The 120,808-nt window shown below is 35.3% G+C and overlaps 9 protein-coding genes, 1 non-coding gene and 2 pseudogenes across 15 annotated transcripts in view; 7 read left to right on the top strand and 5 right to left on the bottom strand.

Moving 5' to 3' along the window:
* Positions 1 to 9,605: 9,605 nt before the first annotated feature.
* On the bottom strand, positions 9,606 to 14,347 carry LOC147289994 (expansin-A4-like). The gene is made up of 3 exons (XM_086235567.1): positions 14,233 to 14,347; positions 13,764 to 14,146; positions 9,606 to 9,752 (listed from the first exon to the last, which is right to left on the bottom strand). Exons 1-3 carry the CDS (start codon positions 14,345 to 14,347, stop codon positions 9,606 to 9,608), a joined length of 645 nt encoding a protein of 214 aa, XP_086091693.1.
* Positions 14,348 to 17,475: 3,128 nt separating this feature from the next.
* Positions 17,476 to 18,854, top strand: LOC147289993 (protein FAR-RED IMPAIRED RESPONSE 1 pseudogene; annotated as a pseudogene).
* An 11,539-nt stretch (positions 18,855 to 30,393) lies between these two features.
* Positions 30,394 to 31,830, bottom strand: LOC147289992 (expansin-A4-like). Its single transcript, XM_086236631.1, has 3 exons — positions 31,630 to 31,830; positions 31,211 to 31,529; positions 30,394 to 31,013 (listed from the first exon to the last, which is right to left on the bottom strand). The coding sequence occupies exons 1-3, from the start codon at positions 31,781 to 31,783 to the stop codon at positions 30,704 to 30,706; spliced, it is 783 nt and encodes a 260-aa protein (XP_086092757.1). The 5' UTR covers positions 31,784 to 31,830; the 3' UTR covers positions 30,394 to 30,703.
* A 9,197-nt stretch (positions 31,831 to 41,027) lies between these two features.
* LOC147289991 (telomere repeat-binding protein 3-like) lies at positions 41,028 to 46,825 on the top strand. Its single transcript, XM_086236257.1, has 10 exons — positions 41,028 to 41,241; positions 42,452 to 42,601; positions 42,711 to 43,551; positions 43,677 to 43,871; positions 43,969 to 44,031; positions 44,126 to 44,205; positions 44,427 to 44,668; positions 45,704 to 46,021; positions 46,108 to 46,171; positions 46,345 to 46,825. Exons 2-10 carry the CDS (start codon positions 42,521 to 42,523, stop codon positions 46,558 to 46,560), a joined length of 2,100 nt encoding a protein of 699 aa, XP_086092383.1. The 5' UTR covers positions 41,028 to 41,241; positions 42,452 to 42,520; the 3' UTR covers positions 46,561 to 46,825.
* Positions 46,826 to 50,251: 3,426 nt separating this feature from the next.
* On the top strand, positions 50,252 to 53,742 carry LOC147289990 (scarecrow-like protein 9). 4 transcript variants are annotated; one of them, XM_086237001.1, is made up of 3 exons: positions 50,252 to 50,514; positions 50,925 to 53,290; positions 53,406 to 53,742. In XM_086237001.1, exons 1-2 carry the CDS (start codon positions 50,420 to 50,422, stop codon positions 53,188 to 53,190), a joined length of 2,361 nt encoding a protein of 786 aa, XP_086093127.1. In that variant the 5' UTR covers positions 50,252 to 50,419; the 3' UTR covers positions 53,191 to 53,290; positions 53,406 to 53,742. The 4 variants fall into 4 exon arrangements, with proteins under 4 accessions (XP_086093127.1, XP_086093126.1, XP_086093128.1 ...); XM_086237000.1 differs by having other exon boundaries at positions 50,913 to 53,290; XM_086237002.1 differs by having other exon boundaries at positions 50,452 to 50,514; positions 50,821 to 53,290.
* Positions 53,743 to 55,119: 1,377 nt separating this feature from the next.
* LOC147289989 (U4 spliceosomal RNA) lies at positions 55,120 to 55,270 on the bottom strand. Its single transcript, XR_015121568.1, has one exon. It is a non-coding gene; the product is annotated as a U4 spliceosomal RNA (small nuclear RNA).
* A 1,076-nt stretch (positions 55,271 to 56,346) lies between these two features.
* Positions 56,347 to 58,091, top strand: LOC147289988 (FtsJ-like methyltransferase family protein). 2 transcript variants are annotated; one of them, XM_086238141.1, is made up of 6 exons: positions 56,347 to 56,457; positions 56,542 to 56,628; positions 56,738 to 56,800; positions 56,906 to 57,007; positions 57,460 to 57,715; positions 57,837 to 58,091. In XM_086238141.1, exons 1-6 carry the CDS (start codon positions 56,380 to 56,382, stop codon positions 57,959 to 57,961), a joined length of 711 nt encoding a protein of 236 aa, XP_086094267.1. In that variant the 5' UTR covers positions 56,347 to 56,379; the 3' UTR covers positions 57,962 to 58,091. The 2 variants fall into 2 exon arrangements, with proteins under 2 accessions (XP_086094267.1, XP_086094266.1); XM_086238140.1 differs by having other exon boundaries at positions 57,457 to 57,715.
* A 3,003-nt stretch (positions 58,092 to 61,094) lies between these two features.
* Positions 61,095 to 64,796, bottom strand: FZR3 (FIZZY-related 3). Its single transcript, XM_086235231.1, has 10 exons — positions 64,173 to 64,796; positions 63,289 to 63,411; positions 63,006 to 63,110; positions 62,710 to 62,889; positions 62,442 to 62,504; positions 62,142 to 62,336; positions 61,919 to 62,020; positions 61,756 to 61,818; positions 61,572 to 61,640; positions 61,095 to 61,460 (listed from the first exon to the last, which is right to left on the bottom strand). Exons 1-10 carry the CDS (start codon positions 64,692 to 64,694, stop codon positions 61,407 to 61,409), a joined length of 1,476 nt encoding a protein of 491 aa, XP_086091357.1. The 5' UTR covers positions 64,695 to 64,796; the 3' UTR covers positions 61,095 to 61,406.
* A 258-nt stretch (positions 64,797 to 65,054) lies between these two features.
* ARP5 (actin-related protein 5) lies at positions 65,055 to 69,969 on the bottom strand. Of its 2 annotated transcripts, XM_086236755.1 has the most exons (12): positions 69,783 to 69,969; positions 69,608 to 69,678; positions 69,320 to 69,444; positions 69,003 to 69,047; positions 68,349 to 68,451; positions 67,908 to 68,017; positions 67,672 to 67,781; positions 67,497 to 67,587; positions 66,963 to 67,406; positions 66,475 to 66,602; positions 65,795 to 66,134; positions 65,055 to 65,699 (listed from the first exon to the last, which is right to left on the bottom strand). In XM_086236755.1, the coding sequence occupies exons 1-12, from the start codon at positions 69,881 to 69,883 to the stop codon at positions 65,196 to 65,198; spliced, it is 2,172 nt and encodes a 723-aa protein (XP_086092881.1). In that variant the 5' UTR covers positions 69,884 to 69,969; the 3' UTR covers positions 65,055 to 65,195. The 2 variants fall into 2 exon arrangements, with proteins under 2 accessions (XP_086092881.1, XP_086092882.1); XM_086236756.1 differs by lacking the exons at positions 69,608 to 69,678; positions 69,783 to 69,969 and having other exon boundaries at positions 68,349 to 68,456; positions 69,320 to 69,393.
* A 27,655-nt stretch (positions 69,970 to 97,624) lies between these two features.
* Positions 97,625 to 98,713, top strand: LOC147289985 (uncharacterized; annotated as a pseudogene).
* A 15,911-nt stretch (positions 98,714 to 114,624) lies between these two features.
* LOC147289984 (small polypeptide DEVIL 11-like) lies at positions 114,625 to 115,429 on the top strand. Its single transcript, XM_086238152.1, has one exon. It carries the CDS (start codon positions 114,752 to 114,754, stop codon positions 115,052 to 115,054), a length of 303 nt encoding a protein of 100 aa, XP_086094278.1. The 5' UTR covers positions 114,625 to 114,751; the 3' UTR covers positions 115,055 to 115,429.
* Positions 115,430 to 120,445: 5,016 nt separating this feature from the next.
* The window catches only part of LOC147289983 (FKBP-like peptidyl-prolyl cis-trans isomerase family protein), a 2,096-nt gene continuing 1,733 nt past the window's right edge, over positions 120,446 to 120,808 (top strand). Inside the window, exon 1 of the mRNA XM_086237095.1 lies at positions 120,446 to 120,591. The gene's annotated coding sequence lies outside the window, so the exon portion shown is untranslated. The remainder of the gene's footprint in view (positions 120,592 to 120,808) is intronic.

Below are 120,808 nucleotides of genomic sequence, written 5' to 3'. Positions count from 1 at the left end.
CTGTAGAAAAATTATCGTCACCCAATGTGAAAGATGAGTTTCCAAGAATTTGGACTTTTTAATTTATGGGTCACACAGAGATATGCTATTTATAGTAACAAACATTAATTTCACGATTCAACATTAAGTTATGGTGTGACTGTTCACTTTAATTATAGAATTTTTTCAATTTTAATATCTGAATTTTAGGTCTTCTATCAATTAAGTAGCTAAACTAATATTTATCTAAATTTAATACTTAAACTTTTATTTTATCTTAATTTAGTATATAATGACTTTTTCTAAATACGGCATCAAAATTATGGGTATTTTAGTCAACTTAGGATTATAAATAGACCAAATTGATTTTGGGTGTAAGATATGTCCAACATGACCAAATTTTGTTAATATGTTTTAACAAAAGTCATATTCTATACTAATTTGGAACAAAATAAAAATTTTTTTATTTTATTTTTTAGAATAAAACAAAATAAAAGTTTAGATATGAAATTTAGATAAATAATAATTTAAAATCCTAATTGAGACAAGGTCTAAAATTCGTGTATCAAAACTGAAAAAAAAAAAAAAAAAACCATTTATAATAACACATATTACTTTAAAATTTTAAACATTAATAATTATAGACATGTTAGTATTTAAATAGATTAATGCCTATAGTGTTATAGTAACAAGATAACATTAATCCTTGTGGGGCCAACATTTTTGCTTAAATTAGTACGTATATCAATAGTTGTTGGGTATCACAATTAAAAAAATTAAAAAAATCGTAGATTTATTCACAATAAATTCAAATTTGGTTTTCTTTCTCCAACTAAAAAAATAATAATAAATAATTAATACATAAAGCGTGATGAATGTGAGCGGATGATAAAAAAATGACACGTGCAATTCGAAACTCGGCCTTTTCTCGAGAAGCAATGAGTTAGAACTTAGGAGGACTGCTTGCAATGTGCAAGTGGGCAGACTAAGACCAACATTGATACGCAATTTAAGGCTCAATTTGGTCGCAAAAAAGAAAAAAAAATAATTAATTGTGTATCAATGTCGGCTCTCTCCTTTTTTTTTGCCACCCAATGTCGGCTATCTTTGATGAGAAAAAAAAGTGTTGATAGATGAATTTTAATTTGTTGACTATTACTTATCAAATCTTTCTCTATAATTTGGTCTGATCTCGTAGTCTAAATAATTATGAACCATGACATATTTTTAATGAAAACTTGATTTTAGTCCTTTGATAAGATAAATATTTGAATAATCCCTTATGTTAGATTATAAATTAACTTTACTCCTTTAATCCCTTATGTTAGGTATTTTCAATAGGTATATACTTTATTTTAGGTATTTTTATTAGGTACCTATTTTCATTAGGTACTTTATTTTATGTATTTTTATTAGTTAGTTTTTTATTTTCATTAGATACTTTATTTTAGTTTAGGTATTTTCATTAAGTTTGGTACTTAGGCTATTAAATTTTGCTCTTTTTAGGTATTTCCTTTACTTAGATTAATTTGTTTTGAAATTTTCTATTTAGTATCCCTTTTCTTTTCTGATGATTTTGTATTGTTTTTTAGGTATTTTCATTGTTTTGTTCATTAACTTTGATACCTCAACTTTGAATTTCACAAAGAGCTATGAGAAGTAATCAAGAAAAAGTCAAACCAAAATTATCTCCTAAAAAATTGAAGGCTCAATTATAAAATGCACCCATCAATTATGAGGGGTATTTTATATTGATTCATGAACAAAAACAAATGTTTCAAATTAGTACACTAAATATTAGAAAGTTACAAAAAGCACATATGTTACAAATTCCGTTAATAAGGGCGTTAAATGCTAGTGTAAACAGTCCTAACGTGAATTTTTTTAATTATGTGGATACTAAATTTACACTACATAGATTAATGATGTCGTATTTTATTTTATTTTTAAGAGTTTAAAAGTTTTTGTAATTTTTGTTTTATCAATATGACATTATAACTCTATGTAGAGCAAATTTGGTGTCCACATCATTAAAAAAATTCATGTCATCGTTGTCCAAAATTACATTTAACTGCATTTTTTTACGGAATTCATAACGGATGTGTCATTTTGTAACTTTCTATTAGCTAATGTATTAATATGAAATATTTTTTTGATCGTGGACCAATCCGAAATACCCTATATAGTTGGTGAATGCATTTGTAATTGAGTCAAAATTTAAATATACCAAAAAATAAGATATTTAGTCATAGGGGTATTTCAAGAACAAAAAATCTCAAAAAAAGTTAACTCATAAATACTGATGGTCAAAGGACTAAAATTAGTTTCTGATCTTACACCCGGGTTTATTTAGATTCTAATCTTATGCAAGGATTTAAATCTAAACACTCATAAAAAGTCCACTCATAAATACTGATGGTCAAAGCATTAAAATTAGTTTTTGATCTTATACCAGGGTTTATTTAGATTTTAATCTTATGCAGAAATTTAAATCTAAAAACCCCATATAAATAGGGGAGTAAAACATGATTTAAATTCTAGAGAGGAAAGGAAAATCAGCTCTAAAACACATGATTATTAATTTGTATATGCAACATGACTTTCATCATTCTTTTCTAAATACATAAATACCAAAGTTACTTTAGCTTACATAGATTATCAAAACCGACACAGATACTCATAAGTATATTATATAATTTTGTAAGCATCTGTTTATAAATTAAGATAAATATGTATATATAGATGAACATGAACCTTATATAAGTAGTTTGAAAATTACATAGCTATTGAAAGTGTATATGCCAATTTAATTACCTAAAGAAAATTAAACTTAAAACAGAATATGTATAGTAACAGACTAATTAAATTAAATTGGTATATATAACCAAAGGCATGTACCCATATATATGTGTAGGAAAAATTAGTCTACAGATCGAAGTCAATAGATTGACAAAGAATTCTATATCATCAATTTGGAACTCAATTACTAGCTAGATAGAAGTGATCGATAGGGTCAACATGCATCTAGAACTCAAGGTAAGATCCTAATTAATATTGAAATGTAGGGATGAACATGAGAGGTGAGTTGTCTAGGATCATCGACTCCATTCAAGGTATTGACTAAGAGCTAGCAACCGACCTCAATTAGGAGTGAGGAATGATATACATATATAATTATTATTCCTAAAATTATAGTTGATATTTGAATAAATTAGGAGGTTTTTTTATTTTTTTATTTATTTTATATACATGCTGTTTTGGAAAAGAATATATAATAAAATAAAAGTAGTAAATTGGATGAAATACCAGAAGTGCAAAGTTTGACACGTTACTACATGCTGATAAGTTCAAAATAATAGACCATTAGTTACTACATGTTGATGTGTGTGTAAAACTGTAAATTGGATTCTTTTTAAATTCTTGGCCTTTAGCCAAAAACTTGTGTAGTGGCAAGGCCATAAACGTTGAAATTAGAAAAGAGTCCATTGCTCCCCACAAAAAGTTTGTGGGTGGTGGTGAGCAAAAATGAATCCAATTAGAAAACCTTTAATAACTCCAATAACTCCAAACAGATAAGAATAATATTTCTAATTAATGAAATCAGTTTAATAATTTTTTTTTTGTTTGTGTGAATTAGTGAGAGAAAGAGAGAACTGAAGTCGAGTCAAGAAAGGCTGCGTTTTTTACTTTTTGGTGGCTAAAATATGAGGGTTCAATAACATGCTCTATTCTTAGTGAATTCTTAAGTTTTGGAATTTGAAGCCTCAACCATGTGATAGACCCTATTGTGTATTATGACATTTTGGAGCAAGGCTTAACAATGTAGGCAATGTCTTTTGAAGTTGGTTCAAATACTCATTTGTTGGTACGACCAAAGCCACACATTCAAGTGAAAAATGTCAATAAAACAGTAAATTTAAGAGTAAACGTGTCTTTAATACTTTTGAGAAAATGCCCCAAGGACACTTTTAAAGCGTGACAGTGGGCTGTTCTATAACAACTCATGGGTTTTTCATTTATTTTTGTATGATTGTATCCAATCTTTTTACGATTAAAAATAAACATCCCAAAGATAATTTCAAAACTGGTTCAAAGAAATCAGAGTTTATTATTTTTTGATATGTTAAATAATTTAAATTAGACGTTTTGTCATGTGCAAGACGTCTCTGTATTAAAACGTGAGTGTAGATGTTCCCATCAGGAAAGCAAGCGGACCAAGTACAAGAATTTCAACGCTTTGTCACAGTCCAGAGTCCAGACATCAGGAAAGGAAGAGGACAAACCTTTCGTTCTCCTTCTTCCTTCCGCTTGTGTTCACATTTCTATTTTCTTAAATTCAAAGTTCCTACCTCTGTTTGGTTTGGTTGAATTTTATACATACACAAGCTGTTCTAATTTAAAAACCCAACTTGATTGTAGTTTATACACGCTTTTCATGCTCTAGGTTCTTTGAGTACATGCAACGTTTTTTTTCAGTATATTTTCTCTTACAATTGCATAATATATTACCAAGCCTTGTAAATAATGGGTACCCTTCACCAAAAAATAAATAATGGGTAGCCATAATCTTGCAAGATTGTTTTTACAACTATTGTGATTTGTGATACAACCCATGCTACATTTAACGTGGTGGTTATGCTACAAGTTAGGATTAGTATCACTTTGATCATAAGGCAGAGGGGTCCTCTGTTATTAATTATGCTACTTTTGGCATGATCACTGTCTAATATTTTTATCTGCCCCACGTCAAAACAAAAACAAACAATGTCATTACTTATGTTGAAAGATAAAAACACACGTTGGCTGTACATCAACTTATGTTGATTGCTTGGCAGTGAGCACTTTGTCAATTGTCATTACTCATTGATGTCGATTGAACGCATGTTTTGTAAATTTGTTTTAATAATTTATTTGCTCATTTCATTCAATGTATTGACTATTGACTTTCTTAGGATTTCAGATAATATATTCTCGTCTCTTTCCACGTGCCTCTCTCTCCGTTATGGTGCAAGCAGTACACAACTACAAGTACAACCCGTAATTTGGAATTTTTAACAGTGAATCCTTCCTTTATGACGATCCAGAATCCTTTTTCTTTTTCTTTTTTATTTTTTTTTTCAGATTATTCAACCCCAATATTATATATTATAATAAATTATAAGATGAAATTACAGATTTAGTTCACTTATTTTATACATAGTTCAATTTTGGTTCACGATCTTTTTTAAGTTCTATTTTGATCCACTAATTGTTTCACTTGTTCAATAAAGGTCCAGATTTATTTTCTCAAATTTGTCTCACCTTTTACCCTATTAAATCTCAGCCAAATTCAGCAAACATATACTTATTTTAAAGCTATGCATCTTCTTTTTACAACCATATAAAGATCATTTAAATCGGAGTTCTAAAACTCAAGATAATTGTCTCCAAAATAAGGTACCCGAAACTACCAATTTTTAATATAAAATTTATTTTTCAAACTTCACCCACCTTCAATTCTCTTTAATTCTAATACTCCAAATTAGTTTTTATGACTAAGAAATAATAAAATATAATTTATACTTCAATTATAATTGAAAAAAATACCACCAAAATGATTTAAAATCATAATTTAAAAAGGATCATGACTAAAATTGAACTAAGTATAAAATAAATATAAAAAGGATCATAATTCATTTTTATTTTTGAATAAAAGTTGAAATTTTAAGTTTGTTAAAATTGTCTTCATATTGCAAAAAACATAAAACACAAAAACCAATGTGAAGTTTTGAAATTACATAAACAAAATCTATTTTCAGGATAAAACACAAGAACTAAAAATGTTTTTTTCTCTTAAATTTATATAAAATCACGCATAGATCACCCAATAAGTTGTCGTTCACATAATTTGCTTGAAGCCCAGCCACTACTGTGAGGCAGATCACAATATTAAATTTTGGATCACAAAATTCCAGTAACTAAAACGCATTTAGTTATAATTTGTAACTAAAGATAGGTTCAGTTGCATAAATATTTATGACTAAAAGTTGTGACTAATAAAATATTTAGTCATAAGCTATTATTTCCACTAATTGTTAATTAATTTGATGTTAGATTTTAACTTTTATAGTAGTACGAACTATGAACTCTAGGAAGTCTAGAGACAATTTTTTTTATGTGGTTCATGGCAAGTTGTCAATTAACTATATGTTGAGCCATAAAGGTAATTCAAAAAGAAGAGGAAAAAAACAAAACAAAGACATGAAACAGACAAGGGTTTCAGTCCCACGTCTGATAAGTGGTGGGCAAAAAAAGTCTTTTGATGGTACCCAAATTATTCATTAGTGCTGCCTCTAGAGCGAGTGAAAAAAAAAAAAACAAAGAGTACAAAAAAGAGAGATAAATAAAAGAAGGATGTGGATTGACGTGTTGGGGCTGGTTTCAAGTTTCAAATGGTTCCAAAGGAGTCTAAATCCTCTGTCTCCAAATTCAATGTATTCTCCCAGGCTCTCTGTTCCTTGTATAATATTTTGATACTTCTAGAGGCCCTGTGCGGATTTCAACAACGGGCCTTCTTAAACAATCTCGCATAAAATTTTATAAAAAAATTACATATAAATTATATAATCACCATAAAAGTAAATTTAATAGCTAAAATTCAAAATTAATTCCTAAAATCATCATCAACAAAGATATTGGAAAGTCATCACTAATCAATATCATCAACTAACTCAACCTTACCAACCACATAGACCAAAAACCAAATCTCTAGCATTCTTTAGCAATCCCATGAGTGCAATCCCATTGACTAACAAAATCATCAGAGTCTCGTATAAAGATTGATCTTCTTGCAGCTAACTGTTGGCAAAATTTGAAACAAAAATATTATACCAATTACCAAAACATCAACAAAAATATATAATAGCTCCCAAAAGCCCTAATCAAAACAACAAAATTCCTAAATGATTTGTGGGAAAAAACCCTAGTATATAGGGAAATAATAAATATACATACCTCAATCTTTAGAAAGACTAAGAAACATAGCAAGAGAGTAGGCAGTTTACTTTTTTTTCTTTCTTTGATTTAAGCGGTAGAGGTTTTTTTGTTCTTTCTTTTGATTAACCGACGGTAAAGTTTACTGTCTTTGTTGTTTGTCTAATTAGTTTTATTTTATTTTTTCATTTTTTATTTCAAAAAATATATTGGGTTTATTCCTGCATGCGGGCCTCAAGTATTGTTGAGTTAATAATGGTACAGCAGCCAGCAGCACACTCTGTATAGCTCCATTGGGTATGATACTTTGTATAAACATGTATGTCAAGTTTACTCTTGGTTTTTCTTAAGGAGCCAAAGCACGAAGGTCAAACAGTCAGTAATCGGGGTTGTGATTACCGAGAGAGAGGCTTGAGACTAGTGGGAATGCTCCAACACTGGAAACCCCAACCATCTCACATTTCTTAAACTTAAATCAATTTATATCTTCTTCTACTTTTTTCTTGTTTTACTTGGTTATCTTCTTTGCCTTTGATCGAAACAAAAAGGGTTTAATATTGCAGCAAAGCTTAACAATGTAGAACATGTCTTTTGAAGGTTGGTTCAAATGCACACTGTTGGTGGTACAACCAAATCTACACTTTCATGTGAAAAATGCGAGAAACAGAAAATTTAAGAGTACAATGTTTATGGCATCAATGATTTATACTAGTCTACACAGCCTTCTTTTAGAAAATGGTGCAAGGATGAAACAATGTTTATATGAAACTTTGATTCAAGTGTTAATAAATGATATCAAAAGTGATGATGAAAGCTCAGCTGCTTGACATAATGACATGGTCATCCTTGTCCATTAAACAATACCCAAAAGTGAGTAAAATGAGCTGAAATTTTCACTTGGTTTAAAAACTTAGAACAATGGTGTGGGACCCGTTTTTCACCAGCCCAGTTAGCAAATATTCTGGATGGGCCTCACCCACAGTGTTTCACGATCTTGGGCCCGAGATGCCTCAGCCCACGCAAGTCATGGAAAATTCTGTGAGGCATGAGACCGTTAAGCCCAGCACATGGAAAATTGTGGTTAAACGTTTAACGTGGGTCGATCATCACTAATCCATGATCACTTGACGCCTTACCCACGCAAATCATGCATGGCCAGCATGAGTAGTGGAGACGTGGAGATCATGGTGCATCAAGAATTGAGATAATCCGACCCTATAAATACCAGCATGGTGAACGAGCCAAGGTACGCAATTCATACCTATTGACAAAAATTCTATATGAGCAAATTCTCATTTGGGTGTCGGGGTGTCATTGCAGGTACACCCCCCGTTCTTTTTGGCGATCAAGATCGAGCATCAACAGGAAATTCATTGTCATTCGTCACTCCAAAGGTCATATTGCTTAATTTATTTATTGGTTGATTAATAATCTATTCCGGAGATTTTTAACATCAACAAATGGCTTGAAATGTTTTTCTAGAGGGCTGAAGGTTAGGAGAATTTCTATTTGCATATAAAATGAGTACCATAAAGTTGTTGAGGTGTGATGAGTATAGTAAAGTTTTGGATGTGCAGGAGGGTGGTTGGTGTAACTAGAAAATGATATCAGGTTAATCTGTTTATAAGGGACTAAAATGGAACTGGCATATTAAGGATCCAGGTTCTTTCTCTAGTCTTAATGGACCATGGTTAGGCCAAGATAACATGAGTAACCCTCTTATTTCTCTAGGATGGACTCTAGGGTCGAATATGAGATCTCTTTCTGGGGATGATGTAACACTAAACAGTCTGGACTACTACCCTTAAGCACTCGACTCTTGGGTTCAATATGAGATTTCTTAAGAAGAAGATGTACTAACAGGACTGGACTACAAGGCTAAGAGAAAATTAGGATTTGGTCCATTACTTTATTTGTGAAAGCCTGTGTGATGAGAGACCCCAGTATAGTATGATAAGAACCATCCAACTATATGTTGAAGTGTTGAATTAGAGTATTAGACTCAACTCCAAGAGTCCAACTTCAGTGCAGCATATAGTCACCATTTTTGGGCAAACACATTTTTGGCGAGATCATTATTTCACTATTAAAGTATAGAAATTTTTACTATTAATTAGATGTATTTGTATCATACAATTTTCGTACATAGATGAACTCTATTCTTTATTGCAATATTTGGTACATACAGAATACAAAGTTTGATGCCACATTTCAGCTGCTAATGAACTCATAAAAGCGTAATCTTAAACTGTTGGTAGAAAATTGTTTCTCCTTATTCAGCTGCTAGTGGCAGACATCCCTTCAAAGTCCATGATTATGAGTAAAAGCACACAACATGAATTAAAAAAAAAAAATCAAAAGCAAAATACTTGATCATGTCTATAAATTATAGTATATATTATGATCAATAACCAAAGCTGCGGGCTACATGACCTTTGCAGCCACCTCAGCTACTTACAACTTCACTTTTACCCTTCCATTTTCATCCTTTTCTTTTCTCACCCTCCCACCACCAGTCAAAAAAAAAAAAAGGTTTAACCCCACCAACGTACTTTTTTTCTCTCATTTCATCACAATTGTCTCTCTTTACCAAAAAACAAAAATTAAAAATAAAAAACAAAATGATATATTAAAGCGGGAAATTGACCTGAAAATTAGACCCTGAAATTTTTGCCAATGAAGGTTTGGCCAAACTGCCAATTGGATGGGACAATGTTCCAGGAAGTGGAGGTGCGTTGGTCACTGCCTGTGACCCTGAAGGAGAGTGACTGTCCAACCAAGACGGAATTTAACTGCCAGTTCTGACCCAGTTGCGGAATTTGACTGCCAGTTCTGTGCGTTGGTCACATTTGTTTCAACTAATCGTCTGCATAATGCAGTAATAGAAAGATAAATTCTGAAATTGTGACTAAGAAATTACATCAAACCCATAATATTCCAATTGTTGTCTTAAAGCCAATATTTCAGATTTAGTAAAATCTTGAAGATAAAATTTCTCAGCAAACATGCATATTTTGTCAATATTAAATTACTTAAATTCATCACTAGAATCCAATGCTGAGCTAAAAATAAGGAGTTCCATTGTTCTTTATATGAATTTGCTATCTAACTCAACCAATTGAAAATCTATTATAGTATTAAATATATTAATTCGATAATAATGATCAATTGTAATAAGATTTTGTTGTTGGCAAGAACAACATGTACCTGTCTTATAACGAGCACTCTTATCATGCATATCAATGTCATGGTGTTCACAAAATGATAGGACACTTGGAAGAAAAGTAACCCAACCATGTTCTCTCAACTTTTGCAATTGCAATTTTGTATTTGAAACTAAATTCAAAGTGTTCACAATGTCTTGAGACTCTCTTTGCAATGCTTGAGAAAAAAAATTAGTGATTTATATAACTTTATTCATCAAATGCATGCAAAACACAAATTCAAAGGACCTCAATGCTATATAAACACCTTTCGCCTCCCCACATATAGTGCCATTGAGTCCATGATCCTTCAAATTTTCAAGAACTTGTTCCACCGAGTAGTTCCAACTCGGCTCAAAGAACAAGTCTGATTAAGCCCAATGTCAGTCTCAAGATCTTCGGATTCTAATTAACTTTTCTGCAAGGTTAGCTATTTGAGTATATCTTAACTTAGAAGCACGCTTGGTAGAAGAACCAACAATATTCACAATGGAAGTTAGTTTTGAAAAGAAAAGGTAAAAATCTTGCACATCTTTAACTGTCACATTTAAAACTAGTTGTAGACAATGAGCTAAATAATGCACATAATATGCATATGGACAATTATTGAGAAATAATGTTTGTAATCCATTCTATACACCATACATATTATTAGCACCATTATATTTTTGACCACGCATATTTTCCACTTGGAAGTCATATTGGATAAAAACTTTGCATATCTCTGTTTTAAGAGTTAAGCTGCTGTATCTTGAACACTGACAATATCAAAAAACCGTTCTCAAACATACCCATCACCATCAACAAATCTAAGAATGATAGTGCTCCACCGTCTAAACATACAATGCATTTATCCTGCACATATTACTTTGGTTGGTAAATGTGCTTTGACAGAAGAAAAAAAAATTAAAAATATAGTAAATTCTATGAAATGTCCAGGTATTTTCCAGTCTTATGCTAGTATTGAAGCATTTAATTCAGTAAAAAAAAAAAAAAGTAAAGCTTTAATCATACTCTGTTGGCTCTCTGTGCTTTTCCTAGTGAAACACTTGGTGCTTGTGCCTTGCTACCTTGCTTCCTTTTCAATTTGTTATGGTTTACTTGAGATCAATGTCACTGGTTCAGGAATTTATAAATGATGAAGATGAAAAATGGAAAGACTTGAAGAATGAATTGGGTGATGAAGTTTATAACGCTGTGACAACAGCTTTAATGGAGATAAATCAATACAACCCAAGTGGGAGGTATATAACTTCAGAATTGTGGAACTTTGCTGCCGGACGAAGGGCTAAACTGAAAGAGGGAGCTGAATTTCTTCTGAAGCAATGGAAAATAAAGAAACAGAAGATGGAAATGGCTTGAAGATAGGTATTCAATGTTTTTTCTAGCTCTCTATATGTATATGATTCTGTGGGTGGGAGGGATAAACTGAAGGGCTGGTAAACAATTAGTGAACTGGAGTTATGTGGTTGATTATGCCTCAAATGATTTGAAGAAAAATTAATGTTGCTGACATCCCACTTTGGTTGGGTGCGTGTTTGGATTTCTTTAAAGAGGCTCCGTCACTGACTCACTGCCCTGAAACTCCAAGTACTCCTTCTGGCTTATTATGTGGTGGATTACACCTCAAAGGCTAATTTTCAAGGTCGCCAATCAGCTCTACCACCTAGGGTAGATGGCATCTCTCTTAAAAAGAGGAAGGTGTAGCACAATGTGAGTAAAATGGGTTGAAATTTTCACTCGGTTTAAAAACTTGAATAATCTGTTTAGTGTTTATCCCTGCCAAACCTTGTTACCTTAACTACACAACTCCTAGTTTTTAAAGTTCCTATGTGGTACCTGGCCAAAAAAAATTCCTAAGTGGTAACTGGTAAGATCCCAACCTGGGCCTGTTCTACTCAAGCCCATATCAAAGCAGCCCATTTGTCCTATCACATTGCCCACTAGATCAAACGCACCGTTTTAATTATTTTGCTGATTTGTGTAGGAATATTCTCAGCTTCTAGCAATTTTCCATAACTACCTATATAAGCTTTGTAATTCTTTAAGAAGAGCAAGCTTGATGACATAAATGAATTCTGATGAATGTACACTGGAGATCTCCCATTTCTATTGTTATTTAGAAGCTTATCACTAAGTTCCTAACTCTGTTTGGTTTGGTTGAATTTTATACATATACACAAGCTGCTTTAATATAAAAACCCAATTTGTTTGTTCACGTTTTTCATGCTCTAGGTTCTTTTTGAGTACATGCAAGGTTTCTTTCTGTATATTCTCTCTTACAATTGCATAATATAATACCAAGCCTTGTTAATATTGTGTACCCATATTTTTGCAAGATTGTTTTTACAACTATTGTGATTTGTGATACAACCCATGCTACATTTAACGTGGTGGTTATGGTACAAGTTAGAATTAGTATCACTTTACTAGATTATGGAGAAAATGTGTAAATGTGCCTATAATACTTTTGTGGCTGCTAGTTAGTTCAACCATATAAACCCCCCCGTAGGTGCAGTTTTTAAAAGTGAGTATTAAGTGTTTGAGAAAATGCCCCAAGGAAGGTGAGTAGTAGTCAGAGGAAAGAGGGCAAAGAAACCAGAAACACTCGCCGCCTCTTTTCACCCAAAGGCAGGCTTTTTGCGTCTGGAAAATTCTTTGCTCTCTTTTCTTCCCATTCCAATTGGGTTTCACCCACAATGACAGATCTTTCAAACTATACACTTGATATGAGCCCCTTTTTTCTTTTTTCTTGTTTTCAATTTTTTTTTTCTTTTGTTGTTTAGCCTTTTAGGCATGCACTTGGTTTGTTTAGAGTAAACGATTTTGGTTCGCTTCCTCGTAGAGACCACAGTGCTTACAGAGAACGCCCGATTCCCACCGTTTTGGTGGGGATTAGGCAGCGGCCAGACAATCGTAGATATGGTATCCACAGATGGCGGGTTCAATTTGTCCCGTTTGTCTACTGATTCCATCTCACATTTCTTCAATTCCAATCAATTTGTGTCGTTGCTCTGTTTTTACTTGGTTCTCTTATTTGCCTTTTGCTGAAATTTAAGGGTTCGATTGGATCCTGTTGCCTATGACAATGTATGTTCCTGTTGGAGCAGAGATTAACAGTCTAGAATCTGTCTTAAACAAGTGTAAATAACTCATATAACTGAAGTGTAAACAGCTTGTATGAGTTTCAAAAGCATAATCTTAATCTGAACAACATCAAACAAAATCAAAAGCAAAATACTCACTTAAAAACAAAGTGTTTAACACATACTGACATACCCTTTTCCAAAAATAAAAATAAAAACAAAATGATATTGTTTAACGGAGAAAATTGAATTACACTGTAAATTTCTTCAAAGTTTGGCCTCAGGGACTTGGCGCTTCAGACTCGGGAGCTTGGAGCTCAGATGGTAGACTCTGGGTCCCAAACCCAGGACCCGACCTCCAATATAGTTTACGATGTGGAACGTGTTTGGGTATTTTGGGTACGGGCGAATGGCCGGAATGGGTATCTTCAAGCTGCCAAGTGGATGGGACAACATTGCGAAACGTGGTGGTTCGTCCGTCACCGCCTGTGACCCTGAAGGAGAGTGACTGCCCAACCAAGACGGCGTTCAACTGGCGGTTCTGACCCGAGTTGCGGCTCAAGGGCATCCAACCAGTCGTGGTCCCTTTGACGCTCACCCGCACCATATCATCCCCTGCACCCTCGACGTTGGCGATCAAAACCAAGTTGAAGTACTTGAAGGAGGGGCGGTTCTCATCGTTGTTGAGGAACATGGGCATGGCCAGGTGGAAGTGGGCCTGATGAGGACCTCCATTGTCGTTGGTAACAAAGTTGGTGGCGGTTACAAAGATGGAGGTACACCAATGGGGACCGTTTGCGCACTTGATGCCAGAGCAAGGTCCGCAGCTCAAACGGTCGTTGAAAAGCTCCGCCGTATCTCCACCGTAGCCTTGGCTGTTGAGATTTTGGTTCCGAGGAGCCCCTCCTAACACACAAATTAAGCATAATTAGTTTCTCAAAAACAGAAAAATCATGATATTTATTCTCTATGTGGTATGTGGTGTGATTTACCGATTGTTGCGGAGGCGTCCTGCCGTGACCATCCGTAGTAATCCCCGGCTTCAGCAAGGGTAGTTGCCATTGCTATGAGGGAAACAAGGGAGAGCAGAGTAGCAATGGGGGCCATTGATTTTGCTGCTCTGGGGGAGAGAGGGAAATGGGGTGGTTCGTGGGTTTTCTTGGAGAGGTTTCTGCTCTGATCGGTGAGGAGGAGAAGGCAGAGAGTGCGATTTTATAACGAGGCGTCAGGGACTCGGAGCGAATTGTTAATTAATATATATTAGAGTTGCAGGTACTGGAATGCTTCTAGTATCATTTCTAGTTAATGAACCGACTAAATCTTGTACTATGTGGACCCCACCTCATGTTGTTGAGAGATGCCGCACTTGGCATGCCCCCATCGAGAGTCTCTCTAATGGACCTTGTCCATCGATCTTCCTAGCCATTTTAAGCAGATTTTTAAATTCTTCTCGAAGGAAGTCTCTCCTGGACGTGTGAGCTCGAAATATTAATTGCGTGTCAATATTGGTCTTCTTGGTGCCAACTTCGAAGGATAATGTTATTTGGACTGGATCGGTGGATTCACTGCGAAAAAATAAATAAAAATAAAACAGATAAATCACATATTATTTTCTTACCCTCCCCTTATGATTAAACGACTACCTCCACCTACTCAAGCAAATCAAACCATCAAAATCAAATTGAAAATCCAAAACTTAAAAAACTTTATTCAAATGTTTAATTCGATTACACACCGGCCGTAATGCTCTCTAGGCCTCACTAAAAAGCTCGAAGCTCGTCAGGCCCGTAGGGTCCGAATCCCGATCTGGCCTGAAATTTGGGTCGGGCCAGTCCTGCCCAAAAGTCTTTTGGACTAGGCTTGGGCCATCTCCTTGAAGCTCATGACCCGCCCACAGCCCGGCCCGATTAGGCCCGCCCAAAATCTCGGGACAAAGCTCGTTTACACATATATATATATATATCTTCAATAAAAAAATATATAAGATTTTGGCTATGTTTTGATTCAAATATGAGAGCTCACAAAACTAGCTTCAACTCTCAATCAACTAAACTAACTAGTTTATTTGTCTAGTCTTTGAATCATAACATATTTAATAAGTTTAATAAGACTGAGTTTGAGGGTTTCAAAGATGGTTTTGGCCTATCTCTGCACCTCCAAAGTTCATAATTTTTTAGTACCTTAAATCAGACATTTTAAGGGTCAATTAGAATCTTACTGAGATTCCATTGGAGCTATATTCACACCTTGGTGAATTTTGAAAGTGCAGGCAATCCTGCTGGAATGCTACAGCAGCCAGCAGCACACTTTGCTTTACAAATTAGATCTGGACACCTTATAGCTCCAATTAATGGGTATGATATTTTGTACAAACATGTATGTCAAGTTTACTCTTGGTTATTCCCAAGGAGCCAAAGCATGAAGGTCAGTCAGTAATGGGGGCTGTCATTACAGAGAGAGAGGCTTGAGTGGGAATGCTCCAACACTGGAAACCCCAACCATCTCACATTTCTTAAACTTGAATCAATTTATATCTTCTTTTTTTACTTGGTTATCTTCTTTGCCTTTGATCGAAACATATAAGGGTTCAATATTGGAGCAAAGCTTAGCAATCTAGAACATGTCTTTTGAAGGTTGGTTAAAATGCACATTGTTGGTGGTACAACCAAATGTACACATTCATGTGAAAAATGCTAGAAACAGTAAATTTAAGTGTTAATAATGTATAGAAAATGGGGCAAGGATGAAACAATTTTTATATGAAACTTTGACTCAAGTGTTAATAAATGATATTAAAAGTGATGATGAAAGCTCCTGCTGCTTGACATAATGACATGGCCACATGGGCATCCTTGTCCATTATACAATACCCGAAAGTGAGTAAAATGAGCTGAAATTTTCACTTGGAACCAAAAAACTTAGAACAATAGCTTGAAATTTTTTCTGAGGGCTGAAGGTTAGGAGAGTTTCTATTTGCATATAAAATGAGTACCATAAAGGCATAAAGTTTTGGACGTGTGATGAGTATAGCAGAGTTTTGGATGTGCAAGAGGGTGGTTGGTGTAAATAGAAAATGATCTACAGGTTAATCTGTTAACACCCGGTTCTTTCTCTGGTGTTAATGGACCATGGAAACAAGGGAGAGCAGAGTAGAAATGGCCACCATTGCTTTTGCTGCTCTGGGAGAGAGGGGGTGGTTCGTGGGTTTTCTCGGACAGACTTCTGGTCTGATCAGTGAGGAGAAGGCAGAGCGTGTGATTTTATAACGACGTCAGGGACTCAGAGGGAATTGTTGATAAGTTAAGAGTCTCCTAATTTAGATTTAAAGGATTTTAATAGATTTTAAAAATCTAAGTTAATGTTTCTTTTCTAGTAATTTGCTTGTATAGATTTTTCAACGATTTTGACCACTGGAAATTTTCAACGATTTTGTCCTTTTGGGCCATGAAGATATCTCATTAAAAGAAATCAAATATTTAATCACTGAATATGACGAAATGATAATATTGCGGAATCATCTGTCGCTGTCTTGGTCGGCACTGTCGAAAAATTATCGTCACCTAATGTGAAAGGAGGTTTGCTACTCACAGTCGACTAAACTCGACTGTTTTTAAATTGGTCAAAAAAAAAAAAAAACTCGACTGTTTTTAAAACTCGGCTACAAGTGAAAAGTTAATTGATATGAGTAGTGGTATATTATATTAAATTAAGTTTTTTGGAAATCAAAAAGGTTGCAGAGGATGCATTTAATGTTGCAGATTAGTTTCTAACATTCCTTTTCTACCCTTTTTTTTTTTTTTTTTGTGAAGACAAGTTTAATAGATCACACATTTTTATTCTCTGTCACACACTTTTATTCTCTATTATTTCACGGTTTTACCTCAATAGCCATATACAAGGAAAGAAAGAAAACATCGTTCAAACAACAAAAAACTCTACAACACTAGAACAAAGTGAACTGTAGTCGGTGTTTTTCTGGGGAGCAGTCAGTGTTCAACTTTCTCTTTCAAGGTAATGCATGTTTTTCTAATGATTTTTGATATAGCATCATGAAAATAATTAGTTGTTTTTAATATTGAGTTATATATATATGGTTTTTTTAGGTGTTCATAGCATTGAGTTATTATATAATTTTAATAAATATTGTATTTATATGGTATTTATATCTATCGATTGGGCTATTTTTGTTTTATAATTGTTTGTTTTTTTTTTTTTTGGCATTTCAATAGGTAACTATGAGTTTAAATATTGATTTAAACTTAGATTTTGAAGAGTGTGATGAGGATGATGATGTATATGTTGATGAAAATTTAAAAGATGTGGAAGAACATGGTGATGAAAAGGACAAAGTTTTAGAACCTTATATTGGTATGGAGTTTGTTTCACATGAAGAAGCAAAATCATTTTATTTAAAGTATGCCAAATCTATAGGATTTGGTGCCTCAACTAAAGCTAGTCGTCGATCACAAAAGGCATCCGGAGAATTTATAAATGTGAAGTTTGCTTGTACAAGGCATGGCAAGAAATAAGATTATAATGCATATAATCCAAGACCTTGCCTTAAAATAGATTGTAAAGCAACTTTGCATGTGAAAATAAGGAAAGATGGAAATTGGGTAGTTCATAATTTTATCAAAGAGCACAATCATGAACTATTTCCTGAATATGCACATTATTTTCCATGTCATAGGAATATATCCTCTCTTGACAAAAATAGTATTGAAGATTTACATGCAGTTGGTGTGAAAACGCAATGGCCAAACAACATGGGGGATATGAAAACATTGGATTTATTGAAAAAGATATGAGAAATCTTTTTGATAAAGAGAGGCGTTTGGAACTAGCATCAGGGGATGCTAAAGCTATGCTTGAGCATTTTATGCATATGCAAGAAGAAGATCCTAATTTCTTTTATGCAATGGATTTAGATGAAAATCAACGTTTGATAAATGTTTTTTGGGTTGATGGAAAGGGTCGTGAAGACTATAAGATTTTTGGGGATGTTGTTTCCTTTGATACCACATATCTCACAAATAAGTATAATATGCCATTTGCTCCATTTATTGGTGTGAACAATCACTTTCAATCTACGCTACTCGGGTGTGCATTGCTTTCACGTGAAAATATACCCACATTTGAATGGACAATGCAAACATGGCTTAGAGCAATGGGTGGAAAACCTCCAACTTCTATACTAACTGACCAAGACAAAGCTATGAAAGCAGCCATTTCAAAAGTATTTCCAAGTTCACGACATCGACATTGTTTATGGCATATATTAAGGAAAATTCATGAAAAGATTGGCCATGTAATTAAAAAGCATGAGAATTTTATAAGGATCTTCAATAATTGCATTTACAATTCATGGTCATGTGAAGACTTTGAGAGAAGATGGTGGGACATGATTGAAAGATTTGAGCTTCAAGAAAATGAATGGCTTGCATCATTGTTTGAAGATCGTTCATATTGGGTGCCCACTTACATGAAAGACACATTCTTTGCTGGAATGTCTACAACTCAACGTTCTGAAAGTATAAAATCTTTTTTTGATAAATATGTGAATAAAAAGACTACTTTGAAAGAGTTTTTTGAGCAATACAAGGTGGCTCTCTAAGATAGGCAAGAAAAAAAGGCTTCAGCAGATTTTAGAACATGGCACAAAGAACCTATTTTGAAGTCGCCATCACCTTTTGAAAAACAAATGTCCATGGTTTATACACATGAAGTTTTTAAAAAGTTTCAAGTTGAGGTTTTAGGAGCTGCAGGATGTTATTCTAAAAAAGAAAAGGAAGACAATATGACCCAAACTTTCAAGGTTAGAGACTTTGAAAAAAATGAGGAGTTCATGGTAGTATGGGATGCAAGAAAGGAGGAGATTTATTGTTTTTGTCGACTATTTGAATATAACGGGCTTCTTTGTAGACATGCTATTGTTGTATTCCAATCTTTGAGGATTTTTCATATCTCATCTCCTTATATATTAAAGAGATGGACTAAAGATGTGAAGAGTATGTATATTATAAAACATATCCCAAAAGATGTTCAATCCAAGAAGCAATGTTTTGATGAATTATTTCAAGAAGCTACTAAGTTGAGTAAGGAGGGGGTCAATATCTCAAGAGAGTTTTGAAATTGCATATCTTGCAATGAAAGAAGCTTTGAAAAAATGTGCAATGACTAATCAATCTCTCAAATGGTTGGAACAATCCCGTGGACTTCATGATGAAGATGACAAGAATGTTCACAATAGCAATTGTGCAATACATGTGCATGACTCATAAGTTGTAAAGACAAAGGGAGCTCCTAAATGAATAAAGCATGGAATTGAGAAGATAAATAAGAGAAAATGCAACAGGTCAAAAAAAGTTAGTGTAAGACCTTAATCGTGTTACTCTATATTTTTTTAATTGTCTTTCTTCTTACTTAAAAATTATCTTTGCTTATACATTTTCAGGCCGATATGAATATTGAAGTGCCCAGTAATCAATGGAAAGTTCATGGAAAAGAAAGATATTCCAATTATCCTTCACGCAATTTTTTTATTTCTAAAACCAAAGTGACTCAATCATTTTATTAGTATACATTTGAACAAGTTCCAAATAACTCTAAAGTGAACTTTTTATAATACAGGGACATGCAAGCTCAACAAATGAAACTTTTGATATTTCTCAAAATAATCAAGGATCTCTACATGATATGGTAAGAGATAGTGTTATAAATATTGGTAAATGAAAAGAACTTAGATAATGAATTCTATTATTTATGTAACTCACTTGATATTTTAATGATGCACATGTGGATTTACATGTAGATAAATCCGGCATCGACCATTGTTAGTTCTTTTGATGGCTTGTTGACATCGGAAACCCATGGTTGTTTTGATCAATCAACAACCCCACAACCAAAGAATGATGATATAACAAAAGTCCAATATTTATTTCTTGCATATTAATATTTTTAAATTAAATTATGATCACTCTCAAGCTCTTATTTTTAACTTTTGGTGCAGGTGGGTATATGATTTGAAACTTATAAGCATCTTGTAGTAATTCCACATTTTGAAAACCTTTTAAGGTATAAAATTATAATATGTTAATAATATTTTATCTACTAATGTTATATTTAAATCCATTTTATGATTAATTTTTGTTGTCATTTTTAGGTGTGGAATATGGAGAAAAAGAAAGATGATTAGTCGATGAACAAGAAATTGAAGTTGTTATTAGTGATTAAGAGACTATAAATTAGAATACTCTATATAGCTCTAAACTAAATTTAACTTTAGAGATGATTTTTTTTTTTGTTTGCCACTTTAGAGATGATATACTCTCCAAATTTGTTTGATCATAAAAAAAAAATTCTCCAATTTCGTTTAACTAATTTATTTCTAAAATTTTTATATGCAATTGGGACAAATAGACACTATGTGATTGTGTCTACATAGTGTGTGTTTTTTTTTAATATAGATCAAAATTATTAAAAAAAAATAAAACAACCAAGGTTAACTGACCAAGCCAACATACAAGAGAAAAAATAAAAATTGAAAGAGAGCAAAAACAGAGTATTCTCTTGTACATAGTGACTAGTGCACAAACAGAATATGACTAGTGTGCAAAAATAGAGTATCTTGTCTTTTATCTGATGGTTTCAAGGAGGGGTAGAAAAAGAATATTAAAAATTAGAGCAAATTACAATTTAGTACCTCAACTTTACATGTTATTTCAACTTAGTACCCCAACTTTGAAAACTTGTAAAAAAGTACCTCAACTTTCATTTTGTATCAACTTAGTACCCCAACTTTGAAAACTTGCAAAAAAGTACCTCAACTTTCATTTTGTGTCAAAATAGTACCTCCGTTAGTTTTTCTGTCAAAGTGGCAGGGGTATTTTCGTCTTTTCCTTAAATTTTAGAAGAGTTAGCATTAATATATATTAGAAGAGTTGCAGGTATTGGAATGCTCTAGCCTCTAGCCTCTAGCCTCTAGTATCATTTCTAGTTAATGAACTTCATTCTGTTTTCTAAAATTTTTTAAATAGATAAAATCATCTAGTCGATCTAGATCTATCAATCTCCACGTATAAAAACCTTGTCCATCGATCTTCCTATCCCAGCCATTTTAAGCAGATTTTTAAATTCTTCTCGAAGAAGAAGTCTCTTCTGGACGTGTGAGCTCGAAATATTAATTGCGTGTCAATATTGGTCTTCTTGGTCCCGACTTCGAAGGATAATGTTATTTGGACTGGATCGTTGGGTTCACTGCTAAAAAATAAATAAAAATAAAAGTTAAATATAAAAATAATTCATAAATTTTAGACATAAATTTAATTTAGACACATAACTATATATATCATTTCAACAGAGTTCATAAACTTCAAAATATTTCAAATATATACCTGATTTATTATCTAAATTGAAAAATAGACTTCTGTCCATCGATTTATTGAGAGATCAGTTAAATGTCAGCTTGGTTTTTGCTAACGGGATTAATTGGCGATGTAGCACCAACTCAACATACATTTTCCGCCAAATAAGCGACACATGTCCACCTGATATGGGCCCACACACCCATCACCTCTTTCCTGCTCGTCGAACGCTCTCCTGACTATTTAGTCTTCCAAAAATATCACGTTTTTCTCCAAATTCAAATATAAATCTCTCACATGTGTTCGACGAGCGAGAAAGAGATGATTAGTTTGTAAGCCCGTGTCATGGGTTAGGTGGACAGGTGTCGCCGTGTTGCTCATTTGGTGAGAAAGGTTTGCTGAGATGGCGCTACGTTGCCAAGTAATCCCGGTCAGCAAAAGTCAAGCTGACTTTTAATTGATCTCTCAACGAATCAATGGACGGAAGTCCATTTTTCAATTTAGATAGTAGATCGGTGTATATTTGAATATTTTAAAATTTATGGACCCCGTTGAAATGACATATATAGTTATGTGTCTAAATTGAATTTATGCCTAAATTTTATAATAAATCTCAATTTAATTGATTAATTATAAAAAATATCAATTTAGTTTATGAATTTTTTAAGTTGTATCAAAACAATACAAACATTAACTTCCATCGAAAACTTTAACCAAAATTGGTCATATGCACAATAAGTGACCACATTTTTAGGGGCATTTCAGTCAGTTCATCACATTTTCATGTGACCAATTTCGTTAATTTTTAGATAGAAGTTAACTTTTGTACTGCTTTGGTATAACTTAAAAAATTCGTGAATCAAATTAACACTTTTTATAGTTAGTAGACCAAATTGAGAATTAGTGTAAAGTTCATAAACCATTTTTATATTTAACCCTAAAAATAATGTCACTTGCTTGAGAAACTTAGAAAAGCCAAAACAGATAAATCACATACTATTTTCTTACCTTCCCCTCATGATTAAACAACTACCTCTATCTGCTTAAGCAAATCAAACAATCAAAATCAAATTGAAAATCCAAAACTTAAAAAACTTTATTCTAATGTTTAATTTGATTACACATATCGGCCATAATGCTCTCTAGGCCTTATCAAAAAGCCCAAGGCCCAAAGCCCGCCGGGCCCATTGGGTCCAAAGTCCGATCTGGCCTGAAATTTGGGCCAGCCCGGGCTGGCCTGAAAGTCTTTTAGGCTGGGCTTGGGCCATTTCCTTAAAGCCCACGACCCGCCTAAAGCCCGGCCCGATTAGGCCCGCCCGAAGCCCGATACAAAGCCCGGCCCAAAGCCCGTTTACACACATATATATATCTTCAATAAAAAAAATGTAAGATTTTTGCTATGTTTTGATTCGAACATGAGACCTCAAAGAACTAGCTTCAACTCTTAATCAACTAAACTGACTAGTTTATTTGTCTAGTTTGTGAATCATAATATATTTAATAAGTTATTCATTTGTTTACCCCAATAAAAAAGTTTTGATATAATTTATATAATGTATTAATAATTTAATATATAAGGAATCTCAAGTTTTGTATTAAATATTTAAATGGATTATTTGGGGTCTGGATTGTTTTAAAAGTATTATTTGAGATTTGGTGAGTGTTTGAGGTTTAGAGTTTTTATTACATATGTTTTATAAACATACGATGCAATTGTGTTTCCAACAATCCGAACCGTTTATTTTTTAGTTCTTCACTAAAAAATTATTCTTGCAAAAAATTAGCTCAATCGAAGATGTAAAAGTTAGGTAATAGTGGTCCAACTTATAAACGATCGTAGTTTTTCTAATGATAATCGAATGGGTAGATGAATTCTGATTTGATCGATTTTTTGAAATGATGATTTTTGACTATGAACATAGAAAATGAACGACTCAGATTGTTGAAATCACGTTGTGGTCTTCACAATTATGGAAACGATAAGGTTGCAAAGAAAAAGTTATTATAATTATACTCTTCAAGTGTATTTATATGTAGAAGCTCAAATTTCAATCGTGTGTTCAACGATCCGAATCGTTCATGTTTTAGTTCCCCACTCAAAGATAATCTATGCAAAAAATTAGCTAAATCGGAGATGTAAAAGTGAGGTAACGATGGTCGAATTAATGAACGATCGTGGTTTAATAACTTTAATTATAGTTGTATTATAAAATTTTTATATACACATATATATTTATGTTTTATTATACTTATAATGTTGTATATAATTTTAAAAGTTTATTATTTATGGTATTACACTATTACTAACATAATAGTATTATATAATAACTTAATAAACATATTAATAATTTATTGGAGTAAACAAACGAAAAAACTATTAATATGTTATACTTCACAAATTAGATAAATAAACTAGTTAGCTTAGTTGATTGAGAGTTGAAGCTTATTATGTGAGGTCTTACGTTCGCATCACAATATAGCTAAAATCTTATATTTTTTTTATTAAACATATATATGTGTGTAAATAGACTTTGGGCCCATTCTGGGTCTAGCTCGGCCCAACTCTTGTAATGTCCAAAAAAAAAAAAAAAATATAATAATAATAATAATAATAAATAATAACAATATTTATGGGCTTTAAAAATTTGGGTTAAACTTCTAAGTTTGGGCTTTAGCCCAATTGTTTTACAAGAGATGAAAAGCCCAACTTAAAAATAAAAAAAAAAAAAAAAAAAATCTGAATGGCTTTGAAGATAATACCAACGTCCATCCCCTTAATTACATATACACATAAGCCTTGATCAATGGTTTTGATTTTTCTTAGAGGGATGAGTCACCTCTAGGCAATGATGAGAGCCAATGAACTTAACCAAATTTCAGCAAACAAGTTGGATTATAAGAGAGGGCTGGTGTGAAGAGCTCACACCTACGGATGCAACGAAGAAAAAAAAAAAAAAACTGAACAGAGAAAAGAACACAGAGAGAGAGAGAGAGAGAGAGAGAGAGAGTGGGAGAGTGAACTAGAAAGTGTTAGAGAAGGAGAGGTTAGAAACTGAAATTTTATCTTAGAAGTTTTTTCTTTAAACTTTCCCTAAACTAATCTCTTTTTGTCATCTATGGTTTTTCTTTACTGTAGGAACTCACAGCTTTTAGCCTCTATAGAACTCAAGGAGGGAATAAAAAAAGGTGAGTTTAAGGAACCCATGGAAACATGGGTGTCCTTAACAAATTTTTTTTTTCTAAAACTTGTTGTTTTATAATTTTATTTACACACCTTTCTTTTATGTTGTAAAACTAAAAATTAGGTTGTAGATAGCCTTATTATAGCCTTAGAAACATGTTTTGCGGTTTGGAATTGAAGGAAAATGAAAAACAAACAAGTATGAAAAATCTAGAAATTTTTCCAGAAAATTCGCATGTTTGTATGGTCTCCTTTCGAGCCTTATAACTTGAGTTTTAACCGTCCGTTTTTCATGTTCTTTATATGGTTGTAAAGAGGTGATGTAGAGCTTTAAAACAAGTATAAGTTTGCTCAATTTGGTGAACGTTTGATAGGTCAAAAGTCGAGTAAAAAATGAGATAAAAAAACTGGAAATCTGGAAAAAAAACAGGGGCTGTTTAAAGTGACGATGAACAGTGCCCGGCCAGCCACCCCACTCGCACCGCCGGCGCGTGGTGGCGCGTGCGGCTGTTTCCGGCGACCTTTTTCGCCCAATTTTCACCCTCCTAACTCTATTTTTCGATACGAGTCCAATGGTATAAGTTTCGCGTCAATCCGACACCTCTAAGTTAGAGTATGAGTTACACTCTCCTTAAAAAGAGAGTGAAATAAATTTAAATCTAATTAAGTTATATCTAAACTATTTTTTTTTTAACTTTTAGACCCGAACACATAGGAACGGACCAAGAAGGAACTCGAGCTCAAGAGATTAAGGTAGGGTCTCTATTTCCCCAATGATTGGACTATATTACAATTAATCATTGTGTCATGTTGTGTGATTTATTTTCTTGTGATAATTTATCTTTATTACTTGTGATGTTATTTCTTCATTAAATGTATCAAGTGCACTATATTTGTGAATAAGCTTTTATTATTAATCTTGTGTGTGCACTGTGAAATTCCTAAGTCTGTGATATTTATTATTATGCATGTACTATTTAATTTCTCTATACATGCATTAATGTTTAACTTTACATGCATAATCACAAGTGCATAAGGAAAGTGTGATTGTGAACAAGGTTAAGAAAATGATTAATTGAGACACCAAGAAGAGAGGGAGATGAACTTGGTGGTCTTGTGATTTATTAGAGATACCATGGAGAAAGGGAGATGTACCTGGTGATCTCATGATTTGTGGAAGAATTATTGAAGAAAAAGTGGAATTAATTATATTCAAAATATTTGGGCTTAAGGGACGGACGGGTGTTGGCTCATACTTGGGACATTCGGGGCCACAGTGGAAGGATGCACGGTATGGGACGTGTAGGCCTGTTTGTCTTGGGTATGTGTCAACGGGAATGGTTAAGGAGTGAGTACACACATTCTCATTGCATATAATTGAAATCATTATCTGTATTTATTTTATTTTACTGAGACATTGATTAAATGTGATAACTGGCCATGAGGGATCAATATACCCTACTGAGCCTTAAAAGCTCACACCCTAATAAATCATGCAGGTGACGGAAATATGACCAATGATGTGGAATACCCAAGGGAAATTTAGAGAATTTGCTGGAGTACTATGTTTTGTTTGTTTAACAATACATTGTAATATATAAGAAGATGAACATCTAGTATGGTACTTTTGGAATAGTATTTTGCTAAATAAAGTCTATTTTTCATTTTCACTTTACTTAGTCTCTTCAATTATTTTATATTATTTTATTTTATTTTATTTTATTTTATTTTATTTTTATTTTTATTTTCTTCTCACGTCTTAATTGTAGAAAAAATTTTATAAATCTGCGATTAAGACGTAAGTCACGCTTCACTCCTAGATATTAGATTTTATTCAGGATTGGGGTGTGACAGCTCTCTAAGCCTGCAAGCCCCGAGCTCGATGGGCGAGCCTTAAGCTTGTGTATTAAGGCCTAAAACCAGCCCGGCCCGGCCCGAAAATCCTATTAGACCTCTCTAATTCAAGTCCAAACCCAACTCGAGTTCAAAAAATTTGGGCCGGGCTGACCCAACCCGCCCTATTGCCGACCCCTAATGCTCTCTTTCACTGAAACCATTCCAAATTAGAACATATAAAGTACAAACGTTTTAGGGAAACTGAGTATTTAATTTTTGAATAATGCTATACTTACCACATTCTTATACCACATTTTTATACCATCTGACGTGTCATTACTTTATTGGACAATGTTTTTCTTTTTCTTTTTGGGTTTTTCTTTTTATTTTTTTGTATCCAATGTATGAATGCCATGTAAGTTACCATATAAGGTGGTATAAAATTATGATATAAAAATGTGGTATATGTAGCACTACTGTTAATTTTTACACGTAGGCTCGATATAAGGAAAGTTAAAGCATTCAAGTGGACGTCACGCATGGCATCTTAAATATACTTGATTTTTAAAAATCGGGGCACCCGGCCAAGTGTGAATTGAGACGAATCTCAGGGCTTGTCCAACAGAAGCATACACACATCGACCCTACAACAAGAAAAGTTGCACGGCGCCCGCCAGAAGCCCAAAGATAGTGAGGCACCAATGACGGAATCAGTGGGCCCCTTCAATAACCGTCGAAGACTTTGGATTATTGACTCTGATAGTGATAGACTGATAGAGTGATAGTATACAAGTCATACGACACAAAAGGAAACTCGAACTCTTCTCCATCAATATCCTTATTTCTTTGAAAAATTATCATAATCATACCAGTATACCACGCATAATAATTTCTCTCTTTCCTCTTCTATTCACAATATTCAAGTGAAAATGTCAAAAAAACACATAATTTTAAAAACTTGAATAATCTTTTTATTTTGCTGGTTGGATTTTATACATACACAAGCTGTACATTTTAATTTAGAAATCTTAAAATTTCTATGTCAAACATACAATTTATTTGACTATAGAACATGATACATACGATCAATAAGAGGCTTTGTATGATCTAGCATGCACATTTTTTGAATGTCTCAAAATTTGATTGTTCACTCTTTTCATGCTCGGTTCTTTTTGAGTACATGCAAGTTTCTTTCTGTATATTCTCTCTTAGAATTGCATAAACACCAAGCCTTGTAAAAATTGTGATCAATTTGTACCCATACTCTTTGCAAATTATTGTTTTTACAACAAGTTGTGATAACAGTTCGAATTAGTATCACTTTACTAATATTACGGAGAAAATGTGTAAGTGTGTCTTTAATACTCTTGTGGCTGCTAGGTGCTGTACGTACGAAGTAAATGTAGAAAATCGGGATTCTATGCTTTCTCAAAGACAGGAAAGAGAGGGAGAGAGCCTATCAGCATTTCATGTAAGCCCAGCTTCGAGGGAGCTCGGGTCTGTTTAGTCCCGTTGTGACCTAATCACCAAGGTATGAGCTTAATTGGGTGAGCTAGTCCCACTTATTATGGACTCTATCCCATGTGAGAGTCCACTAGTCCAGTCTCAAATTCATGTACGCCCACCAAACACAAGTTAAATGATAGGTCATGGCCCGGCCCACCAAACGAGGCCTACGTGTTTGGGTAAATGCTCCAAGGACGACTTTAAAGTGCGACTGTGCGAGTGTGTGAAACTGAGCTGTTCTATAACAAGTAACAACTCATGGGTTTTCATTCATTTTTGTATCCAATCTTTTTACAATTTAAAATAAGCATCCCAAAGATAATTTCAAAGCTGATTTCACAGAAATCAGAGTTCAAATGAGGATTTTATGCATTCTCAAAGACAGGACCATGCTGCAGGAATTCTGCAGCATAGTCTGATTAAGGCTGAGTTTGAGGGTTTCAAAGATGGTTTTGGCCTATCTCTGCACCTCCAAAGTTCATAATTTTTTAGTACATTAAATCAGACATTTTAAGGGTCAATTAGAATCTTACTGAGATTCCATTGGAGCTATATTCACACCTTGGTGAATTTTGAAAGTGCAGGCAATCCTGCTGGAATGCTACAGCAGCCAGCAGCACACTTTGCTTTACAAATTAGATCTGGACACCTTATAGCTCCAATGGGTATGATATTTAGTATAAACATGTATGTCAAGTTTACTCTTGGTTATTCCCAAGGAGCCAAAGCATGAAGGTCAGTCAGTAATGGGGGCTGTCACTACAGAGAGAGAGGCTTGAGTGGGAATGCTCCAACACTGGAAACCCCAACCATCTCACATTTCTTAAACTTGAATCAATTTATATCTTCTTCTTTTTTTACTTGGTTATCTTCTTTGCCTTTGATCGAAACATATAAGGGTTCAATATTGGAGCAAAGCTTAGCAATCTAGAACATGTCTTTTGAAGGTTGGTTAAAATGCACATTGTTGGTGGTACAACCAAATCTACACATTCATGTGAAAAATGCTAGAAACAGTAAATTTAAGAGTACAATGTTTATGGCATCAATGATTTATACTAGTCTACACAGCCTTATTTTAGAAAATGGAGCAAGGATGAAACAATGTTTATATGAAACTTTGATTCAAGTGTTAATAAATGATATTAAAAGTGATGATGAAAGCTCCTGCTGCTGGACATAATGACATGGCCACATGGGCATCCTTGTCCATTATACAATACCCGAAAGTGAGTAAAATGAGCTGAAATTTTCACTTGGAACCAAAAAACTCAGAACAATAGCTTGAAATTTTTTCTGAGGGCTGAAGGTTAGGAGAGTTTCTATTTGCATATAAAATGAGTACCATAAAGGCATAAAGTTTTGGAGGTGTGATGAGTATAGTAAAGTTTTGGATGTGCAAGAGGGTGGTTGGTGTAAATAGAAAATGATCTACAGGTTAATCTGTTAACACCAGGTTCTTTCTCTGGTGTTAATGGACCATGGTTGGGCCAAGATAACATGAGTAACCCTCTTGTTTCTCTAGGATGAACTCTAGGGTGAGATCTCTTTATGGGGATGATGTAACATTGTAACATGCACTAAACAGTCTAGACTACTACCCCTAAGCACTCGACTCTTGGGTTCAATACTTCAATCTGAGATTTCTTAAGAAGAAGATGTACTAACAGGACTGGACTACAAGGCCAAGAGAAATGGACTATATAAGACTTAAGATAAAATTAGGATTTGCTCCATTACTTCTCATCTCCAACAGGACTGGACTACAAGGCTAAGAGAAAATTAGGATTTGCTTCATTACTTTATCTGTGAAAGCCTGTGTGATGTGAAACCCCAGTATAGTATGATAAGAAGTTAAGAACCCTCCAAATATATGTAGAACTAGACTCAACTCCAAGAGTTGAACTTCAGTGCAGCATATAGTCACCATTTTTGGGTTAGTCTCATGCAAACCCATTTTTTGCGAATTCATTATTTCACTATTGAAGTTTAGAAATTTGTACTATTAGATGTATTTGTAATTTTGTATCATACAATTTTCGTAGCATAGAAGAACTCTATTCTTTATTGCAATATTTGGTACATACAGAACACAAAGTTTGATGCAACATTTCAGCTGTTAATGAACTCATAAAAGCATAATCTTAAACTGTTAATAGAAAATTGTTTCTCCTTATTCAGCTGCTGGTGGCAGACATCCCTTCAAAGTCCATGATTATGAGTAAAAGCACACAACACGAATTAAAAAAAAATCAAAATCAAAATCAAAAGCAAAATACTTGATCATGTCTATAAAATATAAATTATAGTATACATTATGATCAATAACCAAACTGCGGGCTACATGACCTTTGCAGCCACCTCAGCTACTTACAACTTCACTTTTACCTTTCCATTTTCATCTTTTTCTTTTCTCACCCTCCCACCAGTCACCACCAGTCAAAAAAAAAAAAAAACTTTAACCCCACCAACGTACTTTTTTCTCTCTCATTTCATCACACTTTTCTCTCTTTACCCAAAAACAAAAATTAAAAATAAAAAACAAAATGATATATTAAAGCGGGAAATTGAACTGAATTAGACCCTGAAATTTTTGCCAGTGAAGGTTTGGCCAAACTGCCAATTGGATGGGACGATGTTCCAGGAAGTGGAGGTGCGTCGGTCACTGCCTGTGACCCTGAAGGAGAGTGACTGTCCAACCAAGACGGAATTTGACTGCCAGTTCTGACCCCAGTTGCGGCTCAAGGGCATCCACCCAGTCTTCGTCCCTTTCACGCTCACCCGCACTATATCCCCTGCACCCGCGACGTTGGTGATCAAAACCAAGTTGAAGTACTTGAACCCGTTGATTGTGAACCTGATTCCTCCTTTCTTCCGGCACGGCACCCTACACAAGCAAAAAAGTCACCCACAAGGGCATTCAAGTCATTGTCACTACTTGAGCAACTAATAGGTTCAACAGCCTTACAAACGACGAGTCGTTTTAACAAGAGAAATTTAAAAATTAGCTAAAATTTGCATCATTAGAGATTTAAAGACCAGCTTTCAAAATTTCCGAAAATCAAACACATAGAGAGCACTGACCGGCGATAAGTGACAGGGACAATGCCGGCGCGGTACTCGGCGATCTTGAGGAACATGGGCATGGCGAGGTCGAAGTGGGTGCGAGGAGGGTTGCACCAACCGCCATTGTCGTTGGGCAAAGCATAGTTCGGAGGGCAAAAGTTAGTGGCGGTGACAAAGATGGAGGGGCTACCAGAGTGACACCAACGGGGTTCGTTGGCGCACTTGATCTCAAAGCAAGCTCCGCAGCTAAAACCGCTGTTGAAGAGCGCGGTGCTCAGCGCCGCCGTGTTCACGCCGTAGCCTTGGCTGTACAGATTGCCGTAACCACACGCCCCTCCTAATACACACAAATCCATTAATCACATTAGGCTTTGAATTCGTTGATTGAAATTAGAAGAATGATAATTATAGTATTAATTATGTTATGTGTGACTTACCCATTGTTCCAGAGGCGTCACTGCCGCCATAGAAGGTAGCATGGGCACCTTGCCATGCCCCGCCGGAGTAGACACCGGGAATTCTGGCTTGGACAAGTTGTGTTGTCAATGCTATGAAGGAAGCAATGCAGAGCAGAGTAGTCATGGAGGCCATTGCTTTTGACTACTGCTCTGGGAGGCAGAGAGGGAAATGGGGTTTTCTTAGAGGGGTTTTGGGTGTGAGTGAGGAGAAGGGAGAGGGGTGGAGGTGGTATTTATGGAGGCAAAGAAAGTGAAGAGCACCCAATCCCATTGTCAAAAAGTGACAAAAATTGTCACCTTGATTAATGCTGCTTGGTCTCCTTCCAGTAGTTAAAGCTTTTTGGCGGTAATTCCATTCAACTTCCCTTTGTTTAATTTTGACTGACGAAAATACCCTTGGATTCTTTTATTTTATCAAGTTTTAGCATGGGGTTTTGTGGAAAAAGCAAAGTGGGATGATGCAAATGTAGTAAGTAGGGTCAACAAGGTCGGAGGCTCAAGGCGGATGGTATGTTTTGTGATCATATGGAAAAAAACCTGTTTCATTGCTTCGTTTGCAAGTTGTGGCATCAACTACGGGTTTTTCTGACTTGGATTTTCTCTCTTTCTTTTTGTGGACTTTTTTGGATAGTGGACTACTGAATAGGAGGGAAGACTTGGTGTGTGTACTCAATTGGTACGGATTCAATGCTTCTTTCGTACATCTTTTATTGATTTATGATAAGAATGTAATTTATTTATTAATTTCATTCCATAATCAACGGGACCTGCAACAAGTTTAAGCCAATGGTATTACAGAAAATAGATCCCCAGTTTTTCTAGAAGAGGAAAACAGAGCCCAATCATTCCTTCCGCATTCGTCGGTCCTCGTATTGCGCCGTGCATCAGTCGTAGGTACGCCTGCTGCTGCATACACCATCCATGTGGGTATATACGGTGGAGTGGTGGACTAAGTATTGCCCTGCGTCACTTCTACTACTACTCTGCCTTGCTTGCTTCTTGTAGGGTCAAATATGTTTGCTTTGTCACCTAATCCAATCCAAAAACAAATATAAACCTTTTTTTTTTTTTTGTCCTTTTTTCATTGGTCATTAGCCTATAAGCTCTTAGGCTAATGACCAATGAAATAGCGTAGGAATAGAGCCACATGGGTGACCTAATCATAAAAGTATTAGTAAGGAATGAATTGTAAAATTAAATATTTTAAGTTCAGACTTTTATAGATGTAAAAATATTCAAGTTTACGTAAATACAAAATAGTTTTTCAAAATTTTGTACTGGATAAAAGATAATGAGTGTTTATGAGATTCTCATTGTCACACGAAAGAAAATCTTCTCCTGAGTCTTTTTATCATATTTGATTATCATTAACCCAATTAACAAATTAGAAAAGTTTTATAAATAAAGGAACATACAATTAATGTACACCAACTAATATGAAAGGAAAGCCTTTTATTAATCCATTTTAATTCCATGTCAATTGATCCAGAATTGAAGGATAAGAGATAAGTACAACCTCATCCCATAATCTAAGAGATTATGGGATAACTTTATCAGCTAGCACAAGGGATGAGTTACTAAAGAGAAAAGCCTCAAAAACAGTTAGGAAGGTATGCTTTGCTGCTTTTTGCATTAAGGATTTGGGTTGACAGAGTTAGATCGAGTTAAATTCTTCCATCAACAAAATCTAAGAGATTCACCACGTCATCGCAAATTATTTAGCTGTGTTGTTCAACAACACACACCAAACCCCAATTGGATTCAGTCCCATGAAGCTTCTCACTGCATGTGAATTGCCACCAAGCTATCTTCCCCCTTCATTTTGTCCACAACTAAAGTTGATGCATGTTTTCTAAGCTCATTCATTTGTGTTGTGTGTGTGTGTGTGTGAGAGAGAATGTGACTGAGCTTCAGTCAAGTCAAGAGAGATCGACTTTTAACTTCTTAGCATGGCTATGTGGCTAAAATATGACATTATTGGCCTCATTTGGACCTGTGAAGTGTGAAACTACTTTAATTCCATCACCCACTACGTACCTTATCCATAGTAGTTAATGTTGTGTATATATGATTAAATCTCACTATGCAGTCTACAATATACAAAGACATGTGACCGAAGGATGCTTGAATAATGGTTTACTGGGTGGGTCTGTTTTCACTTTACAGGACACAAATTTAAGAAACTGGTTTTTGAAAAAACTGAGTATGTCATGGTCATTTGAAAATTTTACTTTCAATAAAAGCCTATGTTCAAATGATTGTGAGATTCTGAGCACCTTTAATTAGTGCTGATTAACTGACTTGCCAATATTGATAATGGTTAGATAAAGAAACGTAAAATGTATGTAAGTTTTTTTTTTATTGTGTGTTGTATTGGCTTTTGTGTAATTGGTGAAAGATGAATGCTAACATGAATGATTGTCAATATTAATATATATTTATATGTGTGTATCTATTACGAGTCTTACAATTCACATACATCAACAACTGATAGTCGTTTGCGATTTTTAGACCCAAAATTATAAATGAGATGCATTTCTTATATATGTGGAATAGATCGAAAGAGCCTCATTGGTTCTTACATGAGGGATTTGGATACAAAGAAAGAGTATAAAGAAGTAGTCAAAATACTTGTATAAAGAAGAGTATAAAGAATAATCTCTCTAGTGAAAGTAATATTTGAGAAAAGTATATAATAGATTACTAACTAGCTTTTCAAGGATATATAGTACGTATATATGTATTATTTTTGAATTGGCAAGCAATTCCTATAATTTTTCAGAATAATAACAAAACCCCAAAAAGCACAATACGTTTCTTGAAGGTTTGGTACATTCATGAGTAGTAACATACAACAAACAAAGCATAATTGCTTGGTCTTGCATGCATGAAACAGAGTGATTAATTATTCAAATCTTTGATTGTGGGGTTTTATATGCCTTAATTAATCATGAGGTGCCAAATTAATAACTCATTAAAGCAAACAATTTTACCACTCAATGTGCCATAAAGGGCACCACAAACATCTGGTAGTTGTAAAATTACAGTATTTGGGGGAGAAATTAATTGGCCTAATTTACTTGCTATAGAAAGTTCATCATACATGCTTTGGTTGAAAACTTGCCTCATCTTTACTAGACCTACTAGGGACCATTTACTATATTTTTTATGTCTCCTCTCTTTAGCCATATCTAGGCTCTATTGAGTTTTACGCAAAGCCCCTACCAACAACAAAATTCCAAGTTTCTCAAGCAAGCAAATTTAGAATCATATCTTCAACTTTCTTCCTTTTCATATTGCACCACACCATGACCACCACTCCATTAATTATACATGCTCAAACTTTATGTTCTCTTTGTTTTCTTCTCTGCAGGCCAATAACTAAAGCCTTCTCAGCATGATCCTTAAGACTGTTCCAAGCTCTAGCAACTTTAGGCTTCATGAAGACTAACTACCACATCAACTATATAGTCTAACTACCACCCACATTAATTCAGGTTCAATATAATTAAGAGTTATATTTTTCCATTTTTTTGGGGTGATTGGGATCAATTTATAAGCTACCTAATTAATTAATTAATACCAATTTGGCACATTGATAAGGAAATTAACTCTTTTTTTTCTATTGGAAATTATGTCAACGTTCATTGATGAGCTAGCTAGTTAGTCTGCTTTTACGCTATATATGGAACCACATGGTCCACTTGGCTTTGCCATGAAGAATATATATATTGATTAATTACATGGCTGAAAGCGCGCAAGCAGTACATGTATTAATTTCATGCACATCAGTACTTAATTATGTCACAAACAGAAACCTAGTCAAAATTGTTTATGTTAATTAATAATTTCATTTTATGTATAGGCCTACCTTGGTTTGACATTTACTTCTGCGGCACATGCATGTTGTGTGTCATACAACTAACCTAACAGCTATAATGGGCAGTTGGAGATGACCAAAATGATGGAATTCCTCTCTCTCTCTCTCTCTTTTTCATATATATATATATATATATTTCCATTTGGTATGATTGTATGAAGAGTTGCAGCTTTGAGGTCCATTGACCCAATGCACTTACATGAATGGAATTCTATATATGGAGCCAGCTTCACCAGGAATATAAAATAGTGATGATGAAAATGAGTAAAACAATGTAATTCCTTCCAAAATAATATTGTTGTGTAATTATATTATATGGGACAGAGCCAAAGATATCCTTCAATTTTCGCTTTTGGCTTAAGAGAAAGTAATATAGCTTTATATAATGTGTATTAGTAAAGTTGAGTGTCTAGAGTCTGCTTATATTTCGTATTATTTGACATGATTGTGTAACCTAGTACTCTCTATATATGTAGCTTTGAATTAATATTTCACAGACATATAGTTTGCTTCTAAATTTCAATTTCAAAGTTGAGACTTTCACTGTGCAGTTGTGGAAACTTATAAATCCATCATGAACTTGCAAGTTGCAACTGGATCATGCATGGCTAGAATTAAATTGACAGATAGAGAAAACCCTGGCCTATCTCACCCAATTCGAGCCCAAAAACATTCTTGGAGATCTAGTTTCAGAGAACACTACAAGTTTTCAACTACAAAGCAACCCACAATGGTCTTGGGCTATTAAGATATTTTGTTGGTGAGAGGCTATTAGGATGCCATACACAACCTAAAAGAGAAACATTTTCCAAAAGGCCCAAATTAATTAATTTGATCTATATAGTGTCCAGCGCAATTGTGTCTATCGTTAAGGGTTGATTTAATCTTTAATTTGTGCCAAACACAATCGTTCATGCGTGTGTGAATTATGAACCGTTGATGGAGTAGGTTCCATAATATAGGGCTCACCCTATACAACGGTTTGTCATTTATCAACGCAACAATGACACTAACAATCGTCTTAATATTTTTGGTCAAACACATTTTGTTTTTGGGAGAATTTACTTCAAATGTGACTCCTAGAACTAGAAGTCAATATATAGGCCACCAATTCATTTAATGGGGAGATAATGAAAGGCATGGAAGGTTTGATGCTCATTTTTCTTTGGCTTAAAAAAGCCGGATTGATGAGAAATTGTACTTTTTTTAAGTTTGAAAAGGAAAGGAAAATAAATGCCATACTTATTACTTGTCCTCTGCCTCTCATCTGATCTCATATCAATTTTTATCTCATCCCTCATCTGCAGATCACTGCCGCCCACCCCCTTGTGTCACATTAATTTCCCATCATATGCTTTGTTTGCAATCTCTCTCTCTCTCTCTCTCTCTCTCTCTCTCTCTCTCTCTCTCTCTCTCTCTCTCTCTCTCTCTCTCTCTCTCTCTCTCTCTCTCTCTCTCTCTCTCATGAATATTCTTATGGGACAGCTAGCCAAGTTGGCGGAGGTAACATAGGCTTGCAATTGCTGATCAAAAAAGCGCAAGGCATGCAAGCTGTTCACAAACAATTACATGCTCATTCAGACCTTCAGAGTCTACCTGTCCATTTATTAACATCTAATTAGCCTAACTTAATTTAGTATTCGATCATCACTATTGGGCTTCAATCCCCCAGACCCAGAGGCCCAGGCCCATAGTCAGAGAATTAAGCTTTGCTTGTGGAACACTGGAACTTGCTCTTGCCATATGCACATTTTACACGTCTCCTCTGATTCATAAGCTCCTGCTTTATATGATTCTTCTTTTGGAATATTCCTTTCTTATTCAGTTATTCCCTTTTATATTTATCTGAAAATGGTAAAATACACCCTTGCCCTTGCCTTTTCTAAACGTGCATTCACTCTTCCACTTTATTTTTCGGACAAAAACACTCTCACTTCCTTCCAAAATTGTTGTCAATGCCAAGTAATTAACTTAATTCATTTGTGTTTTTGGGTGCTCTACCGACTTAATTCAATTACTTGCTTGAAGTAACTTGACAACTATCACATGCATAATTAATAGACAAAATTTATATACAACATTTTGGATATAATTTCTAGTAACATATTATTTAATTGCACAATTCACAAATAAGTTCCAATTAAGACAAAGATTTCCCAACTTGCAACTATCAAATTAGCAATTATAAGTTTATAACCCCTTCGAAAAAGAAAAAAAAAACTTCCTAGCTCCGACCATACAATAAACTAATGATAAAATAATTTCCGGTAATGACTCATAAATCGTATATAAATTATTTTAAATATATTGTTAACTTGTGTATCTTTAGTTGTGTGTGGGAGCAAAATAATAAAAAATTCACAACACTTTTTTTTTTTGTTATGTTTACACAAAAATATGAATTTGTAACAAATTTTATTATTAATAGTCGGCTGATGTCATAGAATAATCCATAAATGATATGAATCTCATCCATAATCACATGTAACATTGAATAATAAGTAGGTGAAGCCGAAGCTGAGCTCCATCAAACCAGAGCCAATCCACTCGTAGCCACTCACACACCAACCGGTCGCAGCCAAAAGCCCTTACGTATTTTAAACACAAACATGAGACTGACACGTGTAAAAAAAGCAAGGGGGTTACCGGCTACCTGACACTTGGCGAATGAAGACAGTTGTTTCCTGAGCGAAGCGAACAAAGCGTGTGAGACACTAGCGATAATGCAGACACTTTTGACGAGATAACCGTGAACCACATTTGGCCACTCATTTCTATCATCTAGGCTTTTCCAAGCACCACATAACCACTATCACAATTAAACACATACAAAACACAATTAATTAAGCTCTTCCACTAATCCCTTTGTAAATCACGCCGTCTAATTTTCTTGGCACTGCCACTGCCACTGCATCCATCCATGTCCCACAGATTGTGACTGGGGACAACACCTCATGTAAAGTGCACAAATTCAATTCCACATGTCACACTTTATAGTATTTTTAATTTAATGTCTTAGGATTTAGGAATTCGTTTGCTTTCACTCATTTTAATTGACCATTTAAAATCTCTAACAAAAAGACATTGTTTGTAATCGAAATTAAATTCGAAAGTTACATATATATTTTCTCACATCCAAAATAAATCGAATTATGACTTGAACTAATCCTAAAGATTTTGAAGTGTATTTTTTTAAATTAGAGAAATATCACTAATTTAACAACTAGTTGATACTTTGAAGTGCATTTTAAGATAGTCTTACTTCAATGATCGATAAATTAGAGTATGCTTAATTGGAAATGGTTTTGGCTCTAAATAAACACCACATAAATGCTTTCTCAAGATATTCATACTTATATATGGTATTAGAGTAAACAATTCACGTATTATATATAACAATCACATATACTCTCACGTCACCTACTATAAGTATCCTCATGTTTAGTTTAAGTCATATCACATATAATTAAGAGGGTGTGTTGAGAGTTATTTATCACATTTAGAATGTAAAGTATTATCTTACAATATATAATGTTATGAACCTCGTTATCTTTGATATATATACTTCTCTACTTAGGGAGTGCTTCTAAAGCATTTCTTATGAAAACACTCCAAACAAGCCTTTAACCCTCCTATCTCTCTCTAAAAATAGTGGATATATAGACCATTAAGTTATTATATAAGCAATGGACACCCCATGATAGGCTGATCAATTCGTTATTATATACCTAACCAAAACTCTAAATTTTTTATTAGCAACTAAGTGTATGAATCAATATATGGATCTTCATTGATGCTAATTAACAATGGTTCAGTGTGCATTTTCGTAATTTGATTAGACACCTCATTACTTGGAGAGTATAAAATTCCACATTATTGGGGTGATTCGATCCATTTCATGCATGTGTTATATATTTTAAGCTTCATGGTTATGATCATATGCATATAGATAGATATGTGGGGCATGTAGGAAGCTAAAGTTTGATTCTTTGAATATTCTAATGTTTCAACTTTGCAGGTCACCATGGTTTCTTTAAGTTCGATCACGAGTACCATCTACAGATAGTCAGGTATGGTTTGTTTACATAAAGAACATGATGTGATCCTACGACACCAATAGTCTTATTGAGTAGTTTAAAGATTAACTGTTTACTTTTTGTTAATATTTTATTTTCAACAATAATTGCAGCTGGTGAAAAAACAAAAAAAGTAAGCTTGAAGAAGAATAAATATAATTCAAAATTAGGCAAGGGAGTACATTAATAAGCAAAAATTACAACTAGACCCTTCATTTGAACTAAGTTTTCAAAATTACAATGAGATTTTAATTTTGAGGATTTGTTTGTTTGCATTTTTTTTTTTTTAGAAAAAGCTCACATTTTTTTAAGAAACAATTTTACCACTTACTCTCTTCAACTTATATTATCTTGTGTTACAATATATAATACATGACTTCTCTTTACCTATTTGCTAATTGATTTTGTGTTGTATACTACAATTTTAATATAGTATACCAGCAAGAGATCTTGAGTTACAAATATATGCAATTGCAATCTCAATCTCCTATGAGTCGTATTTCGCGTGGTGGAAAAAGACCCATATAAGGAGAGTGCATGGAGAATATAAAATTGCTTATCAAAATTTATAACTCTAATGGTAAAGAGAGACTTCACTATATATGAAAATACGTGTTGAGAATATAAAATCTGGCATCAAAAATTCGGTTTGGTGAGATTAAATAGAGATTTTAAATCCAACTCTTCTTATAAGTTAAAGGAAGAAAACTAATTATGAAATTTGTATATTGTACATGCATGACACAAAATACAAATAGATCTAATAGTTAATTAAATTTTGAACTCAAGATCTACTTTTGATAAGAAGAATTGGCTGTCATCCACCAACCAAATAACCATTTATGTCAAAATTTAAAGGGTAAAAATGTATTTATATTCCATAGCATCAGTAGTGTAGAAACTATTATAATTACAATGAAGATTTGGAACACTTATAACCACATATATTTTAGCAAGGGATTTGACAATTAATGGAGGAATGTGCTTTGTTTATGCCATTTCCATTAAAGCGATTTCCCAAAAGCCCAAGTGGACCAATAGAATAGCGAAAGAGTTGAACCTCAAGTTCAACTAGTTCTACACTTTTACATGTCCTTGTTCTTCTCGCTCTCAAGTCTCAATATTGATTTGTGCAATGTTTTTCTTCTTCTTATCCGAAAAAATAAAGAGAGAAATCTGACATGGTTTCGCAGAAAGAGAGGGAGGTCCACGTGGCAAAACACATCTATCACCTCGTGGATTATAAGGGGTTTGGAACTTGGAAGAGAAAGAAGAACTGGTCCAACAACACACACAAGGCAAGGAAAGGAAGAGGTTTTGAGTAAACCTGCAATGACCCGGACATTAATGCCCTTTTACTGGCTGGCCCGGTTTTGTGGTCAGAAAACCATAAACTTATAAGAAGGGGTTTAAGCCACTGTTTTGCTTTGCATGGTTTTTGTTTTGTATATACAATCAACCTCTGGGTCTGAGAGTCTTGGGTTTTTCAGATACATATAGAAAAAAAAAAAAGTTCTCACAATTCTCAATTCAAATTCTCACAGATCTCTTGCACATTTCCCAGAAATCCTGTTTTCCCTTGTAGATATATATATTGCTTTTCGTTTTATAACCCAGAAGATCTTTGTCCTGGAGGTGAGTACATCAACTCTCTTTTTGGAGGATTTTGGTTGTTGTCTATTTGATTCTTGTTGGGTTTTTCTCTGATGCAATTTGGGTTCAATTGTTGTGAATTCTGCTTCGTTTTAGTCAATCATTCATGGGTTTCTGCTTTGGTTTATATGCTTGTTCGAAGTTTTGAGCAATTGAGGGTTGAATAACTGCATGCAATTTGAAATTCTGATTGAGATCGGGATCTGATCGTGGAATTTAGGCCGTGTTTGGTTGTGCTGAATTGAGTTTGGTTTCGAAATTGTGAATCATCAGAATCATCGGTTTCGTTTTGCATGGAGTCCTTTTTTTTTGTTGATCTGAGGTTTATGGCGTTCGAGTTTTAGTTTCGAATTCATCACTAGGCAAAGCATATTACACGCTGAAGATCAGAATTGGCGTTGAATTGTAATTGCTTTTGCTGAATTTGATTTTATTTCGAATTCTTCAATTTATGTATTCAATTTGATCAAGGGGACTTCGTTTTCTGGGTTTTGGGTTTATGAACTTACATGCAATTTTCGTTTTTAAAGTTTTTGCAATCTGAAGCAACTCAGTTTCGGATGTTTGGTGCCTTGACTTCCAAATTTGGGTCCAATTTATGGCCGATCTAGTCTTTGTCTAATTTGCTTGAATTTTCTTTTCTAAAGACCTCTGATTAGGGTTTTAAGATCTGGAGTTTGAAGTTTGATATAATGGGAACCAGTTTCGTTTTCTTTTTATTATGCTTTCGGTTCAAATTTGAGGTCAATTCTATCAATAATTTTTGTTTTCCAAATCCTACCATGTTGGATTTTGGTATTGTTCCTGAATCGATATCAGTGATCTGTTTGGTTTCTAACAAATTGTAGGATAGAATAGGCACTTATATCATGAGGGTCGGTGGGTGCTCTGGAGACATGGATGGTTAATCATGGGTTTTACATTATTGAGCATTGAGGCAGTCTAGAAATTCTTGATATGTTTTCTTATTTTAGTTCATAGATGTAGCTCAAAAAAAGAAACATTTCATCATTACTTCGATATGTTTGTTGTTTAATAATAGTCAGACTCGATATTCTGAATTGGTGATTGTCTTCCGTTATGGGATCAATAAGATTGTGCTATTGATTATGCAACGACAATTTCCTGTTAAGTTAAGCTGGACACATGTATTTCTTTTTCTTTTTCTAAATAAACGACAATCTGATGACAGTGAAGAGGATGAGGTGCTGATGCTTCCTTGTGTTTGGTGAGTTCTTATTGCCATGTGTGTGCCTAAGATATGGTGTTGAAGAAGAGGCTAGATTTTGGATTTAATGGCTTCCAGGTCCCCACTATACCTAGAGCTCCCAGATCAGCTAGAGTAAGCATTCACCGGATTTTAGGGTTGCCTCTCTTTTTTCCTTTTTATTTTTATTTTTTATAGATGATTAACCATGTGTTAACTTCAAGATCTTGTTTACTGGTTCCAGAGGGGGGGTCCACATAAGAAGTCAGTTGAGGATGGGCAAATCTGTGCATTTGAATTACTGGCTTCTTTAGCTGGCAAGTTATTGCAGGAGAGTGAAAGTTCTTCTGCCTGTAGTAACGCTTCGGAAGGAAATTCTCAGCCTGCCTTTGGCAAAGATGCTAAACGACAAGATGAACATAAACCTGTGAAAGAAGAGTGCCTTGATCAGGGAAGCTCTGAAGAAAGTGTTTCTCTAGAGCTGACCTCGCAAAACATCGATCGGAAGTGTATTCTAAAGGAATTTCCTCATGCTGAGAGTGATACTATTTTGGAACGGACTTCAATTATTACAAATTCTGACAGCTCAGAGAAAGTTGGTGGTCATATAAAGTCTGTAATTTGCAGTAGCAGGCCCACAATTCAAAATTATTCCGGTAAAGTAGAGGGAGGCTCCCTAGGTATTGGCAAGTCCTGTTATGGTAATGTAGCAAATGGAATCGAATTACAACAAGACAGTGAGGGATTAGAAACTGGGGCTTTGACTCGGGCTAACACATGCAGTTCCAAGGATCCAATGGAATTGCGGGCAAAATATCCTGCAATGCTCAATGAAGACAATAATGTCAAATTTTCATTGTTCAGGGATCTTATTCCTAATGCTTCTTTTTCCAGGCATGGGAATGATATTGAATTAGGTAGTAGAGATGATGACGAGAACTTTTCTAGGTTCACTAAACCCAGCAACAAGGTAAAGGTCTTTAGGCCTTCACCACGTGTTGGAGACCGAAGAATAAGGAAGTTACTGACATCCAAGTACTGGAAAGCGGCTCCGAAATTAAGGGATTGTGAACACTTCAGATATGGTAAGAGGCTGATTAGTGCTTTGACTATGTTAGCCTCATATTTTTCCAAATGTGTGCGTATGTATGAGTCATAAATTTATGTGAATTATTTTTTAATGTTAAGTTTATTATTTTGGTTTTTCTAGATGGGGGACTCAAACCTAATTACCACAAGAGGAAAACCTTTTACAACCGGGAAAGATCCCAACATGACACTCTTTATAAGAGGAGGAAATTGGTTGACCGAAGCTCTGTCGTGACTTCAGATGGAGGGTTTAGTGGCGAAAGCGTTTCTAATTCACCTGAGAAAGGCACAAATGGAGACAAAAGTGGTCCAGCTGGTATGTTACATTGACATGCCTCTTTACTTTGTTACCGTTCCTTTATTATACCTGACTTGCAGCATTCATTTTGCTTAATATTTTCTCTTCTGTGCAGCAAATGGGGTATCATCTTCAGTTATAGGTCATCAAACATCTTTCCACTCCAAGGAATCTCATGGTAGTTAAAGCTTTCGGTGGTTTGGTGTGCAAACATACATTTGATTTGATTGTGTCTAACTTGTTATTGTGGTGCATTATGTTTTCTTGTACAGTTAAATTCAGAATCAAATCCTTTAGGGTACCAGAGCTTTTTATTGAGGTCTCAGAAACTGAAACTGTCGGTTCATTGAAGGTATAACTCAGCCAGTATTTCTTTTTGTACTAACAGTAGCCCACAAAACTTGGGGTTTTCTTAGTGTACGGGTCTCAGGTTTTTCTGGTTAACAATAAGAATATTTCCTCCAGTGGCATGGAATATACTGGCTTATTATGCTAGTATTAGTTTTATTTTAGTAAGTTGTTGCTGACTATTTGTCACTTCTGGGCCTAAATTTATATGTTGACATTTTACAGAGGACAGTCATGGAGGCAGTGAATGCTATACTTAGAGATGGATTAAATGTTGGGGTACTCGTTCAAGGGAAAAAGGTTAGAGATGACAACAGAACTCTACTGCAGACGGGGATTTCTTGTAAAGAGAATCTGGATTCTCTTGGTTTTACATTGGAGCCTAGTCCTGTGCAAGCTCCTCCATTGTTGTGTTCTGGTGATCTTCCTCCTTCATTATCCTGTGAGACAGCGGTACTCTTGACCAGGTAATTCTGATCTGCTGTGAGATGACCCTTGTCTAGTGTTGGAAATTATCTGATTGGCTGTTATACTATTTTGAAGCCTAAAGGGGTCAATTATGTTTTCTTTCACAATTGCTGATATTTAATGGATTCTGAAATGGTATTTTGTTGCTGGAATTTATGACTTTTCTTTTTCTGTACTTATTTAATTCTAGGGTTTTTTTTTATATTTAGTACCTAAATTTTGACCATTGTCTTAATGTGGTACCTAAACTTTTATTTGTCCCAATTGAGTATCTAAACTTTTATTTTGTGTCTAATAGGTACCAAAATGAATTTCTGTTAAAATTGTCAACAAAAATTAGGGGCAATATAGTCACTTCAAAAAATTTAAATTTATATTTAAATTATGATTTTTTATTTTTTTTGTTTGTTGTGTTTTTTATTTTTTTTTAATTTTAAACATATAAAGAAAATAATTAAAATATACTTTGACTATATTGCCCCTAAAATTTGTAGACAATTTTAACAGAAATTCATTTTGGTACCTATTAGACACAAAATAAAAGTTTAGGTACTCAATTGGAACAAATAAAAGTTTAGGTACCCAATTGGAACAAATAAAAGTTTAGGTACCACATTAAGACAAGGGTTAAAGTTTAGGTACTAAATATGAAATAAACCCTTAATTCTATAGTCAATTAGTCACTGAGACCAATATTCTTTTTGGGCTGGTTAGACAATTAATGGTGGATGACCTTCTTTCCCAGGAATTAGAAGTTATAATGCCTTATTTGTTTTAGTATTGAAGGCTCAGGAAGGTTATCCAATTTTGCTTAGTCTCATGAATTCTGATTGATGCAAATTTGTAGGCAATAGAGTGTGGTATTTTCCATGGTCAATTTTTTATGATTTATTGTCAAAAAAGTGATGGTAAGCTTTAATTACAATGGATAGGACAGATTTGGATTATGGTTCAGCTCTATTGACTTGATCGACAACTTTTCACATGAGCACTTTGCCAATTCTCATTACAGCTGATGTTCATTGCTGTTTCAGGTCCCCAAGCACACATGTCGTGGACTCTGGGATTTCTGATAAGTTATCTGACCCCCCTCCTCTAACCAATTCAGGCAGTCTTTCGGAGAGTAATAATGAACCGGTTTCCTCTCATATTGACGTATTAACCAACAAAACAATGCTGGAATCCCAGGCACTAGTTGCCATCCCAGAAATGAGCATGGAACCACTAGCTGTGGTTCCTGTGAACCAAAAAACTAAGCGATCTGAACTTGTACAGCGTCGAACCAGGAGACCGTTCTCTGTGTCAGAAGTAGAAGCATTGGTGCAGGCAGTCGAGGAACTTGGAACTGGAAGGTGTGATGTTCTTTACCACTTAAACATAGAGAGATGTATGCTTTATTTTGATGGATATATAGGGTTTTAACATTCTCATTCTGCAGGTGGCGGGATGTTAAATTGTGTGCATTTGAGAATGCAGATCATCGAACTTATGTGGACTTGAAGGTAAAAATTTGTTTAAATTATTCTCTTATGTAAACTTTTAGATACTTATTTTTTAAATTAATTTCGTTTATATATTTACTTGTATGAACTAGTAGATTGACCACAAAGTTTTACATTGCCACCGAGTAGTTTTCTGGAAAAGTTGCATGATGTATGTTGTACCTGATGTGCAGGATAAATGGAAAACCTTAGTTCACACAGCAAGAATCTCTCCTCAGCAAAGAAGGGGAGAGCCAGTACCCCAGGAGCTTTTGGACAGAGTGTTGGCTGCTCATTCTTACTGGTGCCAACACCAAGCTAAGCAACATGGCAAGCATCCGGCTGGCATTCCGAAGATTACGGAGACCCCAACTGATAGACATGGAGCTGAAAGGTATCCGAGTGTATGATGTAGAAAACAAGATATGTTGACAGAAACAGAGAAAGAAGACAAGTGTACAAATGACCCAAATTTGTGTAATATTCTCACACCAATACTATGTGATTCATTGCCGACATCTTTGGCTGAAGAGGTTGGCAAATGTACATGATCCGTTGGAATAAGATCAGTCTAACAGAACTCAGTCATTTAAATTCAATTGATTTTATTTCATCATGTAAAATGTAGAAATGTGAACGAATCATCAACAGGAATAAAGTAATTTTGTTGCTCAATCTTTTCTTGTTGCTCTGTCAATGTTATTTGACTTCCAGTGTCATAAACCATGATTTCATTATGATTTTTGGCACATGATTTTTAGTCTTCATCAAGAATATTTAGGTGGCAATATTGTTGTAACATCTATTCTTAATGGGTTGGCTTGTAACCCAATTGTCCTACTGTCAAGTTCCAAAGCTTCTTTGTCAGTTCCAGTTTCAGTCGGTGAAGCATTTTTATAAGATCAGCAAGTCTCCCTGTGCTATATACTATATATACCATGTGATGCCAGCAACTTGTATTCAAAGGCAATCAAAGTCTGGTTCAAAAATGGCTGCATTATTAGGGGTTACTTTTATCTTACTTCTTTCTGTTGGACACAGTATTAAGTATAGTATGATATTTCCACCATTAGTATAGAAATGGCCAACCACTTGGTGACTATATTTATTAATATGTGAGTTATTTGGCACAGTTGGCACGTGCTTAGGCACATGCAGAATTATAAATGAAAAAGATTTATATCCAATTGACTGGTCTGACAAGTTTGTAGTGTACTGGCAAAAAAAAAACAGAAGTTTGAACTTTGTAGTGTACTGCTCATCTTCTTCTTCCCTCTTACCTACGTATTGTATTGGTAAGCATCACAACTTCACAAGAAAGCAATGATATGTTACTGTCTGAAGCCACATGGGCTGTGGACAACAAGGCCCAAAATAAAAGTTGAGCCCGTTTGCAAGCCCGTCTGAAACAACTTTCCTTCAAGGACCTATGAAAGGGGCTGCTTCTATTTGCATTTTGCACCCAAGAATATGACCTTTTTATTATTCTTGGGTGCAAATAGAAGTCTCCACTAAGAAATTAATTTGGGCCTACTTAGGATTGACTGTTTGAGAAGAAGGCAATGATTCTTCTACACACTAATATTGGTTCCAATGCTTCTTTGCTTTCGGCCTTTGGTCCAAATGTACCAAAAAAGGTGATTGAGACATTGAGTACAGAGTTTAAATGTTTATAACCCATCTCAGTACAATGAACCTGAGACAAGACAACAGTGTAGATTCAATAATAATAAGTTTATATGAATTTTTTGCTTATCTTTTTTTAATCCTAACTGTATTATAAATTTAAGAATTTATACAACTTTATTTACACCTATAAATTTTTATAAATTTATTTCATCATTTGTTTTCTATTATTAGATAATAAATATACGGTTATAATTAACAATTAAATAAAAACAATAGAAAAAAATTAAACAAATAATCAGATTCAATAATAACAGTAATATTTAGCAAAGATGAATTGTTCTAGTGTATTGAAATTTTACTATCTTCAAATGTGTGAAGAAATAAAAAAGTAATAAATTCGTAATATTTCTGGTATGTGTGAAATAAGTATAAGTAAATTTAAATCATGTATTGGTACTTGGCCGGTATTGGAGAATAACCTAGAAAAAGTTTATTTGGATCATTTGTAAGAGGGTTTGGGGCCATGTATCCGTCTTGTCAATTAGCAAAAGTCAGTTATAAATTTATGAGCTAATAATAATATAATAGACGGTCTCAGACTCTCAGTTACATACTTACATGTGGATAATGTTAATGGGACATGAAGGCTGAGGCTAGTATTCCTATGATGATTACCACCTTTAATCCATCGATTATTGCTAATTTGATGTAGACTGTAGTCAGCATGCTTTTGCCAAATGATAAGAATTAAGAAATCAGGGGGACCCATATTTTAAAGGGGATGAGATATCAATGTGGTAAATAAGTCCACCTGATGAACATGGACCATGGTCTATGACAATGAGTCAATGAGCAATCAAAGCTTTAAGGTTCAAAACCAGACACAACACCCTTATCATTTTGAAGAGAACATGGGAATGGAAGTACGTATTAGATAACCATAGCTAAAAAGCAACAATGAAAAAGAAAAAACACCCATTGGTAATGAGTGAAGATATAATTGGTCCACATACTACATCCTATTTTGGCCTATGCTTTTATCCTTCTAACTTATGCTAAAATTCTGAAAATCACACTAAAATTATGAGAAAATAAAGCAACATCTATGTCTCAAATAAATCATAAAATTTTAAGGTGACCATTTTCTCCACATGACCAGTATCATTGTATTTATTATCTCCAGTATCTTTCATGTCTATATAATTCATGTGCAATAAATCTTGAGGGATACGAATCAAGCTAAACAAGTGACTTGTGCAATATTCTCTCGGCAATTTTGGGACCATTTTTGACACCCTTTAGACTTTTATGATAATTAAAGTTTGACCAACTTTTGATTGAAAAAGATTATGATCACATTCCCACATAAATTACATAATCACACTCCACCATCAATGGGTTGGTTTAGTTATTAGAGATTTCATAATCAAACATTCAAACCAACTTTACTTAGCGTCTATCTCTAGATCTGAAATCAACTTATGGCATCAAAAACCCAACATAAACCATCCAAATTCCTCAGTTTGGTTTGGATAGCTAAACATATCCAACATGTGAAGAAATTTTGTGTTACATGTAGGTCATGCATAAGGTGTGAGACCCATCAGATGCATTATAGTTCTCACACAAATTTTTGTGAGACGTTGACGAAAATTTTATTATGTGTATTGAATATACCACGTAATATGTTGACGTGTTATTATAAATTGGCTTATTTGCACATTTATCCTTTAAAACTATAATTTCGTCTCATTTTACCTCTTTAAAGTTTATTGTCTCAGTTTACCCCCTGTATGTTTATTCTGTGTCTCACATACCTAAAACCGTTAAGCTCGTCAATTCCACCGTCAATTTACTCCTTGTCACGTAGACGCTACGTCAACAATTCAAATAGTAGAATAGATGAACTTGACGGCGGAAACTTACAAGTGGTAAATTGAGACAATAAACTTGAAGGGGTGAAGTGAAATGAAACTATAGTTTTAGAGAGTAAATATGCAAATAAGCCTTATAAATTTATCTAAATTATAATACATTATATTGTATCGGGTATGATATATGTAATAATTTCTCAAAACACATGCAAAGATGTTTTTCAAAATGCAGTCTAATAGATTAGGTAATTTGGATAAAACTAGTAATTCTATACAAACATAGTATTTGTACTACATTAGACATATAAACTTGGCACAAATTTGATGTAGACCGTTATTTGTAATAACTCGAATATATATTATTAGAGTCGGAATTACTAGTCCTTGGGTATGTGGTATGTGATAGATTCAAAATTGAATTTCTTATAATATGAAAAACAAAAATCGGAATTACCACAACTGCTGACACTAAACTTACCGTCACAAATACTATTCTAAAAAAAAAAGAAAAACTATGAGGTCTGATTGTCTGAACTCTGAAGTTCTTATAGAACTTAATGTTCATTGTCATTGACAGTGACAGAGAAGCATTAAACCACTGAAAATCGCTGAATGACGAGACTGCCTCCTAATTCCTAAAAGTAACGAAAAAAGAAAGACCGTCCGTAACTTCTGAGATTGGACGGCCAAGATTGTCTCTCCCCCACCCCACCACAAAGGCATAAACCCCGAATAACCATCACCGATTCGCCAGCCTCCCTTTTTTATGTCAAACAAGCACTCTTTTTCACAGTGGAGCTGGACTATTCTCCCTCTCACTAGTTTTCTATTTCTCTCTCAAAAGGGTCTAGCTCAGATAAGGTACTCTTTCTCAATCTTTCTTCTTTGAATGTTAAAATCATTCCGCGACAAATGAATGAATTATGGGGCTTTAACGTTCTTTTTGTATATGTTAAATTGTTCTTTAATGAGAACAGGTATATCTTTTTTATCACTTAGTGTCAAACTGTGAATAGTGGGTTTTGATCACTTTAGCGCGCTGTTCATTTGCTTATTCCATATTATGCTTCTGATGCTTTTTATCTCTCAAAGAAATCATTTTTATTGAACCCATTTGATTACACAAGCTTGATCAAGCTTAATTATATATGCATACATGTGTTGTAGGTTTAATTTTTCCGGGTTTTGATGCATCAAGAAAGATGATACTCTAAATGATATTAGTCTGGAAAAAAGCTGAGATATAGGTAATTTTGAAGCGTATTTTTCAGGAATCAGGTACCTTTTGGTCTTGATGTTGTGGATTGCACAATTGTACTTGCAATCTCAATGATCATGGATCAATCTTTGAGGGGATTTTATGGTTCTAGTAATGAGTCGTTGGAATTCAAGGATGAAGCTCTTCCAACCTTAATGAACCAGAATCTGGATAGTGGATTCAGGACTAGTAGTAAGTTTCTTGATCAAAACTATGCAAATATGCCCCTTCCCGGTCCAATTTCTAGTAATTCAGCACCGTCTTTGAGCGTGAACCCAGATGGGGATTCACATGAGGACTGTGATTTTAGTGATGTAGTTCTCAAGTACATTAGCCAAATGCTTATGGAAGAAGATATGGAAGAAAAAACCTGTATGTATCAGGAGTCTGCAGCACTTCAAGCTACAGAGCAATCATTATATGAGCTTATTGGAGAAAAGCATCCATCTTTGCCTCCTAGTGACCTGACTTCTTATGCTGATCAGAATCATGAAAGCCCAGATGAAAGCCATTCTTCACATTCCAGTTATTACAGTACTACCTCTAGCAGTAGTACTAGTAGCATAAGGGATTTACGTGAGTATAAGTCCTCGCATGGTGATTCTCAGTCACCCCATGCCTCATCAAATGGAACTGGTAATATTGTAGATGGGTTTGTGGATTCTCCTGTGAGCACTCTGAGAGTTCCTGAATTTTTTAATGAGACTGAATCGGTTATGCAATTTAAAAGAGGGTTTGAGGAAGCGAGTAGGTTTCTTCCAAATGGTAATAGCCCGATTGTTGATTTGGAGAGGAACACACTGTTACTTAAAGAGCTGAAGACAGAGGATATCGTAGTTAAGGTAGAGAAGAAGAAGAATGAGAATGAGTACTCTTCTGATAGGTCAAGGGGAAAGAAGAATCCTCATAATGAGGATGTGAATTCAGATGGGGTGAGGAGTAACAAGCAATCAGCGGTTTATACTGAATCAACTGTGAGCTCGGAAATGTTTGACATGGTTTTGCTAAACTGTGGACAAGGGGAATCTGCTCTTCGTGAAGCTTTGCAGAAGGGGACGATGAAGAATGTACAGCAGAATGGTCAGGCAAAGGGTTTGAGTGGTGGAAAAGGCCGTGGGAAGAAACAGGGAGGTAAAAAGGATGTGGTGGATTTGAGAACTCTTTTGACGCTTTGTGCACAAGCTGTTACAGCTGGTGATCAAAGGACGGGCAATGAGTTACTTAAGCAGATCAGACAGCATTCTTCTACAATGGGAGATGGGATGCAGAGAATGGCCCACTATTTTGCTAATGGTCTAGAGGCACGCATGGCTGGATCTAGTACTCAGATTTACAGAGCCCTTATAACCAAGCCAACATCAGCTGCCGATGTCTTGAAAGCTTACCATCTGTTTCTTGCTGCTTGTCCATTTAGGAAGCTATCAAATTTCTTCTCAAATAAGACAATAATTAATGTAGCTGAGAAAGCAACAAGGCTCCACATAATTGATTTTGGTATTCTTTATGGTTTTCAATGGCCTTGCCTCATTCAACGGCTCTCGTCCAGGCCTGGTGGACCTCCAAAGGTTCGGATTACTGGGATTGATTTTCCGCAACCAGGTTTCCGACCAGCAGAAAGGGTTGAGGAGACTGGACGGCGTTTAGCAAACTATGCAAAAACTTTTAAAGTGCCATTTGAATTCAATGCAATAGCAAAAAAGTGGGATACCATTCAAATTGAGGATCTTAATCTTGATCGTGATGAGGTGCTTGTCGTGAATTGTTTATACAGACTTAGAAACCTACTAGATGAGACTGTGGTGGTAGAGAATCCAAGAGATAGTGTTTTGAACCTGATCAGGAAGATGAATCCAGATGTCTATGTACTGGGAATTGTAAATGGAGCCTATAGTGCACCCTTCTTTCTCACAAGATTTCGGGAGGCTCTCTTCCACTTCTCTACATTGTTTGATATGCTTGAGATAAATGTCCCTCGTGATATTCCGGAGAGGATGTTAATTGAGAGGGAGATTTTTGGGTGGGAGGCGATGAATGTCATTGCATGTGAGGGTTCAGAGAGGATCGAGAGACCAGAGACATACAAGCAGTGGCAGGTGAGGAATATGAGGGCTGGGTTTACACAACTTCCTTTGAATCGGGAGATCATGAAGACAGCAAAGGAAAGGGTGCAATTGTACTACCATAAGGATTTTGTAATTGATGAAGACAGCCAGTGGCTGTTGCAGGGGTGGAAAGGACGCATTGTTTATGCACTTTCTTCTTGGAGAGCTGCTTATTAGATTGCTGGGATAATGGGGATTCTCTTAATGGTCATCTTGATTCCTTCTTGGCTTGAGCCACATGATTATGTTTTGGACTTTGGATACATATGAAGCTAAGGTATTTTAAGTGTTTTTACTAAAATTCAAGATCCTCTCTCAATGTCATCTCACAATCTGTGTTTTAGTACATTAGAAATCAACGTATTGCCAACAATATATGTTTTTCTAAGCAGGTTAATTGGAATCAGACTTTTGGAAGATGCACCTGCATATTATCTTCAGGCCATGAAAGACTCATTGCTCAAAGGCAGGCAGCACCATCCTTGTATCTCCAAAGGATGAGTGCAGATATTTCTAACCCTGTGGCCTAGGGACTTTGTATCTCCAAAAAATGATTTATATCTTTGTGAATATATTATGAAAAATAAAAGTATATTTAAGTAATGTAATGGCTTTGACATGTGCATATTTATGCACAGTGATTGTGTTTAGGTCAGTATTAGAAATTTGCAGAAGTGTAAACAAGTTTGAGGAATGATGATGACATGAATAAAGAACTTGATTGTATAAGTATCGTGGCTGTTTGAACTTTGAAGTTGTAAATCTGCAATGGGCACTGTTTTTGGTGTATATGATAATCTAAGCCTAAATGATATATTTATGATTGTGATCGAGGAGTAAAATTTCGGTTTCGAGCAAATTTTCGATGAAAATTTTGATGAAAATTTTTGTGAAAATTTCGATTTCGACAAAATTAGACAAAAACAACGAAAATTGTTATCAAAATACGGAAATTTTGAATAAAATTTGATCATATGTTTATTTAACATATTATTTACTACATTAATAAAAAACATTAAAGAAACCAAATTATATAGTAGGTTTCATGTGATATAATATGAATATAATACGAGTTGGAAGCAAATACTGTTAAAAAAATGGGTCATTAATTAATAATTATATAAATAACACCTTAAATTTATTTATATAACAATATTAAATCATGAATTAAATAAGTATTCAATAAGATTTATTAGGGTTTAGAGTTTAAAAACAACTAAACAAAACCTCAAAAGAGTCGAACTAAATCCCAAACTTTTTTTTTTCTTTTATTTCCTTCTTTTTTCCTCCTGTGACTTCTTCTTCAGTTCTTCTTCACTCTCATTTCTCTCTCCCCAACCTCATTTCTCTCTCCCCAACCTCATTTCTCTCTCTCTCTTGCCCCCTGCCGCTGAAGCCCACTGAAATTACAGAGAGGAGAGAGAAAGAGAGAGAGAGAGAGAGAGAGAGATGAAAATGGAAAATGGAAAATGGGATTAGGATGGGAGTGTTAGTTATAGACTCACAACGAAATTTTGCCAAATTTCACGGCGAAATTTGAAGAAATTTTACTAAAAGGTAAGTGCTCTGTGTTTGAAATTTTGCCGAAATATTAATGAGAATTAATGAATATGTGATAAAATTTCAAAGAAAAAAAAAACGAAAATTTCATTCCTTAATTGTAAAAGAAATTAAATTTTGAATTTCGCTGTTAAAAAATATGAAAATTTCCTATTTACAATTTTGTTGAAAATTTAAAATAAAACAATTAAAACTTTTAACAAAATTTTGATATGGAAATTTCCTATTTACGATTTTGTTGAAAATTTAAAATAAAACAACTGAAATTTTTAACAAAATTTTGATAATTATGTTTCATTTCGGTAATATTTGAAACCTTGAAAAAATAAATAAAAAATCAAAATTTAATTCTATAATTGTGACTGAAAAACTAGATGAAGAAATTTTCAAACTTCGTATGTACAACAAATACAAATAAAATATAAAATTTTAGGGGATTTATTTAAAAATATTGTTGGAAAGATAAAACAAATTTATGCTTAATTAATTATATAATAAGAATAATTAATTAAGAAAGATAATTAAACCTTTGGACTAGTTTTGTAGGGCTTTACCCCAAAGGGAGCCCTTCCAGAAATTCTCGAAGGCCAAGGCTGAACCCGGGCCTAGGAGGGGGTTTGGAAATAGTTTTCAACCAGCAATAGACGCGCCTCGGTTAGAACCTCATTAGCTGCGTCATTGCCCCAAGCGCAAAGATGCTTAAAACCTTAGGGTTAACTCCTTTTTATAACCCCCACAGCAACTCACCCTTTTGCTCCAAACCGATGTGGGACTCCGACACAACAACTTCTCTTCTCTTACAATTGTATCCCATCCCTCACAATCTCACAGTCACATGGCCATCCAACCAATAGGCACTACCACTCTAGCAAGCTAAATTACAAGTGGAAGTGTGGAACCATGAACATCACCAGATTTTTGGATCACATAATTTGTATAGAACAACATTGGAGAGCTGTCAATATGTGATCTTTCAAACCTTCGACTAAAGAAAATAAAATATATTTCAAACTCTCCGTCAATCAATCTGGTACTTCAAAGTACATGTGTATCTTAGAAGGATTGTGCTTATGGTGCAGACCCGTATGTGGTACGAACACAGTGTAATCCTTAATTGGGTTATGAGTTATATATATCATTGAAGAGTTGGATATAGTTTTCGCCGTTGAATAGTGAATATATAATATGCGGTGTCCGAAATAAGCTCTAATCCACCCTTCATCATAATTGGATGAACATATAGTAAAGCAATGTGTTGCCCCCAACAAACAACCTGCATATTGTTCTAGGAAGCAACTAAATTAGTTTGAAATTGCAGTTGGGGATCCCAGTTGGGGATCCCAGTTGGAATGATCGTAGAAATACCCACCCACAATGCACTCAAATTTGATCCCCTTTCTTCTAAATTAAAAATTAATATAAAATTTATCTTCTAAATTATGAATACTGACTATTTTTTTGGACCCGTTAGGTTTTCAATTGTTAAAAATCAACCCAATCAAAAATTATTTTAATGGTCTGATTAATAAAATAAATAGACAAATGTATCAAATTACTTATCAATTACGCCAATTATTAATAACTATAGTAATAATTTAGTCCAAAAACATATTTTCGTTTAAATTAAATGACAAAAAATGCTACAGGTTATTATAGACTTAATAGTTATTCTACTAAGAATTTTAGGAATTTCTGCAAGCCCAATTTTTAATAAAGAAAAAAAGAAAAAGCAAAAACAAATCTTTACAGACTTTAAAAGGGTTTAGGGTTTTATTGCGAAGAGAAAACCAGAGAGAGAGGGTCAAAATGAGTGGGGCAGGAAAACCAGATTTCTTCTACAGAGAAGCTCAACGCCTGGGTTATGTAGCTCGCTCCGCCTTTAAGGTATTGATTGATTTACTTACATATCCACCCAAAATGTTGGCTTAAATTACTAATAATACCACCATCTTCATCTTGGAACAACAGCTGCTTCAGATGCAGAAGCAGTACAAACTCTTAGCTCCCGGCTCCTCTGTCCTGGACCTTGGTTGTGCTCCTGGTGCTTGGCTTCAGGTCCTTTTCCCTTTTCAAAATCCAAACTTTATATAATACATATTCATTGCATTACATTACATGCCTACATGATCTCATAACCATATATGGATTTTCTCAATATTTGCAGGTGGCTTGTCAGAGCTTGGGTCCCATAAAAAATGGTGGCCTTGTTGTGGGGATTGATCTCAAGGTCTCATTTTTCACTTTCCTTTTAGCTCAATTTTGGTGCTTTGTTTCCTTTTTCAATGTTTTAGATAGAATAACTTGGTTTTGATATGTGGGATTTGCAGAACAGAGGGTGAAGGTTCCAGGCCTTCATTGTGATTCAAGGGTTCAAACTGTTTGTGCTGACGTTATGAAGCTCCCCAAAACCCAACTCAGGGAACTCTCTCCACAGGTATTGTAGATATTGGATTGTTTTAGCTTAAATTAACAGATATGATTGAAGGGTTCAAAATTGTTTGTGCTGATTTATATGTCTTTAGTTTGGGGCCAATTCAAATCTCACAGGAAGTTGTTATACCAAGAACTATTAACCCTTTTGGAAAACTAGTTGGTTAATGATGCAGCATGGTCTTCCTATTTGTTTTGATTGGAACTATGGACTTCTTCTGTCTTTTGCCTAAGATCATGTTGGCCTTTTAGCCCTATTGTTTCAGGATGTTTGAAGGTGAAAAGTGAATAACTCCTCTCTTCCTTGCAATTTTTTAAGATTGAAACAAATTTCAACGAATTTCCTACTTACTATAGTTTTTCTCATGGCAAACTATTTCTGGGATCTCTGCAAATGTTGGAATGAATTAATGAATACAGAAAGGATTTATGGTTTTGCCATTGTTTGTGCAGCAGAAGGGGTTTTCTGTGATACTCTCAGATATGTGTCCTCTCGTTTCTGGAATCACAAGTAAAGATGCAGCTTTATCGCTTGAGTTAGGCATGCAAGCACTGGATTTGGCTGTTGGTAGAGCTGCCTTAGCTCTTCCCAACAATGAAATTCAAATCGAGGAAAGTCTTAATGGGGCAATTACAAGTTCAGATGATAATGGTGTGTTGCAAAGGGGAGGCCATCTTGTCATAAAGCTTTTAGAGAGTGAAGATGTGCAAGGTTCTTTTTTTTAATCATTTTTTCTCTACTTTTCTGCTTTTGGTAACATAACTGGTAATTACTTCATTGCAGTTTTGTTTGGATATATTTCCTTACTTTCTTCTGGCTGTTTGTTTCGTAGAATTCAGCCGGATTTGCAAACCACTCTTTAGAAAGGCATTATTGCTGAGGCCTAAAGCTACAAGACCATCATCAAGAGAGATTTATTTAATATGTCAAGGTCTGCAGTCACAGGCAAAGATGTAGAATCGAGAATGTATTCCAAACTTAGAACTGGCAGCAGAGACTATCGAACCAAATCAATGTAGTAGGAAATTCCCAGATATTTGTAACCTGGAATCATACATATCATGAGCTATTGTGGTTTGTTTGTTCATTGAATTTGCCAGCTTCAGACTGATTGTAAAGGTTTTGCTGAAATAACAACAAAACAACAAAGATAGGCCAATGGCCTAGAAAAAACAAAAAGAATCTTGAACACCATCGTATTCTATCCAGCAGATTTGATAACTTCCACATTACACATTGAATCACATCCGAAGGCAGTAGATCTTCATTAAGCAGTAGAATGGAGCAGCATACCTTCAACCCCAAATCATCCTATCCAACACTTTTGTCAATCTAACTAATGATCATATTTTGATTCTGCAAGATGATTGAGTAACTTAGCTATTACTCGATTGATCAATACTCTCCATCAGCAGAAAGAGCAAGATTAACTTACTGCGGCACAAAACAACCAAGAAGATACGCGCAACCGAGGTAACATCTTCTTTATCTTCAGGCAGCGGCTTGTCATCATACATGCGAGTATTAAGGATTATGACGTCCCATTTCGATCTCCTAGATTGACAAAACTATGCTGGTATGGTCTGTGCAAATCATGAGGCAAATCATACTTTGGAAAATCCAGAGCTTGAATAGTGTGCATAGTATCATCATTCAATTGGTAGACTACTATAGGCATTGAACCATTGAACTGAATTTTGGATCATAACCAAAAGGAGGACTGGAGAGAGCATAGAGTTTCCCGCACACCTCCTTGAGAATTGGTTCGGATTTCCCTGCTTGGAACTTGGCAAAGAGTCCCCCCTGGATTTCGGGGTGTGCTTGATGATCACTAGTCTCAAACACATAAATACCTCTGCTGACCTCTTCACTTGTTTCCTCTCCTCCGGCGAAAATGATTTGGGTGCCTAAGACACCGCAACCCGGATCGCAATTGTGGCATCTGGTATCTAGATTAGAACAAGAGCATGATGACAAATCGCTCAATCTGATGGCGTCGATAACGTAGGCAACCTTCCCTTGTTTGTACTCGATGCTACATGCGTAAAGGTTTAAGGGGAGGGACTTATGATCATTATTAGACCTTGCTTGCACAGCATCCATAGCCATGGCTTCTTCCTTCATCCACTTGCCGCCTTTCATCTTCTCCATGCTTTCGCTATTAGGTTTTCCAATTTCTCAACTCTCTTTTTTTGGAAAGAAAGTTGCAAACCACTGTTTAGAAAGGCACCATTGCTGAGGCCTAAAGCTACGAGACCATCATCAAGAGAATTTATTTGCCGAGTCATATATATGAATTTCCAACTTAGAACTGGCAGCAGAGACTATCGAGCCAAATCAATGTAGTTGGAAATTACCAGATATTTGTAACCAGGAATCATATATATCATGACCTATTGTGGTTTGTTTGTTCATTGAATTTGCCAGCTTCAGACTGATTGTAAAGGTTTTGCTCAAATATTTTATATACTGTACCTCGCAGGTAAATGCAAGGCTTGCATTATGTAAATGTAAATATTGTAAGTGGCAATTTCCTAAGCCAAACACTCTAGCTTGTGTTTGTAACTAGCTAGGTTGATTCTAAGTTAGCCTTAGTAGTCAATTATGTGTCATGAGTGTGAAGGAGATCAAGCTCGAAGTCATATGCAAGCGATGCCTCGAGTTCAATCCATTTAGGTAAGGTAATTCGACCTAGAAGACCTCATGCATTCTAAGTGGCTATACTCACATGCATTTATGCCTTGATTATAAAATGCATCAAAACCCTTTCAGAACCGGACCTCATTGGTTGAGGACCGGACCTCCAGAGAGCATGTCTTTTTGGCTCTCTGATTCTTGGGTTGAGGATTGGACCTCCGGAGAGTGTGTCTTGTTGTTGGCTCTATGAATTTTTGAGTTGACGACCGGACCTCCAGAAAGAGTGTCTTTTTGACTCCTTGAAATCTTGTATGGATGACCAGACCTCTCCTATTGAGGACCCGACCTCCAGAGTCGACCTCAGTTTCCTGACACTTTTTAACAACCTTTTGAGCTGTCTTTAAGCATGTTTTTGACTTGAGAGCTGTATTAAAAGATCTGACTTTGCTTTCCTCACATGAGTGTGCTCTTAATTAAAGTCATTCTTCCACACCTTTATGTCTACTCCTGCTGTCAAAGGCATTTGCCCCTTATTCCTTTTGGAAAAGGTTTGCATGTTTATTCTCTTTATCTTAAGATTGGTTTTATATATAGAATGCCTTCACACCCAAAAGGGTTGACCACACAAGCTATACACACTCACAAACACTCTCAAAGAACTTATGAGTTTTGGTTTTCTGGTGTGAGCGAGTCCATTTGCTGAACATCCTAGTTGCATAAGATCATATCATATAGGATAATTCATTATTCTAAAACTGAGATAGCTTGATAGATTGATCCTTGTAAATCTATTCAAGTTATCACCTACATTTCATTCATCTACCATTGAGATTGAACTCAAGCTTTAAAGTTGGAGTTGGGATTAGGAGTTCTTGACTTCAGGATTTTGGCAAGATCTTCGTGCAATCTACGCGATTGAAGAGCTACAAGTCGGTTGAGGTCAGTTTTCATTTCTAGGAAGGAGTTTAGTTAGGAATTAGACCGAGTCACTGGTAGTAGATTGCTTATTTGAACTGGGTCCCGCAGTTTTTACCCAGTGAAGGGTTTTCTGCGTCAACAAATCTCTTGTGTTATGTGTTGATTGTCTAATTTATTTACTTGAGTTGGTTTGCTATTGTTGTTTAATCCGCTGCATACTTAATCAACTTGATAAAATCAAATTTGGTATAATTTTGTGTAAAAGCCTATTCACCCTCTAGGCTTATTTAGTGATATATAATATATTAGGGAATTTCACATTATGGTCTGATTGAAGGTTTTGTGTTCATCACTTCATCCACGTCATAATTTTGCAAGGAATTTTTTCACTATTTTCTCTCCTAAACTGGCGAGGTTACCATTGTATATTCAACTTTGGTATAAGCGTTTGGGAGGAATGAGAAAAAGAAAAACGGAAAAAGCATGAAAAATATGAAATTGTACAATGGAAAGGAACAGTAAAAAAATGGCAGGTATATTATTGAATTGTTTTCATAATCTTGAAGTGTTACATATACTAGACTAGAGAACACTCTACAAATTCATTTACTGAAGGAAAAAAAAATACAAATTTCTGAGTAAGAATGAAGGGAAAAAATACACAAAAATGTAGGCATATATCAAAATAAGTATCTCCATTTTTACACAATAGATTAAGTTTGTTCTTTTGTGAGACAAAATATATTACTTCATATGTCCAAGATCGAGTGTCATCAAATCTGAGTTATTCCTAGTGTCCAAGAGAGTTTCCATCTACACAATCGATTACTTCATATCCAAAAGAGTGTCACCGAATCTGAGTTCTTCCTAGTGACCAAAGACCTGTATCTTTGACTAGTGTCTGAAATACACCCAAAAAAAAAGAAAAATAGATCAGAGAAGTGGTCATAATATTTGGAGAAGATAATTAGGCAGCTTAAAATTTGATTAGATCTGTGATATTCATGCTTACCGGTGTTTTCACAGATGGGAAGACATTCCAGAATCGCAAGGTCTCATCCCCAGCACCAGTAACTATTGTCTGCAGTAAAAATCAATTTCAGTTGAGCTTGTTAGGACAGAAATTTCAGTGTAAATTGCATACAAAATTTTTGTGTATGTGGAAAATGTTTGAGCTATAAAAAATGCTGCAATACCTGACCATCTGGTGACATTGCAAGGTACAGAACTCGCATGCTATGGCCAGTTAGAGTGGCAACCTATAAGAGTACATTCCAAAAGGGATTAGATAGAAAGCTTATAACTAGACAATTCTAGTTAGAAATATTTAAAGAGTTTAAAATTACTAAGAAGCTGAACCTTTGCCAACGATGGATACTTCCACACCATAATTTGATTCTGGGAATAGCCATGGGTGCTGACTATCTCATTCACATTCTTACTCCATGCAAGATTGCAGACCTGTAGGTTAAGTAGTGACTTAGGTAAGTTCAAGTTGAGGGTATTCCCTGAGCATCAACAAATGCTAACAGTAAATATTCTTCTTTATGCTGCTGGCATAAAAAGACCTAACAACACTGACCTGGCTTCCCGTGTCGATGCTGTTCAATTGGTTGCCATTTGTAGTGTTCCAGAAGCGAATGCATCTGTCAGCAGTTCCACCACCAGATGCAAGAAGGCTATTCTGGTGGGGTGACCAAGAAATGGCCTTGACTGCAGCTGTGTGCTCTGTCAGCCTCAGAGCTGGTTGCTGAGAGTGCTGGTTCCAGACCAAGAGCTGGTCACCAACAAACCACTAAGTTAGTAACTTGACTACAGGTACAGCTAACTGAAACATAGAAGAGAAAACAAAATAAAAAAGGAATAACATAATAATGGATACCTGATTATCATTGCCACCAGATGCAAGTTCCCTGTCATCGTTGGACCATTTCAGCCCACATACCTGAGGGATTGAAAATTTAATAAACGTTAACACGTTTCCATTTGCCTAAGAATTGTCTTATTTGGTTGCAGTCCATATAATGAAAAACAAGCATGGGTATTGGCAATGATACATGGTAACACGGTTTGTAGAGAGACTAATAGTTGGGATTTAAGGTTTCAGTTGTCAAAAAGAGTTTAAAGTAATAAATCTCTTAAAATCTTACCTCAGACTTGTGACCAACAAGCTTGCTGACGCAGTCATTTGAGACTCGGAGATCATGTTGAAGTATGTTCCGATCCCGGCTTCCTGAAGCTAATATGCGTGAATTCCATGCCAAGACACCAGTTCTTGTTTGATGGCCACCCATTGTCCGGACCCTCTTGCATTGAGTCCCATCCCACACCTATGACAAATGTCACAACTGATGGTTCAAACTCTATTTTCATATATGAATGAAGACACTAGTCTGCGAAGCAAGTGTATAAAATCAAAGGACTAGAAAGTTAAACAATCACCTACCTGAACTTTACCAAGATTTGTACCAATTGATAAGTATGAACCCTCCCGTGTCCATTGGACGGAGCACACGCCGTCATTAGGCCCCAAGTCACACAGTTTTGTCACCTGAGAAAACCACATCACAAACATCAGATTGCAATTTTTGCAAACCTATTAAGATTAAAGGACAGTTTGACAGAGACAACTTTAAGATTAGACTTTGCAATCATGTAATGGAAAAAATGGAAACCTATTATTAGAATTTTTAATCAATATGCTGTTTACCAAGTTGTATCAAACTTACCTTGCTGTTTGAGGCACTCCATAGATAAACACAGGTGCCCAGTCCAACTGCAAGGACATTTTGCGAGGACCAGTCAACAAGGTTCAAGTAAAAGTCATCTTGAAGTGATGGGGCATCCAGAACCTGTAACCATTTAGCATTTTAAGATCAGCCACTGCATCCCCATATAAACTAGAATGGGAATATACCCTTCAATGATCAACCATTTTCTTTAATTTATGCCAACATATCTGAGATCAACTACTTTTAAAGGGCTTAAGATTATAGCCTCAGATTCAGCTAATTCAGCTAATTTGTGAAAGATTATGGTATTTCTGCATATCTCGAAGGGATTACAATAAATCATAAATTTGTGATCCTCATATTCCTAAGCTCCTTAAATCACAAAATAACATGAAAAATAAAATAAGGGTTTATTTCATATTTAGTTCCTAAATTTTGACCCTTGTCTTAATGTGGTACTTAAACTTTTATTTGTCCCAATTGAGTACCTAAACTTTTATTTTGTGTCTAATAGGTACCAAAATGAATTTTTGTTAAAATTGTCAATAAAAATTAGAGGCAATATAGTCAAAGTATATTTTAATTATTTTCTTTATATGTTTAAAATTATTAAAAAAAAAACACACAACAAACAAAAAAAATTAAAAATTAAAATTAAAAAATAAATTTTTTAAAGTGACTATATTGGCCCTAACTTTTGTTGATAATTTTAACAGAAATTCATTTTAGTACCTATTAGACACAAAATAAAAGTTTAGGTACTCAATTGGGACAAATAAAAGTTTAGGTACCACATTAAGACAATGGTCAAAGTTCAGGTACTAAATATGAAAAAAAAACCTAAGAAGAAAAGAAGAGAGGAAGGAACAGGGTTTAATTACCTTATGGGGTGTCTTGGGGACCTTGCGAGGAGGCTTGGGAGGCGTGGAAGTCTCGCTAGAAAACCCATTATCATGTCCCAAAATGGAAGGCGAATACGGCGAGTTGGGCCCGGAGTGATCAGTCTTGAACCGCAGCATGTTCTTGCTGGGACTCAGAGGCGACAACACCTGCCCACCTGCAGGAGAAAAAGACCCGAAATCAGACCCGAAAAGCTCCGATTTCAACAACCTGGCATAGGCCTCGTTGCCGCCTTCTTTAACCGGAGAGGCCTTCTCTATCAGCCCAAAAGTGTGCAGCCTAGACGAAGATCTGCAAGGTATGAATCTGTCGCTGCATGTCGAAGACTTGGAAGGCGATGACAGGCTCGAAATCCCCCGAAAAGAACCCGAAAAGGAGTCGAGGCGCAGCGATGTCTCGGACATCCCAGTGGGGAGGTTGAGGCCACCAGCTTTCCTGGTTTGAGGTGAATCCATGTCTGGGTTTTCTTGGGTTCTCTTGGATTCCGAAAGTGATGGTATCATATAGGAATGTGAAGGGGTTTGAGTGAAAATGGAGGAGGAGGCCAAGAACCCAAAAGATGGAGAAGAAGGCCCCTCTCTCTCTCTGTGCTTTTCACTTGTTGATCAGAGTGTGCAGGAAGACTTGCAACGGTCACATACTGGTGGGGTTTATAGGAGCGCGGTCTTGGCCATTTCTGTTTTTTCCTTTTTTGTTTTCTTTTCTTTTTTTGTTAGAATATATTGTGTGCTGTGCATGCTCCAACGGTCATTTTCATTGATTGGGCTTTCCCATCTAAGCTGGCTTACCAAAACTAAACCGTTGCTTTGAATTTTATGAAGGATTGAAATAAGAGACAAAAATAAATAACTAGATCAGCCCAATTGTGCCAACAATATTAACATCATATATGCGTCTATGTTTTGACAGTATCTCTAATGCCGTATACTAAGGCAAATTTTTTTTGGAGAAAGCTGATTTAGTGCCATCTAAATGCACATACAATAAGCAGCGTGACCAAACAATTACAATGAATACCGAAATTGGTATCTGCGAACACAGTCTTCACCCTTCTCATAATAGTCCTCCTTACTGAACGTTTGTGTTGGGAACTCGGAAGCAGCAGCATAAACAGAAGCGCCACGCCATGCATCTAAAATTGGATCCAATGCTTTGACCACCCTTATGGGTGCACCAGATGGCCTAATCATCCGGATTCCAGCTTCCAAGCGCTCACTCATACCGGGAAAAAGACAACTCCCACCAGTCATAAATATTGAACTGGTTAGCCTCTCCTCCAGCTCTCGGCCCTTGGATGGCAGCCTCCTTATTGAGACCCCAGCCATCTCATCTAAGCCCGCCTGATCGATCCCAATCCAGTTTGGATGAAATAAAATTTCAGGGCATCGGAACCTTTCGACGCCAAAAACAATCTGAAAATCTTCCTTGGTGAGGGGACGAGACTTTGGTACTTCAGCAGATTGAGGGTTCCCATTATCTGGTTTGGGAACAAATGTCGGGTCTACTTCCTGCCACAGAAATGCTCCAAAATGAATAATCAGGATCAAAGGAAAACGGTAATCACAGTCACAGCCAGCACTTAAGTCAACCAGAATAAACAAACCTGGAGCCTAGAAGCGAGACGCACCAGCTCTGCATCATCTTCATCTGGTCCCTCATCATCATCATCATTATCTTTGCTCATCAGTTTGTATAACTGCCAATCTTCATCTCTTGCACCAAAAGTATCCTCACCCTTTCCGCGATCAAAGGCTGCTGTTGTCAAAAGGCGCATCCTTTCCCTCTGTGCAGCATTTAATCTCTCCCCACGGCCAACACCTCCAGAAACATTATTTCCATTTGTATGACCCCCATTTGTCTTGAGTCGTTTTCGCTGTTCAACTTTCTCAGAAAGATCTTTATATTTAGCATGCAACTGCTCTAAATAAAGCTCTGGGTTCTCTCTACAATAAAGAGAGGGAAGAAAAAAACAATTAACAAGGAGAAGGTACCCATTCCAAAACTGCTAAAATTATCAAGAGGAATCTAGCATACTAATCATGAAGAGCAAGCATTCCTAAAACCCAAGTGTCATGTGCAAATCCAGATAGAATGTTAGATGCTATTCCTTTTCCCGTGTTCTCTCCTCTTCATAATATCCCAACTCAATTCAAACTGACAAAACCTTTCTTTCAACCACATGAATTTGAATTTACCCTTCTCCCATTATGCTCTGACCACAATAGATTGAATTTGGGAAAAAAAAAAAAAAAGGAGAGAGAATATCATGAGGTCAGCACATACAAACGTTTTTGTTCATCTTGTTGGTTTCTCTTTTCTCGCTCCAATTCTTCTTCATGGCGTTTCTGTTTAGCTCGCTGCCGACCTTCAGATGTGGTTTTTAGAAACAATTGTCTCTTTTTCTCCTTCAGCTGTCAAGAGAACAGAACCAAAGACTACCATTAATGAAAAGAAAACCTAAAAATAAGATGAAATAAGGAAAAAGCATCACTGCTATCAGGTTGACGATACTATCCTTTAATTACATTTTCATATCCAGCAGAACTCCTAAGAACCCAAACACAAGACCCTAAGAACTACAGATGTTAGGTTATGCATAAACATCAGAATAATACATGGAAGTATTTTCCAATCTTATAAAAAAAATTACATTAAACTATATACCAAGTGGACGTCTAAAGTTACTTGGATACATAAATAGGTGTTTGGAGCAATAAACAGCAACTTCAAAATGATGGGAAATGTGAAAGACACTTGGCATAAAAGCAAACCTGCTCAGGGGTAAGCATGTTGTCAGGAATATTTAGAAGAGGAAACCTTTCGCTTGCTGCAAGATCTGTCTTCTCCTCAAACTCAGCTTGTTCACTCTTTGGTTCACCTTTTGCTTTTAGTAAAGATTGTGTTACCTTCACAAGGGCAGATTCTACTTCCTGCTTGGAGACATATCCAGTCGCTGACAAGAAAGATGGTATATCATGCTCTTCCACCTGTGCAAGCTGCCGTAGAAGAAATTCCAAACCATGCAATTCATTCTCTAGTTCATTTATCCTTGAAGATCTCTTCGCCTCGGCCATTTCTCGCAACCGTTGACCCTGTTTCTCTTTTATGGCTGCCTTTCTTGCAATTTCTTCTTCAGAAGGGGGCTCCTCAATAGGTGGTGGAACCCATGGAAGTTGCCACATCCTTGTTTTATCTTCTGCTTCCTTGGCCCCCTTCTGTAAATAAAAAAAAAACAAAAAAAAACGCAACTGTTATATCACGAAGTTTGGAAAGGAGGATGGATCAGAAAAAGCAATCCTCAATACCTGAAATAATCGAGCTTCCGACATATAATCTGGAGCAATATAACAGTGCTCCATCTTCAGGTCTTCTACCTTCTCCCATGTAAACCTAGCCCTGTTGCATTAAATATACAAAATCAGAAATTTTACAATTGTTCCCCTACTCAACTGAAGAGGAACCCAACCAAATTTTACTCACATATGATGGGGGTATTTAAGTGAAAGAAGTTGCTTCATATAATCAGTGATGTGGTACCCACCGATGTTGGTTCGACAGCATCCTTTATATATAGGCTCACCATCAATAAACTGGGGAATGAAACACAAAATCATGGTCAACAAGTAACAATCATGAGAGTAGGCCTTGGCTACATTTATCATCTGTTTACTATATATGTTATTACTTAAGCAAATGCAAAAACCAAGAAAGCATACCGGAATAACATGAGTAGTGGTAAATCCAGGACAGATAGCAAGACCATCTTTATCACAAACCCCTTGCTGTTGATTATACTTATAGCTGAATGCAGCATCAACACCATATGCTGCAGGTATGGAAATGAAAAAATAAAAATAAAAAATCAGGACAGAAATACAATTAATAAGGGAGCCAAAATACACAGGACCAAAGACCAGTGTGGAAGCATGTCTGAAGGGAGTGGGACAGCAAAGGATAATATGATAAAAAGGAGAGAGATATGCCAAGCAGAAGCCCAATCCAATAATGACCAACTTAACACACTGGGCTGATCATCTGCCAACATGTATAACCTTTTCATTATTTAAAACACCCAGACATTGAAAGTTTTTTTTTTTTTCAGTTTTGTGTGTGTGTGTGTGTGGCTGGGGGAAGTAAAATACAGCAAGTGTTGATACCTATTGATGGAACTCCATATGTCTCAAATAGAAGTTCAGCCATTTTGCTACGAGACTGAAATGGGTTGCACACGCATTCAGTAATAAGGACTGGATGATCAATCTGTTCTGCCCTCAAATGAACACAAAGTTAAGATACAGGTCTTATGAATATATAACCTGATATGAAACCTTAAATTTATAATTAAAAAAAAAAACACACAAAGCATTTAAGATGAATAACTATGCATATCCATGTCACAATGCTAAAAATAATTATTAACACAGTATTGCATATCCTTCATGCAAACTGATATACACATATTAGCACCATTAACTAGTCTACTTATATGATGCCATTCTCAAATGGTCTCCAATTGGCACAGATGTCAGAGTGTGAACCTAATAACTTAATCACTTCACAAAGGAATCCCTTAAAGACCAACAGATACAAGCACACCAGAGAATTTACCAAGTTACCACCATCGCTAGAGAACGACTAGACAAAACATTAAGGCAGACTGAAGAATCTATAATGTTAACCATTTTAACAGCATGGAAGAAAAGAGAATTGCGAATAAGACCACAGGTAAAAAATGAACCTTCACAATGTAAGTCTAGATCATCAACTAGTCTAGTAAAACAAAGAAATGAAATGTCCATTTTTTATCATACCTGTGATCCATTTGCACCCAATCGATCAAAGCCAAAGTCAAGAATCTACAGATACAAGAAAATACCGGTGAGGCTACAATTCACAGATTACTGCATGCATACACACACAGACGTGTAAACAATTTCGGACATGAAAAATTATAACTTATTTTTCTCTGATTAAATGTGAACTAGAATACATGGATGCATTATAAATGTTAGACATGGTGTATACACAAATCATGTAGACTTATTATATAGCGAGCCAATACCCATGATAAATATGAATTGGGTATCCATGGAAGCATTAGTAAACAACAAGACCAGAAAAAACTTACATATTCCATTATTTCAAACTGGAAAACAACACCGCTGTCGAAAGCTGAGCGAGGCCCCGAGCGTGTGCAATCAAAGTATTTCAACAGTGTAGGATCATGGTCACCAACTATAGTCACAGTTTCACCTGAGTAATTGAAAAACAAAAATTACAGAATTAAACATGAATAAGCTTCGTTGAGCGTGTTAATGAAGTATCAAAAGCATTCTGAAAAACCCAAATGCAAGTCATAATTTTAATGGGAGAATGAATAAGAACAAAGATAGAACACCAAGGAAAGTGTGTGTACCAGTGGCTTTGTGGCGCGGTCTCTGAACAATGTTGCGGAAAATAACACGAGGCTCGGTCTCTCCTGCCCACCTGAAATTTTTCCCAAAACGGAGAAATTAACACAAATGCCCAAATGCAAATGCACAGTGGAGTCGAATTAGGGTTTTTCGTCGTTTAAGAACGGGGGGTTATACCCGATGCGAAAATAGGAGGCGCCATTGTCGATGACGATCGGAGTAGACGAAGGGATGAGACTGTAATCAGTCTGCCGTCTTATTTTCGAAATGAAAGGCATTCTCTCTCCACGGCCGACGACGGAACCTTTCTCTCAGTCTCTGTCACGGTGCCACCGATATCAGACTCTGCTAAACACGAAGCTACTAGCATAGCAGAAGAGGACTGGGCCGGTCGGACCGTCAAGCCCAGCGCTTTCACTCGAACCGGGTCGCCTCTAAGATGGTCAAGCAAAAGTCAATGTTCTAATTTCTTGTGGTCTAGATCGAGCCCATTCTATGGCCCAAAAGATTGTGAAGTTTCTCGCGCTTTTCAACGATAAATGTTTTTTTGAGGTGTATCAGTTCTAGGGATGGGTAAAAATACCGAAATACCAGTGTTGTACCGGTTTCGATTCTGAAAAATATCGATTCCAAAAATATTGATACTGAAAATACTAATGAATTCAGTAACGGTACCGGTTTATAAAGTCCAGTACCGACGGTATACCGATATCGACCGTATATTGAAAAAATATAATTAAAATAATTCATTTTTATACATTTCCTATACTATACCGTTATACCCTAAATATAAAATATTTAGTATTACCTTTCTATATAATTTATAATTTTATATAATACATTTCTAATTTTCTATAATTTATATAAAACATATATAAATTTATAAACCCTAAACCTATAACTTATTAACTTATATGTTTTTTTAATTTATATAATACATTTCTATATAAAAACTAATTAAAAATACCCTAAGCCCTAATATTATACTAAATTATAAACCTTATATAATATATGTATATGATATCTCATACTAAATTAATAATTTCTATACCCTAATAGTCTAATACTATAAATTTATAATTCATAGATTCATAGTTGGTAACTTAAAGTTTGGTATATAGTATATAGTATAATATTATAATATGGTATAGTATAGTATAATATGATAATATTAGTAATTTAGTATATTGTATAATATGATATACTATAGTAAAATATGGTATAATATATTATTATTAGTATATGGTATTAGCCATTTAGCCTAACGGCCCTATTAGGTATATGACATATACCATATACCCTACGGTTTAGAAGATGATATAAATTAAAAAACATGTAAACTATTAAGTTATTGACTATATACTATAAATTATAAAAAACATATGTAATAAAAAACTTCAAACCTCAAAGTCCAAACCCCAATTGAAATTTGAAACCCCAACATACCCTAAACCCTAAACCCCAAACGAAACCCCAAAATACCCTATTTATTATTTACAAAATAAAACTTTATTTTTATTATTTTTTCTTTTCCTTTCCCCCTAACCCACGTGCCCCCCCTTCTTCTTTATTTCTTTTCTTTTTCTTCTTCTCTCTCATCCTACCCGTGTCTCTTTTCTTCTTTATTTTTCTCCTCTTCCTTTCCCCTTCCTTCTTTTTCTCTCTGTGTGTGTGACCCAACTCCCAAACCCCAACCACCACCATCAATTCATCATCTCCGACCACCATCACCACCATCATCTATTTCTATCTCCCCAAAATACCTTTCCTCCCTCTATGTCTCTTTCTCCCTCTCTGTCGCACCCCCCACCCAACCCAGCCCAACCCACCACCCTCCTTTCCTCCCCAACTTTCCTCTGTCTCTGTCCCTTTCTCCTTCTTTGTCGCACCCCCTCCTTCTCTCCCTCTCTTTGTCTTATCTCTCCCCATCTCTCTGTGATTTTTTTAATTTGGTGTTGTAGTTAGCAGCCCAATATCACTCTGACACCGCCACTCTCCGACCGATACCGAAGTAAACGGTTACCAACTAACGATGGTACGGTATCGGAACCAAAAATCATCATCTCGACCCCTATCGGTAGAAATTCGGTATGGGTGTTTCGGTACGGTTACTGTATCGAACCCACCCCTATGTATCACTGTATAGTAATTGATTAATATGCTTAAATAATAACACATGTATAATTATTAATATATAATAATTAAATTTTAAATAATTCTTAAAAAATATAGGGTTTTTTTTTTTAAAGTCCATTTTTTAAAATTTACTATTCATCCGGCCCACACGCTACAGTAAAATACTGTAGCGGCCCACTTTTAAAAAACCAGTGCTACAGTAACAGCGCTACAGTGACGCCGTTACTGTAGCGCGCTACAGTATTTTTTAAAAAATGTCATTTTTTCCCTTCATTTTTTATTTTCTCATTTCAGTACCAATTGGTACATAAACTACCAAAAAAAAAAATTCATAATTTAGGTATTTTTCATTTCATAAACATATTAAATAATAACCAGTATAAAATACAAAAAATCAAGATAAGGCATCCATAATCTTTTACGTTTTAATAGTAAATATAATTGTTACTATCAAATAGTAACAATCACCTATTGCTACTGCCGGACAGTGGCAATCAAGTATTATCATTGTTTGATAGTAACAATCACTTATTACTACTGTCTGGCAGTGACAATAAGATATTGTTATTGTTTGATAGTAACAATCACCTATTGCTACTGTCTAACAGTAACAATCACATGTTGAAGATAACTAATATATCTTGTTACTGTCATACAATAACAATCACTAAAATTCATAGAAAATTACAAAATTCAGATATTAACAATCACTTGATTGTTACTGTCACACAATAACAATCACCTGATTGCTACTGTCACACAGTAACAAATCAGGTGATTGTTAATTTGCTACTATCACACAGTAACAATCACCTAATTGCTACTGTCACAGTGACAATTATTATAATAATTACCACTATCGAACAATGACTATTCTTACTGTGCCAAAAAAAAAACCCAGAAACAACATACATATACAAATCTTATGTATTTTTCTAACATAAACCCATAAAAAACAAAAATACTTAAACAAAAATCTTTGTCTTCTTCTTTTTTTCTTTTTGCTGAAGCAGCCATATACCTCCTTTTTTTTTTTTTTTTATGAAGCTGTCATGTGTCTTCTTCTTTTTTTCTTTTTTGTTGAAGCTGCCGTGTGTCTTTTTTTTTTTTTTTTAACAATAGCCACTGCCAAAAAAATAGCCACTGTCAAAAAAATGCTATTTAACAATTGTCACTATCAAAAACAGATAATACAAGTAACATGTTCTATATGCTTGTCAAAAACAGTCATAGCCCCACTTACATATTGCTACTGCTTGTTAGTAACAATCATAACCTCACTTACATATTGTTACCGACAAACAGTAACAATTATAAGATGAATTAGAACATATGGATATAGAACAGTTTATCAGATGAATTAGAACGCTGCATACATTCAAGTATTAATAGAACAACCTCAGGTGTCTAAGGAGTTAAACAAGACAGTGACTTGAGGTTGTCAATGATAAGCTACTGCTTGACAATTTTAACATCTTTTGATAGAAATGATATAAACCAATCAACATCAAAGATCTCTGAAAAGTTACTGCACAAGAAAAGCAATAGATTTGTCATATAAACTTTTAACAAGTAAAGGCATTTATATGTTCACACTTATAACATCTGAACAGGTTAATGTAATTCGAAAATCCATAGTGCAAATAAGAGGGTAGCATACATATATCAGTAATGACTAACCTCACATCCTTCCAGAAAGACTTCTGGTCCAACTTGGGAACAAGAAGACTAGCATTTAGTATACGAGCAACAACAATGGAATCTGTAATCTGCGAAAGGTATAGGTGCAGTAAGCTCCACACCAGAAGTAAAAAATTTATACCAAAACTCTGTAACCAAGGAGCACAAATGTGACGAGATAAAAGTATGATCATTGTAGGGCACAAGATAATTACCGAAAATATATTCACTGGATCCCTAATATAAGAGGCAGCTAATCTAATTCCAGTGAAAAATCAACTGAATCAAAGCCAACCGACCTGCCACTAATTATAATATCAGATATAGAAAACCATGGATATCAACAAATAAGATAAAAGCATTGTGTCTTCAGAGTTCTCACCAATGCAAGGAAAGAAAAATGATTAGAAATTCATACATCCAAGCATCAATATCTTAATCAACACCAGGCAAACTCCTACTCTACATTATACTGCCTAACGTTTTCACCCTCTCACTTATGCCATCAATTTAAGAATTGGAGTTTGGCTGGAATCCAACATCTTCTCCAACATGCTAAGAAAAACATCAATGAACTAATTATGATTAGAATACTGCAGAAGAGAAACAAAAGTAAAGAAAGGTACCCTAGTTCTTTGTTGATTCAAGCCTCCACTGGTTGCAATCGCCAAATACCTATTAGGATGCGTAATTGCTTCAAATAATAGTAGAAGAATGATAGAAACAAGATTTAGTTAGTTGAAAAAGTGAATTCCAAAACCCTAGATCTTGGTATACTGAAAATGGAAGCTACGGTTTCCAAATATCAAACCTTTGAGAAGACTAGTTATCTGGCCCTTATGGACTATTACTTATTTCAAGTTTTTCCTGTAAGCACCAATCGAAATCTATAGCCCATGTCAATAACAAGGACAACAACATTAGGGGCAGTGATCTTAAGTGAGAGAGTACCTGGCCAGAGTTTGAAAGGAAATGGCCATAAACCTATTTTTAGCACAAGATGCAGATCTGATTGAAATCGAACAAGGCAAAATTGAATCGCAGATCAAAACGAGTAAATCAACAACAGAAATAGAGAATCGAAGCTATAGAGAGAGAGAGAGAGATGGATACCTGGATACCGTGCTCGATGACCAGTCCACCACCAACCCCATCGACGCCATTGATGATTCGAAGCCTACTTCGCCGAAAACAATTCGATTCCCAAGGCCTGCATCAGGACCATCTTCGCCAGCGCGAAGAAGCTCTGCGAGCAAATCTTGCAGGGCATCGGCACAGCCATTCAACAATGAGCTCTGAGCCAACGAGGTGAGACAGAGTGAGGTCAGAGAGAGAGACGGAGAAAACAAGACGGAGAAGAGAGGAACGTTAGAATGTGGACCGGGTTAGGTGTTATTGGACCTCCTTCGAAACAAGAAAAAAGCACAGGGTCTTAAAGGTATAAAGAGCTCAAATTTGGGTTTTATAATCATTTACTTAAAAATATACTAGCTATTATAATTTGAGTAGATTAACCATATCACTAGTGTTACACTTGTGATGTTCTATCCACATAGGAAAAGGATTACTGATAATTGTAACACATAGCTAGATTCCATGAGGTGTGGATAATAAAGTTAATTATAATTAATTACTACTTTTTCAGAACAAGCTAGTATTCCATGTCCAACAAGGTTAGGTCAAACACTTATATATATATATATATATATATATATACATCACACGTATTCAAGAGAGATTCTCCAAAAGTTATAACAAAGATAGAGTAGAAAAAAGAAGGTAGATAACATTCTTCGATAACAAAAGCCTGTAACGGTAGTATGGAAGACCAGAATGAGGTGGTAGTGGTGGAGGATGAGAGGTGCAAGACACCAACAGAGAGTCGGTTTCGTATTCCGACAACATTGCCATGTCCACCTGCGCCGAAGCTGAAGAAGATGTATATCCAAGACGAAGAAGAACAAGAGAAGCCGTTGAACAACACCTGCTTTGTGTCCTTTGAGGGTCTTCCACCTCCTGTAGTCTTCTCAAAACGTTCTCAAGAAGCTTGAGAATAAAGCAACCTTTATGCAGACTAATTACTTTTTAAACTGTATGTAGCATGATTTTTTTTTTTTTTTTTTAACAAAAAAACTTGGTTTTGAAGTACCATAGTATCTAGTTTTTTATAGTTATAGTGGAATTAGTTCAATATGACGAGCATCAATATCTTATATTCCTTTATTTTATTTTATTCTATTATTATTGTATAATGATGGTTTTTTTTTTAGAAAATTAGAATTAAATACCAAATATCAATAGTTTTTTAATAAAGCAGCAAGACACTAATTTTTTTTAGTTTAGGTACTAACCTAGAGTAAAACATTTTGGATTAGGTCACAAATCAGTTTGTCATACAGTTGTGACTGTCGAACAGTTACAGTTGTAATTGTCAAACAGTCACAGTTGTGACTATTTAAAATTTATAAAAAATCAAAATTTTTAGGGTTTCATATTTTTGATTTAGGTTTGGGGGATGAAATCATATAACGCAAAGACTAAATATTAAAGTTTAAGCCTTGCAAATATTGAAAAAACAATAAATCAATAAAAAAGTTATGACTATTAGACAGTCACAGTTCGATATAACTATATTTTTTAAAGTTGGTACTTAAACTGAAATTTAGTACCTAAACTAAAATGACATAAATGTTTTAGTAGTTGAAATGAAAAAACATTATAGTTTGGTACCTAAAGTCAATGGACCTTTTTTTTTTTCTTTCTAATTACTAGTCTCAGTATGAACTTGAAAAATAAGACATTAAGAAACAAGATAATTTAATATATATATATATATATGAAAACTATATTGAAAATTTAAATAGCTTTTTTCTTTTCGGTGGTTATGGCTAGTAACAGTATAGACCAACAAACCCTAGGAACCATAGTGGGTTTAAAATTTTTTGACTCTTAAGGATGAATAAATGGACAAAATTAATTAGAACATTTTTTTTGTGGAATACCCTTCATGTCAATCTTATGATTTCTATAAAGGAAGTTTTTCATGGGTAAAAGATTCTGTATAGGATCTCAGATTTCAAATAAGATATCGTCCGGAGAAGCTTCCTTTGTAAGTATTTTGAGTTTTTGGTAGATGTCAATCCTAATTTATAAATTTGTGTTAGGGTTTAGAAATACTGTTGGAGCTTGGGCTTGAGCAATCAGCAGATTTAACTAGCAAGCCTCCTACATTAGGGCCTCAGAGGTTGGACGAGGTACAGCCCATATTTAGTAATTGATGGACATATGAGATATGGCCTGAATAAGGGCTTGGGCCCATGAAGCCCAAAATTGCGTTTTTTGGAGCTTCCTGGCCAAGAGGAAAACCAATACTTTACATGGAGTGCAAGTTCACCACTAAAAGACCAAATTGATTTTTTTTTTTTTTTTTGGTATGAACAAAATTGAATTTTGTGGCATCACAAGCTCACATCGAGAATAGTATTGGACCATTGGAAGTGGACCAAATAATTATTGAAATTTTGAAAATCATGAAAAACGTTTTGATTGCAAAATACAAATTACAAATTTACAAGTAAAAAACGAAATATTTTTTGGCTTTCTTTAATGAAAAGTAAAGAACAAATAGTGCCTAATTTTAAACACCCTACTCACCAAAAAAATTTGTCTAAACCCCCACCCATCTAGAAACTATTTCTAAACCCCCTAAAACTTATAATCCTAAATTACTCTTCTGACGCGCGCTGACGCATGCTGACGTCACTGTAACTGTATTTTGGTGAAACTGTTTTTTTTTTTTTTGGAATTGAAGTTTTTGCTAAAACTCAATATTTCACTAAAACTAAAATCAAACACTGAAATTGAATTTCATTACACTAAAACTGAATTTCAAGAATTCAGTTACACTGAAACTGAATTTCAAGAATTCAATTACACTGAAACTGAATTTCAGAAATTCAGTTACACTAAATTGAAGAATTCAGTTATGAATTCACTTACTGAAACTGAATTAAGTGATGAAACAATTACACCTCGACTAAAATGCAATTACACCTTAATTAAAAAACAATTACACCTTTACTAAAACAATTACACTTCACTAAAACAGTTACACCTTTATTGAATTCCGTTTCACTAAAAAGAACACAGCAACCTTATAAAAAAAAAAAACAATAACAATACAATAAGCCATTGAGATGAGAGGAGTAGCCAACAATACAACGTCGTCCGATCATCTCACGCGCGACGAGTACACGACAGTCGCCACTGCCTCGATCTGTTTCTACCCGCAAATTTGATTCATCATATTTCAAAACCATAATTTCATTCAAAATTCATTTAAAACTCATGTTTCACGAGCTGAAACTGTTTCATGAGCTGAAACTGTTTCACGAGCTGAAACTGTTTCACGAACTGAAACTGTTTAATCAATAAATGTAGGCTTAAAGTTCCCTATACACAGTTACAACAACACACAATGAGGTTCGATTTGGGGTTTTTTGATTCATCAGCAATTGGTCCAATCCAAACACATAGCATTGAAGAGTACAATGAGGAGAAGAATATTAGTACCTGACTCGACAGAAATGGCTGTCGGAAAAGCCAGATCGCCGGCGGAGAAGCCGCGGCCTTTGTGGCTTCGATCTGCCGCCGTGGTTGATCAGATGGAAAATCCGAGCACACCATCGTGCTCAGGACGTCGAGAGGAAGAAGGCTTGGGTGGTTTGGCATTCCAACTCCGCCGAAAAAGGCAGATCGCCGGCGGAGAAGCCGCGGCCTTTGTGGCATCGATCTGCCGCCGTGGCTGATCGGATGGAGAATCCGAGCATACCATCGTGCTCAGGACGTCGAGAGGAAGAAGACTTGGGTGGTCCGGCATTCCAACTCCGTCGAAAAAGGCAGATCGCTGGCGAGCACCACTGATCGTAGTCACGGCGATCTGGGCTGTTTGGGCTTGATTCGGAGCGAGTGATGACAGAGGGAGAAAGAGGAGAGAAAGACGAAGCTGATGGTGGTGGTCTTGCTGGCAACCGTTGCCGGACGACACCACACGCGCCGACGACAGCCGCGCGCAGAGGAGAGAGAATAGAGAAGGTGCGGGAATGAAAGAGAGAGAGAGAGAGAGAGAGAGAGAGAGCGTGAGGATGAGGATGAGAGAAATTAAAAAAAAAAACTGATTTGAATAACAGGGTTATAATAGGAATATTTAAAAAAATGTGGGTCAAACATAAGTGGATGTTAGTTGACCAGGGGGTTTTGGGAGAGTTTAAATGACTAATAGGGGGTTTTGAATTATTTTTAATAAGGGTGGAGGTTTTGAAATAACTAAACTCTAATTAGGGGGTTTTGAATAGTTTACATAAGAACAAATAACTAATCAATTTTGTGAGGTTTCTTTTTTTATTATAAAGAAAACCGAGTCATTTACTTATTCTAATTATAACTCATTTTTTCACTCATACCACCGCTTAGGTTATTTCTAGCAAATTTTGTGAGTTTTTTTAGTGGATAATTTTATGGCATTTTCCCCTAACATTGGTTAAATTAATGTACTTGGGAAATTAAACTAATAAGTAATGGAGTAGTTCACATGTGAAAGGGAGGGGAAGGACAAATAAAAAGTAGTGATAAAAGGTTTGAAAAATATGGAGTGGTGATAAAACATTGCAGGCAAGGGGGTGTGTCCTTTGTATATGGACTAAATTATTGTACCAGATGATCGAGGCAAATCTCACTAATTAAAGAGCATTGGAGTACAAATGCTCTGTTTTCACTGTCTTGCTGTCTCTGCTGGGAATCATTGTGCATTGCTGCATTGGATACCACTCTTCACTCCATCTTCGAGTAGATTTTGGGGTAAGAACTTTTGCAACCATTGCATTTGATACATTCATATCTACTAATGAATAACTATATTTTAGTAAAGAAAAAGTGAATGATTCTGTCAATATTCACGAATCAAAAATGTGTTTGTATCACATATATACAATATTTGTATGATAGAATTTTTCTTGAACCAGCCTACTCAATACCAATGCGACCAGAACCTTGGGCCTGAAACTTCATTCAACTCAACTGAACCCCTTTTCTATAGCTAATTAATGTTCCATCTTCATTTACCCAAAGTACTATGATTGAACATATGGAAATTATAAAAACAATTAGATTAAGTAATATATGATATTACATGAATGCGTGTGTAATGTGATGAGAATTAGAATTCAACATTGGAAGTTTAAGATATGTGAAATGAGAGTGAATTCATCGGGAGAAAAAAAAAAAAATGGGAACAAAAATATTAATTAATTAATTGGGGGTGGGTGATCATGAGTAGTTAGCATATTATCTTTAGTTTTTAAATTTATTGTTGAAACTTGTCTAAAATAAGAGGGGTACAAAACTAATTAACAAAAAATTTCTCTTAATACTGTTTTAGATATGAAATACTGCATAGATGCTTTTTCTCATGTGCCAAGCCTAAAAGTAGGATAAAATATATAATATATATATCTAATGGAAAAAACTTTTAGACTCAGTTTTCAGTTCTAATAGTTAGCTGTCTTGTTTAGTGATCGATAATTTGCGATTGACCGTGGAGTTGACTACTTGAATCTCCAATCTTTTCTTTGACAGAAGAAAAAAAGAGAGGGAAAAAGCATATATAACCAAACGATAGTCGACCTTGCCCCTTGGGTTATGCCACTGTTATGGTTTGTATAAAGTAGTTGCCTTTTCACAAGCGATTGGGTGGTAGACTTTCGAGAGACTTTAGCAATCAATTCCTCTCTTGGTAAAGATTAAAATTGTATTTATACTTTCAATGTTTATGATCAAAACGAAGTGTTTGATATATATATCTGTATTTTATTTTATGAAAAATAATTTATACTCTAAACATTAAAGGTATAAAGTGTAACTACATGTCATAGGATTACTGTATTTTTCACGCTTCATGCTCTCTTTTTACAGTTTGGTACTTAATTATTATGTGCAAATACATTGCTCCCCTCTTTTAACCAAGATCTCTCTTTTTTGAGACGCACAAAATCCCAAAGAAGATGATCACTTTCGTACCACTAGTAGTGGCGAGTACGTTGTAGCTGCATTCCACAGAGAGAGAGAGAGAGACAGAGAGAGAGAGAGAGAGAGGGGGAGAGATATGACCCAAAACTGACAAGCCTATGAGACATTTTCTTAGATATGTGATGAGCTAAATTGGCGTCATATCATCACATCTGATGGAACAAAATGGCCACAGAAATAGGGCTATATAGCTCATTATAAAGATTTTTTTCAAAGCTAGCTAGCCTATGCCTATGTGCCTATGCCTTTGCAAATCTTGCCTGGCATCATCATCAACATTTACTCCTACAGTCCTACGTACTTTTACCCTCTCAACCTCAAATCCATCCATCAATATCATTGCTCTGCTCTGCTTCACACTGTTTCCACTACAATTAATACAATTTAGAGAGAGAGAGAGAGAGAGAGAGAGAGAGAGAGGACATGCATTGAACTGTACTCCAAGAGCTGTGTCAAACGAAGTACCTACCCAAATGGGAAAGTCGTGCATGGAGGACTCTTTACCTTACGAGCAAGAGCCCCGCATACCACAGTTAGTATTGTACGTGTCCACCTCAACTTCACTCAGATTCCTATACGTACCAAGTACACTCTCGATGGGATTTGATGTATATATCTTTGTCACCAACACGACTACCTAAAAATTCTTCATTTATTATAATTCTCAGACCATCACAACTTGGTCCGAACATATTATTGCTATAATGTGTGAATGTGTGATTCTAGAAAATAAAAATTTCTTCCGGGGTTGGAGAAATAAAAAAAATAAATTGTCTACCTCAAGCTCTTTGAAGTATTTTATCAATCATAAAATTTGTGATATGAGTAAGTAAAGTATGAATGGATCAAGATCTCTGTATAAACATCGCCCTGGTTAATGTATTAGTGGGTTTTAAATACTTCAATTAATATTAGAGAGATCAATGATATATAATGTGGTTTTGTTACTCATATTTTTCTAATAAATTGCTTGGGAACATATGTGATCTTGATCTCTATCTTCTAATATATACATGGCCTTAAGGTATCCATATAAGAGAACAGTCGCTACTAGTTAAAAGTATATTGTACTTAACAGATATATATACCTAAAAACAAAGAAAAAGGAAAGTGGGGAGAAAATGAGATAGCGTGTAGAGATAGAAGAAAAAAGAGAGAGAGCTGAAAAATAAGGGCATACGATGGTGTAGGGGGAGGACATTGTAGTTTCTATTTGGGGAAAGCTAGCTACGTAGTACGTACAAATGCAAATTTAATTTTGCAAAGCATGCAGCATAGCATATATAGCTTCTGTTCTGTTGCGTAGTGTCAACACCTGTATATACAGTCCTCAGCGAGATTTCGGGGCTTCCTTGGCTTTGACAGATCTTTTCATACACCCCAAGAGGCCAAGAAGTAGCATAGTAGGTTAGGGTACATCCTCTAAAGAAAATCAATTGAAGATAGTAACTAAAAGATGACCAAATATTGTGTCAAATTATTAAAAAATGAGCAAATTTGAAATAGTAAATCTATTCTACATATAATCTCTAATATCATCTTACTAATGAGAATATAGTACTATGTCTCTAGAGATGAAAGTTACATGTGTAGGACACATTACATCAGTACATCATGCCTCTTAAAAAAGAATCTTTTTATTTTTAGTATCCAAACTTTAATTTGCGCCTTAACTTAGTACCTAAATTTTTATTTGATTAAAACTGAGTAGCCAAAATTTTGTTTTGTGTCTAATTTTAATATAATTTCCGTCGGTTGTATACTTGTATTGAGTGCAACTTCTCTAATAGTTAATATGTCTTTTATGGCATTAAGGTACTCAATTGGTACTCTTAGAGACATAGCACTTTTGTTAAATAAACCGACAAAAATTAGATTGAACATTAATAAGTGCAAAATAAAAATTTACATATTTAATTGAATCAAATAAAAATTTGAGTGTCGAAAGTAAAGAAAACAAAAACTATAAATTTTAATATGGTGTACCGTGTACGTGAAAAGAAGGGAAAAACAAAAAAGATGGTAGTTTGGAGGTATAAATAACAGCTTTAATTTAGTCCGAAAAGAATACAATGGTTGTAGGGCAGGAGAAAAGCACGTAGCCCCCACAGGTTTAAATTTTAAGAAAGAATATTTCTCACCAAATCAATATCGATCTGAAAGCTAGTGAAAGCTTCTCTCTGTGGGTGTGACGCTTATATGATCTTGGCTGAGAGTGGAGAGAGAGATTCATGATATCCTTTTGTTTTTCTCTCTTACAACTTGCAATGAGCTATGGCATGTGAGGACAATCCAAGTCACCATCCTTAATTTCTAAAGTTAGTGTTTCTTTCTCTTCTTCTTCTCTTTTTTTTTTTTTTTTTTTTTTTGGAAATATTTAAGATTATTCAAAAGGCATTTTCAAAAGCAACAAAATTAATAATTTGATTTGACATAGTGGACAGATGCCAACATAACTCTCCTGGTCGAGCTGCTCCACGAGCTTGAAAAGTTGAAAGCTATAATATATGCACCACGATCAAAACAAACATAGTTCATTGCCATATATTTAATTTATACACCACATGCAAAAATTTATATTTTAATTATATTGAAGAAAATTGTTGCATGAGTATCATTGTCTGTGAGAGACTACAACAACTGATATGATATTGAATTAATATTGATGCCATTATAATGTTGTAATTGCTTGTAGCTAGCTATTGACTAATAAGCCACTGAGACTTTTAGTTGAGGCGATTTTTTCAGATGGTAATGATCAAATACGTTGAAGATATATGGTATATGTATGTGCATGATTAGGACCTTATTGATGGTTGGTTCAAACACTACACTACATCCCTAACGTGGACCCAGCATATATATCATACAAGATGGTTGTTGTTCATATATATATATATATATATATACAGTAATTAAATGAGCATCTTCAAGGAATCAAATGCACAATTTCCTTAAAATTCAAAGAAAATGGAACTCTTTCAATTTTTGGAGTATTAATTCCACTAAAGCGGAAAAGATTAATTAGTAATATTGGATGAACTGTCAGTCCACGTGTCATTTAATAGGTGGACCAATTTCGACATACCTATATATATATATATATATATATATGGGTTTGGACCATCATTGTTTTGTTGGATTAGTGGGTAGGTCATAAATTTTAAGTTAGAGGAAACATCACAATATATAGAATAAAATTCGAAGGAGGCTCGATAACCAATAATATTTAATGTCTAATTTGATCAATCCAAGTTGTTTTCCCTGGTTAATTAGTTGCTTTGGAATAAGGATAGTTTTAATTATATATGAGTGCGCAATGCATTAAATTAATATTATCAGGATCAAAAACCCTGCATATGAGTCACATTACTTTTTTAATTAGTTCGAATGTGCCAAACTGCCAATGAATCTTTCCCACTAAAGAATTGAAACTTTGAAAGTAAAGTAGAGGAGAGTTGGTAAGAGAACGCCGTCCACTAAAGCCATTGACTATGAATTGATAGAAAGTGTTAATTGATTAAGGTTTTCGTAACTTAGATTACCAAAAAGTGGCCAGACTCTATTACATTTTATTATAATTTGAGTATGTTATAAATTGAATTGATTTTTCATAATGCGATGAATAAGTTTAATTAGTAAACTTGATATTATTGTTAAAAGATTTGAATAATGATATCCGAATTATAGAATAATATCTATTTCAAAGCCATGAAAGTAGATTTGAAGACAGACTCCCATTAATTGTATGCATGCATATGTAACGGCTCAAAGTCTATATTTTAAAATGAAAAAGATAAATGTTGAGAGAAAGATCCCACATTAAAAATATGAGGGTTTACATAGTGGTTTATAAGAATTTGGGCTACTCCATCCATTGTCAATTAGTTTTTGAATGAATGCCTAGATTTTTTCATATATCAATGTAGGCTTTCCACGTGTTGTGCCAAACAGCCACATGTGCTCTCACATCACTCAATATGAATTATCCATATGTTTGGCTTAAGTGACACTACACATACGAGAGCGTGTTGAGAGAAATATCTCACATTAAAAATGTGAGACCATTATTTCAATAAACTTGTCGGAGCTAAAGTTAAATACACATTTTTATCTAAGTAGTACTTGGGTCACCTTCACTTCTCAAAACTACTTGTTAGGTAGTGCAGACTCAAGATCGAAACCGTTCATTCTTTAGATAATTTATTAAAAATTATCTCTGTAAAAAAATTAACTCAAATAAAAAATTATTTAATTATATAAATAGACAATAATTTTAAGAGGAAGTGGTACCCCCAGAGGTGATCTGAGTATTGCCCTTTGTATCTCATGCAGTGTGGGCATGTTAGTATTTTCCAGACGGTGAAAATCGCCGTACCAGGTGGAGTGTGTGTGTGTGTGGGAGAGAGTGTTGCGTTGGTTGTTCCACTTGTCCATGTTGGACGCTTGTTCCTCGATCTCCGACGTCTATCCCCCACCGTCCGTACGGTTGCAGCCACATCAATGTCACATCCACTCATCTCATCTCACTGGTTCAACTTTAAGATTCACTTTGTGATTGATCCGGCCCCCTCCACCAATAAATAAAAAGGTTCATAGTAGTGGTGTGGGAGTGTGGGACTACCTTGTCTTTTTTCGGTTTAGTTAATTAATTTGATGCTCTTTCATGTACTTTTACTATTGAGCTTTTTTACGGGGTGACGTACTCGTTATTTTCCATCTTTACCTATATTTTTGTTTATTTTTTTTTGGGAAATTTTAATTTTAATTCATATAATTTAGGTCAATTTTCAATTTTGTCTTGATAGTTTTAATATTTATAATTAAGTCCTTATAGTTAATTAACCTTAATAATCAAGGAAAAACCATATAACTCATACTCTATCATCATTTAAGTAGTTGTTTTAATTACTTTGATCCCTATAAAAAGTGAGTTTTTCCATATAAAAGAAATATACTTACATGCACATATTATGTGACAAATTAACTTTGTGATACTAATTCACTCAAATTATCACACGTGTATAATTTTTAAAGGTTTGTTTAGAATTTAGAATTTTAGATATTAATCATGTACATGTATTATATTTTGAATAAATTAATGCAGTGGCTGCGGAACCAGAAATTTTGTTATGGGAGGGTTAATTTTTAATTAACCATGACAATAAAGGAAAAAAACAAATTCATCTAATAGCACACAAAATTCTTAATATTGATTCATAAATCTTTTCAATACATTTATATGTATATATGTGTGTGGGTATACATATTTACACACAACTCTCTACATGATGTGCATTCTTTAATGTGGCTCTTTTTATGAATATTGATTACCATTTTTTATTCAATTTTTGACAAAGTTCGCCCAAAATTCGAGAGTTAACCTAAATTATAACCGAAAAACGAGAGTTCAAAATTATGAGAGTTAAAACTGAGAAACGGGTCTCAATTGACTATTTATACCCTAAAATATTAAATTTTGCAAAAAATAAGATCGAAAGGTGAAAAAAAAAAAACCATTAAATATAGGCGTACGTTCTTTAAAGTCTTGCATATAGAAAAGTTCTTGATGTAATAATAATATGTAAACACTTTAAATGGATTAATGGCCTAATAGGTAAATGGTAATGGATTAACTAGCTAATAAAATAATAAATGATAATAAATGGCCAAACCCCCCCAAGTCCAAACAGATTGAATAGTTCAAGACTCAAACAAAACAAGGTATGAGTGAGGAGGGTCAGCAAGCTATGCCAAAGGAAGATTTGAAATTAGTGAGAAGGGTCAAGTGACCCTTGTGGGCCTATGTTGGCTCCGCCACTGGATTAATGACACCATGTCAGTATGCTACATGTTGAATTATCGTTGTAAGAAAAAATTTCTCATAAAAAATAGAGTATTGCTTAAAAGGAAGAAGTGAGAAGACACCCAATTAAGCAATGACTCTAGCACACTTATAGATTATTATTATTATTTTTTGATAAATACCACTAATAGATTATTAGGATTAATTAATTTCTTGATTAAAGCTTATCTTAAACGCCATAATTATGTTTACCTTCCAAAATATTTTTTTCTTTGATGAAAACGATATTCTACTCCAAGGAATCGTATCTTTCACAAGTGGTAATGTGGTATTGCGTGCGCATGTCCGGTATGCAAGTAATAGGATAGACTGTGATAGGCCCAAATACAAATGTTTTAATATAACAAGATTCGGGTAAATATCTTATCATAATTAATCCACTAATATCTGTAAGTATCATGACAACTTTCTCAAACTTTGATGAGTACATACATGCATAATTAGCACAAGAGATCTAACATAAGTATCGATCATGGAGGAGGTGGAGGATAAGTATTTAATTTACAAATAGTTTATATTTGTAATTGAGTATTTAAACTCATGATGTGAGATCTTGAATACAAATTAATCATATATATTTTGTCGTTTACATATCTTATTGCCAAAATTTTCAACCTATTTTGAAAAAAATTACTGAATTATATATGTATATTATATACGTATTTCTTCTGTTGGGTACTTTACTAACTTTCATATATGGTAATTAAGGAATAAATTATAAGTGGTATTTAAAAGAATTCTCTAACACAAAGTAACGTTTGGTTCAAATGCGTGTAAATTAATGAAGGGGACCGCATATGTACATTTTCAAATTGGAAAATAGATCTTTCAGAAAATGACCAGCTAGCATGCTGCGATGCTCTAATAATTAAGATGCACATCAATACATTAATACATCATGCACTGCAGCTGCCCATTCAAAAATGGTGGACAAATATATATATTGCGTGTTCAAATGAGCCTTTGAGTGATGCAAATGGCCAATTCAAGTAGTTACAGATCAAAATAATAATGGCCAATTAACATGAAGTTTGGTTAATGCCAGGCCTGCAGTGAGTAGTAAAGAAAACGAAGAATAACCTTACACAAGTAGAATGGGGTGGGGAAGAACCGCATTTAATTACTAAGGGGCAAAGTTGACGAGATATAAATGCTCCACATGTCTGGTGGAATGGAGTTTGAAAGAAAATAAAAACAATAACCTTATTTAATAAAACTAAATGTGCCCACGATGGAGCCAATTATATTACTACTTATAATTTCCTTTTTCTTAGTGATGGAGGATTCGAACTTAATTTTTTTTTCCAATAATAAAAATAGAAATACCATTAAACTACAAGATAGGTGATGGAGAGTTGGAGACAATGATATTAGAAATTTAGCATTGATTATCGAATTTTCTTATCAATACAAAAATGACGTATATATGCATGTCACTATCTTATTTTACATGTTATAAATAAATGAGGTTAAGATTACTCATATTTAAATAAAAAAAATTTCTTACATTATTTAGTGGACAAAATTTAATAAATTTAACAAATTTGATGAACAAAATTTGGAGCCAATGATAATGAAAAGCATTGAATAATGGAAATTGGGAAGTAAGGCTTTAGTATAGATGAAGGGGTGAGGGAAGACTAGAAAAACCAAGAAGGGATTAGACCGGACATGAAAACTTAAAAGGGACCTATTAAAGGGCGTAAACGTGTAAGAATGACTCTTGAAAAGAATCCAAAAGAGGAAAATTAGGGATGAATACAAGGAAGGAACCTTAAAAAACCCTAGCTAGCTATGTGTATAGATAGTGCCGTGATACATGGTTGATGGATGGGCCAAGTAGCTAGCTAGCTATGAGCTAGCTGGGTGTGGCTGAATCCTCAAGGGGTTTTAATTACTGTCGATTCAGCCCACCCCCACTTCAAGTAATGCTTGTGGAGGACGCAACATATACTCCAAACCTAAACGCCACCCCAATATGAACAGCTAATTGACTACATTCATTAATAATATTACTGGATAATTACTTTTCATGTAATTTTTCTACCCAAAAAAAAATCCAATATATCCATGTTTTAATTATTTTTCGATTTTGCAGATGGATGAGGTGGCATCTGCTATTATTCTGTTGACATCTGTGGAAAGGAGATTGGGTCAGAGAGGTTTAAATTTTTGGTTCAATTTGGTAGCCAAGGATTACGATTGATAACTGTGTTGTATATGCCTCTACTCTCTCTCTCCCTGACAAATCTCTCATCACCAACTAATTAATCCCATCTCTCTCTCTCTCTGTTTGTCTTATTCAATACTCCCCTCCTACTCTCTCCTCCTCGGGTGAAGCTAGCTCTATGTATTTATACCCTCCAAAGTAGTCCAAACCCTCACCAGTGCTCCCTCCTCATCAGTTCTCTTCAACCCTCTAGCTTTGCTAGTCAATCGATCTCTGCCTCCTTTACTTATATTTCTTTTCATATTTTCATCAGTTTTTCATTGTGGGTTTAACCACAGAGCTAGCGACCCTTTCCTTTTCTTTTAATTAAAACTTTCCCATGGGGGTCTTTTTTCATATACCTTCTCCATCACATTCACATCGTGGTTCGGACTCTTTTATGCTTTTTATGTGGTGAATCAATATATAGCCTCACCCTACCTAGCTTTAATCCTCTACTTTTCTTTCCTGGGCTTAGATCAATTTAGGGTTATAATTAGGGTTCCCTTGTCTTTCGATTTCCTTTTGATTACTACTCTCTTTTGCATGGGGGTGATGACAAAGATCGATGGGTGGATCTAAAGAAGAAAAACAGTCACTGTTTGCGGGTGGAGCATCATCAAGATTCACAATCCTTTGGGCTCTTGAAGCCCCTCTGATCTGGGAATCTTGATGATGCTGCAGCGGCAATCAATGGCTATACATATATGCGTATATATATTTACTTGCTCTCACAGTTGGATCGATGTCGATATTGAATATGGTGCATAGTAGGTAACATTTTTCTTTTTTTCTTATCCTGTCGAGGTTAGTGATAGTTGGTGAGTTTATTAATTATATATGTGAAGGACATTGTTATTGTTGTTGTTTCAACATTTGAACATTTTTTAATCATGTTTAAGTTGAACCTTAAAAGCGATGCTTGTGTTACTATTGGCCTGTTGATTTGTATATACCACATAATACTAGTACGCTGTGCTCGATCAATACTTTTACCTAAACATGCTTCGGAGCTTGTGTCGGTTAGCCCCCTCCCCCACTTGCACCCTTAAATTCGAGTTTTACAATGCTCTTCATATATGTCGTTATCGAGAATTAATAAAGGGGGATGGATCAGAGTGGGGACGATGCTATTGATCCATGTGAATATGTGATAAGATGTTGTAGCAAATAGTCTTTGTTAATTTTGATCTCGAGGTTTTAATGTAGGTTTTAGCTACGGCTTTGCAATTTTTAGCGGTCAGTTAATATTTATTTCTCTGAGTTGGCAGAACACAGAACTGAAACAGTACCCCAGATCTCAGGAATGTCTGTACTTTGGTCGAAAATACGAACCACAAGACATCATGGCCAAATGGCTTCTTTTATTTCGTGGATACTTTTGAGCACTCTAAAGATTTTTCTGTTTTTATTTTTCTTATTAATAACTCTAGATCTCTTGATCATCATCTGTAATGTAATGGATGGCTGTACGTGCAGGTGGCTAGCTAGCTTAGCTTTTCAGATTGGTGATCAGCCTTTTCTCTTACAGACATATATGAGTCATAATTTGGAACATTAAGCTAGCTTCTAGTGAATGAGTCACACATACAATCATGTTTTTGTGGCCATACGTGTTGAAATCCCTCCAGTTTTGGTTTGTCTGCTTGCTTCTCAAATTCGCTATGATGATCACAATTTCTTTTTACTGCCCCACTATTCACTTTTCACTTTCATATTGTACGCATACCATTTGTCTTTCTTTTCAAGACTTATTCTATAGTTTCTTAATTGTAATCTTTGTACTCAACGTTTGAAAATATTTGAACTAATTAAGTTAAGTTTTTCAGTTTATGGATGGGGCTGATTTTCAGTACTTCACTTTTCATGACCAATTAGGGTTTGGTGAAGCCAAAATTACTCTTATTGCATGTGGGATTCTAATGTGTCATTGCTAGCTAGTCAAACTCAAACATATATAGCAGCTTATATATGTATATATACATATATATACGTTACACATGTTCAGTTTTTCACATTTTGAGCGTTTGTAGTACGTGTTTTGAAAGCTAGCATTTGGGTATAACCTCAAGGACAAAAGCTTCAGATTTAAACTATATATATATATATATATATATATATATATGTTTCCTGATGTGTATTAATTATTTCACTTGCAGTACGTACTGATGAGGGAAACTTCTAAGTAATTGATCTTTTTTGTTTCATTCCTTTGTTGTTGTCTTTGTCCCCTTTGTTATTACTCCTGCACTAGCTGCTACGAATGCCATGATGTTCAAAATTGGGTCAAGTATACTTGATTGATATCTTTAACTATATATCTTCTTTCTTGAAGTTGTAGGGCTAGCTACTTTTTCTAAATATTTACACGGATATCATCGCTATATATATAACAAGTGGGAAAATACTATAAATACAAGTAATTTATAACTTTAATTAGTTTGCATTGTTCTGAAAGACCAATCTGTAGCAATCAAGTAGATGGAGCCAGAAACGGTTAAATGCATGTGCATAAATTTATCTACAGAAGTTTTAGCAAGAAGGAGTTTGTGAAGTGTACAGTGTACTACATCATGCCAAGGGAAAACTTGTACGTATATCTTATGCGCATCACAAGTTCACTTAAATGTGGAAATTATTTCTTAATTCCAACGACTTAATAGCATTACATGGTACCTGTTCTAAATTTGTAATTATATATATAAGCTTAATTGAAAGTTGATTCGAGTTTCCACTGTTTTTTCTTTCAGCGCATGTGTGGTTTTAATATCTCATGTGCAAGGCGCGCAGTGGAGATCCTAATACTACTTCAAAGCATCGATCTAGTGTTTTTCAAATGAAGATTTCAGTACACAGTTTGTTTTTATAGTACTTGAAATTGTAGATACCTAGATATGACGCCTATATATGTGTGTGATTTAATTACATGGTTCTTGGTTTGTAATTGAGGTATTAATTGTATTAGAGAAAAGCAGCCTCTTAATTTCTTTTTGTTATGTTTTGTTCTTGAATAATCCAGCCATGACCAAACGGAATGTAAAGTTGGCATAATAAAAGCTCCTTTACACCTATTAATGCTTGGAACCCACACATTATATGTACTCAGATCAGTGTGGTCTGCAATGTCCATTAGCATCAATTTGACATTCTTCTTATGGAAACAGTACTTCTCCATAATCCATATATAAGGTGTGATCATTATCTCTCACGTAGGGGCCGGTGAACTTCTTGTCAGTAATCATGTTATTTATTTACTTTTTGTTACATTAAGAGAAATCAAATATTTGATCTATGTTAATCCCTATTAATATTCTTTATTGGTACAAAATCCCAATTAATTTTCTTATAATCCTTCATCACTTAAGGAGTCATATTGTATAAGCAGCCGAGGCTATAAGGAGGCAGTGAGTACGTACTATTGCCATAGTCCCTTTTGATTATAAGCATGAACGTTCGCAGAGGTTCTCTGGGCGGAGAGGAGCTTGCTATTATTATTCATTTTGGTTTTAATATTATTCATGTAAAATCTAGTGATACTTTTCTTTTATTTCTCCCCAAACTAGTGATACGTTTCAAATATTCAATTACATGATTTACATATTTACATCTTATAATCTGATGGATACACTCCTAGTCGAAAAATTTGAAAAAACCTCATCTGATTTTGTGGGTGGGATTTCACCTTTGGGTATTATGATATTTCTTGGGCCTTATGGGCTTTGTTTCCAACTTTTTGTACCACATGTACCCATGAAGTGTATAATTCTAATGGCACTCTGCATCACTCCCTTGCTAATGACGTCACAATTCACAGATACCAAGATGAGATTCACAACAATTAGGTGAACAAGATCTCCCTCCTCTAATCAAGACCATAATTAATCATAAAATCAAGATTATAGTTAGCCAAGAATAAGAACCCAAACTAAACTATTATAACCCATTCAATCATCTTAGACGATTTCTTGTCCCTCAATCCTCTCCATTCACATCTGAATTTGTTTTGTTTACAAGTTTTCAGTTTGAACAAAAATATAGGGATTGATGTCTCATGTTCCCTTAACAGCTCTCTCTCTCTCTCTCTCTCTCTCTCTCTCTCTCTCTCTCTCTCTGTGCTGTTACAAAGCTGACTGAATTTTGGTTGCTAGTTGTTGTTTACTTTTTTCTTTTTCCTTTGTGATTTAATTTTTATTGTTATGTGGGTAGATGGTCATATGAATTCTATGCTATACCCTTGGGTTTTCAGCTGCTAGTTTGGAGGGTTGGAACATGTAGCTCACATGGAGGCATGTGAGACAGTCATCCACTTAGTGATGAAACTGCAGACAATTAATTAATTAATTAATTATATGGGCCTAGTTCAATTTAATTTGACCTCATCATTAGGAATAAAATCTTCTTCTGCTGATTGCTAGCGTATGCATGTATAAATCTGCAGAAGTGAAAGACCATCAACTATTTAATTTACAGCATAAAGACAATGGTGTGGAGGCTGGTGGTCATGTAATACTGTAAAAGGGAAACGCCTGCAGGCATGGGAATATGTAAGTATCAGTGATTCAAATAAATATGTAAGATAGCACATGATACATGATTATTTAACTAAAAGCAATTGTATGGATACCACATTTTTGTAACATACTTGTATAATATATATTTTGTATATAACTATGTTATATTCTATACCAGATAGCCAAATAGGACACGACCGAATAAGACAAGATGCACGTTTCAATCAATCACAAGATTTAGTTAAACAATCCTGCAAATTTTGTGGTAATGGATATTAGTTAGATTATCAATTAATCTTATACAAAAGATCTTTCAATGACAATATATTTAATCAAGAAAACAACCAAGCCATACCAAACCAGAGTATATTTTCTGTCAAATGGACACATTCAGGTGAGAGACGAATTGGACGAATTAGAATCCACCCTGCTTTCTCTTTTCACATGCTCTGGCCCAAAGTTGCCTTAAATGCCATAATAAACAGAAGGTTCCACTAATTAATCATCATAAACTAGGACAAATTTTATTAAAGATATAGGGAATGTATCACAAATTGTTCCCTTATGTCTTAACCGCTCTCTTGCTCTCTCTGTTGGTATGTATGTGAATGTGAAGTATGACTTTCACCAAGTACATATTCCACAACTCAATTAGGTGATCAGGTCATATAGAAGCATGTGATAGTATCTTTCAACTCGGTTGTTAAAGCAAACCATGGATTGAATTAAACAGATGGTTAATCCGGGGATCGATAAGATTACTATGAGCCAATATTGCTGGCTGCTGCTGTTTGAGATTTTCAAGTTGATATTGTAGACTGTAGTAGAGTTGCAGCCACTATGCCTAAAGAACTTTGACCTCTCAGTCATGAGCACTAATCCGAAAAGATAGCATAAAGATCCTTAATTTTCTTTTCTTTTTGGCTAAGAATTGAAATCCAGTTTAGCATGAATTTTTTTTTGAAAGGGTACATCCAGTTAGGACTAATATTGAGACTTTAAGCTCAGAGACCCTTTTAGTTACATTCCCCCAACTGCATAGTAATTCAGTTCCTACATGCATGTTTGCTCACTTCTGCTCACTGAACCAAATTAAGTTCCCTTATATTGCGTTATATTTCTTATTGTTCACTAGAATATAGTGAAAAAAAACTGTAATACGCTAATTGGAGTACTTTTATTGCTTAATTACATTGCCAAATTTGTTACAACATTGGAGACAATTGAGAAAACATGAAAAATTATCCTTAATCTCTCAGGATTTCTAGGTTTTCTTAATTTTTTCTGGACTCCATGGCTTTGGTGACCAAAATAACCTTGAAAAAGTGGTCATATGTTTGGGGACATTGAGGCAGGGGAGAAGTAACCTTGGAGACATTCTGATTTTGGTTTAGTCTGCTTCAGATGACTGCTCTTTTTCATATAAAAGGCCTACCATTTTCAAACCAAAAAAAAGTAAGAACTTTTGTCACACCAAAAGTTTTATTAATTGTTGATGTAGCTAGAGCGGTTAGGGGAACAATTCATAGACAGATGCAAAAGTGAAAAAATAGCTTATGGTAATTTTGGTGTCGGAATTAGGAATTAGGCGAATAAACAAGACCCGCCACTATAGCTGTTATGTAGGGGTAATTTTTGGCCAAAAAATATCATTTAGGCCCTCAAAACTAAGTTCCAATTTTTTAATTAGGAAAGTTGTGCCGAATTGTAATTTTTTTTTTGTTTCCTGTTTGATTTTGGTTTACTTTGATTGGTTAATTAGACTTTCCCTTAAGTTTCCTAGCTAGTAGGATTAGAATTTTAAGCCTATATTAGGCCTTTGATTGTGTGTTTAGGGTTTGATTTTTCGGTTATAAATATTCTCTTTGAAAGGTAAGACCTTTGATTCCCTCTCCCTCTCTGGTCATTTTGATTTCATAGCTTCAGTTCCTTAAGTTTTAGATTGATGTGTTTTTTAGATATATATATAAATATACATATATGTAATAGTAAAACCTCAACAACAACAAGAAAAATTGATGAACACTTAAAATATACTCAAACAAATATACATGTAACTCGGACAGTTTTCCTATTCTCACTTGACCTCTCTCAAGTTACGCACTTTAGTAGTAAGTTGTAGGAAATTTAAAGGACATGCATTCTCTACGTTCAGGCTTTGAGTTGAGAATGGGTGGAAAAGAAGGCCCTGCAATTGGGACATTCTCCGCGTTCAGCCTCAGACACTAGCCACGCGCCCAAGAAGCTAGTATTTGTGATTTAGCTTTGAGTTCTTGAACTGATCGAGAATGGCAAATAAAAGACTGAAAATATCATATGAGGAGTCAAAGCCAGAGAGAGTAGAAGATGGTCATTCAATAGGGATTGATCTGGGGACAACGTATTCATGAGTGGCAGTGTGGCAATTATATGCAACTATTACCCGTGCCAAATTTGAACAATTGAACATGGATTTCTTCAACAAGTGTATGGAGCCTGTGGAGAAGTGTTTGAAGGATGCTAAGATGGACATAAGCAGTGTTGATGATGTTGTTCTTGCCGGGGGATCTTCTAGAATTCCCAAAGTGCAGGAACTATTACAGAATGTGTTTAAGGGGAAGGAGCTATATATGCAAGAGCATTAATCCAGATGAGGCTGTGGCATATAAATGATCGTGATTGGCCACTAATTAGGAGAAATGGCTCCTTACTTGAAGAAGCCAAGCATTGTTCGTTAGTTCATAGACATGCCTTTTGTGCTTGTGTTTGCTGATGACACTCACAAGTTTTATGGAACTTGTTTGGAACTTATTATAAGTAATTGATTTTTTTTGTTTTATTACTTTATTATTGTTGTTATTTTACTAGTACGTACTACGAGCACCTACCAAAAGAATGTCAGATGTTCATAATTGTGTGAAACATGGGATCTCAATTTAAGTTGCGCGCAGAGTCTAAAATAAATTTGTTGTTGTAAATATATTGTTATATGTGGCTATCCCTGTAATTAGTTGTAGGGGCATACTAGTAAATATACAAAACCTAGTAAACCCTACTTCTATATAAGGATATTTATAACATGAATAAGATGAACTGATCATATTCTCTCTGCCTCCTCTCTTCCACAAACCCTAGATTTTCACATACTTTTACAACACGTTATCAGCACGAAAAGCTCTTTGGATTGTGGATCGCTAAACAAAAGAGGATCATCATTCAATCCGTTCTTCAATCAATCAAGCACGAAAAGCTCTTTGGATTGTGGATTGTGGATCGATAAACGAAAGAGGATCATCCTTCAATTTGTTCTTCAACCAAGTAGGTTTTATAAAATAATTTTATGTTCATGGTTATTTAACCTTGATTGATTGAAAAATCCTCATGAAGCATGAACCCTAGATTTATGTGATTGATTTATGTGGGTTTATATATTTTATACATGCTTTCTTGGATTGAATGATTAAAATAAAAAGAGGAAGAATTTTTGGGTGATCGGGAAACCACCCCGAGCAGCAGCCCCGCGCTTCCAACTCCCGCTGCCTGCAGCAGCCCGCAGCAGCCTTGCTGCCCTCGCTGCCTGCAGCAGCCCGCAGCAGCCTTGCTGCCCTCGCTGCCCGCAGCAGCCTTGCTGCCCTCGCTGCCTGCAGCAGTCCCTCGCGCGCGTAGCACACCACCTCCTGTGCCTCCTGTGCTGCCAGCAGCCAGCCAGCAGCCCCTCGCTGCCCACTAGGCAGCCCACGCAGGCGCAGCCTCGCTGCCATCGCAGTAGCCTCGCGCAGCAGGCCCTCTATCGCGCAGCCAGCCTTGCTGCTGCCTTGCAGCCCAGCAGGCCTTGTAGCCTTGCAGCAGCCCAGCAGGCCTTGCTGCAGCCCAATCAATCTGCTGCCAGCCCAGCAGGCCAGCAGCCTTGCTGCCCACCAGGCCCACGGCCCAACTGGCCAGCAGCCCAGGCCCGCCACGTCACTGCCACGCAGGCAGCCACGTCAGTCGCCACGCAGGCGCCATGTCAGCTCCACGCATGCGCCACCAAGCTGCCACGTCAGCGCCAATCCCACGCTGACACATGGCGAACCTCCTGAAACTTTGTAAAAAGGAAATGTTAATTTTTGCCATGCCTGGGATTTGAACCTAGGACCTCTTGTGCACCACCTTGCACCTTAACCACTGTGCTGCTGATAGTTTATTGTTAGTATGCAAACCGTTTAATATATATATCCTAAATGCCAGAAACTTTTATTCAAATAATTTTGTGATATTTTTCTGTTCTACTTGGGTATATGAATATTTTACTTGTTTAAATTTTTGCACTAGAATATATGTGTAGAAATTGCAGGTAATTAATGAACCAGTAGTTCATACATAAATATTGAACTTGTAGTTCCAATAATGCCGTATAAGGAACCTGAAGTTTCCTTCATAAATTCACCATACACGATAAAACCAGTAGATTTTACATGTCTATACCATGTTATAGAACTTGAAGTTCTTATTTATTGTTTATGGATATTATTGCCCGAAGCACTAATTATGATTATTTGTTCCTTTCAACCAAAGAATGTCAAATCTCAACAAGCTTGATTTTGTCGCTTTGGAAGTTTCCGGAAGAAACTATCTAAAGTGGACTCAAGATGTTAAGCTTCATTTGACTGCCAAGAAGATGAGGTCGACAATCAATGCAGACAATGTTGTTGCAGAGTCCCTTAAGGCAAGTGCCATGATCTTCATTAGGAAGCATATGGAAGAAGCACTCCAAGTTGAGTACCTCGCTGAAGAGGATCCACGAGCTCTTTGGGTTGCTCTGGAAGAGCGGTTTAACCATCAGAAGACCATTTTCTTGCCTGAAGCAAGACATGACTGGCAGAACATCCGTTTCTAGGATTTCAAATCCGTGAATGAGTATAATTCGGAAATCTGCCGGATCCGGTCACTCCTCAAATTTTGTGGGGAGGAGCTCACCGAAGCTGACCTATTGGAGAAGACTTTCTCCACCTTCCCTGCCTCCTGTTTGGTCCTGCAGCAACAATACAGGGAGAGGAATTTTACCAAGTTCTCGGCATTGATCACTACTCTGTTGCTCGCTGAAAAGAACAACAACTTATTAATGAGAAATGATCAAGCCCGACCTGTCGGTACTAAAGCAGCACCATTGCCTGAAGCAAATGCTGTTGCTCATCGCAATTCAAACCGCGATAGAGGATACCGAGGTCATGGAAAGGGCACGAAGTCCGACCGCCCGAGAAATGGAAGGAAAGGTTCTCAGAGGAATGGCCCGTATGATCGAGGCCAACGCGACCAAGGCCAACGCGGTCATGGCCCACGAAACCCGAATTCTAGTGGCCAAGGCCCACGTGGTAAGAACCGCGGTCCCTCGGCCCCAAGAACTCGAAATGAGAGGAACACTGGTCCGGCCCGTCGCCACCAGAATCAGAACCAAAATCAGAATCAGAATCAGAATAATCTATGTTACCGATGTGGAGGAACTGATCACTGGTCTCGCACCTGCCGTGCATCAGCGCAAGCTGTAAATGAGTATCACGCCAGTCGCGGAACTCGAGAGACCAATCTCGTTGAGGGATCATTTCCTATGGATACCACCTTAGAGGTCACTGATTTCCAGGCTGCTACTGGATACTTCGAGGATTAGAAACTCGATGACATGGATATGATCGGCGCTTGTGCCGTATTTATTTTCTGAATAATGTTTTTTTTATTTGGATTATTTTGGTGATTTATGACTTGGATTATTTATTTTTGGAAAATTTGGTTATGCTCGAATATTATTTAATTCACTTAAGTTATTTTCATACATGTGATCCATTGAATTAAATTTATGAATAGGCATGTTTTGTGGGGAAGTTTGTTGTCTGGCTGACAGTGCTACTACGCACACCATACTCCAGGATCGGAAGTATTTTTCAAACTTATTGCCTACTCATACCTCTGTGACAACCATATCAGGCCAATCCAACCTGATAGAGGGTCATGGCAAAGCCCATTTTATGTTGTCCAATGGTACCGAATTTACCATTAATGAGGCCTTATATTCTCCATGTTCCAGAAGAACGTTGTTGAGTTTTAAGGATATTCGAGCCAACGGTTATCACGTTGAAACCACTGAGGAAAATGGAGTGGAATATCTTTGCATAACCTCCAATTTGTATGGCCAGAAGCGTACATTGGAGAAATTTAAATGCCTATCGAGCGGTCTCTATATGACCACCATTAGATCAATTGAGGCAAATCACATAGTTAACCAGAAGTTAACCAATTTGAGCAGTTTCTTGCTATGGCATGACCGGTTGGGACACCCAGGTCAAAGTATGATGCGCCGTATCCTCAATTCATCACACGGGCATCCCCTTACTAATAAGGATCTTGTGTTTAGTGACACAATATGCCAAGCCTGCTCACTCGGAAAGTTGAATACTAGACCATCATATGCAAAGACTAGTAAAGACTCCGCCCTTTTCCTGCAAAGGATACAAGGGGATATTTGTGGACCTATCCAACCACCATGCGGACCATTTAAATATTTCATGGTTTTGGTTGATGCATCGACAAGGTGGTCACATGTTACACTATTGTCCACAAGAAATGCTGCCTTTGCTAAACTCCTCGCCCAGATCATTAAATTGAGGGCTCACCACCCGGATTATCCCATAAAGTCCATAAGACTTGATAATGCCGGAGAGTTTACATCGAAAACTTTCGATGATTATTGCATGTCCCTTGGGATTGATGTTGAACATCCAGTTCCCCATGTTCACACCCAGAATGGTCTCGCAGAAGCGTTCATTAAAAGATTACAAATGATCGCACGAACCTTGGTTATGCGCACCAAGCTTCCAATTTCTGCGTGGGGCTATGCAATCTTGCATGCAGCCATGTTGGTCCGGTTGAGGCCCACTGCTACCCAACCTTACTCTGCGTTACAGCTGGTGACTGGGTACGAACCTGACGTTTCGTACTTACGCATATTTGGGTGTGCAGTTTATGTGCCAGTTGCGCCGCCACAACGTACCAAAATGGGTCCTCAACGAAGGATGGGCATATATGTCGGTTATGAATCCCCATCTATTATACGCTTTTTAGAGCCCTTGACAGGCGATCTCTTTACCGCCAGATTTGCGGATTGTCACTTTGATGAGACAGTCTTCCCGCCGTTAGGGGGAGATAAGAACGTCACCGTTCCTGAAGAACGACGTGAATTGACGTGGAATGTCCCCACTATGTCTCATCTCGATCCCCGAACCGCACAATGTGATAGTGAAGTGCGGAGAATTCTAGATCTACAGAGTGTAGCTCATAATATGCCAGACGCTTTCTCTGATCTAGCTAAAGTGACGAGATCACATATACCTGCTGCAAACGTGCCTGCAAGGATATCTGTCCCCGAAGGACGTGTCATCCCAGATGGACGAGGTACGGCCATAGCGGCTAACCAGTCTTATGTCCCTGCCCAGAAGCGAGGTAGACCACTAGGTTCGAAGGACTCTTATCCCCGGAAGAGGATAAATTTGGCACAAACGAGTCCTCTTGACATCGCAATCTCAACCGATCCATCTCACGAAATAGTTCCGGATTATGGGTCCGTCCTGGAAGAGACGGTGTTGGGGGACGCTCCAACATCTGAACCCACTCTCGAGAACAGAGAAATCTCTATAAATTATGCATGCTTGAGTGAGCTTTGGAATCGAAACGAGATTATCATCGATGATATATTTGTATTCGCGGTAGCTACCGAAATCATAACTAGCGATGACATCGAACCTCGCTCCGTTGATGAATGTCAACGTCGAGACAACTGGCCAAAATGGAAAGAAGCAATCCAGGTCGAATTAGATTCCTTGACAAAGAGAAAGGTGTTTGGGCCTGTCGTTCCTACACCTTCCCATGTTAAACCTGTAGGATTTAAATGGGTATTTGTAAGGAAGCGTAATGAGAAAAACGAGATTGTAAGATACAAGGCTCGTCTAGTGGCGCAAGGATTTTCTCAACGCCCTGGGATTGATTAAGAGGAAACGTATTCTCCCGTAATGGACGTGATAACGTTCCGCTACCTTATCAGTTTGGTAGTTTCCGAAAAACTGAGTATGCAGCTTATGGATGTGGTCACTGCTTATCTCTATGGGGATCTTGATACAGAGATATATATGAAAGTTCCCGAAGGACTTAAGATACCCGATGCAAATAGTTCCAGACCACGGAACACGCTCTCCATTCGTTTGAGGCGTTCACTATATGGATTGAAACAATCCGGACGGATGTGGTATAACCGTCTAAGTGAATATTTGATCGGAATGGGATATGTGAATAATAATCTATGCCCTTGCGTGTTTATTAAGAAAACAAGTTCTGGTTTTGCTATTGTAGCTGTTTATGTCGATGACATGAATCTAATTGGTACTCCTGAAGAGATCAAGGAAACTGCTAAACACCTGAAGTTGGAATTCGAGATGAAAGATCTTGGGAGAACGAATTTCTGTCTCGGCCTGGAGCTCGAGCACCGTGCAGATGGAATTCTAGTCCATCAATCGAATTACATCCAGAAGATGTTAAGGCGCTTTAATGAGGATAAAGCGAAGCCTTCTAGCACACCCATGATCGTCCGTAGTCTAGATCCTAAGAAGGATCCGTTTCGTCCCGCAGATGATAACGAAGAGATATTGGCACCAGAAGTCCCATATCTAAGTGCAATAGGCGCATTATTGTACTTGGCTCAATGTACTAGACCGGACATCTCATTCGCCGTGAACTTGTTAGCTAGATATAACTCTGCGCCAACACGCCGCCACTGGAATGGCATAAAAGACATTTTTCGCTACCTTAGAGGTACGACGGATATGGGCTTATTCTATCCCTATGCATCAAGGAATGGATCGAACCCCCTCGATCCTCGGAACGATGCCCGCCTTGTTGGATATGCTGACGCAGGGTATCTATCAGACCCTCACAAGGCGCGTTCTCAAACTGGTTACGTCTTTACCATTGGGAATACAGCAATATCTTGGAGGTCAACGAAACAGACCCTTGTTGCTACTTCTTCGAATCATGCTGAGATTATAGCCCTTTACGAAGCAGTTCGTGAATGTATATGGCTGAGAGCAGTTTCCAAACATATTCGAAGTACGTGTGGGCTGAATTCCACCACTGATGAACCAACGATTATCTATGAGGATAATGCCGCTTGCATCGAGCAGATGAAGACGGGTTTCATCAAAGGAGACAACACCAAGCATATTGCACCGAAGTTCTTCTTCAATCAACAGCAACAAGAGCATCAGATGATTGAAGTCAAGCAGATTCGATCTCAAGACAACCATGCAGACCTCTTTACCAAGTCACTACCAAAGTCCACGTTCTTGATGCATGTTCGAGGTATTGGTTTGCGTAGATTGGCTGATTTACCTAGTATGTAATCTTCAGGGGGAGTCGACATCAGGGGGAGTATCCCGAAGCATACTCACTTGACCATCGTGTACTCTTTTGTCCTTCGTCCAGGGTTATTTTGTCCCACTGGGTTTTGTTACCTGGCAAGGTTTTAATGAGGCACATCTTGGCATGGTCACCCTACTCATATTACATCCTGAAGATGTGTTGATCTGATACATATGCATTTGCTCATCTTTTCCCTTCGACCACGGGTTTTTCCCATTGGGTTTACCGGGCAAGGTTTTGGTGTAGCAACTCTAATGCACCCCGCTCCCATTGACATACTATTTGCCTATGATCCAGAAGATATGACTTCACCTACTTTCGAGGTTCTGATGTGACTACTCCACACTCAAGCGCGTTGCACTCTTTTTCCTTCGACCAAGGTTGTTTTTGTTCCCACAGGGTTTTTATTACTTGGCAAGGTTTTAACGAGGCAACTTAGAAGCGCATAGCAGAGACAACACTAATGACATGGAATATCCAAGGGGGAGTGTTGTAAATATATTGTTATATGTGGCTATCCCTGTAATTAGTTGTAGGGGCATACTAGTAAATATACAAAACCTAGTAAACCCTACTTCTATATAAGGATATTTATAACATGAATAAGATGAACTGATCATATTCTCTCTGCCTCCTCTCTTCCACAAACCCTAGATTTTCACATACTTTTACAACATTTGTAGATTTAACTGACAATTTTTTAATACCAAATGACATATGATTTTGTTGGTCTTGGTGACGCACTTAAGGAAGGCACTCTCATATCTGTTAACCCACTTCCAAGTTTTCCTACATTACTATGTTAACCCACTCTCATATACTGTGTTTACTAGATTGTCATTATTGACTTGGGTTAATGATATGTTCTTGTGGAGTTGTGGGGACTGACCCTTGAAGCATCTAATTCTAATGGCACCCGCATCACTCGTTGATGAGGTCACAATTGACAAATATATACAAAAATTAGATTTGCAACAATTAGGTGGAATGAACATCTTTACAAACCCATATGCATGATCTTAATTAGCAAAACATAATCTCAATCTAATCATGAGCATAATCAACCATAAAATCACCAATATTAATCAGCCAAGAATAACCAACAAATTAACTTATAATATTATAACCCATTAATTCAATCATCTTTGACGAGAATGATGAAAACCTACCACAATGTTGGTAATGTTGAGACACCTTCAATAATAATGGGGTTGTAGTGGGCTTACAACAGGTACAATACAAAACCCAATCACCCTCAATATATTTCCCAGCAAGTACAACGTGATGTTTTCAGCAATTCACACCAAGACTTGTAAGTTGTAACATCTCTTATAACACCAGAAATTTTCTTCAATCATAAATGATTCGAAAAAACAAAATTCTGGTAAATATGTTCATAACCCCTTGCTTGTTTTTGGTTTTAGAATGGATCAAAGTTTAGTCCAACACCTAATTGAAAAGACCCTCTAGACGTCTGTATCTAAAGCCATAAACAACTTAGCTCTAATCCACAAGCCACAGGTGAGGTGGGATTAAGTGATATTTTGTATAGTCACGGACAGCATTAGAAGAATTAGGAATCTGGGTAGCATTATGAGCTTTAAGAAAATGCTAAACTGTGTAGATATAATTGAACTTCTAGGAAATAATACGTAGCATTATGAGAGTGGGTAGCATTATGAGCTTTAATCTGTCTCCATATGGGATTGGAGCTCAATTGAAATGATGAAGCTCATAATAGCTACAATATTCAAGCTTAGAGGATTAAAAGCAGTTACAAAAACAGGTCCTCTTTCCTTCATATTCCCTAAATATAATCTGCATAACATGTCATAGTGTGGCTGAAACTTTGTGGTAGTAGGTCCTTTTGTGGTTGATGAATTGACCACTCAATTTTTTTTGGCTTTATGATATCCATTTCATTTATTTAATATTGATTAAGATTTTGGTTTCAATGTATCGGAAGCTTAACTTTTCAAAAGGTCCATCCGACCAGAAAACAATGTATTGGCCATTGTTTCAAACACCATGTATACACAAAAATTTCCAATAAAAATTGACAAAATGAATACCACAAATTTTTTTCTAACATACAGATCCAAAAGAAAATACAAAGCCAAATTTGAAATTTTCAAATAAGGTAATTATAAAATTGGGTTAAAATATGCATACATGACCCACCCCAATTGTTTTTTTCTTCTTTCCTATCCCACCCATTCCACGTTGACATAACAACATATCCCCTACTTTGAAAAATAAAGTTGGAGTGTTGGAGGTTGTTCCTTGCGTGGATATATACTAGAAGATCCCAGCTCATAATAAATCTTGAGCATCAGCTCCCACTGAAGCAAATTTCAATTCAACTGAAAAGAAAGATTAATACTTTGGTCTTCCTTTTTTAAGGAACATGAAAGAAAGAAAGAAAAAACAAAAAAAAAGTTACTGCATGTAGAGATTATTACGTACCCAAGGGGAGGTGAAGTTTGTGATGAAATCTGAGCACCAACAATAAACAAATACTTGAGCAGAACCTTCACAAATTAAGAGCATGAACAGCAGATCTGGGGTGTAATAGAGCTGGGCTATAGGAAAAGATTGAGCTGAGATATTTGGGTGTGGGTTCTTGAGAGAGAGAAAGCATAGGGGTTTTCGAAAGAGCAGAAGAGTAGAGATTGAGTGGCGTTGGAGCCCGATAAATAGAGGCAACATTTATTTTGGTAGGTGAAATGTAAAAGCCATGTACTGTAATGAAGTCTGCAACAAAGATCTCACAAGCACTGTAAAAGTAGGTGAACTAACCCCTTACAATGGTCAGATCGATGGTGCTTAGTTGCGTACAATAATGGCTATATATAGAAGTAGCCAGTAGCCTCTGCATGTACTGGTGATCGGTCACATGGTCTATATAGCTGCGTATATATATGCACATCTCCTCTCTCTCTTTCTTCCAAGCGAGTTACCAAGTACAACATACAAACAATGCTTCTGAGTTCCATCAGTACCCCTTTTGCCGTTCCTTTTTGACTGCTATGTCATCATGTTTTACCAGCTTTGATTGCTACCGAATTAAAGCTTTTTTTATTCATTTATCAGGAGTGATATATTCTCATCCTACTTGATAATATGAACAAGGTTGAGTTCATTAAGAAATTGATTAAGTTAGTTCCTGGTAATGCATTAAATCAAGTATATTATTTTGGGTTGTAATGTCATGTTAGATGGTCAAGGGGTAAGGTCATGTGTGGTATTGTCTGCATGGCTAAAAAGAGCAATGGCCACAGGAGATAATTTTAATTGGAAGCTTATTGACTACCCAATATTGATTTTGCAGCATTAGTTAATTAAGATCAAGCAAAAGTTTACTACTGTGTTTACTTGATCGATTGTCATTATTGACTTGGGTTAATGATGTGTTCTTGTGGGGAATGAGTCCGAATGACCTTTGAAGCATGCATCTAATTCTAATGGCACCCGCATCACTCGATGATGATCGAGGTCACTATTGACAGAAATATACAAAAATCAGTTCCGCAACAATTGGGTACGTGGGATGAACATCTTCACAGACCCATATGCATGATCTTAATTAGCACAGCATAATTTAAATCTAATCATGAGCATAATCAACCATAAAATCACGAATACTAATCAGCCAGGAATAACCACCAAACTTATAATATTATAACCCATTCAATCATCTTAGACGAGATTTATTGTCCCTCCAATCCATTCTCATTTCAATTTGTTTACAACTTTGAAGTTTTCATTTTGAACAAGAATATGGGGAATGATGTCTCATGTCCCCCTAACGGCCTTCTCTCTCTCACTTGTGCTAGAAGGTTGACTACGTTTTGTTTCCTAGTTGTTTTTATTTTTATTTTTTATGTGTGTGTGTTTCTTTTTTATGTTATGTTGGGTAGTGGTCATATATATGAACTATATATACTTATTCCCAACTGGGGTATGCAGCTGCTAGTTTGGAGGCTTGGAACATGTAGCTCACATGGAGACATGTGGGATAGTCATCCCACTTGATGAAACTGACTATTAATTAATGGACCTGATTTAATCTGACCTCATATCATTAAGAATAAAATCTTCTTTTTAAGCTTAATTACATGCATAAATCTGCAGTGGCCTTCTTCCTCTGCAAGAAGTTGAAAATTAACAAGCTAGGCAAATGCATGCATGCATGGGAATGTCTTGCTAGAGCTAGCTAGTGACAAGTTGATCACTTATAAATTAAGATAGCACATGATACATGATTATTTAAAAAAAATGGCAAGAATACAATTTTTTGTAACATATTATATAATATGTATATAATTAGGCTATAATATTCCTATACCAGAAGAAGCACTCATGGACTGTTATGTTAAATTGTTATTCTAAATGACCATATAGGACACGACCGAATAGGACAACATGCAAGTTTCAATCAAATCAATCACAAGATTGAGTTGAATAGTCCTGCAAACTTTGTGGAGTAGGGGAAATTAATTAGATTATCAATCTTAAGTAAAAGATCTTTTAAACACAAAATCCAAAGAATATATTTTCTCAGTCAAACGATACATTCAGGTGAGATGAATTGGACCCTCTGCAGACTATATATGCAGAGACGAATTGCAAACCTCCCTGCTCTTAATGCCATAAACAAAAGGTTGCATTTAATTAATCAACATAAACTTGGACAGCAATTTTTGATATGGGGAATGTATTATGTATATCTCTGTTGGTATGTGAATGTGAAGTATGACTTCCACTACTGGTTTAAAGATAAATTTCAGATCATCTAGGTGATCATTAGATCACATGGAAGCATGTGATAGTATCTTTCAACTCAGTTGATAAAACAAACCATGGATTAAGTTGAAAAGAGGGTTAATCGATGCCCGGTAAGATCATTAACAAAAAGGTCTGCAGTAGGCAAATCTTATGGTATATCTATAGTTTAGCTGTTTGTGTTTATCAATTAAGTTGATTTGTATAATAGCAGCCACTATATGCATTAAGATCGGTTTTGACCTCTCAATCATGAGCGCTAATCACAAGCAAGCAAAAAGATTCTTATAGATCAGAAAGTTTTTAAATAAATTAAGGGTAGATCATAGATGTTCCCTCATCCAAGTAAACATGTGGCATAACTTAAGGGAGCTGCTCCTCTCATTTTTAATTCAGAGCTAATGACTGATTTTGGTGCAGAAAAAGGAGGGTCCAATGGATTTTGTTTATGATGTCGGTATCTAACTTTTGGTTCATGGAAAGTAGTCTATGAACTAGTGCAAGTCTGTAATTATAAGCAGAAAGCATATTGTCGCAAAAGAAGATAAATGTTTGTTCATGGAGAATCATCAATTTCCGTGAAACCATTCAAGTGGACCTTTATGTATATATATACATATTGAGTGTAAGTGTCAATTTAAGATTCAAGATTGACCCGGCCACTTGAGGGAAGCAAGGAAACTTTGCTGCTTCACTGAAGCTTGACTGAAAAACAAGTTGTCTGCTCTTGTTTCATCTGGTACATTCAATTAAGACGTACTAAAATTGAGACTTAAAGCTCTTTGATCCTTTTGTTACATCCCCCCAACTGCATAGTAATTCACTTCCTGCATGCATGTTTTGCTCTCTTCTGCGCACTGAACCAAATTAAGTTGCCTTATATTGTGTTATACTGCAATGCAACAATTGTACTTCTTTTATTGTTTAGCATTAGATCAATTGTTTCGGCCTGGCTTCCTTAGAAAACTAATGAATCAAGTAATCACATTGCCAAGTTTGTTACAACATTGGAGACATGTGATGAGCTTAATTAGTTACCAAAAATCAATGAGAGCAAATCTCAGTGAACATCTGTATTGAGTCTATGATTTTTAATTCCGGAGAAGATACACTGAGCTGAAAAAGGAGGTACGAAATCTCTAGAAATCATCATCCTAATTATCATTAGGCCACAAAATCAACAAGAAAAAAGAAGTTGGAAAAGAAAAATTGTGTGCAATCAACATAAACCATTTCCTGCTGCTTCATATACATCATATATATTTTTGTTTATATGCATTCTTGGATAGCAACTTAGCAAGTACACAATATTGGGTTGTGATTGGCATGTTGGATAGTCAAATTGTAAGGTCATGTATGGTATTATCTGCATGGCTAAACAGATCACTGGCCAAAGGGGATAATGTTGGGAGCTTATTGATCCAATACTGATTTTGCAGCATTAATTAATTAGAGGTAAAAGTGTAACAATCAATAATCTAATCAAAGATTCCACCATTTCTTAAATTGGCTCTTTGAGTTCTGCATGTGGCATCTGATTAGCATAATTAAAAGGTTAATGTGTGCAGCTGGAGAAGAATTTGACTGGTCATAATCATAAAGTCATCTAATTTCAATCCAAATAAATCATGGGGTATGCATATATATACCAAAAGGTCCACTTGAAAAAATAAATATATATGCAAAGATCTTGATAAATATTTTCAGAGTTTTAGTATCCCCCAACCCATTGACAATTTGACATGGCCTGCTAAAAGGTGGGTGGCTTGCTGCACTTTATTTTGGAACTCTTGATATTATTAAATTTGCAAAAGGCCCTCATGATGGAAAAAGAGATAGCTGAATCGTTTTCGATTTTCTGGCATTCATTTCATTGAAGGGGTTTTTGGATTCATATCAATGATTTGCAGTTAGCTAGCTAGCTTGTATTAGTTTTGTACTTCTTTTTGACTCTTGAATTTTGCATTCCTTCCAATTTTAATTTACTCTATGAAACCTTCAATTTATGGATGGTTACATGCATGCACTGCAAGAATCAAACACTCCAACAATTCACATAGCTGGTAAGCACAGCATAGAAGAGAGGGACATTATATATATTATCTCTGCTATTTGCCTCCATGAAAATTGAAAAGACTTATTGTTAGTGGTCCCAAACCTTAAAGATTGAAAAGAACCAAGTAAGACAAAAATGTGCAAAACTTAATTAATTAAGCTTAGCTTCTATTGAATTAACTACTTAACTACCCATGATCCTAGATGCCCTCTACTGCTTAATTAGTGATTTTGGGTTTTCTAGACTCTGTTTGGGTTCTTTCTTATTCATGTGGTAGATTAGAAGGCTGCATCAACACCTTTTTCAGCGGCTAGCCGCATGCCCTTTGCATTTAACAATAGCTCTTAGGGGTCAAGGCCATGGAAAAAGCAAAACAAAGATACCCATAAAATCCAATGGGAGAAAAGCTTGGGGAATATTTTTATAGCAAGTGTTCCCCAACCCTTGAACATGACATGTTAATGCAGGGCTCTGCATGCACCTCATGGTTTTTGCATGTATGTTATGTGCAGTCTAAAAGAGGTGAAGAAGAATATATACTAGTTATCAAGCAGAGTTGACCCTTTTGTTCATGAAAGGGGGGAGACTTAATTATTTTAGTATATAATCTACATAGAAAGTGTTAAAAATGCCCATTTCAGTGGAATGTACAATGTAGGATGTAGTCCTGGATTTTGTTGTTTGAGAGAACACAGCCCTTTTGTGTGGAAATGAAGCCATCAATCCATTAAGTGCAGTAGTAATTTTAAGCAGCTAAAGATTTTCCTGTTTGCTGATCATGGTAGGTTGTCTGTGGCATGTAATATGTCATATGTTTGTTCATGAGAGGTAGGTGTATCATGTATGAGATTTTCAGACAATATGAATATGGAGTGTTTGTCTAAATGCATTTAACTAAACCAATGAGCTAGACACTAGTATATAATGCTTTTGTTGTAATTAACTAGGACACCCATTCATTGTTCATCTGGGACAAAGTGAAACTTTGAGCTTAATTAAGCATTGGCTGAATGTAATCCTTTGAATCTTTCTATCCCATATACTTAAGTACTTAACTAGTTTGATTAAATTTTCTCTTGCAAGTTAATTAATATCACAGGAAATGCTATGTATGTAAGGCAGCTTCTGAAAATAAATCAAAGTCCATTCGATTTATTTTTGAAAGGGTTCTAGTTTGGAAATCATGAAATGAGGTCAAAATTTAATTCCTTTAACAATGAGCTTTGATTTCACAAACAACTACTTATTATAATATTATTAATTTGTAACACTATGTCAGTATTGTCATATAATGTTATGGTAACACAGGATGATTTCTCTAAATCAAATCGAAATAACTTCGACTTAGTCCCTAAAAGTGAACGGATGTCCATTTCAAAAGTTTTTGTTGTTGTTTTTGCCAAGTATATTTTAGAAACTATTTTTTATGTTCAAGGCCCAAGCTAGAACATCAAAAGTTTGTAACATGGTTGTAAACTCTGTTGCAGGAATCATACAAAGTCCAAGGGTTCGAATCCAAAGTTCCACGGGTTCATCGACAGTTTTAGATTTCAATTTTCATTTCAAATAAATAAGATAAAAAATCTAGTCTCTCTCCAATCCATATTACCTTGATTTACACGTGTAGGGAGGAGATCCTCTCTGGCATAAATATGTTGACCGTTGACCAGAAAAAGTAGAGCACGGGAAGGACTTTTGGTCCGAACGAGCGGGGACAGAAGGCTCCCATTGCGGCGAGCGACACGTGTGCAAAGGGACATGATAAGCAAGCAACTCTTAAATTTAACGCACAACCAACCGTAAAATAAAAGGGGCCCACCGAACGATACTATTACCATGTGCACCATGTGATCACCCTATCCTTTCTCCTAAAATAAGTATTTAATCTCCACTCGCTTTTCACACATTTTTTATTTTTTTATATAGTAGGCATGGGGTGGGACCAAATTATAATCTTAAACATTTTGGATAATTCATGTAAATATCGTTTATAGGCTCAAATTTCTTTTTTTGTTCATGTAGTTCGCATCAAGTAATCAAGTTTTACTTAATTCCTTATAGTTTTAACTGTTTTAATTTTGTTCATGTAGTCCTAATTTTCTAATTCGATGACACATTAATTTCTTCAATTTGTTCGATGAAATAACACATAAAGCGCACAAGTGAGAGTGTTTTAAGCTTTAGGGTAGTTTAGTTTCATTGTTACTATCTAAAATATCTTGAATCCTGTTGTCACATGCTATTTTTGTTGAACAAATTGATGAAATTAAAAGTGTGTATTTTTTTCTTGGCCTTTAAGAGTGTGTATTTGAATTACAACAATTAGTAAACCATATGGATAACATTTGCGTGATTAAAATTATAAGGACTTAAGTGGAATTGCCCCAAACTAAAGGGATCAATAACGAACTTCTACATTTTTTATAAATACTAAAATAATTTTGTAATCTAAATTAAACATTTTTTTGTTACAAATCCAAACTAAAGTTGGATGGATAGCGGGATAGGGATATGAAAAATTTCCGAACAACTCAACTCGAAAAACTGATCGATATAGAATAAATGTTTTGTTTATTACACTTCTTGATCTAACAATTTTGTTTTTTCCTTCATCAGCTTCATCTAACAATTGAGAAATACATAGAGCTTGATCTGGTGAGTGTAAACTTAGTGGGTTTTTTTGTTATGAGAAGTGCTATTTACACTCCACTTTTATTTTATTATTATTTTAATTTGATTTTGTTAATTTAATTCCCAAGTAACCCCCAATTAAACTTTAACCTTTTCTTATTATTTAAGAAAAAATTAGTTTAAATTGAATTTAAATTATTCAAAAAATAAAGAAAAAATGCATGATGACATTTTTGAAATGCCAATAACATCTCTTGTTTTTATTTTTCTCTTTTGTTCTGAAAACTTAGAGGGTTATATCGAAGCAAAATAGGCACCAAAACCCCAAGGGTATATTTCCCATCACGTCACTAGCTACATTGGCATTCTATCAATTTGCCATATGCAATGATCAAAGCCATGGATTGATGGGTCCACTTTTTGTTGAGATTATGTGCTGAAGCTAAACATAGCTCGTCTGACTGATCAGAACATATATGATACGTCACTGTGGGAGTGATCGACCTAAGCCTTTTTCATTGATCAAGCCCCACAATGGACATGCTCGCCCCAGTCCCACGTAAAGTCACATCCACATAATCATTTATAACACTTGTTCGATAAAAGATAACAGAGGAAAATCAAACCAAGTAAATAAGAATAATCGATAAATATATATGTGCAAAATGAAAAACAATATTTTAGGAAATCCAAAAGCAAGATGAATGATTTGAGTATTGGCCCTATTGGGGTTGAACTCTCTTGTAAGTCAGGTGGATATACATTAATTATTTTTTTAAAATTTAAAATTTTGAAATCTAGTAATTGTTTGATATGATAACAAATTTGATTTTAGATTGAAACTTCCAACACAATTATCAATTTTCACATATTTATCGTAAGATAGTGTTGTGTCTCAATTTAACAGATTAAATTTTTAGAATCTTGTAATTCATTGATATTGCAATTTGCATATTGTATAAATTAAGGAGAAAAACTTTTGTGAAACAAGCATAATGTGCTTAAGTTCGAATTTTATAAGAATAATATGAGATGATCGACGGCAAACACATTGTGTAAGTCCTATACAATTGTTTCCTCTCTTTGTTTTTTTTTTTTCTTTTGCATTAAGGGTATTTTTGTTTTTTTTTTTTTTCTAAGATGCATTCTTCAAATGAGTGTTGCAAATTAGCCATAAGAAAAGTGTGGAACCGTTGAAACTCACTAACTTTAAATGGTGGCACATACACACAAGAAAATTATGTATTTTTATTAATTTTGCATTTATCTTATAACTTACGTAATTCCAGGACACCTTGGAGGCTTGGATCAATGAAGCTATGGGCATTGATTTTGTTCATGGGTACATTTATGAAAGCTACGTGCAAATGCAACTACGCTCCAATATCAATATGTTCCTTGAGAGACAGAAAGCAACATACATTTGGCCCAAACGTTTTAGCTAAAAATTATTCCTTTGCATAAAATTTTTCATGATGTTGACGATAAAATTCTAAAAATAAAGAATATTCTTATTATAATATAGTCTAAAATGTAATATTAAGCACCGTCAACTTGATTAAGTAAATTTTTGTTTGAAACATTATTCAAATTTACTTCAGATAATTGAGATTTTTCTAAATTAAGAATTTCAAATAATTAAGGTTGATGCTAGACAATACAACGAGTTAAAATCTATCATTAAGTCACAATATTGTGCAAATAAATTACTTATTTCTCTTTGACAATACAATTTTCATATAATAAACACCCCATAACCTGTCATAAATCTCTCTAAAATACATTAAACTTCAAGTCCATGGGGAGACTTATAATTTGAGTGATGGAGGTACTTTATTCTTACAATTACAATAAAATCCTTGAATTAATTTTGTTTTTTTGGCCTGATTGAATTAAAATAAATAAATAAATACAAATTCGGACTAATAAAAAAAATAAACGTTTGAAAATACAAATTCGGACTATTATTATCAAACCCTTCAACTATTATATTAAACCATTATATTGGAACCTATTTTTTCACTCTTTTTACCCACTTGGATACTCAACTCTTAAAAATTAAGGACTGTTACTTATTACTTCAAAATTTTCACTACACCTGCCAGAGGAGTTAAACTCTCAGAAAGGAGCATCAGTAATTTGATCCTCTCTGCAGCCTAAACTTTTTCCTTTGAACTGCCTCATTCATCCCTCATAGTTGTAGAGCAGCTATGAGCTATGTATAGCTTTTGAAGATTCCATAAAAGTCATTTTCCCCAAACCCTATTCACAGTTACATCCCCACAAGCCAAGTGAGATTTCCTGCATTTAACTCCCTATCTCTCTTTCACTGAGCTAAGTAGCCCATGACGTGGGTGCTTTGGGAACCCACCACTTTATAATACTACTATTTGGCAATAAACAACCAAAATATATTATTATAAGCAACAAAAATTTTAACTTTAACAATGACATTTTCCTTTGTTTATTATACTATAAAATAAATTAATTAATTAAATTTATGGTGGACCTCTCGAGGCAAAGAAGGCCCAGGTGATACCCACTGCCACACACACACACAAACCCCTTAATATTTTCTTTTTCCAAGTCCTTATAAATAGCAAACCCAACTCACCATCCTCCTCCGTCAGTGTGACTCAGTCTCTCATTACTCGCAAATCCACCGTTTTTTCACTTCTTGTTTGCTCTGTTTCTCCAAAGCCAAAGCCAAAGCCAAAGCCAAAGCCAAAAAAACCCATTAAAGAAGTCATCTTGCAAAACCCATATTCATTTATGGCTTCTTCTGTATCTGTATCTGCCACTACAACTCCAAGTGCTCATCATCCACCGCCTTTCTACTTTGATGAGAAGTGGAAGCTGTCAAAGAAAGAAGGGTCATCAAGATCAAGCCGCTCTTCTTCTTGTAATTCTCTCATGAAGAATTCCTCACAGTCACAGTCACAGTCACAGTCACAGAGAAGGTGCTCTTTCAGCAGAAAGTGTGCAAGATTGGTGAAGGAGCAGAGGGCTCGCTTCTACATCATGAGGCGCTGTGTTACTATGCTCATCTGCTGGCATGACTACAGCGATTCATAAAAGTGTTTGATACTTGATAGAAAAAAGGAGGAGGAACTAGAGAGAGAGAGAGAGAGAGAGAATGAAAAATGAAATATTTTTCTTCTCTCTTATAATCCTTGCTTTATTTCTGTTAGATCTTTTTTGGGGTTTGGGTTTTGCTCCAGAAACCCACTTCCGTTCTAGCTTCTTTTTTCTTTTTCTTTTTTTCTTGAGGGCCAAGCAGGAGGAGGAGGAGGAGGATGATTTATACTTGTACATAAATTTTTTGTTTCCTTTCTTTGATTTCTTTTTTTTATGGGTTAGATTTTTTTGGGCTCTGAATCTCCAGGGTTCTTGATCATGTTGTCTCCACTGTTAATTACTATCTGAGAATATTAGAGAGCGAGAGAGAGATTTAAATGAAACACAATCAAATTGAGATTTTGATCCCCTGCCCTTCATTTCTTGCTTTTGATGCTTAATTCTTTTTCATGGGTTTGCTTGTTCTTGAAATTGAAGTGATGGGTTTGCTTCACATCACTTCTTTAGCATAGAGAAAGGAGAAGATTCCATGGAATTGTGGATCTGGTAAGCTTGGCTGACACAGGTGGTATAATATTATTAATTTTTTTGTTAATAAGAAATTAAGAACATGAATGTTAGAGATTAATATAAAAATGGGTAAGTCTCACTAGAAGATGGACCAACATGGGAGACAGAGACTCTTATGCAAAGATGCCCCTTCTTTACATTACTATTTAAATGTAAGACTTTTTGGTAAAAAAAATTAAAAATTGTGTACTAATCTTTGATGCCATATGCTGCATATGCAATCAGACTGTCACTTCTACTAATAGGACCTCTAATAGCTGGAGAAGTAATTGCCAATTTGGGTTCAGCTTCCAATGTATCTGTAATTGAAATGACCAAATTGCCCTTCGTTTTTCAGGGCTTTGACCAGTTGTGGACCACTTTGACCTCTTATCTAGTATAGGGAGGGGGCAGTCTTGACTCTTGAACCTTCCCCTGGCTTTCATGGTTTGTGTATATTTTGCCATCAGATTCCTAAACTGCTCAACAACATGTGAGGAGTCTGATTACTATGCATGTGTGGGGTCATTTTCGTCCCTTCAAATTTTACAGCTGGTTTGGTTTCCCTTCTTGTTTATTATCATACTGTGGGTTCATGTTGTGTGTCGTCATGGATCTGACCATTCGTTAAAATGTAGGAACTTTTCGAAATCCTAAAGCTTTTTTTTTTGACACTTCAATGCAAAAGCTGAAATACTATAATAAGTATCGTAACAAAATTAATAATGTACTAAAATAAGTAAGCTACACTTAACTACCCCAATTACCAACCAACTATTTTTTCAATATGTTGAAAAAGATTGTAAGTTCGAATTTTCTTATGGGAAAAAAATTAAGTGGCTCAATTTGAGCTGAAGTATTATTACAATAAAATTCTCCTAAAGTTCCTTTGTTTTTTTTTTTTTGGTCAATCTCATAAAATGACCCACAAGTTGGAAGTGGTTATTTAGTCTTGACAAATAAATAATTTGAGTACCAGCTCTGGCACTGGCAAGTTGGCACGGTGGACACATTGTTCACACACATAAGGCCTTTCCTTTAAATAAAAAATGCATTAATGTAATCTAATAGATATTGTTTTTCTGTATAAAAAAAAAATTACATAAGTCTGACGAAATTGGATTCTATTTGTTTCTATAAAATTCCAATACAATGTGCTGGATATATTTAATTTTAACATAGAAGGTGGAGAACCAAATTCAAGCATACTTTGTACACAATTTTTGTGCAAAAACCGTTGTTCATGAACGTACCCCTAAATTGTTTATATAATCACATCAATTTTATTTACTATGATAAAATAGTAATAAATTCATAATACATTGTGAATACTTAATATACGAAAGTGAGTGAAATAAAAATCCAATATTGAATATCGGTCGATAAAATCGAACAAGTATAAATTGTATAATTACATTGATGGGCCCTATCTCATGAGTTTAGGCATGCAAACATTTGATGCTCCAAGAAGATACAAATTTTGTTGATACCCAAAAAAACAAAAGGTGTCACGTTATTATTTTGAGATGGGGTTAGGTGAACAAACTAATCAAAAATCATGCATTGCCAATCTGCCATTTCCCATGCTTTCTTGGCTTGTCTTAATACCAACTCAAATGCCACAAACTCACAAAGTGTACAAGGTCACCACAGTCTTTTCCATCTGTCTCTTTTGTTTTGTTTTTTTGGGCTCTTCCTTTTCTCCCTATCTCTTTTTCCTTTCATTATCTCTAATTGTTCTCAGTTTTTGTTACTAGTGTTGTGTGTATTGCTTGAGGAGGTCAAACAGAAAACTTTGCTTTCCTCAACGGTCAAAATTATTATTATTATTTTTCGTACACTTTAATTAGAGGCAATCAATTCAAAATATCGTAATTATTAAGGTTTTGATTGTTAATCATTGGAATTTAGCTTAGGCGTGCCAAAGGGACCGAAAAAGAACAAAAAGAAAGCAAAAAATCGATTTCACATTGGACTTTGGAGAGGTGATCCAAATGACCCAATAGATTCAACAAGGAAAAGTGAGAACAAAATCTTCCCTCAAATCTTAACCCACTTTTCCTTTTGGATGATTAGAAATGTTAGTGGATTTTTTTTAATGTCTCTTGGGGTTGGAGCAGAAATTGGATGTCTAATCGTTGCATTTTCCCTCCATTTTCATTAACCTTGTGTTTTGGAATTTGGTATTACACACTTGTTGGTTGTTACTTATGACTTATGAGTTATGACCATCTATTATAATGAAAAACTAAGAGGGTAATATTTTATTACCAAACCATTCGATAATGTAAGCATTTTATATACTGTGAATTACCACATATTTAACAATAATCAATATGATTAATATCTAGATTTATAGTATAATAACATATCATATTAATTTATATTTCGAGACAGTGTGGCAAAATAGCATTTTCGTAAAATAAGTGTTCTGGAATCTGGATACCAAAACAAAACACAAAGTTTTAGATCTCAATTTATTTTATCTTATTTTATTTATTTATATCCAAACTTACTCTAAACTTTATTTATTTTTGTCTATTAAGATACTATTATTTTACCCTCCATGCATAGCATTTAATGATGGAAATTTAGTACTAGTGTTTGATGATTCTTCCACTATCTCTATTGTTTAACTAGTGATAAGTCAATTTCAATATCAATTTAGGAATTGTATTAGTTGTTCCTAAACAGTTCTTCAACATTAGTAGTTTAATATAAAAAAGAAAAAAGAAAATTATATCATCAAATTCTATGCTGTTTTACAGTACTAGTGAGAGTGATTAGTGACAGCTTCACTTAAAAGTTAAAACCCCAGTAAATGAAAACTGGTCCAAAAGGCCATAGGCAAGGGCCCAGAGTCGTACTAGATTCTCAACAGAGTGGCCCACCCTTATCTCTTCTTTTGGTAATGACCGAAGATTTTCATGGCTGTAGGCCCACCCTAGAGCTCTATAAAATTATAAATTATCCAATTTAAAATCCCCTATAATTAAAAATGCTGGTGGGCCCTGTAGAACATTCTTGCTAAACGACGAGTTTTGATAAACAAAGCCAAAGCAGGTGGCGTGGCCGTGGCGTGCCTTGTGTTTTATAAGGAGATTGTTTGGTCAACGGTCACATCACGGACACGCCAGCGACACGCGGAATCTGGATATAATAAGCGACTCGACACGTGGCATATCATCATTAGCTAATCACTTAAATCAAAGAAACGCCTCTGAGCCATTTTGGATCGTTGCTCACAAGGGCTTCCTGGGACCCACGATCACGAGATGGGGGTGTGCTCGTGTGGGGTTCGTGACAAGCGTTGTAAAATGATTCAACCTATTTTTTTTTTTTTGGGTCAAACGATTTTTCAATCACAAGGGCTTTATGCAGTTAACCATTTCTTACATGCAATTTTTTCTCTGGGCCCTGACCCTGAGACACGCTTCTTCTCCAGTTTCATGTGAAATGAAAAAGGTGGTCCACTGGTCGGTGGTCCAAACCCCGACAACTATTCATAATTATTTGGGCCATGACCCATGGAGTCTTACTAAGAACGTGTGGTAAAAGAGTTAAATACAAAAATGGTTTACAAATTTTACTATAATTTTCAATTTGGTTCATTAACTATAAAAACTATCAATTTGGTCCATAAATTTCTCAAGTTGTACCAAAATAGTACAAACATTAACTTACATAAAAAAAATTAAGCCAAAATGTGATGAATGAAATTACATGTTGTATATATGACTAGTTCCGTTATTTTTTTTTTTTTTATGAAAATTAACGTTTGTACTACTTTGATACAATTTGAGAAATTCGTGGTTCAAATTGACACTTTTTATTGTTAATAAACCAAATTAAGAATCACAGTAAAGTTCGTGGACTATTTTTGTATTTAACTCTAATAAGAACCAGCACATTGTATGACCATTAAGAAGAATAAATTACCGATGTGTATAAATTTTATGTGTATCACTTTCATTATATTTTATGTTTCGTTATTATAAATATAAAGACAATAAATATATATATACTCATTACATGAAAGTTTAATTTCATATTCACCTTACCCTTTTTCTTTTGTATGACAAAAGAAATAGCAACGGAGTAATGCATGACCGAAATTATGCCATGAGACCAAAATTCCTCCTCATTTCTGCCCTATTCTCTGTGGGGGATTCCTTATCCTTGCTACTTTTATGAAGCATAATTTTTAAGTTCAGACTTGGGAATGAATCATTTGTGTGAGGGTAAGGATCAAAATATGCACACTTTCAAAAACAGTGGGGTGAGCTAAAATAATTAAAAATTATATACCAAACAATTTTGGTTCAAGTATAATGTAGAGTTCTTATGGATGTGAGCAATTCTTTGGGGAGAAAGATCTAGCCCATAATGAAACCACCTACGGTTTATATATCTCTTTAGCATGTGGAATTCCATCTTTTTGAAGAACAAAATTCACAATAGAAGAAGAAAATGAAAATCCATTGTCACTGCCACCCTCTTTAGCTAATGATTTAAGAGAAATCTCAACCAGCTTGTCAAAATAATGTGAAATTTAGCCATCAAAATATGCACACTTTGAAAAACAATGGGGATTAGGAGGCTTCACCATCCCTTTGATATCATTTTCGAAGATTATTTTTTGTTTTCTTCTATGATTTTTATAAAGCCAAAAACAATAAATTTCTTGAAAAGATAGATTTTGCAGAATAATCCAAGAAAAATAGCATCATGTTTAGTTTCGTCTTAAATAATAATCAAGTCTAAAACAGATCATCACGCGCGACACGTGCGCGTGGGCCTGTCATCAAGTCATCTTAGATTCGTAATACAAAAGGGCAGCGTTTGTCTTCAGTACGAACTTCATCAGACGTCCATGGCCACCGAAGCTCCCGGCTATTATACGACCCGATTTATCGTCTCCCTTCCAACCCGACAACCCGCTTGCTCTCCTCCGAATCGGAAGGTCCTCTATCCGCTCCAAACCGGTCAGTCCAACCCGAAATTCACTGTTTATATCTTAATTTGTTTTAGCTTTCGTTGTTGATTTGAGAGGAAGAAAGTAGCTGTTAACTGTAATTGAACTCTAGTAATTGATTGCTTGTTCATTTCGTTTTAGAATAGCAGAATCCGTTCTTTTGGAATTTTGATTTGTAGTTGTATCCAAAACCCTAGAAGGGTTTTGATGAACTCCTTAAATTACAG

The sequence above is a fragment of the Dryas octopetala genome, chromosome 3, assembly GCF_963921425.1.
Source record: "Dryas octopetala chromosome 3, drDryOcto1.1, whole genome shotgun sequence".
In the NCBI taxonomy this organism is placed as follows: domain Eukaryota; kingdom Viridiplantae; phylum Streptophyta; class Magnoliopsida; order Rosales; family Rosaceae; genus Dryas; species Dryas octopetala.
The sequence above is the reverse complement of the archived record's forward strand: the minus strand, read 5'-3'. Positions and strand labels throughout refer to the sequence as shown.

Excerpts from the sequence above, each read along its gene's own strand:
- LOC147289994 (XM_086235567.1), bottom strand. The coding sequence starts at position 14,347 with ATGGCCCCCATTGCTACTCTGCTCTCCCTTGTTTCCCTCATAGCAATG. Across the intron at positions 14,147-14,232 it reads GGACGCCTCCGCAACAATCG|GAGGGGCTCCTCGGAACCAA; the intron begins GTAAATCACACC and ends TTTGTGTGTTAG. Across the intron at positions 9,753-13,763 it reads AGAACCGCCAGTTGAACGCC|AACTGGCAGTTAAATTCCGT; the intron begins GTCTTGGTTGGG and ends CAACTGGGTCAG.
- LOC147289992 (XM_086236631.1), bottom strand. The coding sequence starts at position 31,783 with ATGGCCTCCATGACTACTCTGCTCTGCATTGCTTCCTTCATAGCATTG. Across the intron at positions 31,530-31,629 it reads TGACGCCTCTGGAACAATGG|GAGGGGCGTGTGGTTACGGC; the intron begins GTAAGTCACACA and ends TGTGTGTATTAG. Across the intron at positions 31,014-31,210 it reads GTCCCTGTCACTTATCGCCG|GGTGCCGTGCCGGAAGAAAG; the intron begins GTCAGTGCTCTC and ends TTGCTTGTGTAG.
- LOC147289991 (XM_086236257.1), top strand. The coding sequence starts at position 42,521 with ATGGTGTTGAAGAAGAGGCTAGATTTTGGATTTAATGGCTTCCAGGTC. Across the intron at positions 42,602-42,710 it reads GAGCTCCCAGATCAGCTAGA|AGGGGGGGTCCACATAAGAA; the intron begins GTAAGCATTCAC and ends TACTGGTTCCAG. Across the intron at positions 44,032-44,125 it reads CCACTCCAAGGAATCTCATG|TTAAATTCAGAATCAAATCC; the intron begins GTAGTTAAAGCT and ends TTTCTTGTACAG.
- LOC147289990 (XM_086237000.1), top strand. The coding sequence starts at position 50,420 with ATGTCAAACAAGCACTCTTTTTCACAGTGGAGCTGGACTATTCTCCCT. Across the intron at positions 50,515-50,912 it reads AAGGGTCTAGCTCAGATAAG|CGTATTTTTCAGGAATCAGG; the intron begins GTACTCTTTCTC and ends GTAATTTTGAAG.
- LOC147289988 (XM_086238140.1), top strand. The coding sequence starts at position 56,380 with ATGAGTGGGGCAGGAAAACCAGATTTCTTCTACAGAGAAGCTCAACGC. Across the intron at positions 56,801-56,905 it reads TTGTGGGGATTGATCTCAAG|AGGGTGAAGGTTCCAGGCCT; the intron begins GTCTCATTTTTC and ends TTTGCAGAACAG. Across the intron at positions 57,716-57,836 it reads AGAGAGTGAAGATGTGCAAG|AATTCAGCCGGATTTGCAAA; the intron begins GTTCTTTTTTTT and ends TTTGTTTCGTAG.
- FZR3 (XM_086235231.1), bottom strand. The coding sequence starts at position 64,694 with ATGATACCATCACTTTCGGAATCCAAGAGAACCCAAGAAAACCCAGAC. Across the intron at positions 63,412-64,172 it reads TCCCCAAGACACCCCATAAG|GTTCTGGATGCCCCATCACT; the intron begins GTAATTAAACCC and ends AAATGGTTACAG. Across the intron at positions 61,819-61,918 it reads AGTATCCATCGTTGGCAAAG|GTTGCCACTCTAACTGGCCA; the intron begins GTTCAGCTTCTT and ends GTACTCTTATAG.
- ARP5 (XM_086236755.1), bottom strand. The coding sequence starts at position 69,883 with ATGCCTTTCATTTCGAAAATAAGACGGCAGACTGATTACAGTCTCATC. Across the intron at positions 68,018-68,348 it reads ATATGGAGTTCCATCAATAG|CATATGGTGTTGATGCTGCA; the intron begins GTATCAACACTT and ends CCATACCTGCAG. Across the intron at positions 67,782-67,907 it reads CCACTACTCATGTTATTCCG|TTTATTGATGGTGAGCCTAT; the intron begins GTATGCTTTCTT and ends TTCATTCCCCAG.
- LOC147289984 (XM_086238152.1), top strand. The coding sequence starts at position 114,752 with ATGGCTTCTTCTGTATCTGTATCTGCCACTACAACTCCAAGTGCTCAT.